Source organism: Polyodon spathula, chromosome 12, assembly GCF_017654505.1.
Source record: "Polyodon spathula isolate WHYD16114869_AA chromosome 12, ASM1765450v1, whole genome shotgun sequence".
Lineage (NCBI taxonomy): Eukaryota > Metazoa > Chordata > Actinopteri > Acipenseriformes > Polyodontidae > Polyodon > Polyodon spathula.
The window spans coordinates 20,283,936-20,428,114 of record NC_054545.1 but is presented as its reverse complement, the minus strand read 5'-3'; the positions used below and the strand labels follow the sequence as shown (position 1 = coordinate 20,428,114).

The window sequence follows — 144,179 nt, the reverse complement described above, 5'->3', positions numbered from 1 at the left end:
CAGAACTGCAAACGCAAGTCAAAAAGGAAGTTAGAAAGGCCAAGAGAGAAATAGAAATGAACATTGCTAAGGGAGCTAAAACCAATTCCAAAATGTTTTTCCAATATTACAACAGCAAGAGAACATTCAAAGAGGAGATTAAATGTTTAAGAGATACAAATGGCAAAATCGTAGATGAAGAAAAAAAAATAGCAAATATATTAAATGATTACTTTTCACAAGTTTTTACAAAGGAAGATACTGACAACATGCCCCACATGTCATCCAGTTCCTATCCAGTTTCAAATAACTTTAGCATAACTGAGGCAGAGGTGTTAAAGGGACTAGGAGCTCTTAAAATAAACAAATCCCCTGGGCCGGATGAGATCCTCCCAGTAGTACTCAAAGAAATGAAAGAAGTTATTTACAAACCGCTAACCAAGATCATGCAGCAGTCTCTTGACACAGGGGTGGTACTGACAGACTGGAAAATTGCAAACGTATTACTGATCCACAAAAAGGGAAACAAAACTGAACCAGGTAACTACAGACCAGTAAGCCTGACTTCTATTATATGCAAACTTATGGAAACTATAATAAGATCCAAAATGGAAAATTACCTATATGGTAACAGCGTCCTGGGAGACAGTCAACATGGTTTTAGGAAAGGGAGATCGTGTCTAACTAACTTGCTTGATTTTTTTGAGGATGCAACATTGATAATGGATAATTGCAAAGCATATGACATGGTTTATTTAGATTTCCAGACAGCTTTTGACAAAGTCCCGCACAAAAGATTAATTCTCAAACTGAACACAGTTGGGATTCAAGGAAACACATGTACATGGATTAGGGAGTGGTTAACATGTAGAAAACAGAAAGTACTGATTAGAGCAAAAACCTCAGAATGGAGTGTGGTAACCAGTGGTGTACCACAGGGATCAGTATTAGGTCTTCTGCTATTCCTAATCTACATTAATGATTTAGATTCTGGTATAGTAAGTAAACTTCTTAAATTTGCAGACGACACAAAAGTAGGAGGAGTGGCAAACACTGTTGTAGCAGCAAAGGTCATTCAAAATGATCTGGACAAGATTCAGAACTGGGCAGACACATGGCAAATGACATTTCATAGAGAAAAGTGTAAGGTACTGCACGCAGGAAATAAAAATGTACATTATAAATATCATATGAGAGATACTGAAATTGGAGAAGGTATCTATGAAAAACTACGTGGCGACCTAATTCAAGCATTCAAAATTCTAAAAGGTATTGACAGTGTCGACCCAAGGGACTTTTTCAGCCTGAAAAAAGAAACAAGGACCAGGGGTGACAAATGGAGATTAGACAAAGGGGCATTCAGAACAGAAAATAGTAGGCACTTTTTTACACAGAGAAATGTGAGGGTCTGGAATCAACTCCCCAGTAACGTTGTTGAAGCTGACACCCTGGGATCCTTCAAGAAGCTGCTTGATGAGATTTTGGGATCAATAAGCTACTAACAACCAAACGAGCAAGATGGGCCGAATGGCCTCCTCTGGTTTGTAAACTTTCTTATGTTCTTATGTAGCTACCTGCAAAAAATAACACCGCTGTATCGACCTGCAAAAATAATAGTACCCCTGCATCTACCTGCAAAACATAATACCCCTGTATCTACCTGCAAAAAATAACACCCCTGTATCTATTTGCAAACATAATAGCCCTGTAGCTACCTGCAGAAAATAATACCCGTGTATCTACCTGCAAAAAATAATACCCCTGTATCTATCTGCAAATATAATACCTCTGTATCTACCTGCAAAAAAAGAATACCCCTGTATCTACCTGCACAAATAACACCCCTAATATTAATATATGAGATAAAACCAGAAAATGAAAGAGTCTACATACCTAGATAAAGTACAGGACACTGGTTATTTATTTTACAAGACATTTATTTATGGTTCTGTTACATAGCATGGAATGTTTTTTGATACACACATTTTAAAATTCTGTTATAGATGAATACACTTCAGACTATGTTTGTTACCAAGTTTATCCACGTATGTGCCTCAGTGCTAGTTACTTGTGACATCATCACGTTTGGTTACATCTCAAGAAGAGAAACTTTTAAATCCATTTTAAAAGGAGACATTTTTAAAATACATTTAAAAAGAGGAAACATATTTTCAACATAAATGAGCAAGGAAATTAAACGTGGTTATTTTTCCGTGTTTATTATAGATGGGTTGAGTGGTTACCAATATGGGATTCTGCAGCTTTAACACCATGCCAAGCAAGATTGTATCACATGCTATTGGTGACTACTTTGGCTCTGAGCTAGTGGTGTGATTGAGTCAGCTGTTTTATGAATCTGTCAAAGAAAAGAGCAGGGCAACCAGCAGGGCGTGTTACATCATTTACAGCGATCAACACAGCACACTGTTCAGCATGGACATCTGTCTATCATTCACAATGATCAACACAGCACACTGTTCAGCATGGACATCTGTCTATCATTCACAGTGATCAACACAGCACACTGTTCAGCATGGACAGCTGTCTATTACCTCTCAACTGAAATCCTATATTTAGTGAGTGCTGTCTAAATATCTAATAGAGTTATTTGTCACACAAGGGGGGACGTGGGTGCTGCTTTTCTGGAAGTGTACAGTATTACGTACATGCTTAGTCACTGCATTTTGTAACCTGTCTTATGGGTTATATGATCCAGAATGCTTCAAGTTTGTCCAGACAGGACATGTATGGAAAGAAAATCTCTTTTAAGTGATTCCTGGAAGCACAGACAGTTATTTCACGTCTTTGCATACCTTCTCTCTGCTGGTCATGTCACAAGGTGGGATCGGGGTTGGTCTCTTTTTAGCCCCAGTTACAAAACCCCAGGCTAATTCACAAGTGTCTCATAGCCTTCACCTCTGGGTTCAATGCTGCTCAAGTGAGAGGGGTCTGGTGCTCTCAGTGTAGTGAATTCCACATCACAACATCCCCATGAAATTCAGCACAATGTAATGGCATGGCGGGTGTTGAAGAGCTCATGTCTTACTGGGTCTGACTGTAGCCAGCCACCTTGGAAGAGAACTGAATTCATGAGAATAACGCTTTAAAAAAGGATCCAAACATGAAATCTCAATTACAGTCCTGTTATATACTTTTCCACTATACCACAAAGAATACACACACTCTGTCCTTTGCTGTCCCCATCTCATATCTTTTGAATTGCATTTCAATAAAGCTGACATTTATTTTGAGTAAAATTCAATTTAAATTAAAAAAAACATATTTTACAGTATTTACAGTACACGCACACACACACACACACACACACACACACACAAACGCACACATACACGCACGCACACACACACCTGTCTCGAATGTACAATGTGTTACACAATACTGTACTGCCAACTGTTTTCTGAAGAAAGAACAAAAAGTTGTGCATTTAAAACAAAAACAGTTGGAAATCATACATTCTACAATACTCTGCGCTTTCCACACGATTGTGGAATTTTAGTGCTCTAACATTACAGCTGTAATGACGAAATTCCAGCATGTTTTGCACTACAGAGCAAATAAAGCTTCCATCAAGACCATAGCAACTGGAACTCAATTTGTCATCAACTGTGCAGTTTACACCAATCACATAGTAGAAAGCAGCCGACACCTCCCTCAGTCCATTCCACACGTTGCGTGCACCAGCTGCATGGGTTCTCTGCAGCTGAGTCATCGCAATACGACTCTTCATAGATATCAAGCACAGACAGCGACTGAAGTCCAGTGGTGTAGCTTGGTGTCGGTTTGCACCTTCTCTGGCGCTGTAATGGTTTACTCGCAGGCTTTGGGCTTTACGTACGGAATGGGTTCATTTTCGGGTGAAGACAGTTTAGCAGAACTCGTGAAAAGGTTCGTTCACCGGTTTACGGCTGCTAGGAAGAAGTATAGCGAGAGCCCCTTTGAAAGGTCTTGTGAGACAGAGTCAACTGACCGTTCTGATAAGTTCTACAGCTGTCTCTGTTTCATTTAAACATTACAATACGAATACGTTAATTTATATACACACCTTCAAGAAGGTGAAAGGGGGTTAATTCACTAGACGTGTAAGCTGATTTCGTTTTGTATTTGTATAATTAATACAGAAAGTGAAACTCCACAGTAGTAGTGATTGGGTATATTGTATAGTCAAATAATAAAATAGGAACACATGATAATTAATAAAGGACTAATAGAGAATACCGCACGTATGCACACACCATGTTAAGGAGTTTCTTATCCAGCGCCTTGTTTCTTTTCATTTCCACGCACACATGGAGAAAATAGTGAGGTCTTGAAAGCAACAACGGATCCAATAAAACGGCATCAACTCTTCGGTCTAGGATTTCAATAACTTCGTGATTCTCTGGTTTTAAATTTGTTCAGGCACTTTTAATAAACATTGTACTGTGCCGTACTTTTAATAGTTTAGAAATAGAAATTAAGTAAGCTAGTAGTTAATAGTGTTACAAATGTGAATACATAAAAGTAGTATTAAGTTGTGCAGTCGATGGCATAATTATAGAAATGTAAAGGGTTTTGATTGTCTATTTAAATATTATATCATCTTCTGTTCAGACCTGTGAACTGCAGGGCTTCCTGAATCCAGATCGTGGGTCATATGATGGTAGATTCTAGCCAGTACTACAAGGCATCCGGCTTTCAGTGTAATTCTTAAAAGAAAAGAAAGCCAAGCAGACTGAAACCCATTCCATTATGACCTGGGGCTATAACAATACTAACATACTAAAAATAAGTCAGCTGTTGTAGTATAGATATTTAAACTGTTAAAGCTGCAGCAATAACCCACGAAGATAAATAGGTTTTGTGTGCTTAATATGTATTAGTTCATCCTTATTTATTAGTTTGTTTAGTCGGTCTAAGGACAGTAGATTTCAGTTGTATGCGCTGCCTGCCTAACCGTGCTCAGTAATTCAGTACATTCTTTCCCTACTCGTCGTGTATTTGCTGTACGGACAGTCTCCATGCACTCTCACTGCGCCCCCTAGAGTCTGCTGAACATGTTTTTTTTTTTTTTTTTTTTTTTTTTTAAGATGATGTAGGTACTATACAGTTATTAATGTCGTTAAGCCACTGACTTTGTAAAAAAGAAAATGAGCCCTCCTGTCTAGTTGTGTCGTTGATGACTAACCCTGACAGGAATGACAGTCATCTGATAAAAGTTTTGTAATGTTCATTGAAATGTTTTCTGGAACAATGGACAAACTAACTTCAAATGTTGCATTGTAATAAAAAAAACAGCACTCTTTTTCTACCCCAGTGCAGTTATTACATTGGTCTTTGAGATGCACAATGGAGTATGCATTTTAGATCAATATTCCTTTAACAATGCTCTCTGTCTTTATAGCTGTGGCTAAACTCACCTGCACAATAGCTGCGTGTGATGCAATATACATGAACTGCATCTTGTTGTCTTGTTCTAGATGAGGAGTGGTTGACCTGCTCTGCAGAGACGGGCTATGTGTACCCAGAGGAGTTCACAGAGGACACTGCATGGCTGGAGTTGGCTAAACAGATTGAACTGTGCCTGTCTGCTTCTAAGAAGTGTCGGCTGCAGTGCCAGGAGCTGCTCATTCCAACACATCTGAGCTGCAGGATTGCACAGGACATCCTGGGCATGGCTGCCAGCGAGCCCTGCGGACTGCGCGGAGCTGTCATTCATCTCAGTCTGGACATTGACGGTGTCTGCACACCACTGGGGAAGATTGCACAGGACAGCAGCGCACCCCCAACCTTTGAACTCGCACTGGCTCTCAAAGCATTGAAGAGCAAGTGCTTCAATTTCAGGCATTTCTTTAACGTGGGCACTTATCTTCCTCCAGGGGCCAACAAAGTCCTAAAACTTAGTGCAGGTTTCCGACTGGTGAAAATAAAACTGTACTCTTCTGATGTTCCAGTAATACAGGACTTCTGAACTGCCAGAGTCATTTCCCCTGGAGCTATAAAGATATGTGTTTTAATGTGTACTTCAGATCTGTTCCTCAGAGCACTTTGTTACATTTAGAATTGTATTTTAAATCAGCCATTACTGTTAGATACTCAAAATGAATACCCGAGTTCAGTGATGAGGTGCAGGCTGTGAGATATTCAGTATTAATGTGAACTTGCTGCTTGGTTACTATGAATGAAATGAAAGATAATGTGAATGTGGAAATAGGAAAATGGAGGAGGCACATGTTGAAGGATGTGAGAGAAATAAGGATGTTCCAGTGTTTCAAATACGAAAACCCTACATATTTTGAACATTTGTTGGCTAAAACACTAAAAAGTGGTACCAAAAATGTTCAGTTGCTTAAATCCAATCACGTATAATGTATAGCAGGTAAAATTTTATATATATATATATATATATATATATATATATATATATATATATATATATATATATATATATTTTTTTTTTTTTTCTTCAAACAAATATGCACATAGAAATTAGGGGAATCATTCTGGTGCCACGGTCCCATTTCTTCTTTTTATACTAAAATGCACTGAATGGCCATTATCCTTGGGTCTGTGTGCATGCAAGATGCTGTTCTCAAACCCACAGAGTGAGCTGTTCAGTGTGTGCATGTGCAGCCTTTTCCTTCAAATGCAATGTCACTTCACAGCTCTTATTTATTTCATTTTTCCATTATTTGAAAAATAAAGGGTTTTATCTAATGTGTTTTCTTTGTGTGACTGAACCATACACAATGTAATGTGCTTCTTAAGAAGCCGGAAAGTGTTTTGTTTTGGGAGGCTTGCATTAGTGAATTGTGTTTATAGTGTTCTCCTTAATATACTGCTGACATACACTTTCCATTGAGATTGTGTTTGGGACTGGTACATTACCATGGCATTGCAGGAAACCTGACTGACAGTTTGATTTAGTTCAATAGGATGCCACTGTGTGTGAAAAAGGAGAACCTTCTCAAAGGGCAGAGATCTCTGTGTCGTTTCTAATAAGGTTTCACACAATATTTGAAACCTACCACTGATCTTTAGTGAATCTGTCTTATGATATTTGTCAAGAGTGCAGTTCCCATCCCCAAAGCAAGAGGCTGCTACCAAACTCTTCATAGGAGAGTCTCTAGTGTTTACAACATCTAGTGATGCCTCCGCCGCTCTGCCAGTCCATGTTTTTAAGCTTTCTTTGAGGATGTTGGTTTGATAAACATGTAGGACATGCTCAGTTGAAACTTGTATTTTTCTAATGTTACAGTGCTGTGCCAAATTGAAAAAATAAAGAAACACTTCATGGTTTTTGTTTGTCATTTATTTTACATGTAATAGCAGTTATATATATATTTTAATTCTCCAGATATATTCATGATCTCTGGCCAGCAGGTACATGCAGGTCCTCAAGAATGCAGAAGAGCATTTTGTTCTTCATTTTACCCCAGATATGTTTCTGCAGTAGGTATTCAGAAACACATATTTCTGCATACCCTAGTGCAAGAGGTAGTTCAGTCCTGGCAGCCACACTGGAAGAACCCCATTCAGACCCCTTGCTTTAACACTCCAGCAGTGTTTTTCTATAACAGTGACTGTTGGCACATTCAGAAACACATCCTGGTGTAACATGTAGAACACATATATCACTCTGCAGTGGTACTGAATGGAACATCCTGTTTTGAAGGTACAGCAGCACTATTGCTCAAAGATCCAATATATTTGTAAGTAAAGCGATGATGGGGTAAAACGTTCAGTAGTTGTCTTACACCCAATAATACTGAATGAATCAATCTGTCCTAATGCTTGTGTAGTGTACTGTATGGATTTAGTGAGACCTCCCCTGACAGGAAAGCAATACAATAACCCAGCCTTGATGTATCAAAAGCATGAATGTGAGCTGATAGTGGTGGATCCCTTATACAAGTTTAGTACAGTAAATGTGCACAGTAATTTTACAATTTCCCCACCTTTAAACCTTTACCTTAGTACTTTACCATACCTGTATGGGCTGGGCTTTACAAAGGTTTACCATACACAAAAACTAAACTGACACATAACCCAATGCCCCATACTTTGCCTATGACAAAAAAAGTGACTTGGAGTATAGATGCTGTTTGTCCTAGAATTTGTCCAGAGAAACCAGTTCTAGAGTACACTGTTGGAAATTCGAACAGAGTGAGGAGACACTTCGTCACACAGAGTGGTGACGGGATGGAATGGGTTACATATACGGTGTCCATTTTAGGACATCCTCAGACCTCACCCCTCCTCGCGTCAGTCGTCGCCGCTCTTCGACTCAATCGTCAGAAATCAGACCTTACCTCTCCTCGACTCAATCGTCAGACCGCTTCGCCATACTATCCCCTACGCTTTTTTTAAGGTTATACTGGAATAGTTGGACAGAAATTTAACAGTACAGTTTTACTTGCTAGAAAGACGGATGAGTACTACAATTTAAAAATTAAATAAAAGAATACACAAATTAAATAGGCCTATATTATTATAAGTACATAAGCGTACATTACTAGGACACTGTTAGTACAGTTAAATGTGTTATGCGTTAATTTGAAAGTACGTTAAAGAAACTAAGTAATATATTGTATATGGGGTTTGTCAAGTACAGGAGCGCTTGAGGATTGATTCGAGAAGGAGTGAGGTCTGATGTCTGACGATTGAGTCGAGGAGGGATGATGATTGAGTTGAGTGAGGATTGAGTTGAGGAGGAGTGAGGTCTGATGTCTGACGATTGAGTCGAGGAGGATTGAGGTCTGATGTCTGATGATTGAGTTGAGGAGGGGTGAGGATTGAGTTGAGGAGGGGTGAGGTCTGATGTCTGACTATTGAGTCGAGGATGGGTGAGGATTGAGTCGAGGAGAGGTGAGGATTGAGTTAATGAGGAGTGAGGTCTGATGCCTGATGATTGAGTCGAGGAGGGGTGAGGATTGAGTCGAGGAGGGGTGAGGATTGAGTCAAAGAGGGGTGATGATTGACTCAGGGAGGGGTGAGGTCTGAGGAGGTCCTAAAATGGACACCATATACATAGTCACGCTGCTTAGACAGAATCAGTTGGATCATTAAAGATCCAACTTGACAAAGTTCTGAGATCATTCAGCTACGAGGAAACGGACGAAAATTAGAATGGCCAAATGGCTTGTATCATTTTGTGAGACCATTTTAGTAATCACTACTAATAATCCAATTATTGCCGGGCATTCCAATCAATTTGCACACCTCTGTATAATACACGACAGTTTCATTTAGTGAATCAAGACTGCTGTGGTTTGCTTCTGGTCTCCCTGCTGCTGCTGCTGTGAACGATAAGATTAAGAGATCTCTCTCCCGCTTTGTTTATTTGTGTGCCGATCTACCCTGTTTCTAAATGCTTTTATCTTTGCTGTTGTTTCATTTGGTATTTAGTAGAGTGAACGAGTCGGGAAGGAGACTGTTTGTTTAGGTTCACCCGAGGTAATGTATGGTATGTCTTTTTGTGTTTTAAATTATTTTAGACAGTTTACTTGGTTTTTAACAGTTTATTTTATTCTTTCATTTAATTGGAAGGGACTTAAGCAGGAATAATAATATATAATAACTGGTAACTCGGAGCTCCCCTTACTCCTAGTATAATTATGGGGTGGTGTTGTCAAATCAATAGCCATATAGGCTGGGATCGATATATATATATATATATATATATATATATATATATATATATATATATATATATATATATATATATATATATTTAGTTGTGTTGTTTTGATATTTTATTTTTAAACACTGAAACTCAGAATCAATTATTGTAAGGTGACATTGGTTTTATGTTGGGAAATATTTTTAAGAAAAATAAAAAACTGAAATATCTTGCTTGCATAAGGGTAAGTTGGGGGACACGACACCCTGTGAAGGTCAAACGTGGCGAACTGTTTCTTTAAAGAATTGCCCTAACGGTGTTAATGTAAATGGTAGCCGGAGGTGGACACTTGAAATTTCTACACTATGACAAATTGGTTTAACCAAATTAAAATTTTTCCAAGCCGTTATATATATATATATATATATATATATATATATATCTATATATATATAATATATATATATATATATATATATATCATATTGGTAACATAATTGCAAAATTTTAAATATTGACATTATTCATTTAAAATGTAATGTTATTGCGACCTTTCAACTTTGACAGCTCTCGTATTATGCGTAAGCACACAGCATTGGTCTTCGTCGTTAAGACGACGAACACTTTCCGTTTCCTGTGGACCAGAATGAAAAAAAAAAAAAATCAGAAATCTTGGGATTGCATTTCTGCTTCTTACAAATAAGGCTTTTATTCAGAATAAAAATAAAAAAACTACGAAGATAAATAAATTCCTATCGATAGGTTTACAACCACGAAGAAGTGGTTAAATATAAATAGATTTAATGCAGTAGGGTAGATGTATTTTAAGAACATCAGCAATAGCGAAATTTCCGCAGTCAGCAGGTATTGTTGTGTTTTTTTTTTTTTTTTTTTTTTTGTGGGAGGGGGTCCTGTGAAAAATGGAAAAGGAAGAATCCGACAGTCTAATAGAGAAAGCAAAGCTGTGTTTGCGGTCTGGACGAAGAGACAAAGCGCTTCAGTTATTATACGAAGCACAGAAATTGTACCCAAGTACGAGGACAAGAGGTAATTCAATGCTGAAGTGTAACTTGAATGTTTTTTTAAGTAGGTTCTGCTGCTAAAGGTCTTTTTCGTGTTGTTGACTGGATCATACTAAACCAAACGCTTTACAATAAGGCATATGTTTTTATTGGGTAACTTGTATTATGTTTATTTCTCATGTATAGGATAACTTTTATTACAAATAACGGTACAGAAAACGTGGGAAAATGTATTGTCTAGCCTACTGTATTACTCTGTCAGCACAGTTTAATACTTTAGAATATTTATACATTTTTCTCCTGACCTAAACACTGTTACCATATACTTGGTGTTAAAATAACTACAGCAAATATTTAAATATTTAATATCTTGAATAAAATATATATATGTATATATATATAATGTGTGTGTGTGTGTGTGTGTGTGCCTGCCACTAGCGCCTATAGTCGAGTCAAGCATTCATTGTATTAAATAAGGTTGCGACCTCTATACGAATTCAGTGAAGACAATATACCAGGTTCAAGCAATTCATTTGTTCATTGTCACAATGACGTTTCACATTCACATCTCTGAATTTGCCAGTCAGGTTTAGAGTAAGTAATACGAGCTGCACAGAACACATTGTACATACATTTCCAGATGCTCAAATACTTTGAAATGCCTCCCAGTCTTAAAAGTTGAATGTTAACACTTGTGTCTCAACTACCACTTGATTTGTATGTGGAAAGGATTCAGTCCTGAGATTTGTGGTTGGGTTGCTTCAATGCATCGCTCACGAAATATGGGATGCCTGACCTTTGCGAAGTGCCCCACTCAGCCCATTCCAGAATATTGCCATGCTGAGGTGTAGAGGCTGCACTTTGGTCGAACCCTGGAGCTAGCATTGCCGCCATTGTGTGTGCTGATGTGCCAGGGAGGCTGCAAACAGACTGATCCCTGTAGCCAGCATTACACTTCAACCGCCAACACCGAGCCAGTAGGAAATCCACGTTACCTGGAGGCTCATATATTACAGCAAAGCTACATCTTGGCTGGTCCCTACCACTTCTACCCTGTTCATCCGAATTTTTAAGAGGAACTTAACTAAAAAATGGCCTCCGTCTTTAATTTAAATACAGTGTAGTGATGTGTGAATTAAAATCGCCAACAAGAGACATGACTGTTCGAGTATGCAAACAACAGCCTGACTAACTTCTGAGAAAAGACAAACAAAGTCACTGCCCGACCTCAAATCCATGACATACAGGCAACCATTTTTAAATAAGCATCGTTGGCTTTCTGAGGAATTTGAAGACAAGCTTTTACAGTTTCAGCGTTTTGTTATGAGGCTCCATTCTAACAAACAGTACCAGCTTGGACACATTGGAAATGCTCATCAGACCCCTGTATTTTTCGACATGGCAAGCAACATAGCAGTTCACAAAAAGAGAGAAAAACTTTCGTGAGTACTCCTGGCTGGAAATGATAACTGCAATGCTCTGTGTGACAGCAGACTCCCGCAAACTGCTTCATGTGTTTTCTTATGTGTAATTGAGGCTGTATCTTTGTAAATGCATCTTTGAGGTTTTAGTTTGTCCTCAAATTGAGGGTGGGAAAGTTGAGCTACATATTAAATTTGAAGGAATGCAACACCTCATTTTATCAGGGCGAAAGCTGATTCCAATATTAGCATAAAGTAAACAACTGCTATTCTCATGTAACAAAAATCAATTTCTGTGACTCTATTCCCCCAATGGTGCAAACCTATTTTATACAGACTACACTCATCTCTAACATTCTGTATATACAACACATAAAAACAGGAGCCAGTCCTCAAAAGGAATGAACTTGCATCATGAGGTAAAAAGTTAATTCTAAAGCACTTGTTTTGTCACTGGTGTGAAAGGAAATGAGGCATGTACAAATGATAGTGCAATCCTGCTTATCGGTGGCCACAGTGACGTACAGTGGGAAACAGGAAACGCTGTATACAGCATTTTGACTGCAGAACCCTTCTCCTGTATTGTGGCAGTTTACAAAAGGCCAATTCTGAATGTGGTTGTTAACCTCAGTATTTCACATGCCTGTTTAAGACAGCCATGGCGGGAGAGGTACAGATAGTCTGGATATTTGTTGTCACAAATATAGTTGAGAGTTAGCGCTATATTTTAGGCCAACATAGTGAAGCCCAGTGTTTGCTATCTTGAATATTCTGGGCAATAGGACAAAGTTCAAGTGGTAACCTAAGTGTGCTGCAGGAAGACGACTCTGCTTATTTGCTTATTCTAAACTGCATCCCTGAATATATAACCCATTTTACAAAAGCTTTAAATAGTTTAAAATCTGTTTATAGGCATACATTACATTCAACATTACATAGTTGATCAATTATGTTTTTACTTTTCATGTCATCTAATTGATAAATAACTCAAATTTTCAAATGCTTTGTTTGTTTTTAAGCTTTAATAGATGCAATCACACGGAATGGGAGTGCAGCTGGTGAAGGGAGTAGCATTCCTGAATATCAAGGAAGTAGGAGACCTGGTAACGAAGAAGAGCCTGTACATGGAACAGGGGGGTGCGCTCAGAGCTACACTGAAGAGCAGGTGCAGGGTGTTCACAGGTGGGTCCCACAGCAATTCATTCTGGGCAATAGATGTGTTCAAGATAATACCAATGAGTAGAGCACAAACATGCCTGTGGTTTCATAACACAGACATCCACAGTAAAGTACAAATAATTACACACGTAGGCAACAAAGCTGAATCTGTGCCTGTTTCACTTGAGTGCCACTAATTCAGAATGGCACTTGCAAGGTGTTGTGCACTTGAAATGCATGGCACATTAATCATGGTTCAGCTGCTCAGGCAGGGGATGCAAGTGCATTTTCCCTTCCATACATAACAGGTATGTTACACTTAGATTTTTACATCTAGAGAATTGTTCATTTAATAATGTGGGTCTGTTTTTAGGATAAAGAAATGTAAGGATTATTATGAGATCCTGGGTGTAACCAAAGATGCCAGCGATGAAGAATTGAAGAAAGCCTACAGGAAACTGGCACTGAAGTTTCATCCAGATAAAAACTGTGCCCCTGGTGCAACAGAAGCATTTAAAGGTATGAATTTACAGTGTATTGTAAGACGGCTTCTCTTATGTGGAGATTTCAAGTAGTGTTTTTTAGGGGAATGTTGTAACCTGTGGTCAATTAGGGATGTCATGGAATACTGGTTTTACAGTAAACCACATTATAGACTGCCATGGTTTTGAAACCGCAAACATTTTTCTATCCCAGGATTACCAAGTTCACATGGTTTAAGGTGATATGGATGCGTTTTTTTATTCACCTTTTGTCCATGAGATTATCAGAGTAGGCTATTAAATAAGTGGTCATATTTAATGTAAACCACCCTACTAAACAATGATCACTAGCAAACGTGATTGTCAGTAAGTGAAAAACATATACTTGAAAATATCAGCAAGAATAAGGCACTGTAAATTTTCATCACTGCCTTCCTATTAATCTATCGTATCGGTCAAGAGAAACACATTGAGTAAGCACTCATCAACGCAGAGAATCAGAAAGTATATTTACTACTATATAGCTAAGTCTAAGATGCTACAGACATTTGTATTATTTTTTTTATTTTAAACGGTATTGTAAAGATGTTGCCATCTCTGAGTTAATACTGTTGTAGGGATATTGGTTTTGTGTATTCAAAAATGAATACAATTTTATTCCTATTTTAAAAAAGTCCCCTAGATGCTGCTTAACTTTGCAGCGGTGTCGCACCCACCTTAACTTTTCTTCTTTGCTTTGTGTTCGTTGCTGTTAACATGCAGTCCAAAAAAATATTGCAGGTGCTGTTTTCTGATCATTAAGTTTTGCACTCTGCTGAGAGATCACGGACACTGCATGTCTTAAAATGCACTCAATTGGCTGTTGCTAGGTAACACTGCTTCTCTTAACTCGGGGGTTTTCAACCTTTTTTTGAAACTGTACCCCTTCTGTCGGGAGGTTTCAACTAAAGTACTCTTTACAATTTTCACTCAATGAATGAATGACTGACAAATTGCTGAGACAGAAAACCAAACAGTAGGCTTCATTTTTAAAGCTTGAATGCAAAGAATTAAAAGGTAGTATTTAGAAATCATTCCCCGGTTCAAATCCCAGCTCAGCCACTGACTTGTGTGACCCTGAGCAAGTCCCTTAACCTCCTTCTACTCAGTCTTTTGGGTGAGAAGTTGTTGTAAGTGACTCTGCAGCTGATGCATAGTTCACACACCCTTGTCTTGTGTCTTGTAAAGCGCTTTGTGATGGTGGTCCACTATGAAAGGCATTATATTAATAGTAATACGAGTCTCCACTGTAAATGTTTCACGTTACTACTTCCCACCTCAGTATAATTGTGTGCCGTTTAAAATGCTTTCAGTATCTAAAACATTAACCTCAAGATAAAACTATAATTAATTAATTACTAACTAAAAATTAAAACAAAAAAAAAGGGACTCTCTTTGCACTTTCTGACTTTTGTATTTTTCTTCATTTTTCTATTGCAGGTAAGAAATGCATCAAACACCGAACACATATTCAACCAGCCGCTATTGTTGTTAATAAAGTGCAGCCGCGGTATTAAACAAAAACCATCAAAGTATAATGACTGTGTTTACCAGAGCGTTTATACTTCTAGAAAACGCAGAAACACTGTGCTTCACAGATACATCAAGTTGAAAACTGCAAATATCATGAGCAGCACAGACCGTTCTGTAGGCACGATCGCCAGACACCTGTTTCACCTATATATCGGAGTGGAACTCCACGCAATCGAAACCGTGCATGCGTACAGGTGGAAAATGTGGATGTGATTGTGGTTTTTTTTTTTTAATTATTTTTTTATTTCATTAACTGTTCACTTTGAGCTGCTAAACAAAGATTAAATAAGTATACATCGTGGTGTGTGTGTGTGTGTGTGTGTGTGTGTGTGTGTGTGTGTGTGTGTGTGTGTGTGTGTGTGTGTGTGTGTGTGTGTGTGTGTGTGTGTGTGTGTGTGTGTGTGTGTGTGTGTGGGTGTGTATATATATATATATATATATATATATATATATATATATATATATATATATATATATATATATATATATGTGTGTATATGTATATATATGTATATATATGTATGTGTGTATATATATATATATATGTATATATATATATATGTGTGTGTGTATATATATATATATATATATATATATATATATATATATATATATATATATATATATATATATATATATATATATATATATATATATATATAAAAAATATTTTTTTATGTAATTAGTAAAAAAAATTAAAGATCATTATTTTCTCTAATTTTTTTGTGCATTTGAGTCGTCGTGCGTACCCCCTATGACCCTTACCCCCGGTTAAGAAGCCCTCTCTTAACTAATGGGATGAAGATGAAGAGGGTGTTCAGTTGCAGTGGTCACATCCTTACCCACTGCCGTTCCAGACTGAGCCCAGAAAATATTAATATTTTGGTGTTTCTGCACGGTAATTTGAAATAAAGAAGCAGCATTATTTTGCTGAGCCCGTGTGCGTTGGAGTGAACACTACTTCCACTTAGGTAGTGCCTGATAGAACTGTAGTACCAGTGTGCTGTATTTGTTTTAAAACTTTCGATTAAAGTTATTTTTTTTGTTAAAAATGACTTGAGTGTATTTCTTTAAATAGCCAATTAAAAAAACGGATTACAAAAAAATGACGACATACCGCGGTACGACGATAACAGCGGTATATTTTTGGACGGTTACCATACCGTCAGATTTTGATACCGTGACATCCCTATGGTTAATATATAGCTAGTTAATGAAAATATCTTTATATGAAAAATATAAGTTAATGATCAGCAGACACAGCTGGAAATTAAATAGACTTAGGACAGAGGGAAGGAGACACTTCACACACAGTGGTGAGGTTATGGAATGGACTTATCTAGTCATGTTGTTGAGGCTGAATCAATTTGATCCTTTAGACACAACTTGAAAAAGTTTTGAGATAGATCATCCACTAGGAACTGGACGAGCATAAATGAGCCAAATGGCCTCCTCTCATCCATAAGCTTTCTGAAGTTCTAATAGATAGTACTGTTGTCTTAAAAAAACAAACCAAAAAAAAAAAGAAACTTTATATAAATACATAGAATTAGAATTATAATTGGAGACGGAGCAGGATCCCAGAAACACTGGTCACACCATAGATCTAACCAGCGGTCCAGATAAGCTATGTACCTGCTGTTACTACGCATTAAAAAATCAGAAATATGTACAAAATTTTAATTTCATGCGTAAAAATACGCATTGAAATTTTGCTGCACAGCTTGTCTGTCTCCCATAAAACCTACACTAACAACTACATCTCCCAGAATGCAATGTGTTCAGTTACTAGGAAACTGTACACAAGAAAAACCATCCCAACAAACATTGTCAAATCTCTGCCTAGCCCTGTTGTCTTTGCAGCCAATCGCAGTCAGAATAAGAAAAATTCGAAGCTACACAGGTTGAAGGGTAAACACCCCAGTCCAGCTACAAATCCAATCATCTTCAGAGGCAACTGCTAAAAAATGGTACCTATGCTATTAAATGGACTGTTTTAAGAACATAAGAAAGTTTACAAACGAGAGGAGGCCGTTCGGCCCATCTTGCTTGTTTGGTTGTTAGTAGCTTATTGATCCCAGAATCTCATCAAGCAGCTTCTTGAAGGATCCCAAGGCGTCAGCTTCAACAACATTACTGGGGAGTTGATTCCAGACCCTCACAATTCTCTGTGTAAAAAAAAGTGTCTCCTATTTTCTGTTCTGAATGCCCCTTTGTCTAAACTCCATTTGTGACCCCGGTCCTTGTTTCTTTTTTCAGGCTGAAAAAGTCCCTTGGGTCGACACTGTCAATAGCTTTTAGAATTTTGAATGCTTGAATTAGGTCGCCACGTAGTCTTCTTTGTTCAAGACTGAACAGATTCAATTCTTTTAGCCTGTCTGCATATGACATGCCTTTTAAGCCCGGAATAATTCTGGTCGCTCTTCTTTGCACTCTTTCTAGAGCAGCAATATCTTTTTTATAGCGAGGTGACCAGAACTGCACACAATATTCAAGATGAGGTCTTACTAGTGCATTGTACGGTTTTAACATTACTTCCCTTGATTTAAATTCAACACTTTTCACAATATATCTTGTTAGCCTTTATAACTTACTAATGCATTTCCTTATTGTATTTATATGTATGGCTTTATATTGAGTTTAAAAATGTAATTATAAAATATAAGTGGAAGTAATTAATTTGCAGTCAGTGTGATACCTTGAAAAAATGCCCTGAGCCGATAAAGACCCTTGTAAAACATGTGTGGTTGTACACTGCAGTAGTTCAAAGTAACATTGCAGTTCAAATGGAAGGCTCTTTTTTTTAAAAAAAAAAAGGAGGCAGCATGGTCTAGTGGTTAGTCGAGGGCTTATAACCAGAAGGTCACTGGTTCAAATCCCACCTCTACAGCTGATTGACTCACTGTGTGACTCTGAGCAAGTCACTTAACCTCCTTGTGCTCCATCTTACAGATGAGATGTTAAATCAGTGTCCTAGTGTAAGTGTCTCTATATAATGCCCAGTTCACAGCTCTTTATATAATGCACAGCACTTTGTGGTGGTGGTCCACTGTGAAAGGCGCTATATAAAAATATGTATTATTACCTTTAAAAAAAAAAAAACTTACTTGCAATATGGCTACATTGATCACTTCTCCAGGTATTTCAGTGTTGCACTAACGGTGTGTCCCAGCGTTCCATTTTATGAGGTTGTAAACTGCTATGTGAAGTAACAAAGCATGAGTCTTCTGAGAGTGTTTGTAAAAGCTGCTTTTCAAATGAGTTGCCTATTTTCAATGTCTGTACGTTGTTTCACGTGACCTCTTGGAGTGCAATACAGGACTGAAGTATCTGGAAGGAGTGATAGGTACATTTAGTTTATTAGTACCTTTGAAATTACAAAAATAATGTTTAGCATTATGTTTTTGTCTTCTATATAAGAAAATGTAAATCCTATAAGGTAAGATTGATTGCTATTACTTTGTTAGCTCTATACTTCAACAAGAATTTGAACTGTATAAAAGGCACCTCTCAGTACCCATGCCAGTTAGCCATGTCCAGCATCAGCAACACCAGTACCCTTTGTATTGGTATGTAACTAAAGTGAGATCTATAACCCAGTCATTACTGCATCAACATGGGGCTGATTATAGAGCAGCTTGCCTTATTACCATTGCAAAGAATATACATGAAAGTTTACATATGGGATGAAAGTTTATACATGGAACCTAAATAAAAATGGCATTTCAAACTATGAATATTAAACAAAGAGCTGAATGAAATCAGATTATGGATTGCGTTGACATGCACGACAGGAAACAATACAAAAACGTAACCCTAATACATCTGTTACCAAAATAAAGCATGTACGTACCACTACAAACCAAAAGCCTTTATACATACAGAGCATCATTTATGAATCATACATAGGTAGAGGTCTACCTAAATTGCAATTTCGAGGAAATTGTGAAATTGAGGGGTCACCGCAAAATTCACCACTTTTAGGGGTCAATGCATACAAACAAGTACGGAGAGGAAAACAAAAAGAAACCTTGTTTAAATGAACTACTGCACAACACAAACGATCCAAACTATGTATCTTCCTTCTTTAGATAGCCCTTTTTTTATTCCTTCACTGTCCTTGGTGCATTGCACTTAAGCAAAAAACAAACAAACAAAAAACGTCCACAAATAGCATTTCCAAAAAAAAATTCTCCAAAGTGGTTAACGTTGTTTACTGTTCAAATGACAACAAAGTTTTAATCCGCATATCGGTGCGTCTTTACTGCTTTTCTGTGACCTGTAGTGTGCAGTAATAGGTGGAACAAAGTTAGCGCTGCATTTTATGATTTAACCGGTTGCTAAAATCTAGTTTTCGGCATTGGAGGTAAAATAGTAGAAATGGACGACAGAAAATAAAAGCTAGGTATATCTCGGCTGATGATGGTGTCAAGATATTTCCCAAAGGAACCGTACATGCAGATTGAGAATTGTTTTGCATATCTTAATGTGTCTGGAGAAAATACAATCGATCGCTATTTAGCTTCAGAATCGCACTTTAAACGAAAGACTACTACAGAGGCTGCTGAACAGAACGTAAAATAATCGGTTTTCAGAAACCAAACTGGAAAGTCAGCCCAGACAAAAAGCATTCCTGTCTGCAAGTACTAAAATGAAACGATCTAGCACAGCCACCTCGCTTCAACCTGATGCTTTCTTTTTTGCAGTTGTAATTTTAGACCCAGAATAACCATGTTTTCTTTGTTTTGACTCTGTTCTAATAAAATAAATTATAGGATGGGACAAATAACATGACAACGAACGTGCTGCATACGTTGCCTTTATTAAAGTATGCCAGATGCCCTTGGTTAACTGAGTTTTGGGTCTGTTTCTAATCGATTTCCACATCTGTATAACTTGGCAAAGGTTTGCCTGAACTTCCAACCAATTCAGTGTATGCAGAATGTGCAGTCTCATGTATGGGCAAGTCAACTGCAGAGGGATGCTGCATGCTTGCCTTTAACAAATGACAGCACTCTGTTTTAGTAAGGAAGCAAGTATCACTATTTTCAGGCTTTATAGTGTGGCAATCTGGCACCAGCACCACTTCTGCAACTGCACACATTCTGTCAATGTCAGTATTCTGAAAACTCCTGGAGTAAAATCCAATGACACTTTGACCCAAGGCCAGATTGCGGTCATGATTAATGCCAAATGCAGCTGAAATGTCTGTGCAAGGCTAGGAGTGTATGTTAAAGGTCTGTTGGAGATGGTTGAGGCAGTTATTTTATAAAGCTGCTGATATATCCAAACCATTTGAGGTAGCGATTTCTTCATATTTGAAGGCTTATGTAAGTCCTGTCCCCTAAGTGTATTGCTGACAATGACATTGTCCTTGTATATGTTAACGTCCCAAATGAAGAACTGGCTTCTATCAGCAGATGTCAAGCGATAATTGTCTTCAATCAACATTGCCAAGGCATGTACTGTAAAATTATGAGATTACCAGTTCACACCACAACTATTAATTCACCTGCAAAGCTGTAACTACGGCTATAATTACATGCCTGGATATGCGAATGGAGTAAATGTGCTTTTGAATGGTATACTTGTTCTTCTATTAGCCTTCACTGGTGTGTACAATTAGATGATTGACATTGAAGTTTTCACTTTTGTGAATGGAGTACAGGCCTTACTAAGGTGTGTGGAGCTACATGTTGCCTTATTGGCATGCTTTATTGTTACTTTATGCTCAGTTGACCTGCAGACTTCCATTTGAAATACAAACCTCTATAATTAGGGCCATTTGAACTGCTTCTTCAATCAATCAATCAATCTTTATTTGATAAAGCGCCCTTAATAATTTGTCGCAAGGCGCTTTACAGGTACAACATAACAGTAATTATTAGTAATGTACAAGCAATAGCAAACATTAAAACATTTCAAAAATAAATTAAAGTGCAGTACAACACAGGATAAAAAACATTACTTATTAAGATGTGAACAATAGATTATAAAAGTGCGTCTTCAGTCATGTTTTACAAATTACAACAGTTGGTGCCGAACTTACGGAAACAGGCAGCCGATTCCATAATTCAGCAGCTCTAAAGCCAAGTGCTCTGCCGCCTGTGTTTTTTTTTTTTTTTTTTTTTTTTTGAAACCTTGGGGACAATAAGCAATCCTGCATCCTGGGAGCACAGTGGTCATCTAGGTATATATGGGATTAAAATATCATTTAAATGTGAAGGAGCCAAACCGTTTAATGCTTTTTAAGTAATAAGCATCACCTTAAAATCTACCCTAAACCTTACAGGAAGCTAGTGTAGGGTTGCCAGTACCAGTGTAATGGGATAAAGTCTTCTTGTTAAAACCCTGGCAGCAGCATTTTGCAAAAGCTGCAGTTGGGGTAACACATATCTGGGAATACCAGAAAACAGAACATTGACATCCATTGCTTAATGTTGGCCAGACAGATAGTAAGGATATTTGTGATTGAGGTGTCACTTGGTTTAATGGATAAATCTAATTGGGTATCATCTGCATAGCAATGAAAATTGACCTCATGTTTACGAATAACATCACCCACAGGCAGCAATGGATGTCAAAAAGCTATATTGTTAAACTATGTTAAACAGAGGTAATGCTATTGTACAGTTGACCGCTTCCCATTTGAGGTCTGAAATGAGAAATCAGGGTGTCATTTTTGACCCAGATCTCTCATTTGAACCTCATCTGAGAAAAATAAAGTGTTTTTTTTTTTTCATTTAAGAAATGTTGCTAACACTTTCTTTCCATGTAAGATATCGAGAGACTGGTACATGTTTTCATAACATCCAGACTAGATTATTGCAATGTTCTGTTTTCTGGTATTCCCAGATGTGTTATCCCAACTGCAGCTTCAGTAGCAATGTGTTCAGTTGGTAAGCCACTGCTTTTTTAAGTAATAGTTTTATTCCAGAGACCTTAAAGGAGTTGGGAACGATACTAGATGACACTGAACCATGTATAATACTTAAGACCATGTGTGAACAAGCTGGCTTTAGTGGTGATATCAGACCAGAAATGAATACACAGCACTGCGAGTAAAATAATGAATTTATTAAATATGGAAAAATAAAAGGGTTGAACAAAAAAGGTTTGAACAGTCAAACGAGTGGATGAACAGACACAAACAAGTACTGTGCTGGTTCTCCAGCACGCAGGAGCAATTATTATTTATTTACTTTGTTTCTTTTAGTTTTTACCTCCTCTCCACACCTGTTCTCCACTCACTGAACATACAACCCCGAGTGAGTGAAAACATGCTGCTTTTATGCAGCTGCACCGAGACTCGATTGCTGATCAATCATTCAATTGGAGCCGCGGTACAACTGTACGTGAATTAATAAAGTGCAATTCCCCGTGCTCACATATTATTACGTTTTACCTGCACGTGAAGTGCTGTGCAATTCTTGAGCCTAGATACAAATGTACATTTTAAATCACTCGTGTTCATAACCCATATTATATCCTGTGTGCCAATGACTGTACACCAACATCAACACACCACACGCAACATACAAAACAAATAAATAGCCCAGGGGCGGGGCACTTTGCCACACCATGGTATCTTTCCTAGAAAATACTTCTTTACACAATTTAGTGGGATCTAAGTGCATGTAGTTGATTTGTCCCATCAACTAAGTCAGTCAGATCAAGCTGGTTAATAGAAGCGAAGGATGCAAAGATTGGATCTGCTTTAGTTTTATCATTTGAGGCACTGTCACCACCATCTGCGCTTTCATCTAAATCGCTGAAAAGCTAACATTCAAATAGGACATACCCCAAAAGTTATGCCGACCACTAGCTCTAACGCAGACAGTAAAGGACGGGGCAAAGCATATCACCAAAATCACATTACAGGGCAAAGCAGTTTTGTGTTGAGTTTTTAAATCAAAACCAGGGGCAAACACATTTGCCATGTCATCAAGACCGAGCCCACAGTGTCTTTATAGTTGGTACACAACCTATTACATCTGGCAACTGAACTGTGATGTGTTGTTGTATTTTGTTATATCAGCAATAGGCAATTCGTATGCTGTCCTCAGCAATCCAGAAAAGCGAAGGAGATATGATCAGTTTGGGGATGAGCAGCAGACGGGGAGCACAGCGCACACAGCAAACAACTTCTACAGGGAGTTTGAAGAAGACATCACACCAGAGGAGTTGTTTAATATATTCTTTGGAGGAAGATTTCCTACAGGTTGGTTGTCTATTCATATACTTTCTGTAATAAATACCACCAATGTAGAAATAAATAAGAAGAATGCATAGGTACTGTCAAATGATGGGAACACTGAAACACGTACCTTCAGGGTGTAAGCAAGGCTTCAGGGGTAATTCTGTATCCAGTGTGCTTGTTTTGCGCAGCTTCAGAAGCTGGCTCTGTACCTCAAGGGTAGACCTGTGTTAGAAATACAGATGCTGATGTTGAATAACAATACTGCTTGATGAAGTGGGACTTACAACACATTACCACAAAGCTAAACGCTAAAGTACAGAAATAACTTTGTATCCGATGGAAAAGGCTGTATATTCTTCTTTAACTGTATATTAAAGATTATGTAAGATACTGTACGATACAAGACACAATTTCAGTTGTAACGGGTGAGCTTTCCTGCTACTCTGACCTCGAGTGGAAACCAGCTTTTAACTGTACTCCCATAGGACGTATAGGAATGTTACAATGACTATTCAGCAGAAGTAAATTTAGTGAGGGATGAGGCATCTGTACAAGGGGTTCCCTCATTTATGCCAGTACTGGATATCAATAAATAAGACTTTTTTTGGCAGTCCAGTTGTGACATGGGCCATTCCACCATAAATGGTACATTTTATTTATTTATTTAAATGTAGTGGTCTTCAATGTTTTTTTTTTGTTTTTTTTTTACCCATTTTCTCCCCAATTCGGAATGCCTCAATTATTATTTTTTATCCCAGTTCACCGCGGCAACCCCCTGGTGACTCAGGAAACGGAGGCTGAAACACACATCCTCCAAAACATGCTCCTGCCAATTTTGTCATTTTTTGCACTGTGGATCCACAGCGAAGCCACCAGACCTATCTTGCCGGAGGAAGACACAGATATGATGGCTCCACTGCAGAACCGCAGGCACCCTATCAGCTACAGGGGTCGCTGGTGCGTGGTGAACCATGGATTCCCTTGCCGACCTAGGCCCTCCCTACCCAGGTGGTGCTTGGCCAATTGTGCGCTGCCACCTAGGAAGCTGGTCATGGTCAACAGTGACATAGCCTGGATTCGAACCTGCGATCTCCAGGTTATAGGGCACATCCTGTACTCCATGCCGAGCGCCTTTACTGGAAGCACCACTCACGAGCCATAAATTGGTACATTTTAATAAGGAATGCAACTGAGGTATTTCATAAACGTATTCAGTAATCCAAAAGGAACATTTGAAATGCAGGAAGGCATGTATTTTTGACATGTAAATACTCTTGTTTGAAGCTCATTTTGTTTCACTGACATGCAGTCATTTAGACTGTACGAATGGCAAGTCTCGAGAAAACATCCAGAACGCTGTGTCACATCCAGAATGCTGTGTGACATCCATATTGCTGGACTTTGGGTTGTACTATTAAAATATAAAAAACCTGATATTTTCATTAATACGATTTTGGGATCAGCCAAGTCTTTCTTACAAAATTATATTCAATGTTTTGGGTGCAGGTCCCACAAATCTCAGACTTTTGAGTAACGTGACCTAGCAATTGTTGTCCATTTCTTTCATCCATAACGTTGAAAGTTTATTTAATTTTTTTTTTTCTGTGAGACTTTGACCCATGGAATTTTAACAGGACACAGTTTAAAAAGCACTTTATCTAAATAGTCTGTTTCTTTAATTCATTTTAGGAGTCCAGGTGTATGGTAACAAAGTTTACATTTTGTATGCAATTGTCACATCCATAATGCTGGAATTGCCCATGTATATTTTGTAGGAAATATCCACGTGTATACAAACAGAGGAGCAACGTTCAGTCATTATTACCAACCCCGTCGTCGTCGAATGAATGAGAGGAGGGAGGAGGAAGCAGAAGAAAATAGAAGTCAGGTATTTAAATGAAACTTTGGTCTATATTCACAAAAGGGCACAATGAGAATTTCCGTATTCTGTGAATAGCTGTTAAACTTGCACTTCCTGAGTCATTTCACCTCAGCACTGTCTTCTGGGTCAAAGCATGTTTCTGGCTGAAAGCTTCAGTCAGTTGTCTAAATAGTTAGTTTATGACAAGAAATAAGTCATTACAGGGGTAAGGACAAGTCCACCCTCCTAGTGAAATGACCAAGCAAGCGCAACACTGTCTGAAAGAAAGGCTTGCAAACAGTAGGACCAGATATAAAAATAGATGTTTACTACATGTTCTTTTTTTCAAAACTGGATATTTGAGACATGCATGGATGTGCAAAAAGGATTTCTGGATTTATTTTGTTAGCTATATAACTTTAAAGCAATGCTTTGAAAAAAGAGAACAACTTTATTCTCAGATAGCAATTTCAGAAAAGCAGTACTGTTTCATCAGGGCTAAAAAGCAATGTACTGAGTAACTGGATCTTGGTTAATCACTCATTTTAAAGGTAGAACAGAGGGTGTACAACATTAAATCATTCTTTCATTTATGTATCATTTATGTTATTTTGTTATCAGTCATTGTTTTCCATTTTCATTTAAACTTGTTTTTGAAAAGGCTGAGCTCAGCGTGGTTCATATCAAATGTTTCTCTGTCGAAGGCCATTAGAAGATTGTACTAGGTACTTTCCCACAAAGGCTTTTTCAGTGTGAGACTAAAGTTAATAAAGACTCATTTGATTATTAATCACCACCTACACCTGTGCAAACTTCCCTTGGCTAACATTGAGGACACAAAAAGCTCTTGTGGGGAATTCACTAGAAGTATCTAGTAATGTTATTTTTAGAGAACACATTTATCTGTCTTTCTGAGCTTCCCTTCCCTTGAACTAGCTAGAAGTATCTAGTAATGCTCTTTTTAGAGAAAAAGTTGTGGGAAGATGGTTTAATTTTGTGCACTTTGTACCTTTTTTATTTTTAGAATTTAGTTGTCGCCAATTATTATTTTTTATTAATTTCTCCCCAGTTTAGTTGTGTCCAATTATTTTTAGGCTCAGCTCACTGCTACCATTCCTGTGCTGACTCGGGAGGGGCGAAGACGAACACACGCTGTCCTCCAAAGCATGTGCCGTCAGCCATCCACTTCTTCACACTGTAGACTCACCATGCAGCCACCCAGAGCTACAGTCGGAGGACAACGCAGCCCTGGGCAGCTTACTGTTCTAACTTTTAATAGTTCCTGACTACTGAAAACCTTTTCTAACAATGTCTTTTACTCTTTCTTCTTTTCAAAGAACACTTTCACAGCATTTCTGCAGCTGTTACCAGTGCTAGTGCTCATATTCATCTCCGTCATAACCCAGCTGATGGCATCCAATCCTCCCTACAGTTTCTTCTATAAACCGTAAGCTGATTTCAAATGAATATATTTAAGTATGTTATACTGCTAGTTCCAGTCTACAGTTCATTCAGTTCTTTTTGTGTTTTGTAAAAGTTAGTAATTGGTTTGCGTGTTAACCTACTATAGATGCTGTAACATTTAAAATCAAGCAGACTGGTTTAGGCTCCAGTAAAGAAAGTATTGGCATAGGTCATACTACATGTTGTATCAGTTTTGCAAAAAAAAAATACAAATTAATGGGGTTAAACTCATGTTGCATTGGTTGTGAATTGTAAAGATATGTAAAATAGCTTGTGCATAACAGTTGCATTTAATTAAAGAGCGGATGATTATCTATTCAGGGATACTAAAATATTTATTAAGCGTTGGCTGTGGTAAATGGACAATACATGTCCCACCCCAGTCGTTGTGCATTTGGTCATCTGTTCCAAACCTTGTTGCAGACAAGTGCACTGCCCCACTTGTAAAATCTTCCCATAGCATCTTGAATGATCCCAAGGCACAATTAATTTCATCCATTAACAAGCTTCTGTTCTGGCCTTGCTTACAGTAACGATTGGGCCCTTACATGTTTACTACTGTCAGAACTGCTAAATCAAGTGCAGTAATGCTTGTTGAAAATTTAAAAATAACTTATTTCTTGATTTATACAATTCAATTAATGATCTTCCTCTCTGATGCACTTTGGCCTTAGACGTGCTTCAAAAGGGCTCTATAGATATCCTTTTAATGAAAATACATAACACAATTATTTGTATTGATCTGAAATACGAAACAAAATTATAAACTAGACTAATTGCTGAATACCCTTTTGAGGCCCTGTAGTTCATGGTTCCTATCTGATGTAGCTTTTGTATTTACCCTATTTTGAAACAATCCTGTGGTTCTTTATTACCTCTCAAAGGGGTTGTTATAGTGGAGGTGTGCATAGGATTTCAAAGGGGTTGTTATAGTGGAGGTGTGCATAGGATTTCACCATATTTCTGGAAAACCGCTTGTCCAGTTGTCATGAAATTTGGTATTAACATTATTTAGCATAACCTATTTATATCAGATTGTGTCATTAGAGAGGGTGGGTGTCTGTCTGTCCGTATGTTCATCCATCTTTAAATCACACTTTGTATATCTAGATAATTGTTCATCAAATTGTCATGAAATTTGGTCATTTTTATTTTATACGTATGTATGTTACTGACATTTGTTTTGTATGCCATCCGCAGCGCTTTAGGTCTGGTTGTGTCAAGAGAAACACAAAACTTGGGAGTGCCATATTACGTGGACAAAGGATTTGAAAAAGAATACCAAGGAGCCTCACTAAGAGAACTGGAAAGCACTGTTGAGACTGATTACATTGATTACCTTCAAACCAGCTGCTGGAAGGATAAGCAGCAAAGTAAGCATGTTCAAGAGTAAACAGATTATGTTCAATTAGATTTTAACTGTGGATAGTTAGAGCTTATATTCTCTGTAAACCTTAATTATACAAGTAGTATGTGGTTAATGGATGTTGTAATGGGATACAATAGCCTCATCATTGTGATATAGTGCCTCACGCATGTACAACATAATTAACATTGACAGCATTTGTTTTTAGTACTGCATCACAAGAAATGACATGACAAGACACAAATACTTGCTAAAGCTAATCAAAGTGTATTTGTATTAATTTTGTGATGTACATAAAGATTGCCTTTTTACCTGGGCTGACTGTGTTTGATATGTGTGAACTTTTTCTCTTTCAGAAACTGATTTGGCCAATTTAGGCAGATTATACAGGGATGAGCGACTGAAGCAGAAAGCAGATTCGATGAAGCTTGAAAACTGTGAAAAACTGAACAGGCTGATTGGGAGGCAAAGGGGGGAATGAAACCGGCATCCCTGCTGAATTCAAGCTGAGCCTTGAATCCTCCTCCTATTGTCAGGGTAGTGGGATTTCAATTCAAATCATTTCAAGTTTGTAAATATGTTAGATTGCACACAAAGTTAGCTACAGCTTAGATTGCATGACTGGTGAACATATTTCAAGGTGTGTAGGTGGTGAATGAGGTTTTTCACCGAGAGAAAGAGAGAGAGCATTCTCGTTGTGTGTGTGTGTGGTTTGCACCTGTTTGAAAAGGAAATCCTTTTTACTTTCCTTATATTAAGGAATAGCATTACTGCAAGAGTCCATTGCTTTTCTTGTAACTGTTATTTGCGTGCGCGCACACACACACACACACACACACACTGCTAAAATAACTTGATGTTACGTTACTCATCAGTCATTTAGCTAGACATTTAAAGACATGTTTGTTATGTTTCTTATTTTTGTCTCAGGAATGTGGTCTAGTTCAAAACAATTCATGACTCTTTAGAAAAATAAGAACTTTTTAGGTTTCAAAGAAAATCTGTTTTTGGTAAATGTGTTTTTTCCCTTCCATCAGTTGAAATCAGAAGTCATACAACCAAAGCTTTAGATGTTTCCTCAAATCTCATTAGCATAGCTATCATCCCTACTGGTTGTTCTGACTGTTATGTTGGTGAAGCCCACCTGCATTCCTCTCCCTTGCCCTTCTTGTGTTACAGTATAGGACCCCACATCGTTTCCTATGGGAGGGGGGTTGTTCTGGTGCTGTACATGGGCTTCTTCTCACGCTATGCCAATGACAAAGAACAACGTGAACTCCTAGCTTGTACACATTTAAGCGTCTTTATTTGGATTGGCGGTAATATGTTCCCTTTTCTTTAGATCCAGGAAATTGTGGCATTCGATAACTTTGTGTTCTTGTGTGTCATGTTGTTTTCATTTTCCCATGTGAGGTGTTGGTTGTCATCTGTGTCGCTGCCTCTATTAAGCAACCACTTCTGAAGTAGAAATTAAACAAATGAATTATATACCATAGTGAACACCCTTACACTCTTTTAATAGAAATATTTGTAAATGACTAAAGCTTATATCAGGGTTATATCAGACAATACGTGTAACAAGTACTGGGACAGGGGATAGGGTGTTGCCTGTTTTGCCTCTCTTGCTTGCTCATTAAAAAACTGTAATCATACAGTGCACTGTAATACCACATTGTGATAGTCACCTTTGCAGAAATCTATTATTCAGTCTCAGTACTTGGAGGGCAGTGTATGATGTTGCTATACTCTGATCTTAAACCTCTCCTGTCTTCACATTTCTGAATTCCAGCATATTCAGACACTTCTACCCAGTTCTTCCTTTATATATATTTGTGTGTATCTGTCCACTGAGTTTTTCTTTTTGATTCTGTGCTATTGAAAGGTGTGGCAGTAGCCACATCGGGGTGCAGTGCTAGGAGTGTCGCCTCACCGCTCTACATGTAGACGAGCACGTTTCAATCCTGCCTATTTAGTCATGAGCCTCTCGTAAGCAGACGGCCAGCTGTACTGAATTGTGTGGTGTTTCTGTGGTGAGGTTGAGATTACTGACCTCATTATGATCCAGAGGTGAAAGGCACAAGAGGCTAGTGAATTTGCACTCATCTTTATCAAACCCATTCAGCCTCTTGCTCTTTTTTCAGTCTCTGCACTTTATATAAGTTAGAAATGTGATACCTGTAAATGTATATGTACATTTTGTAAAAATAAATGTATTTATTTAAAGTGTACATGGTTTAACCCATTTGGACAGGCATGGTGTAAAAAAGACAATTGTATTGTGTAAATGTTTCTGCTGTGATAGTGGTCAGAAATCCTTCACTGATAATAAGGATGGAAACCGTTTCTTAAGACATTAAACATTCTGTCTGAGTTCTTTTCTTTGTTAAGTAAACAGAAAGAAATATGCATGACGTTAAACTGAAGTTGACTTGACTGTTACATCTGTACAAACACTACATAAAATTAAAAAAAAAAAATCTAATTTTACAAAAAGATCTCAGTACAGCTTTAAAAATCTTTGCATTTTAACAAAATGCACTTTGATATGAATGAAACTGTTCTAGACTTTTTGAGTTTCATATATATCAAACTTTATTAAACAGGCTTTTAAAAAAGCATTAGTTAAAGATTCTTGTTGGACCCACAATGCTTCCTGGTTTAATTGGTATAGATCTCTGTTTTGTAGCTCATATACATGTGGTGAGTGGTTAAAGTGAGAGGGGGCCCTGCTGGGAAAATCACTAAGAGTATCCCTAGCCATATGGAACAATGGCCAAGGGGAGCTGAAACAATAATGTCGGATCATTGAAAGTTTGTTGAGGAAATAAAACTGATGAACAATATTGTTCAAGTCAAATATATGTTTATTTGTATAGCTCAAAAAAAATGATGCTGCTTGCTCTGGGCTGCAGCAAGATCAATCCGAGTCCCTGGAAATGCATTCAATGCAGTTTTATCACTTCAGTACACCCCCGTAGTGACGTCATTCATGACCCCTTCCTCTATTTCCTGCAAACGTGGCACTATCTATTCTTCATGTGCAACACAGCAGGACCAGCACAGCGACTTTCCTTCACTTCATAAAGACGCACCTCGGCATTCCAGGCTCAAGCACCCCACCCAGCTCCTGAATTCTCTGTTGTAGAAAAATAACATTGGAAGGAAATAATTGTTCTAATACATACAAACTATTACAAAATTCCTACAATGAGGAACATACAATTACACGCAAAAACTACAGTTAAATTGTCATTGTGAGGGATAATCTTAACAACTGTTAGACATGGCCCAAGTAATTCATCATCACAAATAATCGCTGATAAAGCTCGCTACGTTTCCTATAATTAGTTAATGGGCTACTTAAGTTGTATCGTGTACAGAGCATAATCTTACGCTGAAGTTTAAGTGCGCTGATCTGTGTAAATACAACTGAGGAGTTATAGGCCAATTTGTAGGTTTTGAACCTTAGTAGAGGTCAAAAGTTATGGGTGATGCTTTATAAAAAAAATGTCATTTTTTTTTTTTTTTTTTTTTTATAAAGCACGTGGCAATTGTGATTCAGCAGATTCATTTGTCCATCACTACCCGGAACACTGACTGTTTTAAACCTGCCATATATTTTATTATGAGAGATATGCAGATTTCAGCAGAGGGTATATTGCAGATATGCTCATTTTTGCAGAGGGTATTATGGCAGATATGCTAATTTTAGCAGAGTGTATTATGGGAGATATGCAAATTTTGGAAGAAGGTATATTGCATATATGCTAATTTTAGCAGAGTGTATATGTTAGATATGCAAATTTCAGCAGGGTATAAATGCAAATGGAAATATCAGCAGAGTGTATATGGCAGGATTGCTAATTTGAGCAGAGGGTATTATGGAAGATATGTTAATTTAGCAGAGGGTATAGGTCAGATATGCTAATTTTAGCAGAGGTTATTATGGAGATATGCAAACTTCAGCAGATATTCTTATGGGAGATATGCAAATTTTGGAAAAGGGTATATGTTACTTATGCAAATTTCAGCAGAGCATAGATGGGATATATGCAAATTTCAGCAGAGGGTATATTGCAGATATGCTAAGTTTAGCAGAGTTTATTATGGCAGATACTAATTTTAGCTGTGGGTATATGGCAAATATGCTAATTTTAGTAGAGGTATTATGGGAGATATGCAAATTTCAGCAGAGGGTATATGGGAGATATGCAAATTTCAGCAGAGGGTATATTGTAGATATGCTAATTGTTGCAGAGGGTATTATGGCAGATATGCTAATTTTAGCAGAGCGTATTATGGCAGATATGCTAATTTTAGCAGATGGTATTTTGGCAGATATGCAAATTTCAGCAGAGTTTATTATGGGAGGTATGAAAATTTTGGAGGAGCGTATATGTTACATATTCAAATTTCAGCAGAGGTTAGATGGGAGATATGCAACTTTCAGAAGAGTTTATATTGCTGATATGCTAATTTTAGCAGAGGGTATATGACAGATATGCTAATTTTAGCAGAGGGTATCATGGGAGATATGCAAATTTCAGCAGAGTATTGTGGGAGAAATGTAAATTTCAGCAGATGTTATTATGGGAGATATGCTAACTTTAGCAGAGGGTATATGTCAGATATGTTAACTTTAATAGAGGGTATTATGGGAAATTTGATCATTTTAGCAGAGGGTGTATGGCAGATATGCTTATTTTAGCAGATGGTATTATGGGTGATATGTAAATTTCAGCAGTGTCTTTTGGGAGATATGCAAATTTTGAAAGAGAGTATATGTTATCTATGCAAATTTCAGCAGAGGGTAGATGGGAGATATGCAATTATCAGCAGAGATTATATTGCAGATATGCTAATTTTAGCAGAGCATATATGGGAGATATGCAAATTTCAGGAGAGGGTATATGGGAGTGTCACAGAGACGGCCGAAGTGGGCGGCGTCAGAACCAGGAAAAGGAATGAATGACAGAGAGGTGTGGTTTGGTGGAGCTGAACGAATGTTTCGCTCAGCATTTAATAAACAGAACAGAAAATAAAAAGGTTGTACAAACAAACACAAACACAGGACACGGCACTGGCCGCCAAAATAAACAGAAACAAAAACGGACTAAACTTAACAAAACAGTGCACAGACAGACACGGTGAGTTTTGAACACACAAGTATTGTGCTGGTCCTACCAACACGCAATAGCTATTGTAATTATCACTCTCCTACTCTCTCTCCCATTCTCCACTCATCAAACACCCAACCGCGAGTGGGTGAAAACGTGTTGTTTTTATGCAGCTGTCCCAAGACACAACTGCTAATCAATCATTCAATTGGAGTCTCAGTACAACTGCACGTGAATTAATAAAGTGCAATTCCCCGTGCTCACATATTATTACTTTTTACATGCACGTGAAGTGCTGTGCAATCTTCGTGCCTAAATACAAATATACATTTTAAACACTTGTGTTACAGACCCGTTTATATCCCGTGTACCAATGACTATACACCAACATTAAACAAACCATATGCAACATAACAGATAATATACACAGGAGCGGGCACTTTGTCACATGTACCCACCCTGTGCAAAGCACACATGGCCTCAATGGCCACCTACCCCCTTAAAAGCCCAAAAGTCCAGCACAAAGTCCTGGGCCAGGACCGGAGGCTTCAAGGGGCCCACAGGTCGTAAGGCTGTCAGCAGCAATGCTGACAGCGGGGTGGCATACTCCTGCCAAGGTAGTCCTGGCAGCGGAAAGGCTGCTTGGGGGGGTGGTCTCCTGACCTCCCCCCTTCTTTGGAGCCGGCAGCTCCTCTTGGTGGGGTTCCAGCCACAGTACTTCCTGCTGCGCTGCAGAGCAACAGGCAGCCCCTGGCGATGCTGAGCGGCGGGCAACCCCAGGCGAAGCGACGCAGGCATCCTTGTGCGAAGCGAGGCAGGGAGTCAGGGCAAGCTGGGGTGCGGGTGGTGGCCCTTGTCTCGGCCACTGCAGCCAGGTGGTTCTTCCCAGTGCTTCCTTCAGGGGAAGTGATACCAGCAGGCATTCACTCTCTGCTGGTGGGGGAAGTAATACCAGCAGGCATTCACCCTCTGCTGGTGGAAAAGCAGAGGCAGCTCCTGCTGCTCTGCTCCTGCCGATGGAGGTGGCAGAGGCAGAGGCAGCTCCTGCTGCTCTGCACCTGCCAGTGGAGGCGTGTAGTCTCCTGGCGGTGGAGGTGGCGGAGGTGTGTAGTTTCCTGGCGACGGAGGTGAGAGTGGCATGTAGTCTACCCTTGTTACAGGGGACTGGTGCAGCTCTCCCTCACTTGCAGGGGACTGGTGCGGCTCTCCCTCACTTGCAGGGGACTGGTGCGGCTCTGGAGACAGCGGTGGGACCTCTGCCTTCCTCTTCCCCTTTCCCCTTCTCTGCCACCTCCTCACCTTCCTCTCCTGCACCAGTTCCTCCACTCCTTCCTGGTAGGGGCAGCGCACCACCGGGTGCCCGAACTTCCCACAGGCAAGGCACCAGCCCTGGTCCTCCAGACCACCAAGGAACTCCTCCAGGTCCTGGCAGCCATCTCTCCAGTCCCAGCCTTCCATGTTTTATTTATTATTTTTTCTTTTTGTTGCTGTTGTGTTTTTTTGTTTTTTTTTGACAAAACACCTCTCCTGGTCTGACGCTTGGAGGCGCTGTTATCTCACGCAGGACACCACGTGTCACAGAGACGGCCAAAGTGACAGCACACTGATATTGCTGCCAGGTATACCTTAAAAGTGGACACCGATTTTCCTGCGTCAAACAGGTGTTGTAAGAAGGTTAATATCGTCTCAATAGGGCAGGTCACAGGAATGTGACCTTTGGCAAGTCACCAGTCTTGGAAAACTTTTCATTTATATGAATACTGGGCTCTAGTGCTAGGCAGACTATAGTGTCTCGAAAGAAGTAATTTACAAACCGCTAACCAAGATCATGCAGCAGTCTCTTGACACAGGGGTGGTACCGACAGACTGGAAAATTGCAAACGTAATACCGATCCACAAAAAGGGAAACAAAACTGAACCAGGTAACTACAGACCAGTAAGCCTGACTTCTATTATATGCAAACTTATGGAAACTATAATAAGATCCAAAATGGAAAATTACCTGTATGGTAACAGGGTACTGGGAGACAGTCAACATGGTTTTAGGAAAGGGAGATCGTGCCTAACTAACTTGCTTGATTTTTTTGAGGATGCAACATCGATAATGGATAATTGCAAAGCATATGACATGGTTTATTTAGATTTCCAGAAAGCTTTTGACAAAGTCCCGCACAAAAGATTAATTCTCAAACTGAACGCAGTTGGGATTCAAGGAAACACATGTACATGGATTAGGGAGTGGTTAACATGTAGAAAACAGAAAGTACTGATTAGAGGAAAAACCTCAGAATGGAGTGTGGTAACCAGCGGTGTACCACAGGGATCAGTATTAGGTCCTCTGCTATTCCTAATCTACATTAATGATTTAGATTCTGGTATAGTAAGCAAACTTGTTAAATTTGCAGACGACACAAAAGTAGGAGGAGTGGCAAACACTGTTGCAGCAGCAAAAGTCATTCAAAATGATCTAGACAAGATTCAGAACTGGGCAGATACATGGCAAATGACATTTAATAGAGAAAAGTGTAAGGTACTGCACGCAGGAAATAAAAATGTACATTATAAATATCATATGGGAGATATTGAAATTGGAGAAGGAATCTATGAAAAAGACCTAGGAGTTTTTGTTGACTCAGAAATGTCTTCATCTAGGCAATGTGGGGAAGCTATAAAAAAGGCTAACAAGATACTCGGATACATTGTGAAAAGTGTTGAATTTAAATCAAGGGAAGTAATGTTAAAACTGTACAATGCACTTGTAAGACCTCATCTTGAATATTGTGTGCAGTTCTGGTCACCTCGCTATAAAAAAGATATTGCTGCTCTAGAAAGAGTGCAAAGAAGAGCGACCAGAATTATTCCGGGCTTAAAAGGCATGTCATATGCAGACAGGCTAAAAGAATTGAATCTGTTCAGTCTTGAACAAAGAAGACTACGTGGCGACCTAATTCAAGCATTCAAAATTCTAAAAGGTATTGACAGTGTCGACGCAAGGGACTTTTTCAGCCTGAAAAAAGAAACAAGGACCAGGGGTCACAAATGGAGTTTAGAAAAAGGGGCATTCAGAACAGAAAATAGGAGACACTTTTTTACACAGAGAATTGTGAGGGTCTGGAATCAACTCCCCAGTAATGTTGTTGAAGCTGACACCCTGGGATCCTTCAAGAAGCTGCTTGATGAGATCTTGGGATCAATAAGCTACTAACAACCAAACGAGCAAGATGGGCCGAATGGCCTCCTCTCGTTTGTAAACTTTCTTATGTTCTTATGTTCTTATGTCTCTATCACTGCATCTGGCAAACCTCGTCTGGATGGTTTCAATGGCCAGACCCAGAGTTGGAGCTGGACTGGGTTTGGGTGCCATAATAACCCCTCTGCTTGGCTGAGGAGGTCCTTGCATAGCAGGAGCTGCCATGGTTGACCCAACAACATGTCGGAGAGGAGAGCAAATCAGGGGCGCCTCAGCCATCTGAGTGCAGCCAGCAAAACCTGTGCACTCTCCACCCTGATCCTCTCTAGTGTCAGGGGTAATAGCGGTAGCGGAGGGAACACATAGAAGAGCTCCTTTGGCCAGGGGTGAGCTAGTACGTCTACTCCCAGGGGACCCCCTTCTCTCTCCATAGAGATCCATAGGGGACAATGAGTGGACTCTTTTGTGACAAAGAGGTTGACTTGAGCAGTACGAAACCTCTCCGAAATCTGTTTCACAACCTGTGGGTGCAGTCTCCATTCTGAGCTGTCTGGAGCTCCTCTGGCAGGAGGTCTGCTTCCTTGTTGTCCACACCGAGGAGGTGTGCTGCCCTGATGGAACAAAAGTTTCTGTGCGTCCAAGATAGACGTCTGTGCGCTGCATGGTGAAGGCCCAGCGAGCGCAATGCCACCTTGATGGTTTATGTAGGCTACCACTGTAGTGTTGTCCATCTGGACCAGCACATGCTTGTGCGCTAACTGCTGGCGAAAATGCGAAAGCACCAGTGCTACTGCTTGTAGCTCTTGAGCATTTTTATGCGCTTGCTGCCAATGTCTTCCACTGACCTTTTATTCCCGCCCAGGCTGGAGACTTCCGTAGTGACAACTTCCCTTCTGCGAGGGGAGCCGAGGGGAGATCCGAGACGCAAATTGCCAGGATGGAGCCACCATTCCAGTGTCTTCCGGCATTGTCTGGACACTCACACCAGCCGGTATCGATCGTGGACCGGGTGCACCTTGAGTGTATTTACCCAGGCTTGAAGCGGGCACATTCTCAGCAACCCAGGGGGAAGAATTTTTGAGGCGGCTGCCATCAGCCCCAATAACCTTTGATATGTTCTGACCTGTAGAAGAGCATCCTCTCTGAACTGGGAGAGTATGACTTCCAACGACCGAATCCTATCTTCCAACAATGAGGCAAGCACGCTCACAGAGTTCAGTTTGATCCCCAGGAACACTGTGGACTGAGACGATACAAAGTTGCTCTTCTGTTGATGTATGGAGAGCCTTAACTTCGTCACATGATCTATAACCTGTCTCGGTGCATGCTATGCAACGTGCGCAAACTAGCCAATAGTCCAGGTAGTTCAAGATCCGAATAACCCGCAGCCTGAGTGGAGCCAGTGCTGCATCCATGCACTTTGAAAATGTGCGGGGCACCAGCGAGAGGCCAGATGACAGCACACAGAATTTGTACGCGTTGTCTTGAAAGGCAAAGCACAGATATTTTCTGAGCACAGGACAGATCGGGCCATGGAAGTAGACATCTTGTAGGTTGATTGATGTGAAAGAGTCTGCTTGGGTTTACCAAGCGTACAGCATTCTTCTGTTGAATATTGGCGATCTCCTGTTGAAGGATGATCACGCACACTGGTTCGACGGTGGTAAGGAGCACACCGTTGAAGGGTGGTGGGCCTAAGCGGAATTGCTAACCATGTCTCATTGTCGATAGCACCCAGGAGTCCTGGGTGCAGCCTTGCCATGGGTTGTGTCTAGTGGTCAGTCCAGTTTTGAGGGGAGGTGGTGGCAGCCAGAGCCCCTCAAGGACAGTCTCCCTTGGGCTTGTGATGTGTTGGATCTTTTATAAGCCCCAGCCTTAGTCTCCAGCTGGAGAACCGGTTACTCCTGGCTGGCAGTGGTCCCTTGCCGCCGACTCTTCCTCTGCCTGCTTGTTTGGTCTGGCATGGAGGGCACAGTGGTGGGAAGGGTCCTAGAGGACCTTTGTGAAAGGCCCTGGACCACAGATCTCATTCTTCCCTGTCCCGAGGAGAGAGATTCCACTGGGGAGAGGGCTGCTCTCCTGCACTTTGTTCGTTTAGAGAACTTTCTGCATGGAGAGCAGTCCAACTCACCCGCCAATGTCCTGGCCGCATGGTCTGGCCCCAGACATCTGGCGCATGATGAACATTCATCTTGCCTGGGAAGCTTCGCCGCTCACTGGTCACACTGGTGGAAACCAGCTGATGACCCTGTGTAGCGCACTGAAATGGCACTTGATTTCGGAGCCGAGCAACGTGTTGGTGCCGAGTAGTCTGTGCCGAGTCAATCGGCACTGAGGTCGGTGTCGAGTAGATGTCTCATAGAGGGCAGTCGGTGCCAAGCAAATTGGCGTCGAGGTCGTGCCGAGGAGAGAACTGTCGGTGCTAAGTTAAAGTCGGCACCAAAGACGTTCTCACTGGTGCCTAGTCAATCGGTGCTGGGGTCGTCGTCGAAGAGTGTTTCAAGTTGGTGCCGAGTAGTTGGGGTCGGTGCCGAGGACAACTACGGTTGATGCCGGGCTGGTGTAGCCAAGTCAATCGGTGTCAGCGTCGAGGGAAGCCCGAGGCTTGAGACGGGCGCGTAGGCTCAAGCTGGAGGGTCACCGAGGCCAAGTAAATCACCGTAGAGGACTTCAGGGTCACCCTACAGCACGACAACAGTTCAAACAATGATAATTAACTACACTAGGTAGTAGAAAAGAGAATAACAGCTGCTTGCCAATCTCAGAGGTTGAAACCAACTCTAATTAGTAAAGTGACGCGAGACTAAGGCAAGAGCAATTTCAATAAACACTCGAAAGTGTATCTTACCATGTATTTTTTAATTTGTAGGCTCAAGAACCATCAAAATTACAGAACAAAGATACGCAAGGCAATCTGTGATCTGACTCAGTGGCGTGAGAGAGAAAAGGGCAATATGCAACTGTGAGGACACCCCTCTTCAGCAGGAGGTGGGAGGGACTTCCTCCTCACAGCAGGGCCCTGATAGGGCAGCTTTTTTATATATGCTCAGTGATTGAAGGTCAGAGAGGGCACTTCCCATTCAGTAATGGTTATCATTCCACTTTAAAGGGAACTGTAGAGTTCTGCTCTTCTGAACAAATCCCAGAATGTCTACAGGAAGATATTGTTAATGAAATGGTTACTCGAAAATGGTTTGGTGAAGAAAAGAAAAAAGACTGCTTGGCAAGGCAAAGAGCAGCTATGAATGAAAATATCCCTCTCTCTGTTCACATGAAACTTGGAGACCAGACAGCAAAATACTATTTATCTATATATGAGCCTTCTGTAAAGCATTACAGTCAGTTGGGGAGAGTTCTTGTGACCTACGATTCCCAAACCAATTCCTGGCACTGCCCTTGTGCAGGTAAGGCTTTAGTTCCATGGGGTACTTTGTGTCTACTTTGAGAACCTCGATCTGTATCTCAATTGTAATTGCCTTGTCTTGAGACCTACTATCAACAAATGTGTCCTTAAAAAAATGAAGTGGATGTCATCTCCCATACAGTATGATTATTACAGGACTTTACAATTTTTTTCAAACATATAGATGATTTATTTTAGTCTTTTGAAAAATATTTTTTGCAGGACATGTAGTAAAAACAATATTAGGTTTGTATATGTACATACATTTTTTTTCTCCAGTTATAACGGCAAAGTTAATGGAAAAAGTATATGCAGGTTTTTTAAAAATGTATTTAAAAAAAAAAAAAAAAAAGCATTTTGCTTTTACCATTGCATGATATTTAGGAGGTGAATGAGTACCTGCGTTTGGAGTTATGGAGGATATATTTGCAATTTGTATTTAACTGGCATGGAAAACGTTTTGCGCATTGGAAACCAGGCCTCCATGGTGGACACTTACCATGTGGAGAGACAACAGTCAGGTATATTTTTTTGTCAGTGCATGAATCTTACCATTTCATGTAAAACAGTCAATTTAACCAAAACTGTAGCATTACTGTACACTTTTTTTTTTATAATAGGATCATCTCCCAAATCAAGGGCAGTGTTTGCTGCAAAACTTGTATCTGTTACAGGTACATGGTTGACATTTTAAAATGAGTTTCCTATTGAAAGCCATAACAACATAATTTACAATGTAAAATAAACAAAATGGGTACATTGATAATGGCGTTTAATCACTTTTAAAATTCTTTCAGAAATAAGTAAGCTTTTGTTTAAAAAAAGTCTAAAATTGTTTGTTTTGAAAGCAGTTTTTTGAGATTAACAATTATACTGTAAATACAGTATAATTGTAAATTTCAAAAAACTACTTGCTTCTAAATCTTTTGTAGTCATCTTTGTATTACTTTAGTATAAATACATGTTAATTTGGATTTATATGTTGTTTTTTTCTAACTTTATGTGAATGAAAAGACACACATTTGCCCATTTTCCCATTGGAAATAGTGATATTTTGAAATATCACTGTCCTGGTCACAAAAGCAAAGTTTGTGGGGAATAATAGCCATTTTCTATACTTTTGAGGCATAAGCAATTAGGAAAAAACACTTACTACCCAAGAACAAAAATTGTGTTACATAGTGTTATCGATGTTGCATCCTCAAAAAAATCAAGCAAGTTAGTTAGACATGCTCTCCCTTTCCTAAAACCATGTTGACTGTCTCCCAGGACCCTGTTACCATATAGGTACTTTTCCATTTTGGATCTTATTATAGTTTCCATAAGTTTGCATATAATAGAAGTCAGGCTTACTGGTCTGTAGTTACCTGGTTCAGTTTTGTTTCCCTTTTTGTGGATCGGTATTACGTTTGCAATTTTCCAGTCTGTCGGTACCACTCCTGTGTCAAGAGACTGCTGCATGATCTTGGTTAGTGGTTTGTAAATAACTTCTTTCATTTCTTTGAGTACTCTTGGGAGGATCTCATCCGGCCCAGGGGATTTGTTTATTTTAAGAGCTCCTAGTCCCTTTAACACTTCTGCCTGGGTTATACTAAAGTTATTTAAAACTGGATAGGAACTGGATGACATGTGGGGCATGTTGTCCGTATCTTCCTTTGTAAAAACTTGTGAAAAGTAATAATTTAATATATTTGCTATTTTTTTTCTTCATCTACGATTTTGCCATTTGTATCTCTTAAACATTTAATCTCCTCTTTGAATGTTCTCTTGCTGTTGTAATATTGGAAAAACATTTTGGAATTGGTTTTAGCCCCCTTAGCAATGTTCATTTCTATTTCTCTCTTGGCCTTTCTAACTTCCTTTTTGACTTGCGTTTGCAGTTCCGTGTACTCTTTCTGTGTACTTTCTTTTTGGTCCTTTTTTAATGCTCTGTAAAGTGCCTTTTTTCGCTGAATATTTTTTTTAATTGTAAAACATTTTGGCCATTTAGTTTTACATTTAGATTTGTCTACTTTAGGGATGCAATTGTTTTGCGCCTCTAGTACTACATGTTTGAAGAACAACCATCCTTCTTCTGTGGGTGTTTTCTCTATTTTACTCCAATCTACTTCTGTTAGTCTCTGTTTCATACCTTCATAGTTTGCTTTTCTAAAATTGTAAACCTTAGCTTTAGTCATTACTTTTGGGGTTTTAAAAAACACTTCAAATGAGACCATGTTGTGGTCTGAGTTTGCCAGTGGTTCTCTGACCTCTGTTTTAGTTATTCTTTCTTCGTTATTTGAAAAGACTAAATCAAGGCATGTCTCCCCTCTAGTCGGTGCCTTCACAAATTGTGTTAGGAAGCAGTCATTTGTCATTTCCACCATTTCAATTTCATCCTTCGCGCTACCCACCGGGTTTTCCCATTTTATATGGGGGAAGTTGAAATCCCCCATTAGTATGGCTTCTCCTTTGCTACACGCATTTCTAATGTCATTGTATAACAGATTATTTTGCTCACCGTCTGAATCTGGCGGTCTATAGCATGCTCCTATTATTATGCCCTTTGAATTTTTGTCCGTTATTCTGACCCATATTGATTCGGCTTTATTTTCTTTGTCCAGGTTTAACACCTGGGCTTCAAGACTGTTTCTTATGTATAGCGCTACCCCTCCTCCTCTTCTGTCCTGCCTGTCTTTCCTATACAGTGTATACCCACAAATATTATATTCGTCCCCATCACTCTCAGACAACCAAGTTTCAGTAACACCTATCACATCATAGTTACTTGTTAGTGCAGTAGCTTCAAGTTCTAGAATTTTGTTTCTGATACTTCTAGCATTTAGATAAATACATTTAATGGTTGTCTTACCTGAGTTGTTGTCCTTGTTTTGATGCGGTCTCCCTTCTGTTTTTTTGTTGATTTCTCCCCCCTTCCTTTCTAGTTTAAATGCTTCTGAACCTGCTCGAGGATCTTTTCTCCAAGTAGACTGGTTCCCTTGTTATTTAAGTGCAGTCCGTCCCGTCTATACAGATAGTCCTCGTTGTAGAATGTGGTCCAATGATCAAGATAGGTGAAGCCTTCCCGTGTGCATCACGTCTTCAGCCATGCGTTTTGATTAATTATTTCCAGCTGTCCATATGGTCCTTTGCAAGGTGCTGGTAGTATACCAGAAAATACCACAGTTTTGGTTTTCTCTTTTAATTTCCTTCCTAGCTCTCTGAATTTGTTTTGCAGGGATTTTGGTCTGTCTCTTCCAATGTTGTTTGTACCGATGTGGACGACTACTACCGGGTCGTCTCCTGTTCGTTCTAGGAGCCTGTCCACGTTCTCAGTGATGTGCTTGACCGAGGCTCCCGGAAGGCAGCACACTGTTGTATTAAGGGGGTCCAAACTGCGAATTGAACTTGCTGTGTTTCTCAATATGGAGTCCCCAACAATCATGACCTCCCTTCTTTTTGCTGTCTGGTCACCACTGTCAATAGGGTCCTGGATGTTGTTCCTTTCGTTCTCTTGTTGTTGGTTCTGCTCATCAAAATTCTGAAGTGACTCAAATTTGTTGGTTGTTTTGATTTCTGGTGGTTGTGTTTGAGGAAGTTTCTTTTTTTCCCTGCTTCTGCCTACCTGAACCCAGCTGTTCTGACCTTCTATCTCCCTGGTGGCTTTCAGTCTGTTAGGGGTGATGCAGACTTCCATGAATTGTGGGTGTGCCAGTTCCTCAAGATCCTGTTGCTGTCGCACTTCTTCCAGCTCCATTTCTAGCATACTTACTAGTTTAGTCCTGGATCGCGTGGCACTTTACGCACACTTGGTTTAGCTCCGCTGGGTTTTCTCGGATTTCCCACATCAAGCAGGTGTCACAGATTACTGGCTTGAAGACCATGTTGAGGTTTTTTTTTTTGAAGTTTAGTTTCTTCTGCAGCTGTCAGCCTGCTTTCAAACTGCTTCTAAACTGCTCTGCACTTTTCCACGCCTGTACTTCTCCCACTCGCTGTCGCTTCCACTCGTTTTCGCTGGGAAGACTGCCTCGTTGACCTGCGTTGTTCTGCTGTGCTGTTGGCTCCTCCCCTCGCCCGTGTCTCAGAACGGCGCTGAATTTGAATCAGCTGCTCCGAGTTTCAGCTTGTTATCAGAAAAACACACGCGGCTGTTTGACTTTGAGCTGCTGTGTTTCCCCAATGTCCTGTGTTTTCTGATTAAAGCAATTAAATATGCAATCTCTCTTTACTGCTTCTAAACTGCTCTGCACTTTTCCACACCTGTACTTCTCCCACTCGCTGTTGCTTCCACTCGCTGTCGCTGGAAGACTGCCTCGTTTAACTGCGTTGTTCTCTGTTAACGTCTGCTTTGTCAGGGGTGCATAACTGGAGCAAGAAGATTTTCATTTTTTGATCTCCCTGATCCCTTCATTTGAATTAATTTGCTTCATTGGAGAAGTTTGACCCTTTTATTTGCTCTTAAACAGTTGGAGATTTACAGACAGCTACAAAAACCTGCTGGACTGACTGTGACTCTAGAGGAACAGAATTGTGCACCACTAAATGTATATATTATACTTGATTTGGGATTTTGACAATTTATGTGTGAGGAAAATTAAACACGTTCCGTCTAAATGTTTCTTGATCAGAGAACATGTGGATGTCAATAAATGCATTAATACAAATATTAACCATCCGTCCATCATCAGTAACCACTTCATCCAATACAGGGTGAGCTGGAGCTTAACCCAGCAGACACGGTGCAAGGCAGGACTCCACCCAGGATGGGACACGAGTCCATCACTGGCCAGCTCTCACACTCACACAAGCATGCACACAGAGGGCAATTTAGAGTGACCAATCAACCTGACCAGTATGTTTTTGGATGAGGGGAGTAAACCGATATGCCTGCTGAAAACCAACACAAACGCGGGGAGAACATGCAAACTCCCTTCAAACAGAAATCAAACCTGGGACCCTGGAGTTGTGAGGCAGCAGCACTAACCACTGTGCCACAAACTATAACCTAATATACATAAGAAATCATAAGAGCAAAGATTGTAATCAAGTTCTTTGTTAACACCCACGGTGCTTACAGAACAACTCATTATTATTTATTTCTTAGCAGATGGGGCAACTTATTCCAATTTTAATAGGAAAAGATAAAATCCACCCCCTTTCTACTAATTCATTTCTATACCAACAAACATCACAGATGTGTTCAATTATTCTAATCTTTAATAGAAGGCTGTAGTTGGATTTGTATTTGATCACAGCTTGTTATTTAGGGCTTGGGGTTAAGGTTAGGGTTGGTTTGTCTTAATTTACACTTTTAGCCACCAACTGTACAAGTGCACCTTGCTAAAAGAGACTCATTTAATCAACATCTCTGTGACTACATGATAAATTGCTATATTGTGTGTTTGTTTCACATATGGACTTAAATTGCTATAGATCATTTTTTAGCTGATGCTTTTGTTCAAAGGGACTTGCATTTGTACCCATTTATAGAGATGGGAATTTTACCGGAGCAATCTGTGAAGTACCTGGCTCAAGGGTACAGCGGCAGTGTCCCACCTGGGTTTAAACCCCCAACCCTCTGGTCAAGAGTCCAGAGCCCTAAACATTAATCTACATGCTGGTATATCTATGTGAACATGTGCAGGGGTGAATATACCCTAATCTAATTCACCCTGTGCATGCTGCAAAGTAACAGTTATAGAAAATAAATATATATGTATTAAAAACTGATTGCACAATTGTTTACACAGGCCTGCATTTTTATTTTATATCTACATTGAAATTCTAATTTCAGTTTGTATTTCATTTAGGATGTAAATACATAGCACAGGGATATTTAGCTATGACATGCAAACTCCATTGCCATATGTACCACACAAATCCATGTTGGGCCAGGTTACATACATTTGTAGAAGGGATGATCCTTGTGGGATACTCAGACAAAAAGCAGGTCAACATGATATAACCAAAGTGACTTAAACAAAGGAATAATCATTCAACTTTGATAAATCAATTGGCATATCAGCTGAAAAGACAAAACAAAAAACTTGGATACAAATAATGAGTGACTAAACTACCTGAATTCAGCTTCCTATAATTGATTGTGTATACCTAGGCTAACCTGTCTAGACATGTAAGCATGTCAATGTTACACTGTATAAGATGACAATGACACACATTATTCTTAATTGAACTAATACGATTGAGTAAATGTAGATTGTGTGAAGCTACACTCCTATAGAAATGTACCACGGTTCTATAGTGTAGCTATACTATTATTATTCTGGTTGCACTGCATTATTATAACACAGGGAATTGTACACTGATGCTGTAGGATACCTATATTATACAATACAATTGTACTTTCACAGAATCCATCCTACCTTGTTCCAAAATTCAGTGGTACATTTTTATAGGGTTCTGTTCTAACAGTATTGTTGCAATGGAAACAAATGGATAATTGAACAGTTTCCAAAGAAGCAGAGGGCAGTACATTAATCAGAGAGTATCAAGCAATATTTGAAAAATACGCTGACATCAAGTCCATTCCCAACAATGCTTGCAGATTTTTTTACATACATTACATACCGCAAATAGTTACCGATTGCTCTTTTGTTATATTATATGGAAACGTAAGAGCGTTAACTACTGCCTTTCTAAATGTAATCATGATGGTTTATTTAGAACGCAATGACGATCTATTCATTATTTGAAAAACATAAATACAGTGGGCATTTTACATGCCTGAGCCTTTCTTAACAATACAAAAGAGAGAAAAGCAGATTCCATGAACAAAAAAAACAACAACTTCACATGGGTGGGATCAGTGTGAGAACTTGGAAATTGCATCACTGTAGAGGTGGAAAAAAGAAACAAGGACCAGGGGTCACAAATGGAGTTTAGAAAAAGGGGCATTCAGAACAGAAAATAGGAGACACTTTTTTACACAGAGAATTGTGAGGGTCTGGAATCAACTCCCCAGTAATGTTGTTGAAGCTGACACCCTGGGATCCTTCAAGAAGCTGCTTGATGAGATTTTGGGATCAATAAGCTACTAACAACCAAACAAGCAAGATGGGCCGAATGGCCTCCTCTCGTTTGTAAACTTTCTTATGTTCTTCTTATGTTCTAGTTAGATGCAGAGTTATAGGGGTACCAGGCTTGGGGTGTGAGGCGTGTGATGTCCATCTTGCAGGTATACACTGTTGGCTCGGGCAGCTACACTAGCCCCACTTTCATTTATATTTGAACGCAAAGCGGTTGAGGATCTCCTCAGCTTCTCTCAAAAGTTGTGAAATGAGTTTGCAATTGTTGACAATTAAACTGATCCTCAAATCTGAGAGACGATTTACAATAGTTAAGCACCCTGACAGCACATCTCTCTGCACCACAACCAGGCAAAGTTAGTGATCACCGATTCACTTATTGTCCCGCCTATCAAGAATGACTGACACTAGCTCTAAATACAAGGGTGAAAAGATTGTGCCATATTTAAAAGACAAAATAAATAAAGAAATAAAAAACGATGAGTTAACAAAGCTTTTGGCCTGTGCCTTATTTAATCAGCTTTGAAGTACATCTGGTTAAGAATGTTCTGGAATCGGTGTTAACAATCCAACCCTCATCGTATGACACACAGACAAAAGTCTGAATTAAATATCTGAGCAATGCTTATATTAAAATAAATTTAACCATGAATTTCCTTGACAAAAAAACACAGTTTAGTTCATTTAGTTGTGTTTTATTCATCATGTGTTCACATTTTATAGCAATTACAGGTTTGAAAACATTATTATTTTCAAAATCCGGTACCTGGGAATTGGTTTCATTTTTACATCTGGAGTTGAAGTGGTTAAACAAAGAATTTGGAGCTGTTTAAAATGAGCAAGCCAGGTTTAATTAATTGCATTGCCCATTCAATGGAAGCAGCGTAAAATAATTACCTGCACATTTCTCTGCTGGCTTTAGGAAGCAGTGATTTTTTCCACATGGTCTAGTGGTGAGGATTCCTGGTTTTTCACCCAGGTAGCCTGGGTTCAACTCCCAGTATGATAATTAGTTTATTTACTGGTGGAGGTGTTTGTCAAATAAAGGGACTGAAAAATGAAACCCCACATTGAAGGATGGGGAAACTTATAACTAGTGACCATTATAAAAACAAAAATATCTATCGATTTTTTCACCTCAGCAGAGATGACACATTGCCCCCTATGGTACTCCCTCCATCACTTAGGCGGTCCACTCGGCGTAGATGCCCTAACGTACGAATTGCCCAAAGCATTTTTGTACACTTTCCTGCCTATACCGCTGCTCCCGGCCTTTCTCAAAAAGGTCCGGTTAGAGAAAGCGTCAGTTCTCCTAGTGGCCCCCAAGTGGCCCAGGAAAGTCTGGTTTTCAACCCTGTGCCAGCTGTTGCACGGCCAGCCCTGGGAGATTCCACTTCGCATGGATCTCCTGAGTTCAGGCAAAAGACTCTCTTTGGCACCTGGAACTGGGAAGTTTCTGGCTATGGGTCTGGCCCCTCAAAGTGATCGCTGGTTAACCCTAGGGCTATCAGATGCGGTTGTGGGTATGTTGCAGAGTGCTAGGGCAGACTCCACTAGGTCCTTGTACACCTATAAGTGGAGGTATTTCCAGGCTTTGTGTCTGGCTAGAAGCTATGACCCCATATCTTGTCCTATGACAGTCATCTTATAGTTTCTGCAAGAACTGCTTGATGCTGGTAGGTCACCTTCAACCTAGAAGGTGTATTTAGTAGCTATCTCTGCTTGCCATGCCCCGTAGATTCAATGTCTCTTGGCACACTTTTTCTGGCTACCCGTTTTCTTAAAGCACTCTGTGATTACACAATCCCAGGAGGACTTCTCCCCAAATGGAGCCTTAATATTGTACTAGAGGTGCTCACGAAGGCCCAGTTTGAGCCGATACACTCCATAGAGCTGAAGTACCTGTCTATGAAGACAGCCTTCCTCTTGGCTATCACCTCCGCTAAGCAGGTCAGTGAGCTGCAGGCACTGTCTGTGCACAGCTCCTGCATGTGTATTTGGGAGGATGGCAGCAGGATGTCTTTGCGCACCAACCCTGCTTTCCTCCCCAAGGTTATCACAGCCTTCCATATTCACTATGAAACTGGAGTCCTTCCAACCACCTCCGATTGCTTCTATGGAGGATGAGAGATTGAATTTTCTCTGCCCAGTGCAGGCATTGAGATGCTACGTGCACAAGACAAGAGTTCTGCAGCAGTTTGACCAGCTCTTCGTCTGTCACGGGACACAGACCCTAGGATAGCCCCTCTTTAAGCAGTATCTGTCACATTGGATTGTGGATACAGTCTTGACTGCGTATAACGGTGGTGGCTTGCCCCCTGTCTGGTTGGGTAGCCATACACTCCACTAGAGGGTTGTCTACATCTTGGACCCTCTTCAGAGGTGCCTCTATGTCTGATATTTGTACTGCAGCTAGCTGGGCTACGAGGCATACTTTCTCCACGTTCTACCATCTTAATGTTGTAGACCCTGCCCTGCCTTCTTTAGGCACGAGGGTTAGACAGTGCTTGTGCATCCCTCATATGCTGCCGTTCCTTCTCCCTCGCATCGGCTCTGGTATACATTATCCCATATGTAAAGTCATTGGTGGTCATCTTCTCTTTCAGAGAACCAGGGTTAATGTACGTAATTTAACATTTTCTGTTTTGGAACTTTTTTTTAATATTAGAAAACAGAATAGGGGGATTTTAGGAAAGTACCATCTAAATATATTTACCATAAATAAATAGGGGTGTTTACAGGAATGTACTATATACATGTATTCATCATACAGTGTTACACTTCCATAAATTTGGGTTTGTAAACTTTGGACGACCACTGTATATATACACACACTTGGTATAAATCTATTCTCTAGCAGTTTACAGGATTACATTTTTAGGAGCCCTGCCAAATGGGCAAACGAACGTTTATACATATTGTGGCGGCTGCAGACAAAAGAAACACACCATAAACAGTTTTGGGGCCAAAATAGCGGTAACAACAACCTCTGAGAAATGGGATGGGGGACTGCTAGTAAACAAAGAGAAAACATCCAAAGTGTTTCAAGGTACAGGGTAGAAAGATTTTGAAGTTAAACAAACATAGTACCCGCACACTTATATATTATGCTCCGAAGTGTTTATTTTTTATTATACCCAAGATCAACGTTTCAATCTGCAAGAGATCTTCATCAAACCTGGTATGCAACTGCTTTACAATTGTGCAATACGAGTCTCACTGGCACTGCTAAGTCATATTACAACCTGCATACTGAGGGGCTGGTGAGTTCCTGGTTAGTGACGTTTTGAGAACTTTGCAGTGTCTTCTGGAAGTTGAACAGCAGTTTCGTGCGGTGATGTCGTAGCGTTTAATGGTCTGTTCTGTAATGTTCCTCGCGGTGATGTCTGCGCGGTCTTTGATTCGCGGTGATGTTGTGATAAGGGCTGACTTTATCTTTCAAAGTATTGCTTGTCTCAACGGATCATGTAGCACTGACGGTTAACACAATACACTTGCAAACTAATCCCACGTGTACCAGACCTGTTTATATATATATATATATATATATATATATATATATATATATATATATATATATATATATATATAATATTTTTTTGCAGGCAAATGTTCCATTTTAAAACAGAAATACATAATTTACTATAAACGATATCGACACAATAAATGCGTTCCCTGGTATATTTCCTTGTTGACAAAAGAAGCTGTCATTAAAATCGAATGTACTGTGACATACATATGCGTGGTTAAGTCCCTGGGGTCTTTATTTTTTTTTGCCTGCGGCGCGACAAGTCCATTTTAAAATATCAGTAAATTGTTTAATATACATGAAACAGACATCAAAATAAGCGTGTTCCCTAGCATATTCCCTTATGGAAAAAATACATACGTGGGTAAAAGTGCCTGGGGTTTGCAAAAATCAGCAAAAAGGGAGATGGACATTTTCACCTTCCTTTGGTGACTAATTTCTCTTACTGTATAGCAGGTATTCACTACTTTCTACATTTCACGTAAGAGTGTTGGGAGCTACAAAATGAACGTGGAATGGTGCTTTTGGCTTATTTGCTTTTGTTGCGCCAAAACCCTGAAAACACGTAAACTATCCATGCTGTGTAGTAAATAGTCACTGGCAGTTCTCATGCTTCGTTACAACTTCTCACGAGAAACTATGGTTCCTCTCATTATATATATATATGTGTGTGTGTGTGTGTGTGTGTGTGTGTGTGTGTGCGCGCGCGTGCGTGCGGAGTGTACATTCCAGATCAAACTTGGGCAGCTGTGGGGCCGTGGGTGTAAAGAATGCACACTCCATCTGGGTAAAGGTTGTATGAATCTGAGATGTTTAAAATAAAACAAACAAAAGTAATAAAGTGTGAAAAGATAACATAAACCAACTGTGTGGTAAACAAAGTGTGGAGATAATGTAAAAGTAGAGAGTTAACAAAATGAACTTAAACTGGTTGATTAAGAAAAGTTACCAACTACCAACTTGGGTTTAAAAAGGATCAATGTTAAGTTTGGTTGTAAAAGGTATGTTATTATATTGGAAAGGATATATGGAGGGTCTGCTGGGTAGTGCATTTCAAAGCAAAGACTCACCCATGAGCACCAAGGCGCTTTCAAAAAAACTCCGGGACAAAGTTCAGGGGACAGGTATAAAAAAAAAAAGGCCTTGAATATCCCTTGGAGCACAGTGAAGATGATTATTAAGAAGTGGAAGGTGTATGACACCACCAAGACCCTGCCTAGATCAGGCCGTCCCTCCAAACTGGATGACCGAGCAAGGAGGAGACTGATCAAAGAGACTACTAAGAGGCCAATGGCAACTTCGCTATAGAGCTACAGGCTTTCATGGCCAAGGCTGGTCAAACTGTACATGTGCCTACAATACTCCAAGCACTCCACAAATTTGGCCTATATGGTAGGGTGGCAAGAAAAAAGCCATTACTCCAGAAAGCCCACCTTGAATCCTATTTGAAGAAATTCAAAAAAACACTCAGGAGATTCTGTAGCCATGTGGCAAAAAGTTTTGTGGTGTGATGAAATTAAAATTGAACATTTTGACCTAAATGCAAAGTGTTATGTTTTGCGCAAACCCAACACAGCGCATCACCCAAAGAACACCATCCCTACTGTGAAGCATGGTGGTGGCAGCATCATGTTATGGGGATGTTTCCCATCGGCAAGGACTGGGGCACTTGTCAATAGAAGGGAAAATTAATGGAGCAAAGTACAGATATGTCCTTGAGGAAAACCTGCTGCCCTCTGCAAGAAAGCTGAAACTAGGATGAAAATTTACCTTTCAACATGACGACTCAAACCACACAACCAAAGCTGCACTGGAGTGGCTAAGGAACAAAAAAGTAAAAGTAAATGTCCTTGAGTGGCCCAGTCAGAGCCCCAACCTAAATCCAATCAAAAATCTGTGGCATGACTTGAAGAGTGCTGTCCATCAACGCACTCCAAGGAACTTGAAAGAAGAATGGTCAAATGTGTGCAAAGTTGGTAGATACTCACAGCTGTAATTGCTGCCAAAGGTGCTTCCACCAAGTATTAACTCAGGGTGGGGTGTAGACTTATCCAATTATGATCTTTCAGTTTTGTATTTTTAATATATAATTTTTTCTCAATAAAAACTTTTTCCCCTTAACAGTGCAGAGTATGGTGTGTAGATAAGTGTAGATTTAAATGCATGAAACTGAGGCACTGACACAACAAAATATGAAAAAAAGTTCAAGGGGGCATAGACTTTCTATAGACACTCTCTGTGTGTGTCTAATATATCTCAGAACCACCTTTCATTAATTAGAAATAAAAAAATGAATGAGCCAATAGTACAGCACTTCACCAGTCAAGGACAGAACAGCTAAAATTAGATAAAGCCACATATAGAAGAATAAAAGAAAGTAAATGGATAAATAGACTGAACACAATTATGCCAACGGGACTCAACAGAAAAGAATGAACTAATTAATTCCAATAAATATATAAAAGTTAAAAATAATTAAATAAACAAAATTAATTCAAAAGTTGTGCATGCTGATGCGCTGGGGAGACCATATCAAGGCTGATCCTCAGAGCCAGCATTGCATGATAATATAAGTTTATATAAAATAATGTTAATTAGAATTAATATAGATTTAAAGATATAAGTAAAAGTGATGTCACATATAGAACACCATTACATCATGTAAGAATAAATCATGGATTTGAATATAAACAATAACAAGTAGTTGTCATGCCGTCAAACACCTATAAATACCTCCAATGTTTTGATTCAAACACAGGCTCCCTTGAGAAAGATATGTACAACATATCGAAACGTTGGGCAGCTGGCTCTTTGAGCTAATATATATATATATATATAATATATATATATATATATATATATATATATATATATATATATATATATATAGCGCGCTGGAAAAAATTGAGACCACAGGCTGTTGAATTCCAACACAGGCACACCTCATTCTACAGAATGAGGTACTGATTAGGAGATCACCTGAGCCAAATCTTATTTAACGAGGAAAAGTATAAAAACCACTCCTGTGGTCATCACTATCCTCTTGCAATAGGACCAGCTGGATGGCAAAACAGTGCTAGTAGTACCTCAGAAGTAATTGGAATAAAAAAATAACTATTGACCATGCCCAAAGAGTTGAAAAGGAAAGTTTTGAGTGAGAAGAAGGCTTCAATTCTGGCTTTACTGGGAGAGGGATACAGTGAGCGTCGGGTTGCTTCCATCCTTAAAATTTCAAAGACGGCGGTTCATAAGAACAAGGTCAAGCAGCACACATTGTGGACAACAAAGCTACAGACCGGCAGAGGGCGAAAATGACTCTCCATTGACCAGTTTGACCGCCAACTCATCGAATGTCACTCAGTAACTGTAGGATGACATCAAGTGACCTACAAAAAGAATAGCAAACAGCAGCTGGGGCGAAGTGCACGGCGAGGACGGTTCGAAACAGGCTCCTAGGGGCAGGGCTGAAGTCGTGCAAAGCTAGAAAAAAGCCCTTCATCAATGAGAAGCAAAGAAGAGCCAGACTGAGGTTTGCAAAAGACCAGAAGGATTGGACCGTAGAGGACTGGAGTAAGGTCATCTTCTCTGATTAGTCCCATTTTCAGCTTTGCCCAACACCTGGTCGGCTAATGGTTAGACGGAGACCTGGAGAGGCCTACAAGCCACAATGTCTCGGACCCACTGTGAAATGTGGCGGAGAATCGGTGATGATCTGGGGGCGCTTCAGCAAGGCTGGAATCAGGCAGCTTTGGTATGAATCAAGCCAAGTACAAGGTTGTCCTGGAAGAAAACTTGCTTCCTTCTGCTCTGACAATGTTCCCCAACTCTGAGGATTGGTTTTTCCAGCAGGACAATGCTCCATGCCACACAGCCAGGTCAATCAAGGTGTGGATGGAGGACCACCAGATCAAGACCCTGTCATGACCAGCCCAATCTCCACACCTGAACCCCACTGAAAACCTCTGGAATGTGATCAAGAGGAAGATGTATGGTCACAAGCCATCAAACAAAGCAGAGCTGCTTGAATTTTTGCACCAGGAGTGGCATAAAGTCACCCAGCATCAATGTGAAAGACTGGTGGAGAGCATGCCAAGACGCATGAAAGCTGTGATTGAAAAAATCAGGGTTATTCCACCAAATATTGATTTCTGAACTCTTCCTAAGTTAAAACATTAGTATTGTGTTGTTTGAAAAAGAATACGAACTTATTCTTTGCATTATTCAAGGTCTGACAACACTGCATCTTTTTTGTTATTTTGATTTGGAATTTGGGAGAAATGTTGTCAGTAGTTAATTTTGCAGTGGTCTCAATTTTTCCAGAGTGCTATATATATATATATATATATATATATATATATATATATATATATATATGATATCCACTAGTTTAATCCACTAGTGGAAGGTCTGCCTCAGAGTCTATCACAGAGAAAAGGTCCAAAACAATTCCCAGGTGGGGAGCACTCCTGCCACAGCTAAAAACAGTGCCTTCTACTGGATCAGTACCTGAACGGAGAACTTACCTGGGACACCAGCATCCTCTGTTTGAGCTGCACAATGGGAATGTGTCGAGATACAGGGCAATATTTTGCAACACTATCTATTCATGTTTTTTTCATCATGGCTTTTTTCCCCCACAACTCCCATTTTAAATTCCACTTGCACGCTCAACTTTTGTTAAGGCTTAATTGTGGGGAAAATGTCTTGCGAAGCTTGCATCTCTTGAATATCTGGCCCCAGGTGCTGACATTTAGCTTAGCTTTGCAGACAACATAGATTTCAGTGAAAGGTTTCCAACTTTGGGATGAATAAAACGAGCGAACCCTTTCAGTGTGAATGAGCCACGCAGACCAATGTGTTGTGAAGAGGAATTGTGAACTGAAAAAAGTGGGAACGGGAATGGAGACTAAATTAAGACACAGTTTCAGTACTAATGTGCTTCTTAAACATTTTGCAAGTTAACACAAGTTCACTGGTCCTGCATCCTTTAACACAAGTCTTAAGACACAAGTGGTTACTACATTCTTATTAACTCGTATTTTTTAAAAAAAAAAAAAAAAAAAAAAAAAAAAATCATATTAAATGTAACAAAAAGAAAACAAAACACTTTGAGAATGAATAAGATGACTTGAAATGTACATTCTGGTTGTTTGGTTCCAGTTTTTACCTTTAAAAAAAAAAAAACTAGGTTAATTAAAGACTGGAATAAATGCCTTGAAAACATGTTAAGCACTAAATCAAGAATAAAGTTCAAATAGCCAAGAGAGAGAGACAGAGTGAGATTTTGTGCTGTGGTCTGAAAATTGAGATTCTAATATAACTAATATATTTTGAACACAGCTAAATTAACTTTAAAACAAACAAAAAAATAAATAAATGACCAGCTTAATATGGGGCTCATTTCTGTTAGATATTAATGTCAATATCCTGAAAGAACTAATCTAACCTGGACCTTATCTAACCCTAATCATGTCCCTAATGAGCCACTGTATAATTAGTTACATAAAAAAAAAAAAAAAATTAAAAAAAAAAAAAAATTACAAACACCTTTGATAACTTATAGAAGTACATCAGAAACAGCACTGGAAACAAAGGGATGAAACAGAGACAGTGGGGATTTGAATGACAATAAAAATGACAATAAAATAAAAAAAACACACAAAATGAAACAACTGAATTAAATACTATTTGGTGCAATTTTTTCTTTATTTTTTCTTTCTTTAAATCAGGTGGAGAAAAATACCTTTTGTTCTGTATAATAAAATATGTAAATTTTTTTTTTTTTTTTTAAATGAAGAAAACAAAACAAAACATTGCCCCTTTTGCAAATGGGGATAGCAGGCTGTCTGGCAGGGTGCTCCTGCGTGCAAAGCCAGTAATGACAGGGCTGACAGACAGGAGGCGCTGGCGGGGGGGATGGGCGCGGAGGCTGGCTGCGTACAAAAACAAGTGCCGGCTTTGCGGGGGGGTCAGGGTTTAAAGATCACTTTCTCCGTACAGTGCCGTGGAGAAGGACATGTAGTCCAGGGCTCCAGGGACAGCATCAGGGCCGCAGTACGGAGCCATGCGGGCGATGCAGTATTCGGCCTGGTCCGGAGGCAGCTCACGACGAAGCTCGTCCGCCAGGATATAGTTCTGCAGAAAGAGAGAGAGAGATGATCCTCCTCCTCATCATCAGTTACAAAGGAGACACTGTGACTGCTCTCGTTTACTTGTGTAATAATCCCTTAAAGCTGGCTCACACCAAGACTTGAAGTTACATTCCTGGTCTAAATGGCAACCAGTGTACATGCAGTGCGTTGTCTAGTGCTTCAAAGGTTAACCATGCCACTGACTTCAGGCCCCTCCAAGCATCAGCCTCTCGTGCCCACGTTCTCCGTTACACTATCAAAACCCCTCCTCACCACCCCTAACCCCACAAGAACCCATACGCTCCACCCCTAACCCCATCCATGTTATCAAAATCCTTCCTCACCATCATTAATCCCACTCACATTACCAGAACCCCTCCTCTCCACCCACATTACCAAAACCCCTTGTACCTCTCACACACTATCAAGCCCCTCCTCTATCCCCAGCTCCTCCTCCCCTGGAGGTGTACCTTGTCTCCCGCCAGCACTTTGAAGGAGGCCATGACCTGGTCTGCTGTATCGGTGTCGGCTGTCTCCCGGGACATGAAGTCAATGAAGGCCTGGAATGTGACCACGCCAAGCCGGTTCGGGTCCACGATGCTCATGATGCGTGAAAACTCAGCCTCTCCCTGCAAGAACCACCAACTCACTTCAGCACCCGGTGTCTCCCTCAGCCTCTCTCTACAATAGACACACTCAGCACCCAGCGTCTCCCTCAGCCTCTCCCTGCAAGAGACACTCTGCTTCTTTCTCTGTCAATGCTGACTGCTGCAGGGGGCAGCGCAGGAGCACTAAGCTAGTTCCTGATCTCATTGCTGGTGCTATTTTTCCTAGGATTCTTGCTATGATGTCATTGCTTAGCTTGTGTTGTGTAGATTGCGCTGCATTTTTTAGATGGATGCAGATTATCTTCGGCCTTTTACACGTTATCTTTAAGTGAAGCCTCTACTCAGACAAGCTTATTTTTCCTCAGGGTGCAGTCACAGACTGTATTGATCCTTGCACTCTTACTTATTGCCAGGTACCGTATATGCCCGAAATAGCACCCAGTCTCGACTTCTCCACCCTTATTCATAAAAATAAATAAATAAATAAAAATAAATAAAACAGAATAAATGCTTATTTCCACATGCACTTTGGTAAGTGTAGCTGATGTCTGAAATCACGGTTCGTCACCCCCCCTCCCCCGTACAGAAAATCGCACTCTGCACTCAGTCAGCGAGGCCGTCACGCAGAATGTCACATTAGACACATCAACCTGAACACAGCTACTCACTGCATGATAACACACACTGATGTCTGAAATTGCCAAAATGTATTTAAATTATTATTTTTTTTTTTATATGCCGTTGCATTGTTAAGATCCAGCGCAACCCATCTCCACTCCGATTTTAGATCCTGCAGTGCGGTGGAATTCGGTACTGCCGTGGCTGATGAGATTGAGATTTTAAAGAAAATTAATTCAAGGAAAATGACTGATCTTCGGAGTTAATTCTCCCTTAACCGTGCATAAGACAATTCTTACTGCATGTGCATGTGATCTTGTTCAGGCAATCTGTGTACAATTGTACTTATTTGAGGTTGTACGGCCACTACAGATATTGTTCATGCACTACTCTAGTGCCAGCTAGCAGCAGTGGTAGGTACCACTGACAAATTTCACAACCTTTCAGTTTTTTTGCTATGAAAAATGTGTTTTTCTGGGTGGACAAATTGGTAATAACAAATCTCCTGGTACTGTTTGTAATAGATGAGCAAAGAGGAGGGTTTCATCAGAAAACATTGGGGATCAGTATACATCATTACAGTGGAAGAGAACATTATTGTACATAAATGAAACCTACCAGTTTAAAGCACAGCAGACCTGTGTAGAGTCAACAGTGCCAATTTTAAAGTCGCTCTGAATTCATAAAATGCTATAAAATGTGTAAAGTTGGCGTGAGTGCCTATGTTTTATTGTGACCTTCAGTCCAGTATTTTATTGGTATTGTGTACTTTGTAACACTGATGTTGTCCCAAAAGTACTGAAACATGTTCATGTGTTCCTACCTCACCGCTTATTATATGTAAGTAAATTAAAACAAATTCTTGTTATTCCCATTGGTAAAAAAAGCATCAAAGTGTTTTATAGTTGTGATCGGAGAGGCTGGCTGATGCGTCCCATTTCATGTTTTCATTATTCAGATGTCCACTTTTATTTTACTTTAATAATGTGATTGTGGTTCCAAAGTGGCACATCTAGTAAAAGCACTCGCGTAAAGTGCCCTATAGCCTGGACTTTGCTGGTTCAAGTCCAAGCTATTCCTTTGCCGACCAAGGATGGAAGCTCCCAGAGGGCGGTGCACAACTGGCCGAGGGAGGGAGGATTGGTCAGCCAGGATGTCCTCGGCTGACTGCACACCAGCGACCCGTGGTCTGGCCAAGCGCTTCGGGCTTGCCTGCGAGCTGCCCAGGGCTGCGTTGTCCTCTGGGTGGCTGCATGGTGAGTCTGCAGTGTGTAAAAAAAACGGACGGCTAATGGCACACGCTTCAGAGGACAGCATGTGTTCATCTTCACCCCCTCCTGAGAGTCCAATGTGAAGGGTTTGAAATACTAACAGACTGCAGAAACAACAGGAGAGCTGTGTTTGATTAGAAATTATACACACAGGTGCTCTTTGTCTGGTTGCAGATTGGATCTGCAGAGGGGATCAGTGGCAGACCCAGTTTTATTTTGGAACGAGAGGAGATGGAGTTTGAGAGACTGGTTTCATGGTGCAGGTGAACACATGGCAGAATTGGGCTCCTGGTAAGGATTAGCAGAAATAATTCCATGTCTGCTGTGTCTTGCTTCCAGCTGTAGACAATTTGTTAGGATATTTTTCAGTTTTACAAGGAACCTAACAAACCAAGGGAATCATGCTGCTGGAGCCCCAGTCATGTACAACTGCTTTGAAGTAAAAAAAAAAAAATTCAAAATGAAAATTGGGGCGGATTACAGCTACTGTCTAAATGTCCTGAGTCTCTTTTCTTCTCCGTCGTGAACAAGTACAGAGGCATGTGGGTACCTCTACTCCGTCCGAGCCTTGTAGAAGTCTTAGGTAGTATGGACAAAAGAAAGATGTCCCCCCTACCCTGCTCAGTGTCTGTTGAGGGGGTGGGGGGGGTGGGGGGGGTGGGGGAACGTACGTCCAACCACAACATAAAGGAGAGATTGGACCATTGAGAGAGGGAAGGTGGGGTGGCAGGCACGTAAACCACAGAAAAAAAAAAGTCACAGGAGTTTGGCAAACATACAAGAGGATTCAGGAAGGGAAGACAAGAGACAGGAAGGAAAACATGTGTCCATAAGAGCGAGTAAGATGGGAATCATTTATGAATTGAAGCAGGTTTTTAAGGGTACAGAAAGCACCACACAACCATATTTACAAGAGGAAACATGTAAAAAGGAAAGCAAATAAAAAGCAGAAGAAAATAACAAAGGGGAAAAAAATAATTTAACACAAGGAAAAACAATTGTAAGAATGAAAAAAGAAAAGGTACATGAGAACAACAACATGGCAAGAAAGCATCACAAGGAATGCAGGTTTGCGAACGAGGAGGGAATGAATGGTATAAAAATGGACACCCAGCCATACATGGGAGGGAGGGAGGGAGGGAGGGTCACACGAGAGGGTAAAACATAGACAACACGAAAAACAAAAAAAGAAGAAAAGGCAGTTTAATGTCAGTGCCTGGCGCTGCAGTACCTGTGCGTCGTTGGCGATATCGAAGCCCAGGCTGATGAGGCAGGCTTTGAACTCTTCAGCCCCCATCTTCCCGGAATGATCCTGGTCACGAGGTGCAGTGAAGAGGTGCCGTCGGGTCACGAGGCGAACATGCAGGGGGGGCGGTGAGGGGGGTGCATCATGCAGAAAGGGAGAGGGGAAGAAGGGCATGCACAAGGGGCAGAGACAACAAAACAAAGTGCACAACGATTAGGTTTGGCACACAGTCAGAGGACATACAAATCTGTGCTGTCATACCATGGTGAGGTCTATTACCGAGTTAATCAATGCCGTGACTAGCAGGAAGGACTGTGTGCACAGTTAATACGTACTGGTTTAAAACCAGTGTCCCGCCAGTTTCATAATACAATACAATGATGCATGTTTATTACATTCTTCCATAGTGTAGGCCACTATATAGAGTGCAGAAACTAGCTCTGTGAACCACAAACACAGGCCCGTCACACTTTCAATAAATAACAGTGGGAAAGCAAAACAGCAATTAAAAAGAAGGGCGAGTAACCTGAGGCTTGCCTTTGATAGCCAGGTGAATTTTAGCAGAAACCTAGGCAACAGCAATGTTCAACTGGCTTGTACATACAGGATGTACATCGTAAACAGTTTGGATTTTACACTGGGTGTGTTTTTGTTAGCCTAGCACATTCTTCGAACAGGTTTCTAGGGGACTTTTGTAAAACTCAGCACTTTGTCATTGTGAGTTTAGCACAATATAGAAGTGTCCAAGTGTATTAAATTTTACTGAGCCTGTTATTAAAGCTCTTTCACTCCCTGTGCTACAATTAACAGGAGACTCCTGACCCGTGCGGTTTCCTATTTGAGGGGAGGAGGGTAAAGGTCCTACCGCCTGCAATACAGGAAGGAAGTGAACCCAGAGTTGTGTGACTTGACTATGGCATACTTCACTTACAGTTTTGACGTCCTCCTTCTGAAATAGACCCGTACCAAAGAGTAGCTTTGGTGGGGGCTCCTGAGTGGAGCATCCAGTAAAGGCGCTCTGCATGAAGTGCCCTATAGCTTAGAGATTGCAGGTTCCAATCCAGGCTATGTCACTGCCGACCCAGGGGTTCTTAGGGGGTGGTGCACAATTGGTCGAGCGCCGCCCTGGTAGGGAGGGCTTAGGTCAGCAGGGGAATCTATGGTTCACCACACACCAGTGAGCCCTGTGGCTGACAGGGCGCCTGCAGGTGTGCTGTGGAGTCATTAGATCTGTGTTGTCCTCTGGCACTATAGGTCTGGTGGCTTCACTGTGGATCTGCAGTGCGGAAAACTATGGGATTGGCAGGAACAAGTTTCGGAGGACGCGTGTTTCAGCCTCCGTTCCCCGATTCGCAGGGGTGAACCGGGATAAAAATAATTACTGAGCATTCCAAATTGGAGAGAAAACCAGGGTAAAAACCATTGGTGACGACTAAATAATAATAATAATAATAATAATAATAATAAAGAAGAACAACAACAACAATTATTGGAGCGGTGACAATAGTCCTCTGTAGAAGGTGTATATTTATATTCCCATCTTTGAAAAACAAAAGTTGTGAGTTCCTTTCATCATTCCACAGTTGTTTTTGCTCTTTTCATTAAAAGAAGAGCTCTGAGATCACAGTATGAATGGTAAACACACGCACACAAACACAGACACCCCACAACAAAGCATATATTATACACACCTGTAAGGATCTTACATACATGGTTCTCTCTCGCTCTCTCACACACACTGCCCTCTCACCCTGTCGAAGTGGTTGAAAGAGGCTCGGAACTCATTCATTTGGTCCTGGCTGATGCCCTTGGCATCTCTGGTCAGGACCTGGTTCTCAATCTCGTTGATGGTTCTGGCGATGGTGGTGAGGAGCTGCTCCCAGCCCACACGGATGTGCTGAGTGGGGGAGAGACAGAGAAAGAGTGAGGGGGAGAGATATGCAGGAGAGTATTTGTGTGTCTATACTATGTAATTCAGTTATTCTCTCACCTGCATGGTGCAGTTTGTATGCTTGCTGAAGCACAGGGAGGTTGGTAGGGAGTGTGTGTATAGTGTTAGTTTAGCAACGTTATGTTTAAAACTTTAGGATTGAATGCCTTTAAACTAACATTTGGAAAAGTCATCATTAGAATCCTTTTAATTAGAGTGCTGTTACTTTAAAAAATGTACTACAACATCAATGTGGATCAGACAGCTTTGATGTGTTTACAGTACAGGAACATACTGCCTCATAAGCACCACAGCTTGACACTGGTTAAATAATAACCAAAGTACTATACAGTTAAAGTCCAGTTTAGTTCGCCTCACCTCAAAAGGTGTAGTGTGTGCTTGCAGAAGCAGAGGGTGTGTGTGTGTGTAGTGTCTCAGTACCTCCATGGTGTAGTTGGTGTGCTTGTTGTCAAAGATGAGCTCCTCCTGGATAAGCTGGTGGTCCACCTCCAGCTGCTCAATCTTTGGCTTGTAGTTGACGATGCTCTTCTCGTACTGCCGCAGGTGAGTCAGCTGGTCCTCCAGGGTGCCGTGCATCTCAATGGAAATGCGGCCAATTTCCTGCGCAGAACAGCAAGGGGCATCAGACACACAGACAATGAACACAAGTGGACCATCCTTCCAGCAATGTGCTCTAAGACAGTATGAAGGTCCATCCGATACAGGTGAGAACTGATCTGAGTTTCTAGAAGTCTTTTACAAAGTGTGGTCTTCCGATCTGGAGTTTCTTACACAATGAATGTTTAAAGAAAGGTAAAAGATATCTGTTTGCATGCTAGGCTTCCAGGTAGTTCAAATTTGGCCATTTTACCTGCAGTGTGCATAGGAAGTGAAAGTGCTTTAAAGTAGTCTAACAGTACTACTGTACCAGATACCGTTTCATTAAAATGACCATAATAGAAAATGACAGGTATATGTATGGAATTATGACATTAGCTAGCACCAAATGTAAAAGGACATATTTAAGTGCATCAATTCATCAAGGGTTCCAGACTGGAATCCACACAATACACTGTCCTCTTCTCTCCCCGTCATTGAAGCACTAGAGTTAAACATGCATTGATATTTATGAATGGTCTGTAACACAAGCTTTTTTTTTTTAATGCTTTATCTGTTGCATCTTCAACAGCTATATCCTATCCTAGATTTGGTTACACTGTTTAAATCAGTTTACAGATGACTTAACTGCGCAGGAGCTTCCCTAATTAGATGATATGCTGATATCTTTTCAGCCAAAACAGGTCCAGCAATTCAGGACGTTACCATAATGAAAAACAGTAAATGTATTGTGAGTTTTGTACTAAAAGCTGGGTCAGCTGTTGCAGGGAAAAGGGAGTTTATTTCTCTTACTGACAGTTTGAACAGTGAAAGCAGAAAGCATAAAAATACTTGGAAGTGTACATCTTCCCTGTCACCAGTAGCCATAGCAATGTGCTACTGAAGTAACTGCTGAGAAAACAAAACAAAACAAAAAAAAACAAAAAAAACATTTCAGGAATTACATTTCTTAATGCCACCTACTTTACTGCAGTAGAAAACCTGCTATTCATTGCTAATGAAAAATAATGCTTGAAATATCTGAAATATGACAAATGTGCTTTCATAGTGTCTAAAATATAAACCTGTTGAGTTCATTGTAGTCATCAGCTGAACAGATTAACCACTTCAGCAAAACAAGGCAACAAACATGTGAGTACAAACTTGTACCCCTTCACAAACGAGGGGCGACGGCTCAGAACCGGTGTCACGGGAAATAAGTTAGTGTTTGCCTTTGAGACTTTCTGTGCACGCGAATTTTAGAATTTAAAAGGCAAGGTTAAGCCGTCTCCATTTTCAGTCTGTAAACTTTGATTCAGAAAATTGTTTTACTTTTAAAAATGTTGTCAGGATCTTAATTAAAGCTACGTTATATGTTGTTAAAATAGAAAACACATTGTTATAATATCAATAACACTTTTTATTGTATCATGTTGTATTTATTTAATTATAGCAGTTAACTTTAAGCTACTACAAATACGTGGTCATGCAATTTATTTTTATATGCAATTATATTTGTGTTAAATCGTTATAATAAACACTTTTTAAATAATATGGCAATATCTATTATTTAACATTCCCAGTTTAAACCATCAGAGTTGTCATTTTTTGTAATCGCTGGATATTTACATTATAGGTTTTCTTTGTACAAATATTACTGAAACAGAAATAAATACGATATTCTGTATATTGGTTAGGACATATCAGAAACAATTAAGCATTCAAATTTATTTTTATCTGCAATTAGATTATTACAGCTGTCAAGTCACAAACCCCTCCCCTCTAATTTATACTGCCGAGACCCACCCCAAAAAAGGCGCAAAATCTAAAACAATTAATTTTTATAAAATATATAAAAAACTAAACCAGGATGCATCACAAGCATCGATCTGTAAATACTGCACTCTTCTCATTCATAATACAGGTGTGTGTACATACACGTCCATATATAATCTGCATGTTTTTTGGTATGAAAGTATGAACGCTACTGCACTAACAGGTAACTATGATGTGATAGGTGTTACAGAAACGTGGTTATCTGAGAGTGATGGGGACGAATATAATATTTGTGGGTATACACTGTATAGGAAAGACAGGCAGGACAGAAGAGGAGGAGGGGTAGCGCTATACATAAGAAACAGTCTTGAAGCCCAGGTGTTAAACCTGGACAAAGAAAATAAAACCGAATCAATATGGGTCAGAATAACAGACAAAAATTCAAAAGGCATAATAATAGGAGCATGCTATAGACCGCCAGATTCAGACGGTGAGCACAATAATCTGTTATACAATGACATTAGAAATGTGTGTAGCAAAGGAGAAGCCATACTAATGGGGGATTTCAACTTCCCCCAAATAAAATGGGAAAACCCGGTGGGTAGCGCGAAGGATGAAATAGAAATGGTGGAAATGACAAATGACTGCTTCCTAACACAATTTGTGAAGGCACCCACTAGAGGGGAGGCATGCCTTGATTTAGTCTTTTCAAATAACGAAGATAGAATAACTAAAACAGAGGTCAGAGAACCACTGGCAAACTCAGACCATAACATGGTCTCATTTGAAGTGTTTTTTAAATCCCCAAAAGTAAAGACTAAAGTTAAGGTTAACAATTTTAGAAAAGCAAACTATGAAGGCATGAAACAGAGACTAACAGAAGTAGATTGGAGTAAAATAGAGAAAACACCCACAGAAAAAGGATGGTTGTTCTTCAAAAATGTAGTACTAGAGGCGCAAAACAATTACATCCCTGAAGTAGACAAATCTAAATGTAAAACTAAATTGCCAAAATGGTTTAATAGATCAATTAAAAAAAATATTCAGCGAAAAAAGGCACTTTACAGAGCATTAAAAAAGGACCAAAAAGAAAGTACGCAGAAAGAGTACACGGAACTGCAAACGCAAGTCAAAAAGGAAGTTAGAAAGGCCAAGAGAGAAATAGAAATGAACATTGCTAAGGGAGCTAAAACCAATTCCAAAATGTTTTTCCAATATTACAACAGCAAGAGAACATTCAAAGAGGAGATTAAATGTTTAAGAGATACAAATGGCAAAATCGTAGAGGAAGAAAAAAAAAATAGCAAATATGTTAAATGATTACTTTTCACAAGTTTTTACAAAGGAAGATACTGACAACATGCCCCACATGTCATCCAGTTCCTATCCAGTTTTAAATAACTTTAGCATAACTGAGGCAGAAGTGTTAAAGGGACTAGGAGCTCTTAAAATAAACAAATCCCCTGGGCCGGATGAGATCCTCCCAGTAGTACTCAAAGAAATGAAAGAAGTAATTTACAAACCGCTAACCAAGATCATGCAGCAGTCTCTTGACACAGGGGTGGTACCGACAGACTGGAAAATTGCAAACGTAATACCGATCCACAAAAAGGGAAACAAAACTGAACCAGGTAACTACAGACCAGTAAGCCTGACTTCTATTATATGCAAACTTATGGAAACTATAATAAGATCCAAAATGGAAAATTACCTATATGGTAACAGGGTACTGGGAGACAGTCAACATGGTTTTAGGAAAGGGAGATCGTGCCTAACTAACTTGCTTGATTTTTTTGAGGATGCAACATCGATAATGGATAATTGCAAAGCATATGACATGGTTTATTTAGATTTCCAGAAAGCTTTTGACAAAGTCCCGCACAAAAGATTAATTCTCAAACTGAACGCAGTTGGGATTCAAGGAAACACATGTACATGGATTAGGGAGTGGTTAACATGTAGAAAACAGAAAGTACTGATTAGAGGAAAAACCTCAGAATGGAGTGTGGTAACCAGCGGTGTACCACAGGGATCAGTATTAGGTCCTCTGCTATTCCTAATCTACATTAATGATTTAGATTCTGGTATAGTAAGCAAACTTGTTAAATTTGCAGACGACACAAAAGTAGGAGGAGTGGCAAACACTGTTGCAGCAGCAAAGGTCATTCAAAATGATCTAGACAAGATTCAGAACTGGGCAGACACATGGCAAATGACATTTAATAGAGAAAAGTGTAAGGTACTGCACGCAGGAAATAAAAATGTACATTATAAATATCATATGGGAGATATTGAAATTGGAGAAGGAATCTATGAAAAAGACCTAGGAGTTTTTGTTGACTCAGAAATGTCTTCATCTAGACAATGTGGGGAAGCTATAAAAAAGGCTAACAAGATGCTCGGATACATTGTGAAAAGTGTTGAATTTAAATCAAGGGAAGTAATGTTAAAACTGTACAATGCACTAGTAAGACCTCATCTTGAATATTGTGTGCAGTTCTGGTCACCTCGCTATAAAAAAGATATTGCTGCTCTAGAAAGAGTGCAAAGAAGAGCGACCAGAATTATTCCGGGCTTAAAAGGCATGTCATATGCAGACAGGCTAAAAGAATTGAATCTGTTCAGTCTTGAACAAAGAAGACTACGTGGCGACCTAATTCAAGCATTCAAAATTCTAAAAGGTATTGACAGTGTCGACGCAAGGGACTTTTTCAGCCTGAAAAAAGAAACAAGGACCAGGGGTCACAAATGGAGTTTAGAAAAAGGGGCATTCAGAACAGAAAATAGGAGACACTTTTTTACACAGAGAATTGTGAGGGTCTGGAATCAACTCCCCAGTAATGTTGTTGAAGCTGACACCCTGGGATCCTTCAAGAAGCTGCTTGATGAGATTTTGGGATCAATAAGCTACTAACAACCAAACGAGCAAGATGGGCCGAATGGCCTCCTCTCGTTTGTAAACTTTCTTATGTTCTTATGTTCTTATGTATGTATAGGAAGCCAATCGTTTTGTGCGTTTCTCAAATGATCTATCTATATATCTCTTAAAATACCACCTTTCACTAAAAACATATACGCTTTCTGTATATATTAAAACAGGTTTAGATATTCACACACATAGACTTGATTAAAATGTCAAAAACAGTATTCTCTATATCAATAAAAGTGTTTGTACCCACTTCCCCATAACATTTATAAAAAAACAAATACAAAACTTGAGCCTACATAGAATAAACGCTTATGTTTGCTGAAGCCTCGGTATGAAATGACACAATATTTTTGAAAGGAAATAAACATTTGGCAAGTGGTGAGTTTAACTCCCCCATATCCTCTCACCTCCATCTTGGTCTGAATCCAGGGTCCGATGATGTTGGCCTGGCCCGCAAACTGTTTCCGGAGCCGCTCATTGTTCTGCTGCCTGGCATGTTCCTCCATCAGGGCCTGGTCTCTCTGGGGCACCAGCTGTCTGACCTGGAGAGAACAAACGCATAAGGGACTTGCTCACACAAGCTTCAATTAGAAATCTTTTGAAGTAGGACAAAGTGCTGAATCGGTGTATGTAAATCATCCTCAGTTTCTGGTGCCTGATAAACAATGGGTTATTTTCACAGATTCTCTGCTTGCCATTTATCTCGCTGTTCTTTATCTATGCGAGGGCGAGTCGTACCTTGTCCCACTTGCCGTTGATCTCCTGGGGGTTGATGGTGGTGTAGGGGTTGGTGCCGACCCTGTTCACGTGGTAGGTCTGCACAATCTTGGCGATCTCGTTGTGGATGCCCAGAATGGCTTGTCGCTCCAGACGAAAGCCCCATCCCACGGGTCTTACCGAAAAGCGAGGAACAGACGTAAGTCCCCTCTCCCACCACGAGTCGACACGAAGTCGGGGATGTTGCACCTTTTGTTTTTGGTGTGTATAATTTTTGTGTCGTCCCTGTCAGATAAAGATACACATGTGTCGTGACCTCGGAGTTTTGTGGTACCTCCTCTTATCGTATCCCGAGGACACAGTTGACTTGGAGAATAGTTAGGAGATATTAGTAGTGTTCGTAGCTAGAAATTTATGACGTAGAATATCATTCATTATACAGGTGTGTGTACATGTATATTATATATATATATATATATATATATATATATATATATATATATATATATATATAAGTCTGCGTGTTTCTTGGTATGATCGTATGTATAGATGTGTATATACAGTTAGAGCAGTTTCATTCTCAAAGTTGCCTCTGCACTGCAGACTGCCCTGTCCAGTCTCCTTGTTCATGTGTTTCTGCAGTACCTGGATCTCCTCGATGGTGTGGACAATGAAGGTGTCCTGCAGGTCCTCCATCGCCCCCTCCATCCAGTTGTTGAAGGGCGCCGCCCTCTTGGCGAACTCCAGGTACAGCTGGTCGATGGTCTCCAGCAGTTTCTCTGTTCTCTGAAACACAGATAAGCACAAAGTCGGACTCAGGCTTTTATTTAAAACGAATGCAAGCTCAAAGGGGTCACTATTACAAACCAAGTCAAGTTCGACAAAGTTTCAGTTAATGTCCTAATCAGTGCGATAAGTGAACAACTTAACATCAATCATAAACTGAACACCCAGCCTCTCAATTAGACTGACAATTGTATTGAATTCTGTCATCCATAACTGCAAATACTCAATCCGAGGCAAGATGTCAAATGGCAAACATTTCAGCCAATTCCCATAGTGACTGCTGAAGGTATTAGATAAAGCGTTTGCCTACTTGACTTGTTCTAGTTTATGACTGAGTGTTTCATACTGTGCAGTATGGTGGGTTGACAGATTTCTGTGCATTTCTGCAACATCTCTGATGCGGATGTTTTGATTTTCAGTGACCGGGGTGTGGTTTCATACCTCCAGGGCCTCACTGCGTTTCTGTGTTAGCGCTCCCAGGGCATCCCACTGGTCACAGATGCTCTGGCAGCGTGCGTTCACACTGGGGGAGTCGTAGTAATCCAGCTCACTGTGAACACAAGAGACACAGTCAGGGACGGACCCCTGGACACACTGGGGCTGCAGTGTGACTCCTCTCCTCTCCCCTTCCCTTCTCCCCTCTCCCACAGAAACACTGGGGCAGCAGTGTGACCCCTCTCCCCTCTCTCCTTCTCCCCTCTCCCACAGAAACACTGGGGCAGCAGTGTGACCCCTCTCCACTCTCCCCTCACTTGAGCTCCTGAGCGATGGCTGCAATCTGCTCCACTCTGTCCTGGTGCGCTGCCAAGTCACTCTCAAAGGCCTCGTGTTTCTTCAGCAGGGCTTTGATCTCTGACAGGGAGGCAGTCTCAAAGTCCTTCTCTTGCAGCATTTCCTCCTTGCCTGCGGAGGAGCCAGAGGGCCAGTACAGACTTTAACCACAAGTTTTAGCAATAGAATAGCGTTTCTCAAGTCCAGTCACAGCAGATCACCAGTAACCACCTACGTACCTTCAAAATACTATTTGCGCACTTATTTTTCATTGGAGTTTTTTTTTTCTTTGAGAAACAGTAACGTGCAGCTAGTAAATGTAAATTAGACCCATTTAAATAGTTATTTATCTTTGCTGTTGCACAGATAAGCACTGTTTGAATTGTGTGGCTTTACATTGTGAATTCTGTGTGGTTTAAAATTGTTGACTGAAAAGACAACAGTAATGTCTCTGCAGTAATGTCTTTTCAAAGATTTCCATTTGTTTTTAATAAGTACAGTATAATTGTACTCTAGGCTTTGCCCAGTGTGTTTCTGTAAGTTTGTTGGTATTCTGCAGGTATTACAACCTGCCAATTGAGTTAAAAAAGTTCACTTTTGTTGGTGGTGGCCCACAAGCAGTTTTGTTGGCCAGCACAATGGCTCCTGGTTATGCTGAGGTTGCAGACTCCTGTTTTTCGTAACTGATGATTCTTCATTATTCTTGCAAAATACCCACAACTGAACTTGAACAGAACACAGATGTAGTCAATATCTCAATTTGGTCTTATACATTCAGAAATCTAAATGGTACATGGCAACAAAAAATATTCCTCTCCTCTTGTGTGTGTCTGTCTCTTACCCGCAGTCCATGCCTCGTGGATGGCGGCTTTCTGTCTGAATTTCTCCGCCAGGTGGTCGAGTCTCTCAAGTCTGCGGATCTCGTTCAGAAGCCACTCCTCGTAGCCCTTCTCCGCGTGCTCTAGTCCACCCCATGCATTGTTGATGTCCTGGGTGAGAGAGAAGGGGGAAGATGTGATTCAGGGTGCTCAAGCAACTGTTTTCAGACTAAAGTACTTCCAAGTGATGTCACACCAGAGAGCAACTATAGTTCTATAGAATTTAAACATAATACGTGTTAACCAAACATAAGGATACGTGTTAACTAGAACATTTGTTCTTATCAAACACAACGAGACATATATAACGAATGGAAGAGCACAACAAGTAAGATTTCATTTGGAAAGTTAAACCAAATTTGGACAGACAGTTTAAGATTTAGTACAGCCTCCATTATCCAAAAGTATTTGGAACCAGGGTGTGCTTGGATAATGGAATTGTTCAGCGGAGTAATTGTTAAAATGACTTTCTAATCAAGAACCCCCCCCCCCCCAAAAAAAAAGATACAATGTAACCTTCTTTACATTGAAATATCCCGCATACAGTACTGCACTGTTCTGTAAGCACCAGAGATGAAAGGTTGATTAGCACAGGAGGGCAGTAGAGCACAGCACATAAGGCAGGTTACCAAGGGGCTGCTCACAATGTGCGGGTGATCAAGAGTTTACTGTAGAGTTTTATTAGGCCAACAAATCAAGAGACCAGAATTCAGCGCAGTTGAACAGAGATTGAAATTCCTCAGTAAGTCGGGCTGAGGAATGGGCGAGCAGTGTGACACAGCCTAGATTGAAATTCCTCAGTAAGTCGGGCTGAGGAATGGGCGAGCAGTGTGACACAGCCTAGATTGCAATTCCTCAGTAAGTCGGGCTGAGGAATGGGCGAGCAGTGTGACACAGCCTAGATTGAAATTCCTCCTCTTACCGAGACCATCCTTCCCTCGGAGGGCATGAAGGCGGGCCGGTTGCTCAGCCTTAGCTTGGTTTGCAGGGTGTTGAAGTTGATCTCCAGCTGGCACTTCTCCTGCACCTTGGGGGGCTTGTGCATGCGCCGGTAGTCGCGGAAGTCCTCCAGTTTCTGCTGCATGGCCTGCATGGTGTTCTCTGGGGCGCGGTTTTCCAGCCAGGGGACAGTGCGGCGGATCCACTCCAGCAGCTAGAGACAAGTGAGACTGGTCATTCATTACTGCACAACTCAGTGGTGTAAGGAGGAGTGCGTGTCAACTATATCTCAATGTCTTCACAGTATGGTTCTACTCCTAGGTAAATAGGTCAATTAAATCACAAAGTATATAGTCACATAAGCAGAGGAGAGAATGTACAATATAGCAAAGTTAGAAAAACCTAAATGTCAGTAAGTTTACCACAATAATTATGCAGGGTAGTATTCAGTAAAAAAAAAAAAAAAAGACCCCAAAAAACCTTCTCCAGTGAAGACAATGAGATCGTATTTACAGCATGTGGGATATACGTGGGTTCCCAATCTGGACAGTTGCACTCACATCGCTGGCCAGCTTCTCATAGTCCTCCATAAGCTGCTCGTTCTCCTGGTTGACAGCCAGCACCTTGCAGATCCGATTAGCTGCTGTCTCTGCCTGTGAACGGGATCAACACAGGGGTTAGCTACAGCTGAAAGGCATGGTAGCAAGATGAGCGCATTGAGATTCAACTCCTAAGAGCGGTCTAGCTTGACTTAAAAGATCAAGATTTGTGAATGGTTTTGACGTGTGTTTATTGTACAATATACAACAGAAGACGAATCCCCAATGCAGGGTCTCCCTAAAGGAACTGCAAATATTCAAAACATCCTTAACTCTCATGAGCAGAACTGCTTCTTTGCAAGTCTCTTCATGTGCTGTGGATAGTTTTGGCTAACTGTTAACTATAAGACTCAATAGTGCTACACTGCGTGACTCGCTGAACTCAAGCTTGTTTCACTATTTCTACATGGTTTTGATTTCCCAACCTTTGTGCTCTCCCACCACAACAACCTGTGATTCCACATTCACTTCCTGTGCTACAGGAAACAGGGCCCCAAGTGACCTCACAGTTTTTAGTGAGGCTCAGACAGTGTCCTTTTACCTGTAACGTTTACCTTTGTTGTGGCAAGAAAAACTAGCTTTAAAAAAAAAAAAAAAAAAAAGGGGAACAAATTAGGGGCTGATACCAAACTGCAAAGCAGCATTCCTGTTGTGGTCTGTTCAAACCTTGTCTTACCAGACCAAGTAAGGTCACGACACAACCATGGTGTTATTGTCATCCTTCCATAGCACAGCACACGTATGGAATAGTTAGTATGACAAGGAAACACGGTGCGACACTGACACTGGCTGTACCAACTAGAACGCCGGGGAGATTTATATTGTGTGCAACACTCCCCAACAGACCAGTGTACCATAATCCATCATATTGAAATGGCCATCCCTTAAGCATGATAGTACTGACTCTGTACCAAGCCATCACTTAAGCATCATTATAAGAACTATGTGTACTAAGACAGCGATTCCCAATCTGTGGTACACAGGGGATATAATATGTAATGGCAAACTTTTTTTGTTTGTACCAATGAGAACAAAGACACTGAGACAATGATATTTGTACCCCTGACCAACAAGAGAACCTCCTGGGCAGCCTCAAGATCGAAGCTCAAGAGAACCTCCTGGGCAGCCTCAAGATCGAGATTCAACAAAAGCAGTTGGATGAGTTTTGGGTCCAAAAGTGAGCAGAGTTCCCGAATTGTAAGATTGAGCTGTCAAGATTTTGATGCCATTTGCCTCAACTTAACTTGTCGCCACACCACCACCAAGTCAAAAATATTGCAAAGCAGGTTTGTGTAGAAAACAGCTTGCTACTCAAACTATCACCAATCAGTCTGGAAAGGGGTACGCGACAATCAAAAGTTTGGGAACCGCTGTACTAAGCCATCCCCCAAATAAAACTAGATTATCATGAAATTCAATGACATTGCTTTCAATTGTTATGCCTTATTACTATGAATGAATAAAAAAAAAAAAAAAAAAAAAATTAATAATATATGTTATCATATATATATATATGATTATATATATATATATAAACCCACAACGTTTTGAGTTTTGCAAGTTAAAAGGAAAGGTATTTAAAATATTAAATATACAGAAGTTCACTTTCTGATTAAAATTATTAGAACTGCAAATAAAACTAAAACTACAACATATAATAAAATCCACTTAGCAAGAAATATTCTAAAGATTGTGCAGATTCAAATGTCATTTTCTGAATGTAGCTTTACTGTTCCCTTCACCTCTATGATGTTCGCAATCACAGAGACATCTTGCAATTACTTAAATACTGAAGATGCTCTTATCTGATTTGGGACGGTTCCCTTCACTTCAAGTTGCCCGACATAGAGATTAGTAATGTAGCTAGAACAGCTGAAGTGTCTTATAGAAGTGATGAGAGGTGGCGCCATCCAGTGGTCTGCCACGTTAGCTCAAGTTTCCTTTTGCTTTTGTGGAAATACACAAGCTGTGCAACAGATGGTGCTGCATGAATATAAAGACAACATGGCATAGGTCAATGGCAGACAAACAGAACAGAAGAACCGCATCTCAACTCATAGCGAAAGCATCAATATTAGTGTCTGTAAAATTGGAACATCAAACACAAACATCCAAGTAAAACAGTAATAAAATAAGAGGTGAACATTTGAAGCTACTTCCTCTTCAATGAAAGCGCTTCCTAAAACAGCATCCCAAACACATACAAAAGCTCCCAGTGAGAAGACAAATCTATCAATCCAGGCAGTGCAAGAGTAGAGAGGAGCTGAGGGGGGTGCAGTGCGGACAGAAACCAACCAAAGTGCATGTCAGGCACTAGTGTAGAAGAGAAACACACACAAACACACACACACACACACACAAGTAGACAGACCCTCCACACTCACATGAGAAGAGAGGCGTAGAGGAGGTCAAGGCTGCCCTGAGGTGGAGAGAGACAGGGAGGAGGAGAGGTCAGAGCTGTAAAATACTAGGAGGTATAGGGGGAAAAAGCCAAACCTGGTGTCCATTTAAGTTCCATTTGTAATGTATTGTAAAATATGATCATGTAACACACACAGTAGTAGACCTTGATAGTCATGTTATACAGCAATCGAAAATGTCTTTGACAGCTTGTTTCACATGGAAATGACATGAATTAGCTATATGGTTTGATTATTCTCATATATCTACCTACCTATATATTAGAATGCTGTGTAGGATACAAGCTGGTTTTCTGGTGGGGCAGATATCTCCATGTATTGTACAGCAACCAATACAATATTCAAAACACAGGAGTAACATTGAACCCTGCTGCTTACAGTCATGCCATTAGTCTTCTATCTGGCTCTGTGTAACACTGAACCCTGCTGTTCAGTCATGCCATTAGTCGTCTATCTGACTCAACACACACCATTCCCAACCCTATCCTCACACCATTCCTAACCCTAACCTTAACCTCACACCATTCCTAACCCTAACCTTAACCTCATACCATTCCTAACCCTAACCTCAAACCATTCCAAACCCTATTCTCACACCATTCCTAACCCTAACCATATCCTCACACCATTCCAAACCCTAGCCCTATCCTGACACCATTCCTAACCCTAGCCCTATCCTGACACCATTCCTAATCATATCCTCACATGATTCCTAACCCTAACCCTATCCTCACACCATTCCTAACCCTAGCCCTATCCTCACACCATTCCTAATCATATCCTCACATGATTCCTAACCCTAACCCTATCCTCACACCATTCCTAACCCTAACCTTCTCGCACACCATTTCACATTCAGGCAGAGATTGAAAGAAACTGGCCTAAATGTTCTCAATGGACACATTTTTTTTACCACAGTATTTTTGCGCTGTGTATTTGCAGTTTTTCCCCCCATGCTTTTTCCCATGGTTATACTAAGCATTTACCTGTGGAAAGCCTGGCCCAAAGACTAATGAAATTGACTAAGGTGTTCTGCAGTGTACTTGAAGTGCATGTTTTCTGTATTAGCCAGAGTGCAATCTATTTCAAACAGCATATTAAAACATCAGCTGCCTGCCTTGTGTCCCTTTACATTTCAGGACAGATTTAAATGCTTTGTCAGATGACGTGCAGCTTGGTTGTATTTACAATAGTCAAACTATCACATTTGACAGGACTGGCTCACCTAACGAAAAGGCTTCAATGCCACATATAGTGTTGAACAATCCTGTTGTAAATACATGCATTATAATCTCATGTATTCATACAGGGAATCTGTAAGCAACTCTGACACCTCAAATTCAGAATGTTTGAATTATGTGTGATGTCTTAACATTGCAAGTATCCCAGCAACTGCTGTTGAGCTGGAGACCAGCAGGAAATGGGAAATGAAATGCATATTTACTGGTTTCTTTGCTTTACTGCACGCAATTTAAGTAATTTAGAATTCCTTTTATGCAGTATATGATATATAGATATATATATATATATAATCAATATTATTAAATGAAGCTGCTTACACTTACTGTGAGGATGTGTGTGTGTCTTAGTTTCTCTCTGTGCCTGTGTGTGTGTGTACAAATCCATCTCTGTATCTGTACCTGGCTGTGTAGCCCTGAGGAAGGGGAACCTTACCTTCTGCGCACCTGAGAAGGTGTGGCAGTAACAAGAGACATAGGTCATGAAGGCCTTCTCATCAGCACGCAGTGTGCTAATAATATCTGTGCCCAGGAGGGGGGAGGAAAATGCAGAGAGTAATAGTAAGGTCAGAAAGACAGTATAACAACAATAACCATGGAGGAGGGAGCAGAGGAGATGAACCAGAATAGAGAACAATAAGCATGGAGGAGGGAGCAAAGGGGATGAATCAAAATAGAGAATAAGCATGGCAGAGGGGATAAACCAGTGTAAAGAACAATAAGCATGGAGGAGGGAGCAGAGGGGATGAACCAGTCTCCAGTCTCCTGGTACAAGTGTCACTGGGGAGGGTGTCTTGCCAACTAAGCGAACACCCACCTTGCACAGTATTAATATAGAAATTAGCACTTAATCCACTCCATGTTTTTAAAACCAGTCTGAAGTTGCCACAATTTGTATCATTTATAAAAGGTAACTATATGACATTTAAAAACAAACATACATGAACAACTAGTAAAATCGCCTAAACTAGTGACAAACTGTCCTTTACAGAGAAACAAAGCTTACTAACCTTCACTATAACAACTCCATGCGGCTTTGGGCAAAGAGGAACACTGTCCGTGTTTTCTGATCCTGTGTTTGTGTATATGTGTGTATGTATGTATGTATGTATGTGTGTGTATATATATTATATATATATATATATATATATATAGATAATATAAAAATATATATAAATATTATATAACTATATTATATATATATATATTATATATAATCTGTTTTAAAGATTGTGGCTAGTCCATGTGCTACACCATTAACCTTAGGATTGCTCAAACAATAACAGAGAAGCATGGTTAACATTTTAAACTTTGTTTGACCTCACTGTACATTTGTATAGTCATGTGAGTTAAGAGAGTCAATGCAATCTCCCTGCTGGATTACCAGAGCTCAGGAGCAGCGTGTTTAAATAAGAGTCAATGTAATCTCCCTGCTGGACTAACAGAGCTCAGGAGCAGTGTGTTTAAATAAGAGTCAATGTAATCTCCCTGCTGGACTAACAGAGTTCAGGAGCAGCGTGTTTAAATAAGAGAGTCAATGCAATCTCCCTGCTGGATTAACAGAGCTCAGAAGCGACCGTGTTTAAATGAGAGTCAGTGTAATCTCCAGAGCTCAGGAGTGTCTTATTATGTATACAAAACTGCCAACAACTAGACCATTACATAGAAAAGTCTAAATGAAGAATATTTTGAAAACAGCAGTTAGAGAGGATAAAAAAAAAAGTGATTTTAATTGTCAAAAAAAAAAAAAAAAAAAACCTGCCTGTAAATGTAAACAGGGGGGGGGGGGGGGGGGGGGGGGGGGTTGGTCAGTGTCGGTTATTTCGGAGAAAATAAAACTTTCACCCAAAAAAACACATTTGCAGAAATCCTGCATTTATTTATTAGTTTTCATTCAAAAAATGTACGTAGTAATTATAAAGTGCATTCATATAATTGTCTACTTTATTCTCCCTTGTGTTCTAGAATGACATATAGTGCTGAAGTTCACGTTGTACTGGAAAATCCCAAGAACAAATTAAAAGGTCTAATTAAGCACATTATTAGTTCATTAGACCTTTAATTGATCTCAGCTCCTAAAAGTTGCCTATTTCAAGTTACTTATAAAATTGTATCATTAAGGTGAAATCTGTTTAAAAGCTGAAAACAATTAAAAGATCTAATTAAGCAAAAACAAGCAGACAAGGGGGTCCCCAGGACAAGGATTGTGAAACCATGCATTACAGGGTGACTGAGCCCTGGTCTGGGTCATGCGTGTTCATTACAGGGTGACTGAGCCCCGGTCTGGGTCATGCGTGTTCATTACAGGGTGACTGAGCCCTGATCTAGGGAGCATTGCTTTGTCAAGGTCTTGCATGTACATTACAGGATGACTGAGCCCTGGTCTAGGAAGCATTGCTTTGTCAGGGTCATGTGGGAGAGAACTGAAACCATCCTTTGGACCCCAGCTTGGTATCCCCAGGTTCAGATTATAATATTTGAGTCTGGTGAAATTAACAGCTTTTACCTTTCCAAAAAAATAGCAGCTCATTACAAAGATGATCAAACGCTGGAATAAAACATGCCCTGGATTATCCTTTTTTGTGAAAAAAGTTGCCCTCGTGAATGGCTGAAACTGCTATACAATGGGAGTATTTCCTGTCGCGCAAACTGCAGTATTGTTTCTCCCCCCAATACTGTAATAGCAGATTTCAGCTTTGCAATTAGACACCAAAAAGATAAGGCATTAGCAGCACTCCAACTCTTGCGCTCACCCTATTTTCCGAGCACAAAAACCTTTAATACAGCAACTTTGCTTTCTGCTTTATCAGCAAAAGACTTGATTTAGAGTGAGCTAAACTACTTGCAACTGTGTGCAACTCTGTCGAAATTCTTAGACTAACTAAGGAAAGGATTGCTGTTTCATACTGAAGACGCCATATTACATCCAAATTGTTTAAACTAAAACCACTGTTTGCATGCTATGACTTCCCTTCAAACCCAATAATCTCATACCTACAGAGGAAAGGGCCCTCGCTGAATCCTTCACATCCTCACAGACACTGTACAATTGACTATGCACGCCTGCCTAAAGCTTGGTTTGGTGGTTATGGGTGAATGGTGGGGGCAGGGCAGTGAAACTGGAGACTGCTTTTCCCAGTCTAGAGGAAGTAGAATTGTCCCATCATGCAGCTGGCAGAAAGACCCACTCTCAGAGACCCTGTAGGGAAGGAATTCGAGTTGGAGGGAGGAACGAGACCATTAGAAATAGAGACAGAAAGGGACAGACGGAGCGAGAAAGAGATGGAGAAAGGGGCTGCTGGGAGAGGGCAGAGCATCCTTGGATACCTTCTGGGCGCCGGAGAAGGCGTGGTAGAAGCTGGAGACGTAGGTCATGATGGCCTTCTCGTCTGGGCGGACCGTGCCGATGATGTCTGTCAACAGAAAGGGGCGGCGGGTTAAAGGCGATGATAGCACCCCAGTAAAGTACTGAGGAAGAAGTGCTGTGGCTTCAAAGGACATAGTTCATAGTTATTTTGCTTGTTTTTTCTCCACCACTTTATATGGTGGTCTTTCACCAGTTTTGACTTTCTATTATAAATTTGTTCCCCAAATTTAGAATGCACCACTATGTCCCCTCACTGCAGTAATTCCCCACAACAGCTCAGACCTGCAGGTCAGTGGGTGTCCTCTGATCCCACATGTAAGGAATGTTGTAATAGTTTTTGTGTTAGAATTGATTATAATATGTTATTTTCTATTAAAAATAGAACAAAGAAGCTGGGAGTGGTATTTGGGGTTTTTGAGTTCAGGACTGTAAGGAAATGTGATAGTCCATACTCAGATTGTTAGAATATTTGGAATGTATGATACTTTCAATGGAGAGATATTGAGCACAGTTTAAATTAGATGGGGTATTTTGGAATGCAGGGTCTGTCTCAATAAATTGCAGACTGACTAAAGGGAGAGCAAATATGACCATTTATGGGTATTTGTGAAAGGGGTCCTTGGTTCTGCTGTTTGCTTGGTTGCAAGGGGGGGGGGGGGTATTGGGAGAATCTCAGAGATAACAGATGTAAAAGAATGTCTGTGAGGCTTAGAAACTTTCCACGAGTACACAGGTATAATGAGGAGTCGTCATAAATGACATCATTAAAAGGGTGTGTTTTGGAATCTACAAAACTGAAATGAATGCATTGTCATTTGCTCAGTTCGAGCAATCTCCCTGCAGCCCAGAGTGACGTGACTCTGTTCAATACAATTGTCTATTCTGCGCTATACCAATAAACATATGATAAAACTAATATTGTTCATCAGTTTCATTATTTCTTACACCAAGCCTATTGCCTCCCTACACCCACAAGCTTGTTAGTGATGTTGGAGAGCTGTTGGCCCCTGAAGTACAAAGACCAACCCTGCAGGTGTCCACTTGAGTTCACTCTGCATCTGGCCACTGTAACAGGGTCAAGAGAAGCTGTCCCTGACAGTTTTGTGTGTCTCTAACCCACAGGAGCATGACAACCACTGCAGAATGCGCTACCCTGGCTGTGTGACTACTCCTGCTCTGCACACAGCTGTGCTTTTACCAGGCGAGCAACTGAGGGCTGAGGAGCTGCTCTTCTGTTCTAATTGCCGAAGTGTCTTTTTAGAAGAGCGAGTGTCTGGGTCACAGGAGATTGGTAGATCGCACCTTTACTGCACATGAGGTAATTTCTCAATTTAAAAAGGGAGGGTTTGTTGGGAAATTAATGAAGACTGCAGAACCGAAGTGCTGTTAGTTATTTTCAAAATCATTGAAAATTACTATTTGAATATGCATAGCATTCTGTTTTACAAAAACTTAATAATTACTACTTAAAACGTCTTTTTTATATCATTCCTACAAAAGTATACCATAGTAGTAAATGCACACTGAAAAGCACAGGGAAGCACTGCGCCGTGCAAAGCACAGGGAAGCACTGCGCCGTGCAAAGCACAGGGAAGCACTGCGCCGTGCAAAGCACAGGGAAGCACTGCGCCGTGCAAAGCACAGGGAAGCACTGCGCCGTGCAAAGCACAGGGAAGCACTGCGCCGTGCAAAGCACAGGGAAGCACTGCGCCGTGCAAAGCACAGGGAAGCACTGCGCCGTGCAAAGCACAGGGAAGCACTGCGCCGTGCAAAGCACAGGGAAGCACTGCGCCGTGCAAAGCACAGGGAAGCACTGCGCCGTGCAAAGCACAGGGAAGCACTGCGCCGTGCAAAGCCGTGTTATCAAGCTTCTTGTACTTCGTTGGTTCCCGGCATCTCAACGGTCGTTAATATATACTGCATGCGATAATTAGAAAATTGATCCTGGAACTGCCAGAAACACTGACCAATAAGTTTGGGTTTTCATTTATAAAATAAATAAAACCATACGGTTGAATCCACTCGCTTGCAATGAGTGTTTGTGTTGGTGAACAAGAGACTGGATTCTTTAACAAGATCTTAGTCCCCCTCAACATAGCCTATCTGTCGATCATTTTGTTTGTAGTCAAAGCAAATAAAAATATGTATTAACGCAAGTGATACAAATAGCTATGAATAAATATACAGGGGCAGTCAAAAGTTTACATACCCAATGGAAATTTATAATTACAAAAGCCAGGGAAAACCCTGGTCACTCTCTTACCCTCAGCATCCAACATCTTGGGTATGTCCAGGTACTTCTCAGCAACATCAAAGGCCGTGTTCAGGTTGGTCATGGGGTCATCCTGGAGAGAGAGGGGGGGGGTCAAAGGTCATTAAAATATGCAACAAATATCGAGCAGAGATCACAGCAACACTGCCCAGGCCTGCGTTCAACTATGTTATCTTTTATTTTTTTCATTGACGTTTTTCTTGGAATTTGAAAAACAACTAGGTATGAGTGTGGAATATCAGTTATCTTTACCAAAGCACTGATTCAATATCCTTGTTCTATTGCATTGATTCAATACCCTTGTCCTATTGCATTGATTCAATACCCTTGTTCTATTGCATTTCTGGGTTTCATTCACTACATTCTGCTGACTTTTCCAAATTTTAAAAACGCCCCTGCGGTCTCAAAACATATCTTGCCTCCAAGTACAGTGTTACCATTACCCTGTCCTCCTGAAACACGCAATAGTTCTATGTAATATTTCTTATATCCACTAGGGGCAGAGTGTTGCAGTGGGACAGGTTAACAGTTACACTTACCAGAAGATCTTAGAGAGAAGGCATATTTGCGAGTTATATCTCCAGGGTTTTACTACGTGCTCTACAAGGCCATGCTTTAGCACACTATATTAACAACCGCTATTCTTCTGATACAGAACAGCTTATTTCAACGGGTAACTGTTTACAGCTAGCTTACTGTTAACAAGTAACATGGTTTATTTTTTGTTCATGGTTAGTTCAACAGTTAATAAAACAAAAAAGTGCCCCTAAAATACAGTTCTAGAGGTGAAAGACAATTTACAAAGGCACAGTACCGGAGACTCTCCAACAGCTTCATCCTGCCTCCTCCAGTCCTGCTGCCTCTCAAGCAGATACCTTCATCCTGCCTCCCCCAGTCCTGCTGCCTCTCAAGCAGACACCTTCATCCTGCCTCCCCCAGTCCTGCTGCCTCTCAAGCAGATACCTTCATCCTGCCTCCCCCAGTCCTGCTGCCTCTCAAGCAGATACCTTCATCCTGCCTCCCCCAGTCCTGCTGCCTCTCAAGCAGATACCTTCATCCTGTCTCCCCCAGTCCTGATGCCTCTCAAGCAGATACCTTCATCTTGCCTCCCCCAGTCCTGCTACCTCTCAAGCAGACCTTCACCTTGCCTCTCAAGCAGATACCTTCATCCTGCCTCCCCCAGTCCTGCTGCCTCTCAAGCAGATACCTTCATCCTGCCTCCCCCAGTCCTGCTGCCTCTCAAGCAGATACCTTCATCCTGCCTCCCCCAGTCCTGCTGCCTCTCAAGCAGATACCTTCATCCTGCCTCCCCCAGTCCTGCTGCCTCTCAAGCAGATACCTTCATCCTGTCTCCCCCATGCCTCTCAAGCAGATACCTTCATCCTCCTCCCCCAGTCCTGCTACCTCTCAAGCAGATACCTTCATCCTGCCTCCCCCAGTCCTGCTGCCTCTCAAGCAGATTCCTTCATGGGCTGCCACTTAATATATTGTAGTACGTATTTAGAATATTGCAAAAGGTTAGGGCTGCATTAGCCCATGTTAAAACCTCCCATCTACAGGAACACAGCATGGTACACATAACCAGAAGTTGTTTTTAACCCTCATATTCGTCAATATGAAATGCAATGTCATTCCTGTGCTCGTCCTGCTCAGCATCACACTTTCACACCTCTCAAAGAGACGGTGCATTGTCTGTGTGCGTTTCACAACTGAAATGGAAAAGGCTACAGAGGTGCAGTTATCTTTCACCAACTGAAAAAATAAAACAGCTGAAAACTGCTGATCTTATTAATTCTCAGTTAAGGTCAGGTATCAAGGACAGACACTGTTAGAGGGGTCAGGTATCAAGGACAGGCACTGCTAGAGAGGCTCAGATTGCAATCTGCCCAAGCCACTCCTTCTGCCAGTTTAAGACAGCAACTTGATACAATGAAGCAAAAATATAGTTTGGCGTTGAGAATCGTGAGGAGGGACAATGACCCTGGCTAATGTGAACTCTGATGTGCCGAGTCCCACACTTCAGGTGGAGTTGACAGTTGAAAGGTGACAATATCATATGATTCTAAATCACAGGAAGCAAAAAATGGCACAGGCCTGAAAGGAAGATGCTAGCCAAATTGCACTTTAAAATAACTATTTGCTCTAACATGTGAGGCATACATACATAGAATGGAAGAGCAGGACTGGGGAGAGCTCTAGAATGATTCTTACATAGAATCCCTTTAATACTGCCATTGTTCTTAGCAGTTCTGCTTTCAAGTCAGTAGCTGTTCTGTGTTATATTTGCCCATTCCTTCCCAGCACACCTCTATGAAAGATGCTGCTTTTCCCTGTGGATTCAAATCAGCACACAAACCCATTATTAAACTGTAGTGTCGAGGGAGGGAGGGTCGGCACGCAATGGCCTGTGAGAGCACTTGCATTCAGAGGGAAAGAAACTGAGCAAGCTAGGATAGAGTCATATTAGGACAGGAATGAAATGAAATAAACAACTGTACATTTCCTCTGGATTATTTTTTCTTTAATGAAAACACAGGGTTGTGTCTTTCAAAACTGCATATGAGATATTTGAGCAAGGCATGGAATTATTGAAATCAGCAAGCACCAGTTTAAGAAGCTTTCACCGATCTCATATCCACCTCTACATGGGCAGACAGACACAAGACTCAGGTAAAGCTCTCCAGGTCTGGGTCCTGACCCTTACCTTGCGCAGTTTGCCATAGTCTATGAGTTCTGGGCGGTGTCTGTGAATGAGAGCGCAGAATCCCAGACCATCCTTCCAGCTGGGGGAGAGAGAGAGAGGATTTAAAGACTGGAGACAGCAAGGATTCAGTTTACTGCAAATACAAATCAAGTGCCTGAGACTGGGAAGATGAACATCAAATCAATTCAAGTTTGTGGGAATGTCTTCCCTAAAGAGATAAGAAAATGCCCCATTGAGTGTGCTACACCACACACTTGCATGAACAGGCTGACCCTCAGACATACAGCCCATACACACACACACAAACATCGCTCCACACACAGACAGACACCTCCTCCCCCCACCCCACACACAGTCACACTTGGCTAGCATTAATAAAGCATGCGGTTACTGTAGCTCTTTTACCTTATATGGAAGTTCTGTATGTTGACATTCTTGTATGGCGCAGTCTTTCGCTGGCACCACAGCAGTAGGCCTTCTTTGGCTGAGGTCTCTGGGTGGAGGGGGAAAGAGGACTGGGTGAGACAAGGGGGGCTCCACACCGCTCTTCTCTATTACTAGTGTGCCAATTAATAGTAACATACCACGGCTAGATCAATTAACAGTAATGCATAAAGGTTTAGTTTACATAGCTCTGGAAAAAGACCAGTTTGTTCCCACTAATGGTGGAAAATGTTCCTTTTTTTTTTTCTCAACATGTTCTCTATTCTCATTAAGTCTTTACAAAATGTAGTCCAGTCTCTATTTAGCCAATACCTAATCTATACAGATAAGTGATCTCTCATTCAGAATCACAAAATATAACCCACAATTCTATGTATATCAATGTGGATCTACGACTGTCTTGCATGTGGCAGTGCTACGTGAGTACAGTCAGCCAGAAGAAAAGCCAGCTACAGTTAAATATCTGTTACACAAAACAGTGAACATACATACAGACAGAAAGAGATCTGGTCACAATGTCAGATACCTCAAAAATGTCTAAATCCAATCCAATATATTATTTAGTGCAGTGGACTCCAGGGCTATTCAGTACAATTTAAAAAGGTTAAATAGATATAGTGTAATAATCTTTGTTTTTTTATATAGCGCCTTTCATAGTGGACCACCATTACAAAGTGCTTTACAAGATACGAGACTAGGGTGCGTGAACTATGCATCAGCTGCAGTGTCACTTAAAACAACGTCTCACCCGAAACACGGAGCACAAGGAGGTTAAGTGACTTGCTCAGGGTCACACAGCCTCCTCTTGTGTAGCACAGTGTATGTATAGCTTCATGAATTCAGGAGGATGACTTTCACTATGGACAGAACACAGTAATGAACTGGAGATGTCCATTGGCAGAGAGGTTCTTAATCTGTCACTCTTGTTTAGGTGATATCTCCTATACTGCGCATGTGAATTTCAAACAGGGAGGCTTTTAGTCAATTCAAAAAAGGAGCAAAACGCCATTAGTTATTTTTCAGAAATAAGCCTTTGTAAACAGGGTAGTAAGGTAAAGTTAACCACTATGATTAAATGACAATAGATAATAACAAAAAATAGGTCTTAATTTAATGGTCTGTCATATTAAAAAGTGTACTAAAACAATGTGATTTATGTCTGTAGGTCTGGATAAATATTCAGGACAATATTTAAGTTTCTATATTTTACAATTTTATGGTAACCAATTGAAATCAAAAACTTTGCTACAAATGATTCATGTTCAATGATTAACGTTCAGATAGAAAATGCCTTTAGACTAGCAGTAACTAGATTTCTGGAAATATTTAGCATTTCTTATTCAATATTGAGAACAGCTTCATAACGGAGTAAAAAAATTACATAACTGTAGTTATTATTATTAGCATTACACTTTTAAGCTTGTTAATCGATGAGCCCAGAAAAGACCTACATTTCAACCTAAATCTGTACAGAGTCTGTATGTTTTAATAGCAACACTCTTCAGAGCACGTAGTACTGCGCCTCCACAACTGCAGCATGACCACATGTATGGATCAGAACGACTGCATCATACAGCTTACAACACCGTATTTACAAATGACTTTAAGGACCTTCACTTAAATATCTTTAACTAAAAGCTGTCTTTCTCAATCCATACGAATGACCACTTGAGAAATATTTCACAAAAGAAGCAAAAATAGAGCGCGTGCAGCTCCCATCTGAAAACCGAGCGCGTGCCGGTCCAGAGCGCGTGTCAGGCCTATCTGAAAACCAAGCGCGTGCCAGGCCCATCTTTAAACCAACCGTGTGCCGCTCCCATCTGAAAACAGAGCGTGTGCCAGTCCTATCTGAAAATAGACCGCGTGCCGGTCCAGAGCGTGTGCCAGTCCTATCTGAAAACAGACCGCATGCCGGTCCTATCTGAGCGCTTTCCTGTTGTTGTTCTGAATGCCGGTCCCACGCCCTACTCTATCAGCTCAGCTGGGCCCAAACTACTCCTAAACTGGAAAGGGCCCAAACCTGTGGTATAATGAACAGGCAAATAACTTATGGCATTTAGTAAGTGCCTGGAAAACAAACCTCAGATGGCACCCCTTGCTTGTGCAGTAACTTGTGTTATGGTCTTAAGCAGAGATATTAGAAAGCTGGGGAGAATCAGACCTACCCTCGACGGAGATGTCCTGAATAGCGAAGCGGAGGATGATGGTCCAGATCATTCCTAGGGTCATCTTCGCATTGCCATCCACGATCTCTGTGGACACACAGGCAGGCATTCAGAAAGGGGAGCCCTGTACCTTCTATTGTACTGACCACATCCTCACACTGATGTGCACATGCACAATTCCATCAAAGTGGTCTACAATTCATCAAGATGTGAACAATGAGGAAACACGCTGGGGAAAAAAAAGGAATGCAACATCCTAATAAAGAAAGAGAATATTTTCAGGTAACTTGGTAAAATCAAATGCTGTTTTGATCTGTATTTGTGTTTACAGTGTAAACGTTCCACCCTCTCAGTTCTACATGGATTTATCTGCTACATCCCAACTCACTTTGCATAAAGACAGGCATTCAGCCCCATTCCCCTTTGAGCTCTATCAGAGCCACGCCTGCTTTCACTGCAGCACAGAGAGAACAATTCAGCACAACCGACTGTTAAAGGAGCACAACTCAGAGCTCGGAAAAGAGCGAGATCTCAGATAGAATTTGTCTATCTCAAATTATAAATGATACAGCTGATTACACAATAACTGTATCAGCTATTGAGCTATATACAAAAACTGACTGGGGTAAGATGAATCTACCTGCCCCCCCCCCCCCCCCTCACAAACAAACAAACCTTCACATCTCCCCCTCCACTCTCATATACACACCTTCACCTCTCCTTCTCTCTCCTGCTGTGTGCTGAACTCCTTGTGGTTGGCAAAAAGGTTATACAGGAAGTTTATTTCTCACCTTCAGCCCCGATGGACACCAGTCTCACCCCTTTACTGGCGATGTAGTCCAGGGCCTTGTTCACATTGGAGATCTTGTGAACCCGCATCTTCCCTCGCTCTGGCTTGGCCAGGCGCTCGCCTGGGGGAAGGGGGGGGGGGGAGAGAGAGAGAGAGAAAGCCAGCGCAACATGAAGAAATAATAGCTGACTGAAAAAGATCTGCAACTACAATGGACACCGTCTGTAATGGAGAATTGAGAGAATCATAGAATACAGCGGTGTACCAACTACCGTAACATACCCACTGTCAAGGCATGGGGTCTACATCACCGATAAGGCCACAGGTTAAAGCAATGCAGCAGTGGGAGTGTTGGATGAGTTTGCTAATCGCTGCCAGCGGCTTACCGACTTATACAAGCTTCCTCTCAGACACGCTGAAGGACTTCAGGACAGCCTGTTCTGAACGTGGTGAGAAATACATCTATCGGTTTAAACGGAAGAGAGCCTACATTATTCAGACCAATAAGAGAATGTCTCCTTCCTGCCAAGGGGTTTCCTGCGACATTGGCTTTAGCTACTATGAAAAATTTAGAAGAAAAGAGTCATTTCTGGGTAGAGAAGGAGGCATGCATTTCATACTGTATGGTCAGGTTTGCTCTTCATGTTTTGGAGAGACATTACAATAAGCAGATTAAAGAAATAACAATCAAGCTTCTTCAGGACCTGTTTGGAGGACCTGTCAGGGGGGTGGTTCTCTTTTTTTGCCCATTTAGTCAACACTCAACAAAAAAGACACAAAAAAAGTGAAAACGAATACATTCCTGAGAACTGTTCTGATGTATGTCATCTGCAATCTTTCTGTGTCAAAACTTACATGAAAAAAAAATGCTTTTTCCATTCAATAATCAAAACAAAAACGATGCATGTGCAAGGAAATGGGATTCCCCCTTGTGCTCACTGGTGTTACTTCAGGTAAGTCATTTGTATTGCATATATTGCATATCAAGTATTAATGTGAATGACTTCATAAGAATTTGATTAGCCCTCCTGGTCTCCCTGTAGTTGCTGGTATAGACTCCCTAATCATCTTTATCTAGTTTTGTGGATTTCTTTTGTTAAATCTATTGTCCAATTGTAGCCCTTTTATGTCCAAGATATTGGGGATATGATTAGTATTATTGATTCTCTAAACGTTTCTTCTGATGTTATTTTGGTAACCTGTGATGTTGAATCTCTTTATACTAACGGTCTACAAGCTCATTTCCTCAGAACATTTCCTTAACTAGCGAGATTTGGATATTTTACCTTTGCTTTTCAATCTGATTTTTATGCAAATCTATAATGTTGGATATTTGGAAGAATTATTCATTTAGAATCCCCAGATTAACCACTTCTTAAAACATACAGTGGCTTGGAAAAGATACATTGATGATCTCAAATCCAGTTATGTTGATTACTAAATAGTCCAAATGTGGAGAAAAAATAAAGGTGCAAGTCTTACAATGTCAAAATAATTTTTGGACCCTCCCTCATCTAACTTTTAGATGAGGGCGTAACTTAAGAGATACCCTAGTTAGGGCAGATTTAACCCCTTGCATCAAAACAGACACTTCTGGGCCCCCATATCAAATGTGGCTTAATGCAATGGCACATCAGGTCAAACTTCTTTAAAAATCCACTTAATGGTAAAGCCATTCCTATAAAAGGAGTAATATGTAATAAGACTGGTGTAATCTATATGATATCTTGTCCATGTCGTAAAGCATACATTTGCAAAACTACACGCTCCCTTAAATACAGAATTGCTGAACATCGCAGGGCGATTAGATGTCAAAACACAGTTCATCCCATAGCTGCTCAATCTGAGGCTCAACATCCTGTCTCTCCTCTTCAGTATTTAGGAATTGAAGAAATTAATTTGTCTAGAAGGGGAGGTGATCTGGATAATTTGTTTTTACAAAGCAAACCGTTTTGGATTGCTTTTTTGAAAACACTAATCCCCCCCATGATATGAATGTGGAATTTGATTCTTGTGAAATAACTGTATAAATGTCTGTTACTCGATTTAAAATAGTCTTCTTTACACTCTAATAGAACTGAACTATGTAACTTAATCATTGGCAATTGACTATTAATCTAAAAATGTTTTATGATTACACAGGATTTGCATTTTGTTGTCCGAGTAATGTGCCTCCTTAATTGTGTATTTCTTTTTATAATATTTCTATATTAACTGTACAGCAACTATATGGTAATTGATAAGTGCTTCTTGCATATGATTGTATAAATTAGTTTACTTCTCAATTTAAAATTTATTTTGTTAAACTGTTAGAACAATTTAACTATGTAACTCTAAATCGGTAATTGACCTTGTTAATCTTCCTTGACTGATCTTATAGTAATTATTGAATTTTCACATGAATGAAATGACTCACCTGTGATTGACTACTTGAAACCTTTAAAATATACCTGTTTTGTACAAACTTTTACCCTGATGAAGACACTCCGGTGTCGAAATGTCTAAGTTTCTTTTAATTAATTATTTTTGGATTGTGCTTGTGTGGTTATTACCTTTTCTTTTAAATTACTTGTTCTCGTTAACCTGCACCCCACCTACACGATTGGTGTGCGTACCTCCTTTTTTGTTTTCAATGACTTAAACCTGCTCAACAAAACTTCTGTATGCATCTACTGTCCCATTAACCTGCCCTCTCCATTGAATGACGCTTCAACTTGGAGTTTCTTTTACAAAGCCTTATCACTAGAATGTCTCGTTAACGTAGAGGTTTTGTAACTGCAGCCGGCAAACGTTACAGTTGCATACTGCAGGCCATTATCGTTATTAAACTCCAGACATGGGTAAATCTTGGACAGACAGACAGACAAAGACAAGGGGGTGGGGGTACCTGATATGACCTCCAGCAGCAGCATGAGTTTGAGGCCATCCCTGAAGTCCTCCTCAATGTTCTCAATCTGAGTCCCAGCTTTCCTCAGGTGAGAGTTACACCAGGCTGTGAACGTCTGCAACACAAGCACACAACCACTGCTATCAGACAGGCTGCAACACAGGCATACAACCACTGCTGTCAGACAGGCTGCAACACAGGCAACACAGGCACACAACCACTGCTATCAGACAGGCTGCAACACACGGGGGGCCGGGCGGCGGACGGCGCTCAGTTTAAAAAACTAGAATTACTAGTGTCAGCGTATATATTTTGTATGTTTCAAACATATTCTAACAGAGCACTTCTCTTACACCGTATCAGTAGGTATTCTGTACATATTTTACTGAAGAACTACAACCGCTTCAGATCAGAGTTAAGTGTAAAACACACTAAAAATAAGTTGTAGGGGTGTTAAGTTTAAATGTGTTCTCGCATTAGTGTAGTTTACATATTTTAGTACATTCTGTATTTCTTAAAAGAGCGAGTGCTTTTACTGGTCTGTCACGGTAATCCCCCTCCCCCCGATCTAGGCTGTGTTAAATATATCGACATCAGACAACTAGACCTGAAGAGCAGCTACTGAATCAGCGGAAACATCCAACACAGACTTTTATAGAAAAAAAAAAAAAAAAAAAAAAAGTAGATTGAGGACAGTAAGTGCAGTGGAACCACTCAGAATGACTGTAAGGGAGCAGCAACATAGAGAAGATAAACAGCTGCTGACCTCTAATAAATAGGGAGACTGTCTGAGCCAAGCTAAGTTTGATCACAGCATTTCTGAATGTTAGTTTAACTTTTTCATAAACTGGTCTTTGGACTCTTCATTGTGAATTTGGCACAAACTGGAAGCGTGGGAAGTGGAAACAGTTCCCCATATCTGTATATGTTGAAGCCCCAGCAGCTTGTGCTGAAGTGTGTGCTTGACAAGCTTCACCACACTGGTCTAATGCGCTGCTCTGGCTATACATAAAAGTGAAAGTGTCACATTCTGTATCTCTGTGGCCAGGAATAGAAATTCCCTGCAAGGCAGTTAAACTATTTTTGGCTGTGTATTTTTTTAAAATATGTTTTTTTTTTCCCCTGGAACTGTCAGCATCCCTTCTCTCCCCTCCCCTCTTTTCCGACTCTGTCCCAGACCACAGACCCAGATCTCTGTGGACTGGGCTAATCCAAATCAATCCACCTCCACCTTTTTTTTTTTTTTTATATTTAATTGTGCCCAAATATTTTACCCACCATTTGCTCACCAACTTGTAATGTCCAATAATCTTTCCCTTCACCCCATCAATTCCCCCACACAGCTCAGGAGAAATGAAGGTTCAGTGGGTGTCCTCAGATCCCATGATCAATCCAGCTTTCTCTTTTACACCCAGGAACTCGAGAGCAGATGTCAGCGAACTACCGACCTCTGGAGGACAAAGGCCAGCCCTGCAGGTGTCCGCCTTTGAACTCACTGGGCATCTGGCTAGCAGGGTTCGCTGTAGTTTTTTGAAGAGAAACAGTCGCTGCTGGTTTTGCCTTCCAAACCCACGCAGCCAGGACACGAACCTGCACTGTATGACTCGCCCTGCACACCACGTGGCTGCGATTTGACCAGATCGGCCCCTTAGTTTCAGACCTACAAGGGCTTAGACCAGCACAAGTAACGTTTCAAATATGTTGTTTGTTTAGGAAGCATGAATAGGTTTTACAGAGACAAGACTATTATATTGACAGGCTACAAGCTGCTATCCCTACCTTGACCAGCAGTGGGCTGTGAAAACAACTTAAAGATAGAATTTTTGGTTTTCAATAGGGATGGTATAAAATTTGCACTGTATGATAACCATTAAAAAAATACTGTGAACCTTAATATCACGGTATACATTACATCATGCAAGTTATAAAATAAAGACTTAAAAAATTAAGACTAATGTAATTCACAAAAATAAAACCTACAAATCACACTTCCTTTCATGAAATGATTTAAACATTTGGTATTTAGTATTTTACTATGCCAAACAACTTGGTACATTTCTTTTTTATAAAGACAAAATCACAATCAATAAATAAATAAATAAATAAAATAAAAACTGAAGCTGTACACTCAATGTTTTACTACAGCAGTATTAAGATCTATGATTTGCTCAAAATGACGTGGCGATGTAGTTTGTTAAAACACTTTAACATATAAAATGAAATCAATAAATAGCTGATGGTAAATAGAATTGGGAAATGATCGGTCTTATTGCTTAAAACACAAACATGTACCCCAGGTTATTATTTAAGAGCAGAGACTATCTGTTTATTTTTTCAACCAGTTAAATAGGTCACTGTATATCAGTGTGCAAGTCACCCAGTGAAATAGACAGGGCACTGTATATCAGTGTGCGACTCACCCAGTGAAATAGACAGGGGTCACTGTATATCAGTGCGCGAGTCACCCAGTGAAATAGACAGAGGTCACTGTATATCAGTGCGTGAGTCACCCAGTGAAATCGACAGGGCACTGTATATCAGTGCTATATGTTGGCTGTGCGAGTCACCCAGTGAAATACACGGGGCACTGTATATCTGTGCTATATGCTGGTCTGATAAATGGTAGCAACTAGTTCTACATGGTTACCACATAAGGCCAGAAGAATTCAGAAAAAAAATATTTAGTGAAAAATGTAATACAATAGGTGTGTAAATATCTGAAGGAAACCATGGCGTTTCTTTATCTTTGTGCAGTGACTGCCCCCCCTCTCAGTTTCAAGATCAACTTGACTCCCAAAACACTTCCTGCTGCACTGCCAGCTCCTCTCAAATTGTCCAGCGTCCAAGGGCTGCCCCTCACCCTCCCTCCATATCACACTGGGAAGATCTCTCCTCCCCTTCCACATCACACACACTGGGAAGATCTCTCCTCCCCTTCCACATCACACACACACACTGGGAAGATCTCTCCTCCCCTTCCACATCACACACACACACTGGGAAGATCTCTCCTCCCCTTCCACATCACACACTGGTAAGACGGCAGCCAGATATCTGACGCAGGAAAGCAGGTTTCAGGAGCCAGGCCAATTTTATACTATATTACAGCTTTGAAACTGGGCCCAAACACTGTTTTACAACTTTCAAATGTGCATCTTTCTGAAGCCCACAGTCACAGCACTATCCCAGGACTACTTTTCTTTATGAAGCCCACAGTCACAGCACTATCCCAGGACTACTTCTCTTTATGAAGCCCACAGTCGCAACATTGCCCCAGACTACTTCTACATTTTATTTAAAGTACTTGCACTATAGCGTAATGTCAATATCTAAGAAAATAAGTAAGAAAGTTTACCAAATGAGGAGGAGGCCATTTGGCCCATCTTGCTTGTTCTGTTGTTAGTAGCTTATTGATCTCAGAATCAAGCAGCTTCATGAAGGACCCCAGGGTGTCAGTTTCAACATTACTGGGAAGTTGGTTCCAACTCCCACAATACTTTGTGTAAAAAAGTGCCTCCTATTTTCTGTTCTGAATGCCCCTTTATCTAATCTCCATTTGTGACTAGTGTTCCATGGTATATCGATACTTACCATACATTACGATACCAAAATCCTACAATATTTAATAAAATCAGGGGGGCTTTTCAAAACTGGTACTGTGTAGTTTTTTTTTTTTTTGTTTTTTTTTATCTTTTAAAACAAAACTAGCTGTGTGTTTTAAAAACAATATGAACTAAGCTTACTCATTTCCAATTTTTCCCTGCGCTTTCTGAGAAAATTAAATTACTGCAGCCGTCACAGCAAATGTCGGAGAGAGAAGCTTGATGTGGAACTATTTGGGATTTCAGCCAGATAAGAGCAATCTGGCTGAACGCGGACAGTCAAAATGTCAAAAGTGTTTTAAAAAGAAGTAAAAAACAAAAAGGAGGAAACACCACCAACATACTGAAACGTCTTTCAAATTACCACCCCGATCTCTTTGCTGAAGCTTATTGTGGCTGTGGTTTCTTCTGTTCTTTTAGTTTAAGTGAATCCCAGTGCACATTATTTATAAAAAAAAGTCAAAGACAATACATAACAGGAATGTGCTAGAAGCTGATCAAAACAGAGTTCATTGATGCTTGTTTATTTCATCATTACAGTGCATTTGCTAGAAAGTGCAAAAATATAAAGTTTGCCGACATGTCATTAAAACTCTACCGCATGTCAAATGTTAGCAATGTTTTTATATTCTTTGGATTTTGTGTTAATTTATTTTATGTGCATGTAATGTGATAGCTGTGAAACTCCTGTGTGTCAAATTGCATGCATGTGCGGTGGAAAGACGAGAATGAATACAGACTTCATTGCCAGAATCTCAGATTTCCGAACACTGCAAGATCAATGTGACGCGTCACCTGCAGAGGAAAGCAGACCTAAAGCTTCCAAACAGAGTTGCCAAGTCCGTTTATAATAAGCGGGACTGGGCTTGTTTTTTGAGAGTCGTGGGTTGGAATTTGCATGAACACCCATACTCTTGTTTTGAAGAACGACGTCGCTATTTTTCTGTCAGAAATCTGGCAACCCTGCCTCCGAGTCACACTGCAAAAGTCTGTCAATGCAGACTCATGCTGAACCTGTAGCAAAGCAATAAAAAGCACTCACAGTTCATTATAGTAGCCATAATGGTTGTCTGGTCTAATTTACTTTCTTTGCAAGATTTCTAACAACCAAAACGAGCATGTTAGTCTGGATCTTGTCATATTGGTTAAACTACACTGTCCCGGTTAAAAAAAAAAAAAAAAAAAATCAATGTGTTTGTGTTGCTGGGGTATGAAACCGCAGCTTCAATACCAGTATTTTACATTAAAGGTTATTCAAAAAAAAAAAGGACCTCTTAGTGTTATTGTACGTTTGCGCATTTTATCTACATTTCTGATAAACTGGGATTTTATTGTGCTAAGCATAGGTGGTTAAAGGGTGCCATGTATTTATTTTGCGCATTATTTTATTTTATTTTATTTATAAAGCGCATTAATAAACAATCCTTTATCTGAAAATAACGAAAATTACTTACTAGTATTTTGTAACACACATTATTATTATGCTAAACTCCTAGCCTTTCAAGATACATTTCTTTCTGTAATATTAGCAAATTAGTTATTTTGAACTGGTGCAAGTATGCAATGATTTTAAAACTCTGATTTCATCTCAGTTGCATTACTTGGATAGTTTTCCTTTGTAGCTTCTATGTTTTAAGCTTAGAAGCAACAGCTGTATATCAAATTAAATGCCACAACATTTCCTTTCATATGGCTAAGGTATCTGGAGGAATATATATATATATATATATATATATATATTTTTTTTTTTTTTTTTAAATAAAACACAACATCGAAGAGTTTTACTGCTGAGAAAAAATGAAACACTCGGGCCGCCATCAGTAAAATTGTAAATAAATGGTTAAATGTTTTCTTTTGTTTTGTGGTATCCATTACTGTACATCCAACCCAATTGAGCATAGGTAAAAGGGCCTCTGTATGGTCAATAACAAATCATGCTTATAAATAGGCCAAGGAATCATGAATTCACTGAAACAGAGACAATACACAAGGCAGAAACCACAGACCTTTAATGGTGATCAGTGGGGCAAGTATGACCACATTATTGTGCATCTTAACTTTGTATTTAATTGAAATTATTTTCTCTCACTTGTAAATTGCTAACCTCCAGTAAAAAGAATCCAATTAAATCAAACTCTCAGAACTAATGACTCGACCCAGATAGAGGACTCGACTCGAACAAATGAGCTTGGTATGTCAAAGATTCTACTTGATTCCCAATTTGTGACTATTACAGCACTGCTTTTTTGGGGGGGTACAGTTTGTATTACAAGGTCCTTCCTTTATGCAATTAAAACACGGAAGCTGTTTCAGTTATACTTTTCATGCAGGCGGATTACAAAGTCACCTAGCCATCTCCCGCTGTGGAGAAATAAACATTCCTCACTGAACTGCAGCCGACATGCCAGGTCTCGCTCATTTGCAGGGAGACTCGCTATTTAAAGGGGAACCACAACCCAATTTATAAATGCCGGAAACACTAGAAATTTATTCTTTAAGCGCTTCAAAATGATAACGTAAAAAAGAACTCTTGTAACTCAAAATTGGGGAACACCACGATATAAAAGTAGACTGTTTATAGTTGAGCGGATACCGTCACGTCACGAAGGCAACATATTGAAGGAAGAGTGTTGTCCACTTAGCGATTCTGCCAGGTCAGACGAAGTAAACGTGGCTTCAGGACTAGAAGTAGCTCAGATTCCAAGTCTGATGCAGTTTCCTCAGACAAGGGAGGATCTTCTAGAATATACCGTTACGAAACCACTTCTCCTATGCTCACTTCATTTTGAAATAAAACTGTTGAACTGGCAGGTGTTCCTGTGGTAATTGCCAGAACATGAAGTCTGCCAGGGATAGTGTGTGTTGCAAGAACTAGAGAAAGTAAAAGGAAAATTTGAAGCAGCACAACCTCCAAACAGTTTATAACACAGCATGCAAATTTCTCAGCCGTGTGTCTCGATCGGGGGGGGGTCTGGACGTGGCTTACCACCAGTACAGACAGCAGTATAGTGTGGATGACTCCAATAAAAGACCAGTATGTAGTATTAAAGTGAATGCAGGAATTGCTAGTAGTTTAACAATATGCTTAATGATTACTGGCATAGGTGCTGATAAAATTAAAAGAGCAGCAACACAATTGGTGTGTGTAATAATATATAAACTATAACACACAGTGCATATATTAAGTATTCACCCCCCAGAAACAACCTGAAATCCTGATGCACTTAAATGGGATTTAGACAACCTACTCACTTTGAAGAAGCAAGATAATGTTTATTGTGAAACAAGTAAACAAAAACAAAACAAAAAAAAAAAAAAAAACTGAAATGTCTTGGTTAGGTGAGTAGTCACCCCCCACCCCGTCAGTACTTGGTAGAACCACCATTTGCAGCAATTACAGCTGCGAGTCTTTTGGGGTAATTTTTTGGTGCAATATTTCACCCATTATTCTTGGCAAAATTGTTCAACATCTGTCAAGTTGGATGCGGATGGTTGGTGGACAGCAATCTTCAAATCTTGCCACAGATTCTCAATCAGATTCTGGGCTTTGACTGGGCCATTTGGCACTGCTACGAGTGGGAGGTGTGTCCTGCTGGCATCCCATTGGCACTGCGGCTGCGAATGGGGGCGTGTCCTGCTGGCACTCCATTGGCAGGCATGGAGCAGTGGGGGCGTGTTCTCCTAGGACGCCCTGACTGTCAGCGAAGATCAGCCCCATGCTCTGGTGAGTGTTGCTGGTCATTATTTGATAAATAACGCTGCTATAAATAAATAACAAATAAATAAAAAATGAGTCAAAAACGGGTCCATTTCTGTCTGCAACAGGACACAGGTCACACTTGCAAAAGAAATGACTCATATAGCAATCAACGTTTTCATTTTCTTTCATAATGCAATCCTAGTTTTTGGAAGTGGAACGCAAAAAAAGGGAAATAAAAAACTAAGTAAATGCTTTTTTCCCCCCATTGTACAACGCCCCATTTTCCATTTTAAAAACTAAATGTTATTACTTGATGAAAGCCTGACTATGGCCACTTTGTTTATTGTGACAACACAAAAATGGCAAGGATTATTTAAATAATGCGTTGTCTATCTTGTTTCTACTTGAAATACACATGAGATTTAACTACTGCACTGCTTTCTTTGTTTTGTAGTTAATTCACAAGGGTAAAGTAAGGACTTTCTTACAACAGGGATATTTTTCAACTTTACTACAGTGCTACATAAAATGGCTTTGATAAAGTGTTTAAAATGAATGAATATCCAAATGAATATTTAAATCTTGACTATCCGAACATGAAAATTCTGTCTCGGCACTATAGTTTATTAACATACAACTGCCTATTGTTTTTCCCTTATTCAGGTCATTTAATTTCATTTAAATTTCATATGTTGATGCACGTGCATCATGACAAGTCATACGTATTGATTGATTCATAGTGTCTGCTGGTTAACTCCATCTTAAAAGAACACTTGGGCTTGCTTCCTGAAGAGTGTTCTCTTAGCCAGACACGACTGGACATAATAAGCTTTTACTGTAACAATACTTCATGTCCCTTACACCAGCTCTCTCGATGTCATCTTGTTTCCTATAATTTTGTTCCTCCAGCTTCCTCACTACAGACCAAATTCCAAACATAGAATAACTGTTGGTTTCAGTTTGTGATTGTTTTTCCATACTGTGTATGTTTTAAATGCCTTTGTTGAACAAGCGGTGAGCAGCTGAAAAGGTAATTCCGTTCACAATGACGCTTTCATTTCCAAAGAGCCTGCCACTGGAAGCAGGTGCTCATTCAAAACCAGCAAGTGTCAATATTTACACAAAAAAGTGTGAGAGTACAGATAAAAAGGACACAGAAACTCACCAGCCATAGCAACCCAAACCAAACCAAACCCCAGACAATGCTCTAGCAACCAAAACCAAACCCCAGACAATGCTCCAGAGCAAAACTGCTGTTTTAGATTAATGTTGTTAACGCACGTTACTCGTCTGTCTAGACCCCCAAGCAGACCGTAATTTATTCCCTGTGGCACTATCTTAATTTACATGAGTGCAACAACGCAATGAGTGCAGTCATTTGAATAGAAAAAGTTAGTTTGAAATGCTAATTCAAAAAGTATTCATACCCTGACAAGGAAATTGAAATTCATATCTAGTTGAGGCACCTTTAACAATAACAACTTATCTGTGAGGACTTCTCTTATGCACAGCCTTCAACTCATACGAAAGATTCTCAAATCGGATTTACATTGGCACTTTGACTAGGCCATTCCACAACCTTCATTTTATTCTTCTTTAATCATTCTGAAGGAAATTTTGATGTGTGCTTTGAATCATTGTCGTGGTGGAGCGTCCAGTTGCGCTTTAAACCAAGTTTTGTAGCGGAGGGTTTCAGATGATTGGCCAATATCTTTTGGTATGCTATGGAATCAAAACATGTACTGGAACTAAAAATTTCCTGTGCCATTAGAGGAAAAACAGGCCCATAGAAGGATATTGCCACCTCCATGCTTTACAGTAGGTACGGTGTTCTTTTCTTAGTACGCCTCAGCAGACTTTCTCCAAACACAATGACCATCAGCGTGACCAAACAGTTTGATTTTTGTTTCATCACTCCACAAAACCTTTGACCAGAACTCTCATCCAGCATTCAAATGCCATTTTGCAAGCTAAGTGATTGTCCTTGTGACGTTTTCCTAAGAGTGGCTTTTTCCTTGGCCTGCGACCATTGAGACCTTCATCATGCGATATTCAATCTCTGATTGACATGGAAACCCCAGTCCCACTTGCAGCCAGTTCACTTTGAATATCTTTGGCAGTCCATCTCTGATTGCTATGCCTCACAATTATTCTACTTGTTCTTGGTGAAAGAACCTTCTTTCTTCCAGACAGAGGGAGCACTGTGACAGTACAATGAGTCCTGTAGTTGATAATAGAAACAATAGTTGAAATTGGGATATTCAAATGCTTGGAAATTTTTCTTGTATCCTTCTCCAGCTTTATGACAAATAACTTTCTTCCTAAGGTCTTCAGATAGCTCTTCACTTTTTTTCCATATTAACTTATTGGTAATGACAGCAATCACCCCATGCCTATCCCTTTTATACTCTAAGAATGTTTGCCTACAATCTAGACTTTGCTAGAATTAGGTTCTGCATTATCATATTGATATTTATAGCACCCTGTAGACAATACTATCATAACATCAAAGGGTGTGGATACTTTTGAATTAGCATTTTTGGAGTTCCGCAAAGAAAAAATGCTGAAAAACAATTGTATTTAACTTTTTCCTCATCCACAAAAGCAAAACTTCTGTTTCAAAAGATTTTTTTCTAAAATTGTTTGTCTTGGCATACATGACTTCCATCCATCGTATATACTGCTGATATGTAAGCGTGACATTTGAGCACAGACAGACAGAGACAGACTGCCAGGTTCCTCCACACAGCACCAGAATACAAGACTCTTAATAGAGAATGGCATTACTAAGTTTTGTCACACCTGGGCACGCGGTTTTCTGGATATGTAAAAATAAAAGTGTGACATACACACGTACCTAAAGACACCTCATTGTATCACCAGATTCTAACTCTCAATAAAAAATGTCCTTACCAAGTTTCGGGTCAACGGATATCAAGTTATTAAACTGTAGGTGTGACCTACATGTGTACAGTGACTCCATGATATCCATTGGTGATATGCAGCCTCGGGGAGGAAGACGACAGTATATGGTATACTTCATATACTGACATTATAGAGGCAGTACGAGATGGTTTACTGCTCTTGCAGGTTTGTATAGGTCAGCAGCCTATTTAATTCAGCAACCTACTAAAGACATCCTCTCTCCCTTGTGAGCTCTGCAGTGCTTTGAACTGGTTGCCATGGCAACAGCAGAGCCCAGCCTAGAGGCAGCAAAAATGCAGCTGAGAGGAGAGAAAGAGGGTAGAGAGAAAGAAAGAAAGAAATTGAAGGAGGTGTGTGGGGGGCTGGGGAGAAAGCTCATACAACCAGAGGGACAGTTTCACATAGATTTTAAAACTGGTGTTATCACTGAGATTACTGGAAACAATGTCCTTCAATCCCCATTTAAAAGTAGGGGTGCAAGAACAGAAGTGGTTGTTTGAAAGCTAGGCAACAGTTGAGTTCAGGCAAGACAGATCTGTGACCCGAAAGAGTGTCTGGGGAACAGTCCTGGCTGAAGGATTAGAGGCCAACCTTCAGCACAGTTTGAGCACTGGGCCGCTTATATGCCGGCAAACAAACATTGGAAATCAAAGATTTTCGTTCACCCTTGTAGACAATCGCTTTAAGGTCACAGCACCTTTTAAAAACATAAGTCTAAAATGGCAACAGGGACAAACAAGAGTGTCTATTGTGAAACATCCAAATGTATTGATCAGTTCTGGGCAGAGATACCAAGGCAGTCATGTCACTTACCTTTTTATCCACTCCCATGCAGTGCACACAACATAAAACAGTAGCAAAATGTCTACATCGGCTCCATTTATCAGGGGAATCTTCACAATTGTGCACTCCTGGCTGGATTATGTATTCTACATCAACCCAGCCTGACAACCTTGTTCCTGCTTGAGAACTAGGTCCAGCCACACTGACCAGCAGTACTGCTGAACACTACAGGAAGGTACCCAGAGATAAGGCCTTCAATCCATTACCCTTATCAACATTATAATTGGTCCTGCAGACATCATGCTGAATATTCTCAATACAGGTCGTTTTCTTTTGAGATTTTAAATGTTGTATTTTCCTAATCCTTGAGGGTTTGACTCTTCTTATCGTTATGCAGTTTCACAGACAGCGGAACCACTCAGCTCTCCCCTTTCAGCTGATCAGAACACAGTCAGTTTAACGAGGTGGCCAGGGAGAAAAGAAGAATCACAAGCAAGGCCAGCAGCATTTTAAAATCCTTCTGTATATCCTCCTCACACCAAACATGCTTTTATATCTTCCATTTGCTTTTTAAAAGATGCTGGATTTGTCAACTTATTTGACAAATAATTACTTATCTTTATAGGGTGGGAAGGGGGTTCAATACCCCTAGACAAGAAGTGTCAAACATACGGCCTGCGGGGCAATTTTTGGAGGCCCACACATTAGTTTATAAAATTACATTGATGTATTGTATCGTTCTGGAATATTTATTTTAAACAACCCACCTCTAATATATGACTTGTATTCAACGTGTAGCCTGCATTGTAAGTGTGACATTCCATTTGGCCAATCACAGCTCACAGGAGGTAGCAAAATAGCCAATCAAACAGCCCATAGGACACGTTTTCTTACGTAAACGTTAACAGCAACATGTGTCAAACCGAAATTATGTTCATTTCACTGCGTGACAAGAGATTCAAGAGTTACACAAAGATTCATTTGATGAAGACTACAAGCGCTGCAGTGAAAAAAGTAGCAAACCTGATAAAATAACTTGATTGTCGATTTCAAGACTTCCAGTCTCAAAACATCTTTGTTATTTGCAAACCTGTTTCCCTGTAATGTGACAACAGCCCCACCACATCTTCAGATGGTGCGGATTGATTTTCAGTGCAAACAGCAGCTCAAGGACACTTTGCATTATATTACGCTTTTTGTTCTGTTCGAGATTTCCACTGAAAGTAAAATACTCTATTTCCTCCATTATATAACATTTGTGATATTCACGTTTTTTGTTGTTGTTCTAGAAAAGCTGCTTCTAGTTAAATCTGCCTATTTCTGTACTATAAAATACATGAATATGTTGATTAATAGATTGAAACCGTGCCTGCAAACTTTGACTAGGAATCGTGCAGTGCGTGTAATGTCTTTTGTGTGAAGTAGTATATTGGCCTATGTACAATTTCAGGTACATTATGATGTATATTTTTATTTATTTATTTACGGTGCGGCAATCAAACCTTTCCTAACAATCTTTCCATACTGCCCAAGTTAAAGCTTTGTGAACTGGTACGTGTGTATTGATAGCACAGGGTCAGCAAACCAACCAGATCAACAGCAACACAAGAGGCTTGTGGGAATGATGCTATTGAGAGGAAATAAGGGCTGGTTTTAAATAAACGAATAATAAACCTTTAGACTGCATCAGTCTTACACAAATCAAATTGAGAAATCTTACAAGTGCAGCAGCAGTTGTCACGTTTTACAATGAACACAGGTTTGCTATAAAACTGGTTAACCAAAGTTCACAAGATGCAAGACTTGCGCAGTTATTCTGCTGCAGTAGCTATAACCTCTTCAAGTTTTTTGATTTTTTTTTCTTGCCTCCACCATGGAAACACTGGAGGTTAGAACGTGGTAGAGAACAAAAATACCTGCTGAGTTCAAGCTCTGCAGTTCCTGCCACAGAGGGAAAAACAGCTTTGCGTGGGCGTCAATGGAGCGCAGCAGAAGCTCGGATCTCCTCTCTCTCCCAGTGTAGAGGAGGGGGTCTATGATTCAGTGTTCAGCGCTCCCCTCTCTCAGTGTAGAGGAGGAGGTCTATGATTCAGTGTTCAGCGCTCCCCTCTCCCAGTGTAGAGGAGGAGGTCTACGATTCAGTGTGTTCAGAACTCACAGCTCCCCTCTCCCAGTAATTCCTATCCTAGCCAAACACTAACGCTTGTCACAGGCCATTAGAAAATGCTCACAGCATGATAACCTAAATATCACAGTATAGAATACTAGTTATAAAATGAAGGCTTACTAAAAATGGAGAAATAAATTAAATAAAATCACACTTCCTTGCATGGAATGTTTTAAAAGACCACCCTGAAGTTGTACAATATGTTGTACTGCCACGGTATGCACTATTCTATTAAGAGCTATCCTTTGCTCAAGGCAATGTGGTGCTGCAGTTTGTTAGAAAATTCTACAGTACAAAAGAATAAACACATTAAAGAAAGAGCTTCATTAGCTGACAGTAAACAGAATTAGGAAATGGTCGGTCACATTGCATAAAACAGACATTTACAAACACAGGTTATTATTTAAGAGCAGAGGGTAAATAAAATCTGTATAGCAGCAGAGTTAAAATATTTTGTAGCAATGCATTTGTTACAGATTTCTATCTACAGTTCACGTGGCATTGCACAAGAAAGCTTACAATGTTGTTACAAATGATTATTACACATGTTTACCTGAAAAAAATCACTTTTCTAATGAAGTTTGAATGCTGTATATAACAAAAACTACTTTGAGAATAAGAAGGCTATACCGCTGCAGTCACTTGTCTCTGCTAATTTTAACTGAGACACTTAAACTTGTATTGGCGGTTTTCTTCAAAACCATGTTCAAAATACAGTATCAGTTCACAAAGACATTCCTAAGACACTTTGCTGAGGCTGCAAGTTTCATCACTTGGTTCAGAAGCAGGTTTGCTGTAGAAAAAATGCAAAGCCAATGAAGACGGTGATTGACAGCAAGGTAGAAGTGGATGGAGTGTTGGAGTGGAAGTCAGGAGACACAGCTGAGCAGTGCAGAGGTGTTTATGGGGGGAAAAAAAAAAAAATCACATCGCTCATAGGAACACCGTGGCATGAACCGCTGTATACCGAATTATGATATTTACGGTGCAGCATAACAGGAGGAACAGTGTAAATACCTAATCCGTGGTAAACCACAAAAAACGGTATACCGACTCCCCCGCCCCCCAGCTGAAAACCATTTTGTCACATGACTTGAATAGAATGAGGACATCTGTGCAGTCCTAGACAGATAGAATTTTCCAGATACACTTAGACAGACAGAATAGAGAAAAACGAGAACTGAAATTAATTGAAAAATCAATTAATCAGTAACATACTGTAATGTTTTAGACTGGCACCATGCAAAAGTGTGAAACATAAAAACTGAAATGGCATGTGGTTCTACTTCAGTCTAAATAAATCTGCTGCACATCCACATAGAAAACAAAACTCCAGCAGATGTGTTTATCTGGCTCTAAAACGGCACACTTCAGAACTCCCACTGATCCCAGCTAATGACCTTCTCCGTCTGTGCATAATAATATAACAAGGCATGTCCGCTACATAAATACATCCCTGCCAAGGTCATGAACACAATACAGGGGTCCTGCAACTCCATGCCCTACACCAACGCAGCAAATACCCATCCAGAGTTTCATCCATAGGTAGAAGCCCAGCAGACTGCCGCCTTCACCGCCGTTCTGGGATCGTCACATGGTTTCTAAGAGCCTTCAACGGCTCTGCCAGTCAGGGTTCAGTACTGCACCTTGACCATCCAAGTTTGATAAAACCTGCAATCAGTTAAAAAAACAACAACCGTTCACAGTATATTGCATTAGGTGCTAGAAACAGATGTCCTAACCATGACCTGAATCTGAGCTGTGCAATGGACAGCTCTTGGGACATGTATTATGGCTGACACAGCTCTTTTCATATAGAAGTAACCCATTCAAAACTCTCAATGGGGACACAATTAGTATAAATATAATCTTTGGATGCAAGCACAGCCAAAATGCAAATACATAGCTGCAGTGTTTCGACATGAAACACTGTTCCTTTGCAGAAATGTCTAGACATTAAACACGATTCATTTGCAGACATTTACAGTCTTTTTTTCCTCTGTATGGTTTGTATGGCTCCAAGAACAATATACCTATCGGTATGGCTCTAAATGAAATGGTTGGCCAGCTTTGTGCTAAAGTTGTGGTACCATTCCAACTGGATTAGTGTGTCTCAAGACTAAACTAAACTAAACTAAACTAAACATGAAAGTGCGACACAGACGGGCTCCTCCACAATTTCAAAACAAAAATGGGATCAGTCAAACAGTCCAGCGCTAGCCTGGTGCATCAAATCAGTATATTACCTTTATACATCTGTGTATATTGAAAGAATAAACAAAGTGCACTCAATAGGTGTGTTTGATAGATCTGGTGCTCATGGAAAGACAAGGCACCCCAGCACTAGCTCCTGTCAGGCACAATGGCTGCAGCTGCTCCTCTGCCTGAGCCTTCCTTCCTACAAACACACCAGCTGAAATTCCAGAGCAATTCACTCTAGGGTCTCTCCCATAGAAACAGCATTGAATTGTGTGGCACTCTAAACTGCTGTCCATGGAGGCAAAAAAAAAAAAAAAAAAAAAAAAAAAAAAAAAAAAAAGTGACTTCCACCACAGAGTCGTGCTTCCATTACCACTGTACTTAAAGGTATCCCCCTCAAAACACTGTCTGGTGAAAATATCACTTGGCACCAACCATTCTCCCTTAAACCGTCCTTCCCATATTTGAATCGCAGTCTGTTCCAGTGTGTAAATCTAAACCCATCAATCTTAACCACCCACCAGCATGCTGCAGTGCGAGGAACACATTTTAGAAAGTGAAGACACAGACTCTTAACCCTATACATCTTGTTCAAATGCAACTTGATATAAAATCACATGTATTATTATTGTTTAAGCTTTTATTTTATTTTTTTTATTGTGAATAGTGAATATGTCGAATCTAAAGTGTCTTATGAGAATGTGAAGCAAAGATGAGCTGCAATGAGGGTGGCACAAGGGGATTCTTCAGACTGAGCTCTCCATAGAACACAGGTGTGCTGGCATGAGGGGCTAATGTCTCATTCAAAAAGAGACAGCAGCAATCCACACATACCCAAGTACATTTAGCGCAACCAATAAAAACGCCCCTCACCTGGAGAGAGCTTGATCCACAATATCTACTTTTTATGTATATTTTGTATTGAATAAAACAATGCCAGTATTAAGAACTGAAGTGTGGATGCCACTACATAAAACATACTTAGATTTTGACAGAAACATTGCGATTTAGGGACAGGGTTTAGCTGACCCAATGAATGCCAGTCTTGGCTTGGAAACCACAAGTTGAGCCCCCAAACTTCATTCATCTTTTACCAAACCAATCACAACTGCAGCCTCAAGAGACAGGATCCAACATGATCACCCAGTGCCTGCCGAACTCCCAAGAACTACTCTTTCAATCCAGATCCCTTGATGTGATTCGTTCACTGGTACATGTGAACTCTGCTACCTTTGCTTTTCAACACAAATCCACACAACAGCCCGCAGGCTGGGACTACAACAAAAGCTCCAGTCTCGAGCACAGCACTGCCAATGATCTGTGGAGGGACTACAAGTCAATCTGGACGACCGACATTCAAAGCGAGTGAGGAGTGATCTGGGACAGAGGTTCCCAAGCAGTGTGCCGTCAGGGCTGCTCAAGTGTGAAACACCAAGTCACGGCTATTAATAAGTAAACAAAAGTAAAACTAGCTGTATTTAATAAACTTTATTTAAGCAAGTCTAAAACATTAAAATATTAAAACCTGTTCAAATGTCATACAGTGATTGTTTAAAAAGGTACCCCCCCCACCCAAAAAAAAAAAATTGTTCCTCATTTCTGTTTCCAGCAAGAACTGTAAACTCGTCAACACAACGCGCCCACAACGCAGGACCAACCATATTACACTTTGCGTGGTCACCCATGGCAACCCAGACAATGCACTGGGAGTGATTTTTGACAGAAGGAAAACAATATTAAAATGCAGAAAAAAACAAAAAAAAAACAAACACCACCACACAAAACTATGTCATACTAATATTTATACATGTAAAGAACATCATAAGGGACAACATAACTGTCAGTGAATCAGGACCTAAGTGCTGCCTTATCTTTAGTTCTGCCCCAGATCAAGCGGCTCTGCTCACTCAGGCAGGCCCAGGGTTCACATTAATGGTCATTTGTTGCAGATTTTTACACTCTTGTGTTTTGCTCTGTCGCCCTGCTTTTACTAGCTTTTAATCCCACTGTTTTCACTCATTCTAACTTCTTTTTTTTTAATGAATATTGAACTTTGGCAGTTTATACTGTTCTTTTTTACTTACTAACAAACAGTTGAAACATTAAATGATAACTTCTTTTACACAGAGAAATGCAAGGCTGTTATACAATTAGCTTTTTGCGGTCTGCAATTTATAATTTAAAATCTGAAATGCTGGGCCATTTGATTTCAAAACATTTAAAATCTTATATGAGGGATACATTTGAAAATTGCATTACATAGGTATCTAGGCAAAACATTGCCTATTGCTCAGACTTGTAGCCTGTGGCATTGAACGACTTTCACTGTAAATGGCTTAAACTGATAAGACATTCTTTTGAGGGCACCTTGAATTGTTTTTAGGAGGTTTAAAACGTAGAGACTTTTATTAGAGTGCGAGTTTAGTTGGAGAAAATAGGGTGGTGTGCCTGAAAAATAAAAAGTATATAAGAAAGTGTGCCGCAGCAGAGAAAAGGCTGGGAAACAGTGATCTGGGGCACAAGAGACCCCTTTCAATCAGCCTGTGAAGCTCACCGATCCCTCCTGTGCCAACACAGTGCCTCCGTTCCCCTGGTCAGCCCCTGTACTAATAGACTGGTGTTTCATTGATTAGCTTTCCCTAAAGCCAACTTCCCCGATTGAATTGCTTTGTAAACAGTCTACTAAAAAGAGGAAAGGCCAAATGTCACATTTGTCATCTTTATTGCTGCGGCGACTCTCCATTTACAGCTTCTTTATTATTCACTGGGCTCAGACATCAGGGAGTAACACACATTTGCAATGCCAGGGCAACTGACCAGAGATCAGACATCAAGGAGTGACACATATTCACAATGCCAGGATGACTGACCAGTCTCCTAAAACACATTACTCTGAGTTGGGGCCCAATCACTTCAATAGGTTAGTTTAGTGAGAAAGTGAAAGCAGACATTCAATGAAGGACAGCCACTAGCCGTGCCGTATCAGCAATGAAGGACAGCCACTAGCCGTGCCGTATCAGCAATGAAGGACAGACACTAGCCGTGCCGTATCAGCAATGAAGGACAGACACTAGCCGTGCCGTATCAGCAATGAAGGACAGACACTAGCCGTGCTATATCAGTAAAAAAAAAAAAAAAAAAAAAAAAGTGTTAATAACACTATGTAACACAATTTTTGTTCCTGTAAATACAGTATAATCGTAAATCTCGAAAAACTACTCACTTCTAAATCTTTTGTAGTCATTTTTGTATTACTTTAGTATAAATACATGTTAATTTGGATTCATATGTTGTTTTTTCTGACTTTATGTGAACGAAAAGACACACATTTGCCCGTTTTCCCATTGGAAATAGTGATATTTCGAAATATCACTGTCCTGGTCACAAAAGCAAAGTTTGTGGGGAATAATAGCCATTTGCTATACTTTTGAGGCATAAGCAATTAGGAAATAACACACTACCCAGGAACAAAAAAAAAAAATAATAATTGTTACACTGTGTAATATTACAGCGCATATTCTAAATGAGCTACACCATTGTCCTCTGCAACTACACGGGACAACAACGTAGGCTTTGGTCTGCCAGCAAACTTTATGGAAGGTTACCATTGCACTATGACTTGCATACATCAACACTGAATGTGTTCCCGTCCTGGATCACTGGACAGCATCTGAACATTTGCCCTGGGTTTTTACATACGAAAATCTGCACACATTCAGCCCATCTATGCTCATCCGGTTCCTGGTCGCCGATTGATCTCAAAAGCTTTGTCAAGTTGGGTCTTAAAGGATCCCAGTAATTCAGAATCAAAACATGGCTAGATAACACATTCTATCCCCTCACCACTGTCAGTTTTCTTCCTTTATGGATAAAGCACAGCAGGCAGAGGGAAATTAACCTTGAAACACTCCACTCCACCTTGAAAGCATAATGACGCCAAGCTACGATAATATTGCCTAACAGATTTCCTTAGAATTTGACTAGACAAATCCACCAAACTGGCTTCAGTACACACATGTTGTCCTGTACACAACAGCAGAGAGCACACCAGAGGAGTGTGTGTGGACAAGGCATGCAAAATAAACCAGCTTAAAGGAAATCAGAAAGCCAATGAACGAGTCTGCCAGCGATTACCAATTTCAACTTAAAGGGACGTGTGCTTCATTGGGTAAATCTTGCTTCCCTGAATGGAAGGGGAAGAATTTCAAAAGGGTTCTAACCGCAGGCTCACGCCGATAAGAGGCCCTGCTTTGTGATAGCACCTGTATAGAGAATGAAAGATTTAATTCCTTGCATGCTACAGTCTCTCCAGTGATAGCAACCCCTTACCTCTCATAGGAGAGAAATCCCTCTGTGTTCATAGCCTGAGGGCTTCAGTCTCTACCAGAGAGTGTGAGCGAAGCGGTATAGTTGCTGGAGCGGACATTTCCAGCCCATTCCTTTGCAGCAATATCGGAGCATGGAGTTTGTACAAAAGTTTTTATTTGTAAAGTTTTTAAACAAGGACCAATACAGATGCAGCCACTTAACAGTTTTGCCATCATGTCTGTGCATGGTAACCATTCATTTTCCTGTTTCAAACAAAAATCAGGCACTATGTTTTGAAGACTCGGGAATTGCATTTTTTGTCTTTTCTATTCAATGTGATTGATGTTGCACTTATGGAGGGAGCTGCATTTGTGCCAGATAAAAATGTGAGAAACATCACCAGTGTGCCATCCGTCTGTGATTGTTACATAGCCTATATTGTTCTTACACAGTTCTACAGTTATGCCCCAATACAGCACTGTGAACACGGTTTATATTTTCTGCACTCAAGGATAGTTCATACACTACAGGGTGGTCCGTCAGCCCAGTTGTTAGACTCACTCGTGTTCGGGGGTTGCTGTGAGCTCCTTATGAGATATTAATGTATAAACAAGCCCAGTGTAAGGCTAATTTGATATGAAATCACATGCACTTTGAAACAGGGGAGTACACGACATCGTATGCACCTGTTAAAAGCCTGTTTATTGCAAGATGATATCTCCTGACTTTTTGTTTACAATTTACACATTCTTTCAATACCAATAAATAACAAGAAAGGATCTTCGAAATTAGATAATTTCTCCAAGTACTTTATGTAGACTATTTTCTTTGCTGATCATAGCTGGGGATTTTTTTTTGGTTTGTTTTACTTGGGTTAAGCTATGTGATAACAACAAGATTAAATAGTATTCCTTTCTGAATGTACACTACATCTGCAATCATCAACACAGTGAGGGACAAAACGGCTACTTTATTTTTATTTTAATACCATGTTAGCTGAGTGTGCCTATTTTGTCTGGAGCAGAGTGCGAATCGCAAGCAATGGAGCAGAATGAAAGAGAGCGTGGATGATGTTATGAGCGGTGAACAGAATTGTCACGGCTCCACTCACACTCTCTGGTCTCCACAGGGCAGTCAGAACTTCCCCAAACACTGCAGCTTCAGCCAGCCTAATGGAATATGCATCGAGTAAAGAGGCACAAGGACACAACCTGCTTCTCCTGAATCAAAACAAAGAAAACTAAATCGGTAGGTGAATAAGCAGGGCATTTTACTAAAACAAAGGATTTGTGTCACCGCTAGAGCCAAGAATGGAGGCTAGTGACCAGAATCAAATATATCACTTCTATAAAAGTAGTGTTGGGACAAACATGGGTTTTTTTGCATGTTCAACTATTCTTTCAAAACATGAAAAAAAAACATAAGAATATATTTCTCAGGAGTAAAATAAAGCCAATGTATTGTCTATTAAATTAAGAGAAGCTCTCTGTACAGCAGAGTGGGAGTAATTTATTACAGAAGGCATTTTTGCATTGGTTTCCTTTGTAGGATATCTTTTTCATACAGTCATTTATAAATTCTGTTACATGAACAAATATTAACATGGGCATTTTTGCCACCCATTAGATTTCCTGGAGTTTGTTCTAATATTCGAATATTTGTCATAGTACATGACATTTAAATTTCAATAACCAGGGAAGTCTCTGAGATTCCCCTCACAGGGCCAGAGACAAACACACACACACATTTGAAGAAGTTGCAAAGTAATGTCCCCAGTAATGAAGGAAGACAAAGGGAATGGGATAGGCTGAGTGTTCAGCAAACCAACAGCAGGCTTACTATCATTATAAGAGGGGTCCGTGGCTCTGGCTCCACAGGACTCGCTCCATTGATCAACCTGAACAAGGCAGACCACTCTGCTGAGTTACGAGCGCGGAGAGACGATGGGACAGTGGAGGAAGTTTACAGCCCAGCTCCAAACGGCGCAGTTAAACATTAGCAGTAAAGTCACTGGGAGTCTATGCTTTTAGCCAATTAGAGTGAGACGACAGCTCGTCGGGTGGAACATGGAGCGCTGAGCAAGGCAGGATTAGATCCTGTTTAAAATAAGAAGTGTTGGTCTAATAAGAACTTATTTCATGATTGAGCGTTTGACAGAAGGTTTACGGTTTTAAATCTATTCAACTATTACAGCCTTATTCGTAACACAAACACACAATTGTTTTGCAATTATATTTTATTTATGATTCCAAACTGCAAGCAATGGAAATTCCCCTGGGGTAAAATTAGAAGGGAAACTTTCACTAGGATTTTTCAAAACACCACCCCAACCCCCCACCTCACACAAACACAGACATTTTCATTACAGTCTTTATCATCAGAAACACAAGGTCACAAGCCAAGGTGTTGACATGCCATTTCAAACACTGTCCCAGATAGGACATGTTGAAGGCAAGATGTCCCTCATATAAGGTTGAAGTCAGCACCACACAGGGACTTATTTAAAAAAAGTGCTAATATTCAAAATATACACTACAAGCAAACGGCTGCATCCTGGTATATCTGCTGAAGGTCACATGGTCCGATCGCAGCTACACAATTGAAATGAATGTGAACTACAACACAGGAAGTGATCAGGTACCAAGAAGCAGCAGCACATTTTCATCTACAGATTTGGAGATATCGGCATTTTAAAAAAATGGAGTGTAGAATAAGAGCAAAAAATCTTGCAGAAGAAATGAAACAGCTGGTGCAAATAGGAAAGCAAATGGATTTTAAATGCTTCGTTACCTTCCACCTCAGGGCTCGTAAAATCTCTAGCCCGACGTTCCGGGACAACCAAAAAAATGTCGGACAACGTGTTTTTTTTGGCTGCTTGCCCAACGGGCAATCCGATTTTTTTTTTTTTTTTTTTACTGAAAAGGTTCTGTGCTTTAATCAAACAGCGGTTTCCCAATCGAGATTCCGCTCACAGATCATCCTGGTAAAACACGTTTAGAGGAATCAATGCGTTTCATTGGTAATGCTTGAGTGATTTTTTTTTTCCATTTCTTTAATGTGATTAATAAAATGTACTGGTAATTTTACTTTAAAATGTATGGTGCTTGCCTGTAACTTATTGTACCAAGTGCAGCAACAGTCTCGGGTCCAAACAGTCAGCCCATTGTAGATATATATACTATTTGCATCCTTGCTATCTCGAGTGTGTGTATACATATACAGCACCAGTCAAAAGTTTGAGTACATTTGCTGGAAACTAGGTTTTTTTCATAATTGACAATGTTTTATGTCGTATACGTTTCTGTAAATACTTGAAAATGAAAACACATGTTACAATATACAAAACAAAACATAAGGAGTATCAAAGCAATGTTCAAGAAAATTAAAAATGGTCTCCAAATCTTGGATTCCTCAAAATAGTCACCCTTTGCCTTAAGAACAGCCTAACAAACACAAGGCATTCTGTTTCAGAAGGAAATAACCCGACATGTCTTCCCAGCTCTTCTGCAGCAATTCCCAGAGATTTAGGGCACTTGTGGGTAGCTTTGCTTTGACTCTTCTGTCCAGTTCGTTCCAAACAAGTTCTATGGGATTGAGGTCTGGAGACTGGGCAGGTCAGGTCATTAGATTGAGTTGTCCTTCACTTTCCCTCTTCGCCAGATAGTTCTTGCACAACTCTGAGGTGTGTTTTGGGTCATTATCTTGCTGAAGAATGAAGGACTGCCCAACTAGCCATAATCCTGATGGAATGGCATGCCTCTGAAGTATGCTATGATAGCCGTGCTGGTTGAGCTTGCCATGGACTTGGTAAAGATTACCAACTCTGTCACCAGCAAAGCAACCCCAGACCATGACACTGCCTCCTCCATGCTTGACGGTGGGAACCAAACATGCAGAACCCATGCGTTCACCCTCTCTGCATCTTACAAATACTCGGCGAACTGACCCAAATATTTCAAATTTTGACTCATCGGCCCATAAGACCGACTTCCACTCCTCAAACATCCAGTTTCTGTGTTTTTTAGCCCAGGCAAGTCTCTTCCTCTTATTCTGCACTCTTAACAATGGTTTCTTTGCAGCAATTCTTCCAGTTAGGCCAGCTAACAATTGGTGACAACAGGTTAATTAGGTAACATGCTAGTTAACTCAAAGAACATCTAACAAAGACACTTTTATACTTAAGCCAGTGTTCTAACACTGTGTTATACACACTTCAGAATTTTAACTGACTTGGGCTTCAGACTGAAATCCCCTTCCTTTGGGTGACCATTTCATTGAAATTGACAAGATTTACATTTTCATTTAAAAATTAAATTTCTGAATGCAATTCACTTATGATTATCAGCTTATATAAAGTACACATCACATAATGAAATATTAAAGTCTTGTTTTAATATACTATTGGTACCATTATACTATCCTATTTTAGCACAAGCATACTTGCAGTATACAACCTTGCATATTCTTTTTGTAAATAATGCAACATAGTTCTCAAATATTGGACATTTATTAGATTGTATCTTACTTCTCTTTTGCATACCTGTATTGTCTCTTGCTAGATATGCACCTCCAGATTCTGACAAATACTTTTAGAAAACCAGGAGCAACTTCTGCTCTGGATCAAAAAGCTATAATGCTCTGTGGCTGCCCGCCTATGTAGATAACTATCAAAAAATTAGTAGAAACTAACTAAAACACAAGTCTGGTAAAAACAAACAGAAATTTGAAAAAAGTATGGAATTTTGATATTGAAAAAAGTATATATGAACATAAGAAAGTTTACAAATGAGAGGAGGCCATTCGGCCCATCTTGCTCGTTTGGTTGTTAGTAGCTTATTGATCCCAGAATCTGATCAAGCAGCTTCTTGAAGGATCCCAGGGTGTCAGCTTCAACAACATTACTGGGGAGTTTGTTCCAGACCCTCACGATTCTCTGTGTGATTTTCTGCTCTGAATTCCCCTTTGTCTAATCTCCACTTGTGACCCCTGGTCCTTATTTCTTTTTTCAGGTCGAAAAAGTCCCTTGGGTCGACATTGTCAATACCTTTTAGAATTTTGAATGCTTGAATTAGGTCGCCACGTAGTCTTCTTTGTTCAAGACTGAATAAATTCAATTCTTTAAGCCTGTCTGCATATGACATGCCTTTTAAACCCGGAATAATTCTGGTTGCTCTTCTTTGCACTCTTTCTAGAGCAGCAATATCCTTTTTGTAGCAAGGTGACCAGAACTGAACACAATATTCAAAATTAGGTCTTACTAATACATTGTACAGTTTTAACATTACTTCCCTTGATTTAAATTCAACACTTTTCACAATATATCCGAGCATCTTGTTAGCCTTTTTGATAACTTCCCCACATTGTCTAGATGAAGACATTTCTGAGTCAACAAAAACTCCCAGGCCTTTTTCATAGATTTCTTCAATTTCAGTATCTCCCATATGATATTTATAATGCACATTTTTATTGCCTGAATGCAGTGCCTTACATTTTTCTCTATTAAATGTCATTTGCCATGTGTATGCCCAGTTCTGAATCTTGTCTAGCTGCAGCAGTGCTTGCCACTCCTCCTATTTTTGTGTATTCTGCAAATTTAACAAGTTTGCTTACTATCCCAGAATCTAAATCATTAATGTAGATTAGGAATAGCAGAGGACCTAATACTGGTCCCTGTGGTATTCCACTGGTTACCACACTCCATTCTGAGGTTTCTCCTCTAATCAGTACTTTGTTTTCTACATGTTAACCACTCCCTAATCCATGTACATGCATTTCCTTGATGTGAGAAACCCTGAGATACCGTACCTATATTGAGTACAGTGTACTTGGTACAAATCACAGTCCATAGGTCAATTATGGGCAACTTGACATTTTTTTGGACAACCAAATGTCGACAATGGACTGCCCAAAGGGCAAGTACCATTGTCATAATTCTGCAAGCCCTGCATCTTTACTGAAACATAAATGGCAATTTTTACTGAGACATAAATCTAATTCACTCATTACTTCCACTGTGGAGATACGGGCCCACACCCTCGAGGAAATCTGTGTGTGTGTGTGCGAGTGAGTGTGAGTGTACTTACACCTACTGTGTATTGCAGTGAATGGGTGCTGGAGATCTGAGAACCGAGGGTTTTAGTGCCTATAGAGCATGGGGACAGTGTCAGAGCTGACATTGGACTGTTCTAATGCTAATTATACAGCATGGGGACAGTGTGAGCCAAGAATTGACTGTTCTGATGCTCGTTGTACAGCATAGAGACAGTGCCCTAGCTGAGAATGGACTGTTCTAATGCTTGCTGTATTGTAGAGAGACACACACACACAGATATAGCACATCCTGAACTGCCATTGTAATTCACTCTACAGTAATGCAAAAAAATATATTCTGTGTCAGTTTAGCAGTTTGCTACATAAACTACTCAAAGTCCAGTTGAATTGATTAGTGTATTCATTTAAATGGTACCATTAGCACAATAGCCTTTGTGAGCAGCGTTGCGCTGTGGTAATGGTGCTTTGTTCTGGGAGTTACAACTGGCTCTGAAGTTCAGGAAAGCAATTTCACAGGGATGGAGCTGCAATTCACCATTGATTTGTTAAGCAGTGCAGTTTAAAAATCAAACTTCTTTCACAGTCTTTCCATAAAAACTTCCCGGTTTTTTGAAGGGGGGGGGGGTTATATATTTACATATTTTATATGTAAATATTACATATATGTAATATTACATATTTAGCCACAAGGAGGATAAAATGCCCCCAGAGTCGTCCATTTAAAAAAAAAAAAAAAAAAAAAAAAAAGATGGGGGGTGGGGGGGGGGGGGGGGGGGGGGTACTGCACTGCACAGCCCCATGACAATATCCAATTGGGTTTACTGTACCAGTGTTGTAGCTGTTCCAACTTCAACTGGTAAATTATTCCATAGGTGGATTTAAAAAGAGCTTCCTACAGGTCCTACTCCGTGTGCCCTGCTTGGTAATCAATACCAATTAGACTTTTTAAAGAGGGTTCATTGTCTTAACCATATCTTCAAGTGCAGTAGCATGACCACAGCTAGAGGCAGAAGACAGTTCTAACTATCAGCGCATTAGATCATCTTGGCATAACCTCCCTAGAATCGTACATTCCACACCCGTGCCGTGCAACCTCAAATTTTGTTTGCCTTTTTAAATCCCCATCAGCATGCCCATGAAACTGTCCACCCTAAATTCTTGAAATTGGTTTTGTGTCTAACATGCAATACTTAATATTTGTTAACATTAAAACAAATTTACCATGAGCAACCCTGAGCTGGGTTTTGAAACGAGCAAACGTAACCCCCCACCCCCACCCCCCTCCCATTCCCATTCCAGCAGTCTGTGGCTCATATGTCAATCAGCCACCCCTCCCTTTCATTCCAGAATCTGTGGCTCAATGTGTCAACCAGCCCCCCCCCCCAGCTCTGACCACAAGGCCAAACGGTACCAAATTCTTCAATTCTAACCACTTGGCACCTCTGAAGTTGACAGCAAGGCAGCAAACTAGTGCACCCACAGGCAGCCAGGCCATACAGTCTCACAGGCCTCAGCCCGGCACCCACAGGCACCTGGGCAAATACTGTATGTTAACAGAAATACAGTGAGAAACAGTAGTAGTTAGTCATTTTATTATTTTATAAAACACATTACTTATTTTACTTAATTTTATTACTTAAAATTCATGTTTCACTGTTGTGGTGAGAGACTTATGATGCTTGTTACACTTACATGTACATAGTGCCATTCGGTTAAAAGTAAACCCAGGGTATGTATAAATATAAATAATATATATATATATATATATATATATATATATATATATATATATATATATATATATATATATATATATACATACACACACACACACACACACACACACACACATACATATATATATATATTATATATATATATATATATATATATATATATATATATATATATATATATATGGTGTGTGTGTGTGTGTGTGTGTATATATATATATATATAATAAATGGTGGTCGCACATCCATGCCCACTAAAATGGTGTAGTTACGTGGTCTAGAGAATCACCTTAGTTTTTGATCGGTAACAATTTTAGTTGGGATTAGAATATAAATATATATCTTATATTTATTTTTAAATGGTCTCACAAAGCCACAATTTGCAGAACATACCAGCCTGGTTCATGTTTACCAGACCTGAAAAGATTTTTTTTTTTTTTTTTTTTAATTACAATTATGAAACACCTACGTCCAGTAATCACCCCGTTTCTTTGTGACCTCTGACCCCGCCCACCTGAACACTAAGCCCCGACCCCGCTCTGTGGCTGGTTGACGATGAGCTCATATTTAAAACCAAGAGCCAGAGGTTTTTTTTTTTTTTTTTTTTTTTTTTTTTTTAAAGAAAACGTTTTCCTAACTCCGATGGATTATTACCATTTTTGGGCATGCCTGTCACAAGCATGCCCAACCCTAACCACACCGCTTCCTCGGATTCCACTATTAAAATTAAACTTTCCTTCTCCATAAAAAGAGGGCGAGTGAGTAAAACAGCAGAACTGCAGCGTGAGAACACATTCCAGACGGTATCGAAATCTCTAGTGCTTTCTTTCTTTCCTCTCCAGGAAGAACCACTTTAGCAAAAGTAACAAGCGCAACAGAGTGTAAGCACATTGGTCTCTTGTAGAATGTATAGCCCGGGGCAAAGAGAGATGACTGGTGGTTTTAAAAAATAAATAAATCCATAAATAAAAAAAGAAAAAGAAACTTGGAAAGTTCAAATTAAATTCGGTGTCGCTTTAGGCTCAAAAACACAAACAATAAAAACACAAACTTTCGGTCTACTACCTAACAGTTAAAACCATGCAACATTGTAGCAGATACCTGGGCTTCTGTTCAAAACATTTTCAGGCCAACACCCTTCCCGTACTGACTTTACCTCAGCCGAAAAAACAACAACTTCAAGAAACCTCAACACCTTAACACACATTTGAATATCAAGATAGACAAATTCTTTCATTTTACAAATTCAAGGGATTCGTCGAGTCCCTTTATTTTCGGTTCCAAATGGACGTGAAGTGTTTGGAGGAGGGAGCGGGGTTCTGTCTGGGCCGAGGGGTTTGAGTTCATTGTCAAGAGCCTTAGACATCTGTTGCTCCAAAATAAACAAACAAACAAAACTACTGAACCAACCCCTCTGTTTGGAACAGCGTTTCTGTGTTTTTATACTCTATCGAGGCTACAGCAAAAAAAAAAAAAAAAAACAGCGACGTTTTGTTTTAAAGAGGAATGCATCTGTGCAGAAGCGTTCTCAATACTGCAGGTCGCCACAAGCGGTACGTGCTGCTAAATCACGGTGTAAAACATTTACACTGCTAGGTTATTAATTAATTTATTATATATAAAACGCTGTTTGTAGTAGGCGCATATATTTTAGTGGTGAAGGCGGGGGGTGTCAATTTAAAAAATTAAACCTATGTGAGTTATGATTGCAGTTTATTTTCTTGATTGGCACCAACTATCTAACTGCAGTGGTTCAATCACATTTGTATCATCACAACGTCATTACATTTGTGAAGAGCTTTATAAAAACGTTTCACCAATATTCTCCCTGCCCTACTGAACCGGCATTTTGGTTGTTTAGGAGTATCACGTTTGGCATTACAAATACAATTCAACAGCCGTCCGTAAACATATTCAGTGCACGGTGTGCGTTCTAGTCGTGTTCTTAAACAATACGGGGTATACTAAAGAATGCGCTTAATCCTAAAAGACTATCTATTTCCTGTCACCTAAAACCGTCCATACAGCATTGCACACATCAGCTTCACACAAAAATGCAAGAACACAGATGTTCAGCTCAGCTCAGCACCCATCAGCACGATTTTGTTGTGACAACAATATCCATGGATTCGTTACCTTCCTCTGCTGTTTCTCCCATGCAGGATCCAGGAGCATATCCCTATCCCAATCGTCCTGCTGTTGCATGTACACGCCATCCTCTCCGACCTCGCCGTCATACTGTTCCATGTTGATGGTTTATTTGGTTGTCTTGCACCACGGGTCCCGTGTAAAAAAATATTTCTACAATGCAAATTCAATGGGCTCACTCAAACAGGGTAGATCTGTGTGGATGTCTCTCCCCTTTCCTTTCCTTTCGCTACGCTACCACTACCTTTCTTTAGCGTCGCAGCTATTCTGACTGTTGCAAAAAAAAAAGGCAGTCCGCTGTGTAGATGCAAAGAGACTCAACCAAATCTTTGCGTATAAGAAAAAAATATCCATGTTCGCTAATCCGACCTGATTGGTGGTTGGTAGCTATTAAAGATGCATTCGCTCGGTTTTTATTGGCCGGGTTCTCTGTCTGTCGTAGATCTAAGTGTAGGTTGACTGCCATTGGCCATATCTCTCTCTCTCTCTCTCTCTCTCTCTCTCTCTCTCTCTCTCTCTCTCTCTCTCTCTCTCTCTCTTAGCTTTAATTATTATATACTGTATAAAAAGTAGAGTGTATCTGTATTGTATTAAGCACCTTGTCACCCTTATGTTGTATCCCCCTGTATCCCAGTGTGCAATCCAGCACGTATTTTCTATTAAGTGCGATCCCTCACGTATTTTGTTACTGTTAGTGAGAGAGTAGAGGGGAAGATGGATTCAATTAGAGCAGAGTTGCAGAAGCACTAAAGGGGTGTCACATTGTAAAGGCATGACCACGTGGTGCGCAGGATGAGTAAGGGAGCACAGGTCTGCATCCTGGCTGTGCAAACTACTACATATTCCCCCATATTTCAGATCCCAAATGATACACTTTTGTATACTGGTATACAGCAAAGTCAATCAAATCTAAATCATAAATCTTCCATGTGCTACATGTGGTCTCAAGTGTGCAGTTTAGAAAGAAACACATATTACAGCAACTGGAGAGAGAACAGTTCATATGCTGGGGGTATGACAAAATGTACTGAATACTGTGCAATACCACAGCTTTAGGGTATGACTTCCATCTCTAAAAAAACTGATGGCATCTAATTAAGTTTCTTGCAAATTGATAAATAAAAAGACTGTAGATATAAAGAGTTTAAATACTAAGAAACAGAGGTCTCCATCCTGGCTCTGCAAATTTACCGGTTGCAGTATATGTAGATATTAAGACGCCTGTTCAAACCACAGTGACAGTTACAGGAAGGCCATTTGTTAACCCCCACCCACACACATTTATGTAGCTAGCCCTTCTATATTTGTCATGGGAACTCAAGGTAACTTACTCAAGCCCTTTATTCTCCATTCTAATTTTTACCAAACACGTCCCCATTTTTATAAAATCTATAGGCTGGTGGTTATTAGATTTTGAACCTAAATTACAGATTTTACACCAAGAAATGTCATGACTTTACTAAACCAACATTTGGTATATATATATATATATATATATATATATATATATATATATATATATATATATATATATATATATATATATATATATATATAAAAAAAGTGTTTTAGTGTATTATTGGGCTGTCTGTTTGAGATTCTAAATGCATGTACTGATACTGGTTAACTACACCAGCTTTACAAGGTTTGCATTCACAAAGAATAGAACCAGCTGAGCTACTTTTCAATCTGTTACCATCTGCTGTGTTGAAAGAATCCCTGTCTCCCTCTGCTAAGAGAACTACTTCCAACCACAAAAAATAAGAAGTGAATGTCGGTTTGAGTTTTCAGGTCACAGCCTTGTCTATGACTCACTTTAACAATAAAACAAGTACCAGGGGGGCTGCAAACAGCAGACTTCTCCATCTTCTCTCAGCATTGAAAAAGGTGATAGGTGCTAGCCCTTAGAAAACTGTACCATAGTAACAGAGCAACATGTTATAAAGCCCAGTGAACGCATGGTAAAAGCACATTAGAATAGCATATCAAACTCCAGTAGAAGCATGGGAAAACTACAAAATGACTGTGCCAATTTACTGTTTTTATAAGGGAGAGGTGATAAATTCTGAAAGGTTGCTGTATATCAGTAAGATGTTCCTAATAATTAGAGCCTCGTGAAATGCAACATATAAAATGAAACAAAATAAAAAACCATTATAAAGCAAACATACAATGACATTTTTAAATTGGGAGGTTTATACTAAAAATACTTAAAAAATGCTTGCAGTCGTAGTCGTCAAGGCTCAGCCTTTACCATGGACAAGGTCTGAAGGGAAACGGAAGCCCTGACTAGCACTTGCGCAGATGTGTAATTCTCACCACTTTTGGGAATTCAAATTGTGATGGAAAAGATGAGACGTTTGTTTCTAAATGTCTAAATCGCGCATAACAATTAAACAATACTGCAAAGAATTTGAGTATGATGGGATGTTTGCAGCTAACAGTGATGTGCATTCTTTCAGAGTTTGGCCTTCCATGCACTCATCAAAATACATACCTTTCTGACAGTATGTTTACATTCCTGAAAGTAGCTTAGCTGCAGTTGGACACAAGTTGGGCACCCAGTGAGCTAAAAAATGGACACTGCAGGGCTGGCCCTTGTCCTCCAGCGGTTGGTAGCTCGCTGACATCCGCTCTTGAGTTCATGGGTGAAAAGAGGACGCTGGTTTGGTTGTAGGATTGGAGGGCGTCCACTGAACCTTCAGATCTGCCAAGATGAGGGGAAAAATGATTGGATTTTCCAAATTGGGGAGAAAATCTGAGGTAATATAATTGGACAGGCTAAATAAAAAAAAAAATACAGTATATTGAGTTAACAGTTTATCAATTACTTTTCTTCTTCGTAAAATATTTGAGGTGATTGACGAGTATCATGTTGGATCTTGATTCTCCCTAGATATACTGTAGTATTCTTTTCTGGGTTAAAATTCTTGTGTGTATATATATATATATATATATATATATATATATATATATATATATATATATATATATATATATATATATATGTATATATATGTGTGTTGTATGCATAGTGATGTTGTAGCTCTATCATTCATATTAAACATTCAATAGTGCTGCAATTAAAAACATTGAAAGAAACTTTATAGAAATTTATTGAAATAGCTGACATTGAAATTATTACGTTTTTTTTTAGTATTTATAACTTCTTGGTATCATTAAATAGCTAATTATGCCCTCTTAAAACATGCAAAGGATTTTAATGATCAAGACATCTCACACGTGCAGTGTTAAAACCCCATAAAAGCAGGTAGAACAGATGGCTGTCAATGAGTATTGTTATTCAGGAAAGGCTGGTCAATGTCCTTTTTGCAATTACAGATGGTGCTGGTAACAGAAAGCACCAGTTTCATATTGGAACAAGGGGAGGCTTTATAGAGTTTTATTGGTGGAGATGGAGAAGTTCCTGAGCTATGAAATGTTTACTCCAGTGTCTTAGTTTTTTAACAGACAACCTCTTGCGTGTGGGTGAAAGGTTTTTGTTACTTTTTGTTTACTTTTGAAAAACGGACATTCAGGTGAAATTCCTCGGCTGCAAAATGTCCTGCGTTCCTTAAATTTCCTCTCCCCCTCCCATTTAGTACATCCTCTCTGCCATTCCCTGCGTTACTCTCTAAAGTATGCAGTGAGGAAAGCAGCTGTAAGAGGGGCTGCAATGTAAACAGTCCCTGGCTAGTCAGGTCTCCTTGCCTATTAAGGTAAAGGCAGCTCATTGGGAGCTGGTCTCGCGCTCTGCCTCGCTAGCTGAGGGGAAAGGTGAAACTCTCACTCACTTCCTTATATGGACAAACTTCCAAGGGGTTTGGGAAAATGATGTCACAGAATAAGCAGAAAGACTGCCAACAACTCACTGAGAAATGCTTTCTTAAAGGGGCAGGGATTCCACTGCCTTCTGAGGGCTGAAACAATGGATTCCTCAGAGCCATGCTGCCCTGAGTAGGGCAGGCTTTCTAAAAAGCCATCGCACTGAAACACTCACACCAACGCTCAGCCTACAGATAAGCAGGGCAGCTTTCTAAAGAGCCATCGCACTAAAAACACTCACACCAACGCTCAGCCTAGAGATAAGCAGGGCAGCTTTCTAAAGAGCCATCGCACTGAAAACACACCAACGCTCAGCCTACAGATAAGCAGGGCAGCTTTCTAAAGAGCCATCACACTGAAAACACTCACACCAACGCTCAGCCTAGAGATAAGCAGGGCAGCTTTCTAAAGAGCCATCCCACTGAAAACACACCAACGCTCAACCTAGAGATAAGCAGGGCAGCTTTCTAAAAAGCCATCGCACTGAAAACACTCACATCAACGCTCAACCTAGAGATAAGCAGGGCAGCTTTCTAAAAGAGCCATCGCACTGAAACACTCACACTCACACCAACGCTCAGCCTAGAGATAAGCAGGGCAGCTTTCTAAAGAGCCATCCCACTGAAAACACACCAAAGCTCAACCTAGAGATAAGCAGGGCAGCTTTCTAAAGAGCCATCACACTGAAAACACTCACACCAACGCTCAACCTAGAGATAAGCAGGGCAGATTTCTAAAGAGCCATCACACTGAAAACACACCAAAGCTCAACCTAGAGATAAGCAGGGCAGCTTTCTAAAGAGCCATCGCACTGAAAACACTCACATCAACGCTCAGCCTGGAGATAAGCAGGGCAGCTTTCTAAAGAGCCATCGCACTGAAAACACACCAACACTCAACCTAGAGATAAGCAGGGCAGCTTTCCAAAGAGCCATCCCACTGAAAACACTCACACCAACGATTAGCCTAGAGATAAGCAGGGCAGCTTTCTAAAGAGCCATCACACTGAAAACACACCAACGCTCAACCTAGAGATAAGCAGGGCAGCTTTCTAAAGAGCCATCACACTGAAAACACTCGCACCAACGCAGAGCCTACAGATAAGCAGGGCAGGCTTTCTAAAGAGCCATATATATCTATATATATATAGTGGCTTGCCAAAGTATTGACCCCCCTTGGCATTTTTCCTATGTTGTTGCCTTACAACCTGGAATTAAAATTGATTTTTATTTGGATTTCATGTAATCGGCATACACAAAATAGTCCAAATTGGTGAAGTGAAATGAAAAAAATAACGGAAAAGTGGTGCATGCATATGTATTCACCCTCTTTGCTATAAGCCTCTAAATAAGATCTGGTGCAACCAATTACCTTCAGAAGTCACATAGTTAGTTAAATAAAGTCCACCTGTGTGCAATCTAAGTGTCACATGATCTGTCACATGATCTCAGTATATATACACCTGTTCTGAAAGGCCCCAGAGTCTGCAAAACCACTAAACAAGGGGCACTACCAAGCAAGCGGCACCATGAAGACCAAGGAGCTCTCCAAACAGGTCAGGGACAAAGTTGTGGAGAGGTACAGATCAGGGTTGGGTTATAAAAAAAAATCTGAAACTTTGAACATCCCACGGAGCACCATTAAAGCCATTATTAAAAAATGGAAAGAATATGGCACCACAACAAACCTGGCAAGAGAGGGCTGCCTACCAAAACTCACGGACCAGGCAAGGAGGGCATTAATCAGAGAGGCAACAAAGAGACCAAAGATAACCCTGAAGGAGTTGCAAAGCTCCACAGCGGAGATTGGAGTATCTGTCCATAGGACAACTTTAAGCCGTACACTCCACAGAGCTGGGCTTTACGGAAGAGTGGACAGAAAAAAGCCATTGATTAAAGAAAAAAATAAGCAAACACGTTTGGTGTTCGCCAAAAGGCATGTAGGAGACTCCCCAAACATATGGAAGAAGGTACTATGGTCAGATGAGACTAAAATTGAGCTTTTTGGCCATCAAGGAAAACGCTATGTCTGGCGCAAACCCAACACCTCTCATCACCCCGAGAACACCATCCCCACAGTGAAGCATGGTGGTGGCAGTATCACGCTGTGGGGATGTTTTTCATCGGCAGGGACTGGGAAACTGGTTAGAATTGAAGGAATGATGGATGGCGCTAAATACAGGGAAATTCTTGAGGGAAACCTGTTTCAGTCTTCCAGAGATTTGAGACTGGGACGGAGGTTTACCTTCCAGCAGGACAATGACCCTAAGCATACTGCTAAAGCAACACTCGAGTGGTTTAAGGGGAAACATTTAAATGTCTTGGAATGGCCTAGTCAAAGCCCAGACCTCAATCCAATTGAGAATCTGTGGTATGACTTAAAGATTGCTGTACACCAGTGGAACCCATCCAACTTGAAGGAGCTGGAGCAGTTTTGCCTTGAAGAATGGGCAAAAATCCCAGTGGCTAGATGTGCCAAGCTTATAGATACATACCCCAAGAGACTTGCAGCTGTAATTGCTGCAAAAGGTGGCTCTACAAAGTATTGACTTTGGGGGGGGGTGAATACTTATGCACGCTCAAGTTTTCTGTTTTTTTGTCTTATTTCTTGTTTGTTTCACAATAAAAAATATTTTGCATCTTCAAAGTGGTAGGCATGTTGTGTAAATCAAATGATACAAACCCCCAAAAAATCAATTTTAATTCCAGGTTGTAAGGCAACAAAATAGGAAAAATGCCAAGGGGGGTCAATACTTTCGCAAGCCACTATATATATATATATATATATATATATATATATATATATATATATATATATATTATATATTAATATATATATTATAGTGTATAAATATATATACACGAACATATATCGCTCACATCACTTTATTATACATTTATTGCTTGTATATCGCTCGGGTGCAGTGTGGTTAGAAAATATCACTTCAGGCTTTCCCTCTGAAGCCCACACTCCACACTCATCTGCTCTAACTAACTAGCTCTATAGAAAGGATAGTAAAGGATTGCACTCCCCTCTGTAGAGACACTCCCTCAGAGACGGCTGCAAGGAATAAGTTTGACTACTCTCACGTCAATCCTGTCAAACAGCTTCAGTTCCTAGAGGAACCCAAGGTTGACCGACACCCTGGGCAAGCCCTCTGGGTTGACCGGATGGCGTCCGATGTGGTGGTGTTCTTCCCCCTATCTAACACCTGTCCTATTGCCTGTAATGCAAGTACAACAACGGAGCATACACTCTCATTAAAATAACTACAGGTTACTGCTATTATATGATCCTATATGGAATAATATAAGAACATAAAAACATATGAAATTCTAAAACGAGAAAAGGCCTTTCAGCCCACCTATGCTCGCTCGCTTTATACAAGCGTGGTCCGTTAAACTCAGGAGAGGAGAAACAAAAAACCCTGAACCATTTAGTTGGTAGGGGAAATGAAACCTCTGTGGTCATACTAGTGCATTGTATAATTTTAATATAACTTCTCTTGAATTTAATTCAACTGTCTTGGCTATAACATTCTATTTGCTTTTTTTTATAGCTTCTCTGCACTGTCTAGTTGATTTAAGAGATTCATTCACTACTACCCCCTAGTCCTTTTCATACATAGCCTCCTCTGTTTCATTACGTGCTGTACTTGTTGCTAAAGTTTTTGTGCCCTCTGTGCAAGACTTTGCATTTATTCACATTAAATGTCATCTGCCATGTGTCAACCCAAGCTTGAATCTTGTCTAAATCTCTTTGTATTATTATAGTTGCTGATTGGGAGTTAGTGTGGTTCTGTAAGAACCTCCTCTCATTGGTGTGGCTGTGTAAGAACCCCCTGCTCATTGGTGTAGCTCTATAAGAACCCCCTGCTCATTGGTGTAGCTCTGTAAGAACCTCCTCTCATTTGTGTGGCTCTGCAAGAACCTCCTCTCATTGGTGTGGCTCTGTAAGAACCACCTGCTCATTGGTGTAGCTCTGTAACAACCCCCTCTCATTGGTGGGGCTCTGAAAGAACTCCCTGTCATTGGTGGGGGTCAGTAAGAACCCCCTCTCATTGGTGTAGCTCTGTAAGAACCCCCTGCTCATTGCTATAGCTCTGCAAGCCCCCCCCCCCCCCCTCCCCTCCTCTCCTCCTTTCATTGGTTTGTACTGTGTGTGAGAAACTGACACTGACAGCACCAGACAGGATGACAGAGGAAAGAAATTCTCTCAGCCATGTCACCTTGCCGACCACAAACTTCGACCCGAAATTTACACTGATGACACAAATAAAATGTTTATTTTATTGTTCGTTACATGTGTACACAAAAACGCTGGCTGGTCTATGGAGTTGGCGTTACAGCCTGTGACACGGGTGGCTGGTGATGATGTCAGACCAGGAAGGAACACAGAGAGTCAGGACTGAATAAATGCACTGATGCACTGGTTTATTGTAAAATAAAAAGATTTAACAAAGCACAAACACTTCTACAAACAAAATGGTGCGGTGGCCAAAACAAATAGACAAACAATAATTTTAACTGCTTGTTCCAGCACGAGTAGCAATTGTTTTCTTTGTATGGTTCTTACTCTTCTCTTTCCTCCTCTGGACAACCCACCCCGTGCAGCTAAAGCTGCAGGTCTTTTATATTATGACAGAGGGATTAACTGGCTCTTAATTATCTTATTAACCCCTCGGCCACAGTCTGCATAAGTTTACGCATATGTACAGCTGCTGTACATAGTAGAAGAATTCTATTTTTTCGATGATGTGTCATATGACTCGAAATTACGCCATTATTTTCCTGGATGGATAGGGGGTATTTATTAATACGGCTACAGCAGCTGGAACAATAACATGCGCATTAGAAGAATGCTGATGTGCCACACTATGGTTACAGATCTTACATTGAAGCTCCACCTGATGATGATACCAGTGTACACAGTGGCATGTAAATGCTGTTTATTATTTATCGCTCAAAGGCATGTGGTAATAACACATTTTAATAAAGACTTAAGTCATTCAAATAAATTAGTACTTATTTTAATAACCCAATGCCAGGCAGTTGTAGATTCTTGGCATCCCAGGAGTAGGCAGTGGTCCTGTTGGTCCCATCAATAATTATTCTATAAATATGTTTCCAATTTTAATTACGAAAGCTCAGTCAGCAGAGACTTAAAAACAAAATCCACGATAGCTGCTGGATGAAAGTTAAAGCGAGGTTTGATGGGTAAAAAAGTATTTCTTACACATTCACAGAGATCATTCTGTGCAGAATCTGACCAGTTTAGCCAATGATCTTCTAAGAATGATCTCCGTGAACGCGTCCATCATACTGTGCTTTTTTCCAGTGCACCGTACCTGGAGACACTTCGATTTAAAAACAATAACAAATAATGGTGGATGAGTTTTCGCCCGTCCTTAAAAACATAATACATAATATCCACAGGGGCAGGGAGTACCCCGTCATAGAACCTGTGAGTGACTAAACAAATATGAATTACTACCTAGAATAATTTACAGATGACACAAAAATAGGAGGAGTGGCAAACACCATTGCAGCAGCAAAGGTCATTCAAAATGATCTAGACAAGATTCAAAACTGGGCAGACACATGGCAAATGACATTTAATAGAGAAAAGTTTAAGGTACTGCATGCAGGCAATAAAAATGTGCATTATAAATATCAGATGTGAGATACTGAAATTGGAGAAGGAATCTATGAAAAAGACCTAGGAGTTTATGTCGACTCAGAAATGTCTTCATCTAGACAATGTGGGGAAGCTATATAAAGGCCAACAGGTGCTCGGATATACAGTGAAATGTGTTGAATTTAAATCAAGGGAAGTAATGTTAAAACTGTACAATGCATTAGTAAGAGCTCATCTAGAATACTGTGTTCAGTTCTGGTCACCTCGCTAAAAAAGGATATTGCTGCTCTAGAAAGAGTGCAAAGAAGAGCGACCAGAATTATTCCAGGTTTAAAAGGCATGTCATATGTAGACAGGCTTAAAGAATTGAATTTATCCAGTCTTGAACAAAAAAAAGGTTAAGTCGCAATCTGATTCAAGCATTCAAAATTCTAAAAGGTATTGACAATATCAACCCAAGGGACTTTTTCAACCTGAAAAAACACAAGGACCAGGGGTCACAAATGATAAAGAGGCATTCAGAACGTGTTTCAATAAAATCAAACGCCCAATAAGCTTTGCATCCCGTCATTAAGTGAGGTTGGCATTGCAGGGGAGATGAAGGGAGGTTTCACTTCCGAGTGACTGTTTTGTAACATTATGATTGCTTATTTACCACTTCTACACCCTATTAGAAAATTGATTTTTCCTGCATGTTTTTAAGGCAATACTGAACGTGAGAATATATTGTAACGACGCAAGCTCTCAACAGGATAGATGACCCTGGAGACAAGGTTTGCAGGGATCTCTCTTTGATCATCCACCCCACAGGCTGGGCAACTTCAATTCTACACTCTGTCAGTCAATCTTGCTATCTCTATCTCCCTCTGTTCCACGTATCCCAGGGTGTGGCAGGCTGGTGAGTGGATAGAGGCCCAGAGACAGTCTGCAGTTCAAAAAAATATTAGTTTTATTATAAATAAACAAAAATAAAGGTGCACAAGGGCAAAACAAAAAATCTTTAAACACAAATAGATAAACAACAAAACTTACAAAAAAAAATAAGGTTTCCAGGCTGGGCAATGCCTTCACTGGATACAAACATACAAACATACAAACATACAAACATACAAACATACAAACATACAAACATACAAACATACAAACATACAAACATACAAACACCAACCTGCTTCCTCAACTCCCTCCTCTCCAAAGAGAAGCAGAGGCCTCCTTTTATTTCAGGGGGCTGGGTGCTGATTGATCGTTAATTAACCTAATCAACCCCAGCCACCTGAACATAATAAACCCAGGCAGGTAGGGGAAATTAACCCCATCCCTGCCAATTTAAAAAGGGCAGAGCAAAGAGCTCTGCCATACAAGGTCTTATACCCCTGTCCCTCCCACATCTCATGGTTCATCCTATTTGTTAATAATGGCAAGTCTAATTCTGGACTCTTGTAAAAACACGATGTCACTTAATCCAACTTTTATTTTATAAAACCACACCTGGTAGGATAATAACTCAAAGAGGTATGTCTTCTTGATACATTGCACGAACCAAGGATGCATTTTTTTGTCGATTGGTAGGTGGTTGGCTTCTGCCTCAAAATATTTACATTTTTTATGTTTTACTTGCCGGAGTCAGTCAGTCAATCTTGATATCTGTCAATCAGGTCAGCAGCCAGTGTGTAACAGTATTAAGCTCATTTAAAAGTATTTGTACGTGTTATATGAAGTGTGGCTTGTGGCCATGTCAAAATAGAGAGACCAAAACTGAAAATGGAGGTACCATAAAAAACACAGGAAAATCGATTTTATTTAGCCAAATGTAATATTGGTGAACAGTACAATCAAAAGAACGATATTTTGTGAGATTTATATTATATTTTGAGAAATTATGATACTATTAACATAACTAGTTTTGTTGTAGTTTACAGTTTGTAGTGACTTTAGACCTGTTTTTACATCTACATGCAAAAAGACAGTCAGACAGACTGGCAAACATCTAGGCTTCGTGGTCTAGTGGTTAAAGAAAAGTACGAACCCAGGACCTCTCGCATTAAAGCATAGCGCCGATATCGCTGTACAAAAGAGCCGGCTCTTTTGCAAGGAGTGTATATCGGGCTTATGTCTTTTTTTTTGTGACTATGTCACCTACAAGCCCTGCTGCTGCCTTCCCCCGTGCACGCTACACTCTCCCCTGCCAGCCTCAAGTCTGCCCCGGACTTGCTCACCAGGCTACAGTCTGACAAGTGCGTGCCTGCATCCCACATCTTACACCAATGTAGCGATCCCGGTTCCTGCAGGCAGGTGCATCACACAGGGCGAGGCAATCCACACACAGGTGGAGGGCGGGGGTGGAACCCGGAACCTCTCGCACTAAAGCATAGCGCCAATACCGCTGTACAAAGAGCCGGCTCTTTTACAAGGAGCGTATATCCGGCTTATGTCCTACAAGCCCTGCTGCTGCCTTGTCTCTATGGGAATATGCTAAACGCACAATCTAACCTAAAGAAAACAGCCTTTTACAGGGCAGCTTTCAGCTTTGTCAACAGGGCCAGGCCCACTGTTTGTTCCATTGAAAGCTTGTGTATTCTGTGCTTGCATTGTTAAAATACGGTAGAATGGATTAGTGCAGCACCCATCTCAGCTCTGCTGTGATGAACATGGAGAAAGAGTGTGGGGGATTGTTAAAACAAAACCCTGTCTGATGCTCAACAACAATACAGTCAAACAAGCACCACAAAAGAGTATTGATGCAGGTTAAACATTGTGAAACTCGCTTTTCTTTATACTTCTATATATGGGAAGACTTGTGATCACACTTGCGCCGCAATCAGTCACTGGGAAGTGGGAATTGTAAACACTTTGCAAATGCATTACAACACACCCCTGTGCTTCATGTAGTGAGTAAACAGGGGTTTTAACGTAGTGAGTAAACAGGGTTTTTTTTTTTTTTTGTTTTTTTTGTTTTAATAGTTATCTGTGGCAAAGTGATTAGCAGTGTGCAGGTGTAGGTGATCAATAAACAGACAGACAATTATAATCCAGGTGCAATGTTACTTTATGGTTTGTAAGTCGATTGCTTGATGGCGTAACAACAGTAAATAATAAACAATCAATACAATACAAAACAACAGTCAATACAGTGGCGTGTATTGCTCTGTTTAAATCCACGGTTGGTTCCCAAATAATAAACAGTCCAGTTCTTATTCACCCACATGTTACACAAACCCAAGTCCACAGTGTGTGCTCCAGTGCTCGTAGTGAATATATGTTGATGTTGTCTGGGTTGGTGCTGACCTTTGGAGACAGCTCTGGTCACGTTAGCCGTCTAAACAGTAACAAACAGTATTGTTAGACAAGACAAAACAAACAAAACACTCACGATATTTCATAAAACTGATCCTTCCTGGTCGTTCCGTAACCATATCTGAAGAAACATATTACGTTACTTGGTCCCCTACTTATACTGTCACACATGACCACTTGGTAAATGATTGCAGCCACTCCTCCAATCCGCGGCTGCCACATCATTTCCCTTCCGGGTCGATGAGTTGATGCACCAAAGCTCTGCCCCCTTTCTAAATAGCTGACTTCCTTTTAACCCTAGGAATGAAGTGTCAGGCCAAATAGTCAAGGGTACTCTGTTCCCATTACTTGAGCCCTCACAGGTTGGGAGGGAGATTTACCATCAAGAATCATTGTCTTTCTGTCACATCGGCAATTAATTTTTACCCCGCTTTTCTCCCAATTTGAAATGCCCAATTGTATTTAGGCTCAGCCCACTGCTACCACCCCTGCGCTGACTCGGGAGCAGCGAAGACAAACACATGCTGTCCTCCTGTCCATGGTTGACAGTGGAATAGCCTGGACTCCATGTAGAGCACCTTTACCGGAAGCACTGGTCTGAAGCCCCGTAAACAGGGTTTTTTTTATTAAGACTTTTAAATTGATTTTTCATACTTTTATTTGTGTGATTAGTGTCTTTATCATCTGGTCATATCAATTTGCAGACCACCTACTAAGGCTATTATAATAAGTACACAGTTGCATTGTATGATTGTCTCCACTACATGTTGGAAGTGACACAGCAATAGGCTTCCTGAAAGGCAAGGCAAGCAAGCTGAGAACTTTCTTTAAATCAAACACTGGGGGGTTTCTACATATTTGTGAAATAAAGCACAACAGGTAAGGTGAATGGAGTTCTGAAGGCCTGCTGTGTGTTTGAAGCATGGAAGCCCAATGTAGGGGTGCCTGCAGGCGAGAGAAGGAGTGTGGCCTGCAGGCCACACCTCGGATAACTACACTGACAGCTAGAGATCCATCTCGAATAACGACACTCTCAGACTGAGGCACTCAGACACCAAACACTGAGCACCACTGTCACATCATTATCAGTAACATCTGTCTGGAAATCACCCTGGAGGTTAAACAAGTGTAAAGCGTTTGCAATGCAGACATGTTGACTTCTGGGTAGAGGCTGTGGTAATACTACCAAGAAAATGTAGCACCCTATAAATAGCATATAACTGAATCAAAGAGCTTAGGCGTGTGAAAAGGTGCAGGCTGGCGGTGCTGGAGAGTGTTGGATGGAGTGTTTAAGGAAATATTGTCTGGAGTTGAAAGACAGTGGGTCATAATGCAATATTACTAAAATAATGACTTGGATCGCATTATTGAGGAATTTGGTGATAAAACGAGTGATCAGGAGAGGATTTATCAGTATGCACATTTACAAAGAGGTATGTGAAAAATACACTGAACAAAGGGTGAGGCTTGGCTGGAGATACAGTACTGAGTGTCCTTTTGCGATTCAATGTCTTTTAAACCTGTTTTACTCTGAAAAAAAAAAAATTAAAGAGGGAATGTAAAATAAACAGTGCGTGTGAAAATAAATTGGACCTGACGCGCCTGACAAGCGCTGAATAAATGGACTGCAAAGGGTTAAACTTGTGGTGACTATTGGCCAGTTTGTGGAGAAGGGCAGTAACTATTTTTGGTCATGTGACACAATTAGCCAACAGCGTTGCATGCTTTGATCTATAGGTTTAGTAATGCTCACCATACTGCAGGTTGACAGCACTGGAGAACTGAGAGCGGAGTGGGTTAGTATCAATAGTGCAAGAGGCTCTCACATCATTGTTTCTAGCCCAGTGTTTATTTAAAGAAGGTGGAAATGTTAAAGTAAGAGACTGTTGGAGAACTGGTTTCTGTTTTCTGCCAAAAGGAAATGAGTGACCTCATTTTATGGCAGTAACTAGTTAGCGCTTTCCCATTACTCAACTGGCCTAGTCTAGCCAGTAATGTCCGAATGACTAGCAGTCCCTGCCCAAATCTTAGCAACATTAGAATCTCCTGGGAGGCAGATTGGTGTCCCAGCCATTTCACAATGAGAACCCTACATCATCCCTCAAGACAGGCTCTTATGTCACTGTGACAGAAATACAATGAGTTCTGATTGTAAATCTCCCTCTCGACCTGTGAGGGTGCTAAATAGTGAAAGGAAAGATTAGCGTATCTCTGGCCCCTTTTATGCTACCCCACATGATCCCTTGGTAAACGATTCCAGCTGCGTCTATAATAAGTTTCTGCAACAGAGTTTCGCTTCCATCCAGGCTAACCGACTTCCCGACCCGGAAACAAACTGTCAAGCCAGCCCGTCCGGATACTTCTCCTTTCGCTATTTAGCACCCTCACAGGTCGAGAGGGAGATTTACAACCAGAACTCATTATATTTCTGTCACAGTCACTTTCAGAAAATGACACTGCTTCTGTTTCTTCAAGTGAAATAGTAATATAACTACCGCATTTGGGCTGGGTTATCAGTGAAGTTATCTTTCCTTCACCGCCACACAGCTACTTCAGTATATGAAAACTACTGCCACGTAATATTGCAGAACTGTACAGCGGTCTATAGGAAAAAGAACTCCACTCAACACTGCAGAGCTGTATACAGGTCTATAAGAAAGAGAATGCAACACTGCAGAGCTGTACAGAGGTCTATAGGAAAGAGAACAATCAACACTGCAGAGCTGTATAGAGGTCTATAGGGAAGATAACTCAACACTGCAGAGCTGTATAGAGGTCCATAGGGAAGAGTATTCAACACTGCAGAGCTGTATAGAGGTCTACAGGGAAGAGAACTCAACACTGCAGGGCTGTATAGAGGTCTACAGGGAAGAGAGCTCAAAACTGCATAGTTATATAGAGGTCTATAGGAAAGAAAAAACACTGCAGAGCTGTATAGAGGTCTGTAGCAGGGCGGTAGGAAAGCCCTGCTTAAATGTTCAGTTTGTGTATTTCTAGAATGGGGTTTCCCCCTCCGCCCCTGTGTTATTTTATTTGTTTGTTTTATGATTTATTGTATTGTGTTTATTTATATATGATGACAAAGTGCTGTGTGTTTTATTTGTTAAAACTTGTTCTGGCAGAGGCGAGGTTAGTAAACTCGTCCTCTGCCAGGAATGATTAAAAACCTTGTGGTAATGTGTGGAGGTCGGCTAGTGCGTTGTTAAACTAGCCGGCAGTCACACAATTAATAAACTTGTGCAGAATGTGGCCGAGGGGTAATGGGAAAATTGATAGTTTAAACCCCTTGGCCATAGTAAATAAAAGCCTGCAGCTCTCTGCACTCTGGGTGGTGTGTTGGAGAGGCGGAATGAGAGAGCGAGAGGAGAAAAACAAGATGTAAAAAAGGAGCAGTGTTTGTTTTGTTTAAATATTCTATTTATTTTTGTATTTAAAATAAAAAAGGCACGTGCTGAGCCTTTGAACTGCAGTTACCAACCTCTGTGTTTTTGTTCCTCCTTCTGGTCTGACGTCACCGCAACGCCATTTCCTGTCACATGTGGTGTTATCGTAGGATCGACCACAGCCTCCGACTCAGGCCAGAGAGATAAAGGGTACTGCAGTTTTTTTTTTTTTTTTTTTTTTTTTTTTTTTGGAGTAAGAGAGGATGGGAGGATAGAGAGGAATGAAAAGCCTGAACGTCCTGCGCCTGAGTGGGAGGAGCCTGAACGTCCTGCACCTGAGTGGGAGGAGCCCGAAAGTCCACAGCTCAAGAGGGGGGAGTCTGTGCTTCCACAGCCCAAGAGAGGGGAGTCTGTGCGTCCACAGCCCAAGAGGGAGGAGTTGGTGCGTCCACAGCCCAAGAGGGAGGAGTTGGTGCGTCCACAGCCCAAGAGGGAGGAGTTGGTGCGTCCACAGCCCAAGAGGGGGGAGGCGGTGCATCCACAGCCCAAGAACGGGAAGGCCGAACATCCACAGCCCAGGTACCCATCAGCAGAGGGAGAATTCCTGCTGGTTTTGCCTCCACCACCATGGGAGGACCGCTTGCAGCTCCAATCTCCACCAGCAGAGGGAGAATATCTGCTGGTTCTACCTCCACCTCTGTGGGAGGACTGAGTGCCGCTCCCACCTCCACCAGCAGAGGGAGAATACCTGCTGGTTCCACCTCCACCACCATGGGAGGAATGCTTGTCACTCCCACCACCACCAGCAGAGGGAGAATACCTGCTGGTTCCACCTCCGTGGGAGGACTGTGTGCCGCTCCCACCTCCGCCAGCAGAGGGAGAGTACCTGCTGGTTCCGCCTCCACCACCGTGGGAGGACTACGTGTCGCTCCCACCTCCACCAGCAGAGGGAGCATGCCTGTTGGTTTCCCCACTGAAGCTAGAAGGGGAAGAGCCCCTGCCGCCTACGCCAGGAGCAGAGCAGCAGGAGCTGCCTCTGTCTCCACCACCATCACCACCTGGAGAAGAGGAGCAGGAGCGGTCTCTGTCTCCACCCCTGCTAGAGGGAAAGAAGCAGGAGCTGCCTCTCCCTTCAGCATTGGAGGGACCAGGGCAGGATGCTGCCAAACCTCAACAGCCCCTGCACAGGTTGCTGAGGGGAGCACAGGGAAAAACCGCCCGGCCGCAGTGGCTGCAAAGAGGGTCTACCCCAGCACCAGAGCTAGGTCTGGCTCTCCTCCTGCTGTTGCCTCCCGAGGGTCCGCTGCTGTAGTCGCCTTCCGAGGGACCGCTGCTCCCTGCCTCGCACCGCCCAAGGATGCCTGGAATGGATACCCCAGCATGTTGGATTGATTGATATGGATTGGATACCCCAGCATGTTGGATTGAGTGATATGGATTGGATACCCCAGCATGTTGGATTGAGTGATATAGATTGGATACCCCAGCATGTTGGATTAAGTGATATGGACTGGATACCCCAGCATGTTGGATTGAGCGATATGGATTGGATACCCCAGCATGATGGATTGAGTGATATGGATTGGATACCCCAGCATGATGGATTGAGCGATATGGATTGGATACCCCAGCATGATGGATTGAGTGATATGGATTGGATACCCCAGCATGTTGGATTGAGTGATATGGATTTACTTGGCCACGGTAACACTGAGATTCCTTGCCTCTCCTAAACTGGGTGACAGGACATGCTTTGTGTGCTGCTGCACCGTCGTCCAGGGGCTGGGATTGAAACACAAGGAGTCCTGCCCATGTTCCTACTGACAGAAATGAGCAACATGCTGTAAACTAGTAAAGTTCTGTAAAGTAAATTTTTACTTTTCAAAGCACTGTTGTATCAAAGAGAACATTCATCAAAAAAATACTACAAATGCAGTTAATTCATTTTCATAAAATAACTATAAATCCCATATTCAATGGTGAAACTGCTCAATAAAGTAGCAGATAACTAAACTTAATACATTTCTTGCAGTACATAATATAGCGCCTATAGAAAGTCTACACCCCCTTTCAATATTTTCACCTTTTGTTGCCTTATAGCATGGAATTAAAATGAATTAAAATAGCTGTTTTTTTCACTGATTTACACATCCTACCCCACAACTTCCAAGTGAAAAAAATATGCTAGAAATTTGTAGAAAATTAATTAAAAATAAAAACAGAAATAGCTTGGTTGGATAAGTGTCCACCCCCCCATTATAGCCATCCTAAATTAGCTCAGGTATAACCAATCACCTTCAAAATCACACACCAAGTTAAGTGGCCTCCACCGGTGTTAAATTGTAGTGATTCACATGATTTCAGAATAAATTCAGCAGTTCCTGTAGGTTCTCTCTGCTAGGTAGTGCATTTCAAAACAAAGACTCAACCATGAGCACCAAGGTGCTTTCAAAAGACCTCTGGGACAAAAGTTGTTGAAAGACACAGATCAGGGGATGGGTATAAAAAAATATCAAAGGCCTTGAAAATCCTTTGGAGCACGGTCAAGATGATTATTAAGAAGTGGAAGATGTATGGCACCACCAAGACCCTGCCTAGATCAAGCCGTCCCTCCAAACTGGATGACCGAGCAAGATAGAGACTTATCAGAGGCTACTAAGAGGCCAATGGCAACTTTGCAAGAACTACAGACTTCTATGACAACAATCCCAAGCACTCCACAAATCCGGCCTGTATTTTACTCAAGAAAGCCAACCTTGAATCCCATTTGAAGTATGCAAAAAAAACAATCAGGAGAGTCTGTAGCCATGTGCCAAAAAGTTTTGTGGTATGATGAAACTAAAATGGAACTTTTTGGACTAAATTCAAAGCATTATGTTTGGCACAAACCCAACACAGAGCATCACCCAAAGAATACCATCCCTACTGTGAAACACGGTGGTGGCAGCATCATGTTATGGGGATGTTTCTCATCGGCAGGGACTGGGACAGTTGTCAGGATAGAAGGGAAAATGAATGGAAGTACACAGAAGTCCTTGAGGAAAACATGCCGCCCTCTGCAAAAAACCTGAAACTGGGACGGAAGTTCATCTTTCAGCATGACAGCGACCCAAAGCACACAGCCAAAGCTACACTGAAGCGGCTAAGGAACAAAAAAGTTAATGTCCTTGAGTGACCCAGTCAGAACCCCGACTTAAATCCAACTGAAAATTTGTGGCATGACTTGAAGATTGCTGTCCATCAACGCTCCCAAGGAACTTGACAGAGCTTGAACAGTTTTGTAAAGAAGAATGGTCAAATATTGACAAATCTAGGTGTGCAAAGTTGGTAGAGACCTATCCCAACAGCCCAGTCATAGTACTGAAACTGTTCTTAGAGTGGTAAATGATGTGCTGTTCTCTTCTGATATGGGCTCACCCTCAGTTCTTCTTAATCCAAGTGCAGCATTCCACACTATTGATCATCCTATTGTGATTGTCTTGAGAATCTAGTTGGATTGTCAGGTTGTGTCCCGGCTTGGTTTAAATCTTATCTTTGAACAATGAGGAAGATCCCTCTTTTTATGTGAAGTTACATGTGGTGTCCTGCAGGGTTCTGTTCTTGGTCCAATTTTGTTTTCTTGTATATGCTACCCTTGGCCGATATTCATAGACATGATGAGATACATTTACATTGGTACATTGATCTCTGAAACTGAGTGACACGCTCATATATCATCTAGGACTGATTATAGCAATTATCTCTTTTCTGGTATTTCAAGTTGTGTTTTATCTCAATTGCAGCTTGAGTTTTAACTGGAGCAAAGAAACATGAACACATTACCCCTATGTTAGCAGCCTTACATGTGCTTCCTGTAAGGGTTAGAATTGATTCTAAGGTCTCGCTTCTAACATATAAATCTTTAAATAGCCTTGCTTCCCTACATCTAAAATATTTGCTGTGCCCTCTCTCAGATCACAGGACAAAGGTTTGCTCACTATTCCATGGATAAAGGGAAAGAAAGCAGGTGGCAGAGCATTCAGCTTTAGAGCCCCACAGATCTGCCACAATTTGTAAGGGGGGCACCATCTCTTTTTGCTTTTTAATTAACACATTTCTATAATTTGGCATACGTATTTTGAAGAGAAAATGTTATCATCCTATTTTACACCACTTATTTTTATCACTGCTTTTTAAAAATGAATACAGTAAAACATCAAAAATCCAAACAACGTTGATGTCCCCCAAGATTTTGTAGTAATGTAGGCCCTACACATCAACCTCAACCTTTAAGACAGTAGTTACTGCAGAGATTAAATGGGAAAAGTAGGGTACACGCACAAAACCTGTGTTAACTGCAAAAGGTAAAGCTACTTTAGTTCAGTGCCAGCAAACAAAATCTTTTAATATACAGTATATCATAAAAACAAGGTTTAAATAACAATGGCTGCATCAAAACGAATGATCATTCAGCTAACACACGGTCAAAGCAAGAATGCGGACGATTTCGGAATTGGTAAAAGCACAAGTCTCTAACATTAAAAAAGTTGTGAAAAGCTTCAAGCATTTATGCAAAATGTAGATTCGGTGAATGCAATTAAAATGAAAATCACTGAACGGCAGTCCTGGTTTGTGCAAGAGCGATCCCGTAGCATTCCACTGTAATACTTTGTGAACAAGCAAGGTTTTTTTTTTTATTAGAAGTTGAATGGAAACAAACCCAATTTTAATGTTGAGAACTTTACTGGAAGCACAGGCTGGCTAAAGTGTTTTAAAGAACATCACAGTATTAGGGAGCTAGACATCGAAGGTGAGCAACTGTCTGCTGACATGTTGGGAATTGATTCTTTCTATGAATAACTTAAAGTTATGGAAGAACACAGACTAACTTTGGAGCAAGTGTATAATGCAGATGAAACTGGATTGTACTGCAGAACTTTGCTAAGCAAAACACTTGCATCCCGAAACGAAAAGCATGCCATGGGGTACAAAAAGTGCAAGTGTTGCTTTGCTGGCCTGTGCCAATGCTGCTGGAACACATCGACTGCTCTGACGTTGACAGGAAAATCCAAATCACCTGGATGTTTTAAAAACGTTAAGATGCAAAACCTACCGGTGAGATATGCAGCCCAAAAAAAATTGTGAATGAATAAAGAAGTTTATAAGAACTCGTTTCACACAATTTTGCTGTGCTGCTGCTAGATAACTGCCCAGGACATCCCAAGGAGCTTCAATCACGGGATGGGAAGATTCACTGCATGTTTCTTCCCCCGAACAAAACCAGTAAAATTCAGCCAATGGATGAGGGAGTCCTACAAGCTTTGAAAACCCCATACAGACGCAAACTCTTGCGCCATGTTTTGAATGGATCAGAGCCCACACCAGTCAGCAGTTAATCAGAAAGAATATCACTGCAAAGTGTAAGTGTTACCTTAAGTGATTGTGTCTACACTTGTGCTTCAGCATGGAGTGACGTGAAAGCCACAGGCCTGGCAAGCGCGTGGAAGAACATGCTAAGTGCACCCGCTACGGAGAATGATGATGATGATGAGAATCCACCTCAGGGCAGTGAAAACCTTTTACATTTAGCAAGAGTTGTAGCAGGAAATGATGTTGATGTGACTGAGGTCGATGAATGGATAAGGTCTGATGACAATTTAGATGGCACTTATTTAACTGAAGAAGAAATTGTAAATTATGTTATGCAACATCACACTTCAATCCCAACTCATGAAGAAGCAGAGGGAATACTGGGAAAGTGTTTATTGTGGGCAGAATCCAAGCCAGACACTTCTGATGGAACTATTTTGCTCCTGTGAAATTTGCAGCAGAATGCCTGACACAAACAGCTATAAATGACTTTTTTACCCAAGGACATTAAAACAAGGTTGAGTAAACGGATACTGTGAGTAAATGGATTTGATTATGTGTAATAGAAAGTGAAGAGATCAGGTGATCACCCTGTTTCCAGGCCAAGACGTAGTCACCAGACACTCAGACTGAATCACTCACTAACAGTGCTGCTCAGGACATGCTCAGCAGCAGCAATGGGAATTACCCAGAAAACACAAACCTGAACAAAGCGTCAGCTGACAGGATAAACAAGGGAGGGCCAGGCTGAATGACGTGACCGGTATGTCATCATTAATAAGAGCCTTTCTAACTGTGCACAATGGCAAGCTGAAGCATGCTTTATTAAAGGCATCCACCTCATTCATACTGGAGCATGGAAATGACTGATCACATTCATACTCATTCTTACAGACAAGACAAAGCAGCTGATGAATATATGATGCAGTCAATCATCAGGTATGATCAAGAAGCAACATTATTAAAATAGATTAGAAAAACAAAGGTCTGTGTTGGTTTAAAGGTGAAAATTGTTCCGACTGTTTCAAGGCCCTCTTTCCGGTCAGTACGAACCAGCTGTTTCCCCTAAGAACAGACAGCTGTGCAGCCAGTAAGATGCTTTGACCCCAAAGGCACTGCTGATGTAAAATGACATAGGACGTGCAAGTGTATCAGATTTGATTGAAGGCAACGCCAGCACATTAAGAACGGTCTTTAGTTTGTGTACTACCAGATGTCATGTTTTAAAAAAAAAAATCACATTTACTATGTAAAGTGTTTGTCTTCTTTTTTTTAAAACTGCACATTTGAGACAATTAGGGAATGAATACACAGGTAAAATTTAAAGAAGTATTGAGTTATTTTAACAAAGAAATATTGTGGTTAGATATCCTGCAGAATAAAAGTGCCTCAAAACTGATGGACCCAACCTGGGCTGCTGTACTCGGCAGGCCAGTTTGTTACTTAAAGTATAGAGCCTCAGGGACAAGAATCCAGATGTCTGCTCATAGGGCTCCCCGAGTTGCTCACCTGGTAGAAGCTCAGCTGCGTGGTGTTCAGGGTAAGTCATACAGCGCAGGTTCACGTCCTGGCTGTGTGAAGTAGGAAGGAACCCTGCTGGCCAGGCACCCTGTGAGCTCAAAGGGCAGACACCTGCAGGGCTGGCCATTGTCCTCCTGTGGTCGGTAGCTCGTTGACATCTGCTCTGGAGTTACTGGGTGGAAGCTGGCTTCGTCATGGGATCAGATGACGCCCACTGAACCTTTGGGTCTCCTGAGCCATTTAAGCAATTATTGCGGTGAGGGGAAAAATCAATTGGGCATTCCAAATTGGGAGAACATCTGGCAGAAAATAATAACTGGAATCATTAATTGAAATCTTACAAAATAGAATTTACACAAGTTTGATTATATTGTAAATTTTGTCAAAAAAAAAAAAATATTAACTGTAGCCAATTTACTTTTCCTTCAGTTCAATGTTGTTATAACCCTGTGTTGCATTCCATCTAGTTTATTGGACATTCAAGCAGAGTTGTCCAGACTATTTCATTACACAACACATTTTTAAAAGTATTGATATTAAGATGTACCCTTGTCAAAGTCAGGCAATGGTCAGGTAAGGAAACACATGGAGCCAGCAATAACATTCAACAGAAACTCTAACCCTACATCTCCTGTTGGAGGGGTAATGGGAGGTGTGGGTTGTTGGGATTGAAGGAGATATTGACCATCTTCGAATGTTACCCCTTAAAAGGCTTTTTTCCATCAATTATTGGAACACATAAATAAATGCAGAACAAAATAATGTCTCATATCATTTCACCCCCAAAATTGGGTTTCTACAATAGTAACTGATTGGGTCAACACATCACCTTACAGGAAAAATATAAAATGCCCCATCACCCATTTATTCTCAATACCAGCTTATTAAATCTTTAGGATGAATGGAGTGGAAACACAAACCCTCTCCCCAGTCACTGTGCATTCCATGAGTACCATAAACAATTGCAGGTACTTTTGAAAAAGAAAGTGGTCTGAGTAAAACAGGCTACAAATACCCATCACCACTAACTCTGCTTCCACCTGTGTGGCACTGAGCCACTCTG

General features: G+C 40.4%; 3 protein-coding genes and 1 long non-coding RNA gene across 5 annotated transcripts; 2 read left to right on the top strand and 2 right to left on the bottom strand.

Moving 5' to 3' along the window:
• The first annotated feature begins 4,636 nt into the window (after nucleotides 1-4,636).
• LOC121324356 (DNA damage-inducible transcript 4-like protein) lies at nucleotides 4,637-6,693 on the top strand. Its single transcript, XM_041266097.1, has 2 exons — nucleotides 4,637-4,679; nucleotides 5,457-6,693. The coding sequence occupies exons 1-2, from the start codon at nucleotides 4,637-4,639 to the stop codon at nucleotides 5,945-5,947; spliced, it is 534 nt and encodes a 177-aa protein (XP_041122031.1). The 3' UTR covers nucleotides 5,948-6,693.
• Nucleotides 6,694-10,240: 3,547 nt separating this feature from the next.
• On the top strand, nucleotides 10,241-30,961 carry LOC121324620 (dnaJ homolog subfamily C member 18-like). Its single transcript, XM_041266705.1, has 8 exons — nucleotides 10,241-10,645; nucleotides 13,061-13,223; nucleotides 13,573-13,718; nucleotides 23,292-23,474; nucleotides 25,229-25,341; nucleotides 26,652-26,761; nucleotides 27,979-28,151; nucleotides 28,501-30,961. Exons 1-8 carry the CDS (start codon nucleotides 10,519-10,521, stop codon nucleotides 28,623-28,625), a joined length of 1,140 nt encoding a protein of 379 aa, XP_041122639.1. The 5' UTR covers nucleotides 10,241-10,518; the 3' UTR covers nucleotides 28,626-30,961.
• A 25,134-nt stretch (nucleotides 30,962-56,095) lies between these two features.
• Nucleotides 56,096-120,436, bottom strand: actn1 (actinin, alpha 1). Its single transcript, XM_041266533.1, has 21 exons — nucleotides 120,096-120,436; nucleotides 90,492-90,606; nucleotides 87,606-87,725; nucleotides 86,815-86,901; nucleotides 84,611-84,698; nucleotides 84,206-84,284; nucleotides 81,493-81,574; nucleotides 79,190-79,275; nucleotides 72,166-72,258; nucleotides 71,589-71,819; nucleotides 70,630-70,777; nucleotides 69,770-69,920; nucleotides 69,459-69,567; nucleotides 68,877-69,017; nucleotides 68,253-68,441; nucleotides 67,922-68,056; nucleotides 62,654-62,833; nucleotides 62,033-62,179; nucleotides 60,268-60,348; nucleotides 57,010-57,168; nucleotides 56,096-56,543 (listed from the first exon to the last, which is right to left on the bottom strand). The coding sequence occupies exons 1-21, from the start codon at nucleotides 120,204-120,206 to the stop codon at nucleotides 56,385-56,387; spliced, it is 2,691 nt and encodes an 896-aa protein (XP_041122467.1). The 5' UTR covers nucleotides 120,207-120,436; the 3' UTR covers nucleotides 56,096-56,384.
• Nucleotides 82,176-84,199, bottom strand: LOC121324532. Of its 2 annotated transcripts, none has more exons than XR_005951245.1 (4): nucleotides 82,906-84,199; nucleotides 82,665-82,825; nucleotides 82,421-82,552; nucleotides 82,176-82,376 (listed from the first exon to the last, which is right to left on the bottom strand). It is a non-coding gene; the product is annotated as an uncharacterized LOC121324532 (long non-coding RNA). The 2 variants fall into 2 exon arrangements; XR_005951244.1 differs by having other exon boundaries at nucleotides 82,665-82,840; nucleotides 82,921-84,199.
• Nucleotides 120,437-144,179: the final 23,743 nt, after the last annotated feature.

What these genes read in the sequence shown, in the direction of transcription:
- actn1 (XM_041266533.1), bottom strand. Translation starts at nt 120,206, where the DNA reads ATGGAACAGTATGACGGCGAGGTCGGAGAGGATGGCGTGTACATGCAA. An exon ending in CCACGAGGCATGGACTGCGG is followed by an intron (nt 69,921 to 70,629) that starts GTAAGAGACAGA and finishes GCTCCTCCGCAG; the next exon opens with GCAAGGAGGAAATGCTGCAA. An exon ending in GCCATCGCTCAGGAGCTCAA is followed by an intron (nt 69,568 to 69,769) that starts GTGAGGGGAGAG and finishes TTGTGTTCACAG; the next exon opens with TGAGCTGGATTACTACGACT.
- LOC121324356 (XM_041266097.1), top strand. Translation starts at nt 4,637, where the DNA reads ATGGTAGATTCTAGCCAGTACTACAAGGCATCCGGCTTTCAGT. An exon ending in CAAGGCATCCGGCTTTCAGT is followed by an intron (nt 4,680 to 5,456) that starts GTAATTCTTAAA and finishes GTCTTGTTCTAG; the next exon opens with ATGAGGAGTGGTTGACCTGC.
- LOC121324620 (XM_041266705.1), top strand. Translation starts at nt 10,519, where the DNA reads ATGGAAAAGGAAGAATCCGACAGTCTAATAGAGAAAGCAAAGCTGTGT. An exon ending in CAGGTGCAGGGTGTTCACAG is followed by an intron (nt 13,224 to 13,572) that starts GTGGGTCCCACA and finishes GTCTGTTTTTAG; the next exon opens with GATAAAGAAATGTAAGGATT. An exon ending in TGCAACAGAAGCATTTAAAG is followed by an intron (nt 13,719 to 23,291) that starts GTATGAATTTAC and finishes TTGTTATATCAG; the next exon opens with CAATAGGCAATTCGTATGCT.